This window comes from Callorhinchus milii, unplaced genomic scaffold (assembly GCF_018977255.1).
Source record: "Callorhinchus milii isolate IMCB2004 unplaced genomic scaffold, IMCB_Cmil_1.0 Scaffold3, whole genome shotgun sequence".
In the NCBI taxonomy this organism is placed as follows: Eukaryota; Metazoa; Chordata; class Chondrichthyes; order Chimaeriformes; family Callorhinchidae; genus Callorhinchus; species Callorhinchus milii.
In genome coordinates this window covers 44,119,197-44,263,375 of record NW_024704744.1, presented here as the reverse complement: position 1 = coordinate 44,263,375, position 144,179 = coordinate 44,119,197, and the positions used below count along the sequence as shown (strand labels likewise).

Genomic DNA, 144,179 nt, shown 5'->3' with positions numbered 1-144,179 from the left:
AGTTGTTCCCTATGACAGGATAGAAAGAGTCACCAGAATTCTCCAAGGTGCTTGCTTGACATTTTCCCACAAATTTATAGTCCTCCCGACATGAAAGGTGCTCTATCAAATGCAATGATTATTATTATTGGTATCTGAGATGCTAAATTCCTGATTTTATTTTGAAACGTGGCTGAGAAATAGCACACCCTCACGCTGCAAGTCCTGGGCCTACACATCTTGTTCTGTATCAGCTTTAGACTATTACCTAAGAGACAAACAACAACAAATAACAATCCTGTTGGCAGGCGGCTCTCCTCTCTTGGCAGGGAATCCTTATAGCTTCCTTTGCAGAAACAGTGCTACTTGGCTTTCAGATGTAAATTAATCTATGAATTCTCTCATTCAGCTTCACAGCCTCACACCTTTCAGATAATGCAGTAAATTCCAAAGTTAATTTTTGACTTGATATTGGAGATGCCAAGCCACGCTGCTCATTCAGAAAGTGCACAGCACAAAATGCACTGTTGGACTTTCCAGATCATGGTGAGCAAGAATCATTGCTCAGAAACACTGACGGTGAAGATGGGAAATTGTAAGAGTGGAATTATTGCCATCTGGGATAAGTGTCTATTCAAATTGCTTTTAGCCTTGTGGGAAGATCCAGGAGAACTGTTTAGCTGAAAATTGTTTCCTTTTTTTTTGTTTACTTTACTCTTGACATTAAACAGTTATCAACACCACAGTATTGAAGCCGCCTAAAATGTGCAGGCAACCTCACTATTGTAAATTTGCTCATCAGGTAGCTATCTGAATCAAAGAGATCCACTACTAACCCAGCCAGGAAATGGACTTCCAGTTGGCAGATAATTATAGAAACTCTGAGGATCCCACAGAACCATCAGACAATAGAAATTTACAACACAGAAGAAGGCTGATCGTGTCTGTGCTGGTTCTTTGAAAGACTAATCCATTCAATCCTGTTTATCTGTTGGTGTTGTTGTAGTACCTGTCTTTCCCAATGCCCCTCCAAATTAGTTCCTTTTTGAAAGCTAATTTGGATTCTGCCTCGACCACTGCTCCCAGGTGGGTATTCCACATCCTCTCAACTCTCTGTGCAAAACAAGCCTCGTCGTTTCCCGCTTCAAATCTCTGTTAATTATCTTAAATTGATGCCCTCTAGTCACTGACTCACTGATCAGTGGAAATAATTTCTCCCCATTGATTCTATTAAAACCCTTCATAATTATAAAGGTCTCTCTTCAACCTTCTCTGTTTCAATGAGAATAAGTTCTTGCAGTCCTGCTCACGAGTCAAACCACTCGTCCTTGCTATCATTGGAGTCCTGTAGCTCAGTGGTTAGAGCACTCGCTTTGCAAGCGAGAGACCTGAGTTCAATTCCAGGCAGGGCGAAACCTTGGGCAAGTTTCCTTACTCCACACGCCTAATAATAATCCCTCCAAAACCAAAAGCAATAATAAATTGGTCATTTTCAATCTATGACTGTATGTGGGACACTGCTATGCGCAATTGGCTGCCGAGTTCGCCCACAAATATACAGTCAACTCACTTTACAGTGTGTTCTGTGAAGCGCTTTGGGAAGTCCTCCCGACGTGAAAAGCGCTATATCAAATGCAAGGATTATTATTATTATTATTATTATTATTATTATTATTATTATTATTATTATTATCCTAGTAATCTTATTTGCACCTCCTTTGTGGGTGCACAACTGGGTAAAAAACATTCTGACAATTTAAACACGATAAGCATTACGACTTTGCTTTACATTTTATGCCCCAACTTATAAAACCCAGGATCCCATTAGCTTTTTTCACAGCTTTGCCCATCTGCCTTTCCATCTTTAATAATTTATGCATGTTGATTCCTGGGCCTCTCTGTTCTTCTACTCCTTTCTGAAGGAGCACTGACAAAGAAGACTTTGATTTTACTGTAAAGTGTAGTGACTGTTTATTTATAGGCAAATGCACAACAATGTAAATCAACATCTTCCTATATTCTTCCTGGTTCAACATTGTCAGAGATTAAAATATGTCCACTAAATTTGAAGCAGATTTAACATACAGTGGCAATTTTGGGGAAAGCGATTAAGCTCCTGTTATTTTCTGTAACTTAAGTTCAAGGGAAAAATATTGTGAAATGGAAGGTTTTCCATTTTGGACAATCTTTGGTGCTATGCTCTCTTCCTAGATGAGGCACAGCATGACAAGCTAAAGAGGAGAAAATTCAACAACAATAAATTACATTTGTAAAGTGCCAATTATGTCAGGAGGACATCCAAAGGGCAGGACAGTCAGGGATTTGGACCTGAGCAGGGGGTTCACTGTGAGAAAGACACATCCAACAACAAAAACAACTTGGATTTATATAGCGTCCTCCATGCAGGACGGTGTCTCAGAGCGCTTCACAGTAACGGATCCCGGGGCCGAGCCAGGGGGAGGGGGAGGAAGGTGACCAAAGGCGCGGTCGAAAAGAAACGTCTTCAGCTGAGACCTGAAAATAGGAAGAGAGGGGGTGAGGCGAAGGGAGTGAGGAAGAGAGTTCCAGAGCCTCGGGGCGCAGTGGCTGAAGGCACTGCCGCTGATGGTGGAGCGGAGGATTCAGGGGACAAGGAGGAGGCCAAACCCGGTGGAGGGAAGGCAACGGGCACTGTTGTGAGGAGAGAGAGGAGAGAAGAGGTCAGAGAGGTAGGGGGGTGCAGAGGAGTGGAGGGATTTAAAGACAAGAGTAAGGATCTTGAAGTAGATCCTCTCTGGGACAGGCAGCCAGTGCAGTCTGACAAGGACTAGGGTTATCAGGGAACAGAGTTTGGTGTGGGTAAGAATGCAAGCGGCAGAGTTCTGGATGACCTGGATTTTATGAATGGTAGTGGAGGGGAGACCGGCGAGGAGGGCATTGGAATAGTCCAGCCGAGAGGTGACAAAGGCATGGACCAGGGTTTCGACGGCTTTTGCGGTGAGGTATTGGTGGAGATGGGCGATGCGAAAGAGGTGGAAGAAAGCAGTGCTGGTGCGGGACCAGATGTGGGGGTGGAAGGATAATTGGGGGTCGAACCTGATGCCTAGGTTGCGTACAGGTTCGGAGAGTTTTAGGGGGAGGTCGGGCAGGTGGAGGAGGTGAGAACCCTGCGATTCTAAGACGTTGACGAGAGCCAAAGAGTATGGCTTCCATCTTGTCAACATTTAGCTGAAGGAAATTCACGCTCATCCAGCTCCTGATGTCTGACAGGCAGGCTCACAGAACGTTAGGGGGTCGCAAAGTGAGGTGGAAAAATAGAGTTGGGTGTTCATCCGCATACATGTGGACATGTGTAAGAAACATATAAGATTGTTAAAGGGCTAGATAAAGTAAACACTGAGGGACTGTTTCCCCTGGTAGGAGAATCTATAACCAGGGGTCACAGTCTTAAAATTAAGGGTCAGCCTTTTAGAACAGAGTTGATGAAATATTTCTTCACTCAGAGGGGCTGTAGAAGGCTGTAGATGCTCAGTCCTTGAAAATTTTCAAGGCTAAGACTGATAAATTTTTAAAAAATAGAGGGATTAGGCGATATGGGGATAGGGCAGGTAATTAGAGTTGGGTCAGAAGATCAGCCATGATCTTATCGAATGGCCGTGCAGGCTCGAGGGGCTGAATGGCCTACTCCTGCTCCTAATTCTTATGTTCTTTTGTTCTTATGTGGAAATCTGTGAATGACATCCCCAGGGGGAGCATATAGATTAGGAAGAGGAGGGGGCCAAGGATGGATCCTTGGGGTACCCCGCAGGTAACCGGGTGAGAGTGGGAGGAAAAGCTGTTTCTGCAGATGTACTGCTGGTGGTTCGTGAGGTAGGACTCAAACCAGCGAGTAGGGTCTCACTGAGGTGGATGATGGAGGAAAGGCGGTGGAGGAGGATGGCATGATCGACTGTGTCGAAAAAGGCAGAGAGGTCCAGGAGGACAAGGAGGCAGAGGAAGCCTTGGTCACAGATAGAGAGGAAATTAGGACTGAATTTAAAAACATATAAACATAGAAAAATAGGATCTGAAGGAAGCCATTCAGCTCCATTCCACCAGTTTAAGATCTTGGCAAATCCTTTAATCCCATTGTTCCTCACTTTTGTCATACCCCCTAATACCTCCAATTTAGGACCATGTGCTATCATCCCAGTAATCGTTTTTGTACCTTCTCGGAGCAAACCTTTCAATTGTCCAGGGCCTTGGGACATTCTCCCGACATGAAAGGCGCTATATAAATTTAATTTGTTGTTGTTGTTTGCCAAAATTACCTATAATCTTAAAATGGTATTAAGGCTAAGACCATGTTTTTTTCTGATGAGCAAGTCTCAGTGCCCACTTGTTAGTATACCAGTATACAGATTGAATTAGGCCAGTGTTCTGTGAAGTGACACCGTAAAGTTGATCACTGAGATGAGGAACAAAGATGGGGTTCGCCAGGAGCTTTGGGCCCAGCCAGTAGCCTGATGTCGAGGTGTGGGGGGAGGGTTGTACACACCGAAAACCAGTTGATAGTCAACGATTGAAATAGTGACATTTCTTAACATATTGTATATGATAATAATCAAGTTGAATCTGTTCAGAAACTGCATTATTCACTTCCACAGAATGGTAGCACCACCATTGGCCTTTCAGTCCATCATGTCTGCTCTGATGCTGTTCTCCACATGATGTTGTTCTCCTTGTCTAATTCCATGCTCCTGCTTGTACCAGATATCCTTTTACGCCTCTTCTGGGTCCAATATCTCAGGTCCTGCATTACAAGCCAATGCGAAAAAATTGCCAGCTTTCAGGTAATAAGACTCATTCAATATATTCTATTCTGTGACACTTAACCCCTCACAAATACACACATGCACGCACACTTCGCTCCAGTGAGCACGAGGACACAGTTGCTTCTAAAGTTCCATTTGATTGTTATTGCTATTCTTTTGCCAAGCAACTAATGAGGATGAGGCGATGATACCCCACACACTCCCTACAGTGTTGCAGTTGTTGTTTTCGACTATCAAATAATAACTGAACATTCTGAGTAATGAAGCATATTATTAAGATGGGATTTTTCACAGTTATGAAACTGAGGTGATGCGAAACTGCAGATAATGGAGCATCTTTAATTAAATGCGACTCTGAAAGCTGTCTCGGAGATGTGTTTGTGAATAGAAAAAATGACAGGCTAATAAGCTGCACGTTAGTCAGACTGAATATTTGATGGCATTGCTGAACTCTGCAGCCCAATGTAATAGTAAAGACCTGCTCATATGCACTTATGCTGATCTACAGTTCTCACAGGAACAATCAGGAGGTTCTGCTAAATGAATGAATCATTGAAGATACATTAGTGAGAGGATACATATATCATTTGAGTCAACCTGATGACAATTTGGGAATTTTCCACTAATGAAGTTCTTGTTTTCCTTCTCCTGCCAGCTTGTTATTGTTGTGCTCGGGTTATCCCCTGGGGCATGAGAGGAGCCCCTGAAGAAGACTGAGGAGCAGGTTCTTTCTTCAGTGAGAACACAGCATTGCAATGCAGTGCTCAAGAAAGCTAGTGCTGCTTTCATTTGCATCTGCCTGTTAGAGAGCGTGGCGATGAAACCATTTACTGGCACATCCCCATTTGCACAGTGATTTTATTTCATAATGAATTCTATGCAGTGACTTACCAGCCTGTCACTGTGGGCTGAAGAGGGGAAGAGAGACTGATGCAATACAGGCGAGAGGAGGAAAGAACATCACCTGGGCTTTAGGGAGTCCCAGACTATCAACTGCCAGGTACTTATCTTCATTTCACAAATTACTCTTGGTGCACATAATGGACAAAGCAGATGAACTGACTAAGCAGATTTTATCCAGCTGCTGGATGTGAAGCACTGCTCCACTGCAGGATTCAGAAGATGAAAAACAAGACGATAGCTGGCTTTTCTGTCACCAAATGCTCTGCATTTCAGTTTTTCAAAAAACGGGTAAGGAAATCTCATTTGTTTTTCAATTCATATTTATTAAACTGCGGATTTGTTCAAGGGGCCGATTAATTCAGTGTCATTGCTTTAATTTGAGATTTACAATATTGGATCATCCTGGCTGGGTAAATGTCAGGAGATAGAGTTACAGAAGGCTTAGTATTAAGTGTCACTTAGAATGTAGGAACTCATTTCTTTTCTTTGAGATTTTCAGACATCCAATAGGACAGAATATTATTATTTTGAAAAATCTATTGCTACCTAATTTAATTTCCGTGCGCAAATTTTCCTTGGAAAAATCTATTTTACAGCTTTGGTATCCTCTTGATTTGCAATATCTTGTTTTACAAAACAGCAAAACATAGGTGATTATGTTTGTAAGATCATTTATTGTTCTACACATGCTTGCAATACCAAAACCTTGCAGGAGCAGGAGCTCAATGGAAATTAAAATGTACAATTTACTGCAGTTTATTACTCCTAAACAGTCTGTTTCATTGATGTATTTCAAAACATACTTAAAACGAAACCACCTTCACAAAACAGAGCATTACATTTGTTTGAAAGATCATTTATAGTTCTACAGATGCTTGCAATACCAAGACATTGTAGGAGCAGGTTTATGTGAATGTCCAACTGTATTGCATTGTGAGTTACGTCATATACTTACTCTCCCTCTTCAATCCAATGTCATTGTGTTTCACGCTGCAGTATTTATACTGCTCGAAGAATTTCATTGGCAATCGTTTACGCCAAATACAGACATTTAAAGGGGTGATTAATTCACTATCGAAACTGAATTTTTGCAAACTATTATTACTCCTAAACAATCTGTTTCATTGACGTGTTAAAGAAACATGTTAAAAAAAACTATTCATACAGCTTGTTTGTATGGCACAACTTTTTGTGTCATTCACAGAATCAATTAGCTTCTGTTTTGGATTAAAACAGGCAGGTATCGTCAGGTGAATTTGTAGGAATGTGTGTTATTTAGATTGATTAGTACAACGCTCAATCTGTCCTTTTCACGGCTGGCCATTAAGGTTGCATCTTTGATATGAAACATCAAGTAGCACAGATTGCTTATGGGCTGGATATCATTCCAGTACACATGATTCATGGTGCTGTGGTGGAATAGTAATGGAAAGGATTACACCTTTAAAAATGACAATTGTAAAAATTTCTATGTAGACAATGGCATTTATAGCCACAGAGAAGATGATAGTTCCCTTCTCTGGAAAAGGAGTTTCATGACTGAAATGTATTGTACTTTTGGATGCATTCATGTTAATTTACAAAATTGCTCATTTTTTATTAGTATTACCTAGAAAATACGCAGTATTTCCTGTGAAGCGCTATGAGATGTCCTCCTGATACGAAAGACCTATATCAAATGTAAAGGATTATTCTTATTCTATTTTTTGTATTTGTAAATTAAGTTAACATATTAATATATAGTGTGGCCGTACATCACAAACCATGTTTTATAATACAATAGTGACATACGGCTATTAATCATTACCAAAACAATGTCTAGATCCCTGGCTTCCAAGAACATAAAGTCAAGCTGTCTCTGTTGTGAACACATTTTGTGTAAAGCCCATGATAGCAATCATCAGCTACAAGGCACAGCTGAAGACCAATTTATTTTTAAATCCCCCTGATGCTCCTGACTGAAAACAATCACAGGGTTGAACCTCAGAGTTTAATTTGGAGATGCTGCAGTTTTTAAAGCTCTGATTTATTGATCAGAAACAATCACCAAGTGAGCAGTTTGAAAAATATCTTAATCACTCCTGCTGCCTGCCAACATGAGTCACGTTAGCAAGACTCACTATTTGGATATTTAAGGCTCAAGAGAATGGATTTTTAAAATTATTGATAGCCCACCCACACATCCAACAATCAGAAAAAAATGGTAGTCAACCATGTGACCCAATTACATCAGTTTGTAAAGGAGACTCTTGCGTGGTACAGCATATGCCTTTTTAATGGCTCCTGCATCTTTGAAGCCTGTAACATCTCGACAGCTCGGGAGAAAAGAACATTAAACATCTCAGAGAAATTTTACTGGAGCAGAGTGCAACAGATACTAGCAGTCACAGTGAAGATCTAGCAGTTGTAGTGAAACAACAGCAATAACTTGCATTTATATAGTGCCCTTCATGCGGAGTAGCATCCAGGAATGGAGTGTCATTCACAGAAACAACCAGCTTCTGTTTTGGATTAAAGTAGGCAGGTATCATCAGGTGAATTTGTAGGAATGTGTGTTATTTAAATTGATTAGTACAACACTCCAGTGGCGGAATCTGACAATGAGCCAGGAGGAGAGGGAGGGAGGAGCTGACCTTAAGCACGATCAAAAAGTATAGTCTTTAGGCGGGATATGAAGGTGGGGAGGGAGGGGGCAAGGCAGAGGGATTGAGGGAGAGAGTTCCAGAGTTTCAGGGAATAGCGCGGCTCAAGGCATGGCCACTGATGGTGGAGGAGCGAGGGACAAACAGGAGGCCAGAGCCAGCCGAGCGGAGGCAGCAGGCAGTGGAGTTGGGGATAAGCAGGTCAGATAGGTAGGGAGGTGCGAGGGCATGAAGGGATTTGAAAATGAGTGAGAGGATCTTGAAATCGAATGGAAAGGGACAGGGGCTGTAGAGTCAGTGTTGTAACCTCTGCGGTCAGTGGTCTACCTCTGCAACCTTCTAACCCCCTACTAACCCGCCCATTCCCTCCGCTCAGCTGGCTCTGGCCTGCTCCACGTCCTCCTACCCACCCGACCCACCATTGGTAGGAGAGCCTTCAGCCACTCTGCCCCCAATCGCTGGAATTCCATCCCCCAGTCACTCCGCTTCCTTATCCTCCTTCATGTCCCGCCTCAAGACTCTCCTCTTCAAACATGCCATCGGTCATCCCCCTTCCCCTCCCCTCCCTTCTCCCTCCCTGACCGCACAAATTGCACAAATTGACTACCAAAATTACCTATAAAACATAGAGTCACTACACTTTACACTGTATCCTGAAGCGCTTTTAGATATCCTCCTGATGTAAAAGGAGCTATATCAAATGCAAGGAATATTAATATTACTGTCCACACTCATGTAACTGAGGAATCCACTGTAGCAGGGACAAACTCTACCAATTTTTAGATTTGTTGTATTTCTGAGCATTCACCTATGGGACATTCCACCTGTGTCCAGATTAACTCTGTTTTCTTGACTTTTGCCCACACATGCTGTCTATGATTACATGCCCAGCCCATAGAATTAAACTACTGTAATAATAATAATTCTTGCATTTGATATAGCATTTTTCACATCAGCAGGACATCTCAAACCTCTTCACAAGATTTACTGCAAAGTATAATGTGTTTGTAGGCAAAAGCAACAGCCATTTTGCACAGAGCAATACCCCAACAGACAGCCATGTAGTGAATGATCAATTTTATCTTGAGGATTGTTGTCCAGTACACTGGGAGAAACTCCCTTCTCTTTTCAAATAGAGCCATGGGATCTTTATTGTCCACCTGAACAGGCAGACCCTTCATGTGTCTTGAGTTCAATGAATCGTATGAAGGACGGCACCTCTCACAATCAGGACTCCTCAGCACTGTACTGGAGTGTCTGTCTTGAGTATGTGAGTTCAAATTCCCGAAATGGGGCTTGAACCTACTATCTTCAAACTCAGAGGCGAGAACGCTACCAACTGAGCAGGGCTAACACCTAACAGTCAGTGTGTCCAATAGAGGAGAGGGAAGAAGAGAGGTGAGGATGAAAAAGATGGCATAACAAAAGGTGGAGTTATACTAAATAGCGTAAGTACAGTACTAACCTGTGTTGCATCTTTATAGACCTACACTAGTTCTGAAACTGTGTTTTTATATATTCACAGGTAAGAAGATGGATGAGGAGCCCCAAGGTCAGTGTGGACAAATATCAGCCAGCACATATGAGGAATTCAGATACATTTGTAAGCACCCCAACTCAAAAAGATGCAGAGCCACAGCTGTGGTGCCAGTCTCATTGTCAAGAATGTCACCTATGTCAAGTAATTGCTAATACTCCAGATGTGGAAGAATGTGCCCACACAAAAGCTAGAAGCTGTAAAGTGAACAATTCAACAAAGGTGAGTTAAATGGTATGGATGTACTTTCCAGCAAGTTATTTTGATAATAATCTCTACAACATGTGCCCACAAGTCATGCTAGCTGCTTGCTGTAGATTTGTCAAACCTCCATCCTTCCTTCCAGTGCTCCGAGACACTATCCTGTGTGAAGGGGGTTATGTAAATGCAAGTTGTGGTTGTTGTTTTTTCCCCACTAAGTTACAGCTGTCTGATGACATTCAGGGAGAGACAGGGACTCTACTATCAAGCTCCTCAATACATATCAAAGGCATATTTTTGTTACAGTGGTGAGATTGATTACCCCCTGGTTTCTAAATCAAACCTACAAACAAACAAAACATTTGTTTTTTTTCACAAAACCTTTATTGAAAAATGAAATCAAACAAAATAGATTGTGACAAAAGATTCCTCATGAAATGGTACTCATTTAGACTCATTGTTTGCTGCTTTTATGCAGTGAGCCGTTTCACAGCAGAACTCATTAAACAGCCTTTTGTCAATAACGCTAGCCTTTCATGAACATTGTTTCGCAGCCGAAACAGAAACCCATTACTGTTCTCAAGAGAACCCAAACCAGCCTGCTTAGAGTTTCACATATATGTCTAGCATATCAAGCCCATCTCATTGCAGCAAAACTGGTGAACATTCTTTTGAAATATGATTCTTAAATTTATCGGGAAGAAAAATATTTAAACTCTGAGGTTTTTTTATAGATGTACCTATTGCAATATAAAAAGGGAAAAAAGAGCCAGCTCCATTCTCAGCAACTATCTTTTAAGCAATTCTTTTAAGCAACTATCTGAAAGATTTAACACCCTCTTACTTATTCCTTTCCACATATGCATTGTATGCATGTTTATTTTATGAAGAGCACAGTCAGAGCTCACTGAATCACGGTTGCCTGTGCCGAACAACACATATGGAATGTATTTTGCAGGGTAAGGTTTTCTTGACCTGACTGTTGAGCATTTATTGGAGCTGAGTCGGCAGTCAGCTCTGTTCCAGCTGTGCAGTGGAATGAATCAAAGGGCAGATTTGGAACACCAGTCAAGAAGTCAGGTCTGCTGTGAAAGAATTAAAGAAGGTCTCATGCATTTTCAGTTTCTTGTCGTTATTGGTAATATGGGATGCAACCCTGCATGAGGGGTGCTATAGAAATGCAAGTTGTTGTTATTGTTACTGCTGTCCTGACAGACTGCCTGTCGGACATTAAATCCTGGATGAGGGCAAATTTCCTAAGTTGAATGTGAACAAGACTGAGGCCCTCCTGATTGGCTCACGCCAGCGCCTCAGCACCTCAGGCTCTGACAACATCAACCTCCATGGTTGCACACTTCAACTCACCAAGCCAGTCAGGAACCTTGGTGTCTTGTTCGACCCTCAACTGTCTTCTTTTCTACCCCACATCCAAGCCATAACCCACTCTGCCTTCCCTCACCTCTGTAACATCGCCCGACTCCACCACTACCTCACCCCTCAGGCCGCTGAAACTCTTGTTCATGCCTTCATCACCTCCAGGCTCGACTATGCAAACGCCCTGCTTGTCGGCCTTTCCAACTCCTCTATCCACAGGCGACAGATAATCCAGAACTCTGCATCCCGTGTCCTCTCCCGCACCAAACTCCGTGACCCCATATCCCCATTCTCGCTCGACTCCATTGGCTCCCTATCCTTCAGAGGATCCAGTTCACGATCCTGGCCCTCACCTACAAAGATCTCCATGGCCTCACCCCACCCTACCTCTGCGACCTCCTAACCCCCTACCAATCCGCCCGCTCCCTCTGCTCAGCCGGCTCCGGTCTGCTCCACGCCCCCCGAGCCACCCGCCCCACCATTGGCGGGAGAGCCTTCAGCCACTCTGCCTTCAACCTCTGGAATTCCATCCCCCAATCATTCTGCCTCCCCCCCTCCTTAGCCTCGTTCAAGTCCCGCCTCAAGGCCCTCCTCTTTGACCATACCACCGCCCTTCCCCTCCCTTCTCCCCCCCTGACCGCAGCTCGGGTCTGAAATGCTGTACACTGTCCAGCACCTTGGGATGTCTTCCCGACATGAAAAGCGCTATACAAATGTAATCTTGTTGTTGTTGTTGTTATTGTACTAAAATGGTTTCAACCCAGATCAGTCAGGAATAAAATGCCACTGGTTGTAGCAAATCTTTCTTAAAGGCTGCCTGGAATTCACAATCACTGGTGAGGTATTCTGTTTATTATGAAGTTTCATAATATCTTTCCTGCCATGACCTCGAGATTGAATTCTCAAGCGCTGACACCACTAATAGTCATTAAAACATTACTCCATATATGAGATACCACTGGTGAATTCGGACATGCAAAATACCAATCTTGTAGAGTTCTTAATCACTCCCAATAGGATAAGAAGATATTAGTGGTGGGTTCTCTTCAAACTGACATAGCTGTTACTGTAAAACAATGCTCCAAACATTTAATTTAAGAACATAAGAACATAAGAATTAGGAGCAGGAGTAGGCCATTCGGCCCCTCAAGCCTGCGCCGCCATTTGATAAGACCATGGCTGATCTTCAGACCTAACTCTTAATTACCTGCTCTATCTCCATATCCCTTAAACCCTCTATTTTTTAAACATCTATCAGTCTGAATCTTGAAGATGTTCAAGGACTGAGCATCTACAGCCTTCTGGGGTAGTGAATTCCATGAATTCACTACCCTCTGAGTGGAGAAATGTTTCCTCAACTCTGTTCTAAAAGGCTGACCCTTAATTTTAAGACTGTGACCCCTGGCTATAGATTCTCCTACCAGGGGAAACAGACCCTCAGTGTCTACTATATCCAGCCCTTTAAGAATCTTATATGTTTCAATAAGATTCGCTCCTCAGTTGCTTGCTGCAACTGCAAACTAACTTTTTGAGACTGGTGCACAAGGACATCCAAATCCCTCTGAACACTAACACTATCTAATCTCTCCCCCTCTAGAAAATAATCTGTTTTTCTATTTTTTTTTACCTAGGTGAATAACTTCACACTTCCCCACCTTAAATTCCATCTGCCACCTACTCGCCCACTCCCCTAGCCTATCTATATCCTGTTGCAATCTTTTTGCATCATCCTCAGAGTTTACTCTCCCACCTAGTTTAGTGTCATCCACGAATTTAGATACGTTACATTCAATGTCCTCGTTTAGATCATTGATGTAAATTGTAAATAGCTGAGGCCCAAGCACTGATCCTTGTGGCACTCCACTAGTCACATCCTGCCAATTCGAGAATGACCCGTTTATCCCTACTCTCTGTTTTCTACCCGTTAGCCACTCTTCAATCCATGCTAATATGTTCCCATTAATCCCATGGGCCTTAACCTTGTGCAATAGCCTTTTGTGTGGCACTTTGTCAAATGCCTTTTTAAAATCTAAATATACTACATCTACTGGTTCCCCCCTATCTAACCTGCTAGATACATCTTCAAAAAACTCTAAAAGATTAGTTAAGCATGACTTCCCTTTTGTAAAGCCATGTTGACTCTGCCTAATCTTGTTATGGTCTTCCAGGAATCCCATAACGACATCCTTAATTAAGGACTCAAGAATTTTCCCTACCACTGATGTCAGACTAACTGGTCTATAGTTCCCCATCTTTTCTCTCCCACCCTTCTTAAATAGTGGTGTTACGTTTGCAATCTTCCAATCAATGGGAACCGTTCCAGAATCCAGAGAATTTTGGAAGATCAAAGACAAGCCATCCACTATCTCAGTAGCCACCTCTTTTAAAACCCTAGGATGTAGGCCATCAGGTCCAGGAGATTTATCAGTTTTAAGACCTGATAATTTACCTAAAACCATTTCTTTACTAATATTAATTCCCCAAGTTGCTCGCTAACATTTCTTCTTGGTTCCCCTCTATTCTTGGTAGGTTTTCAGTGTCTTCTAAGGTGAAGACAGTAGCAAAGTACTTGTTTAATGACTCTGCCATGTCTTTGTCCCCTACTATAATTCCCCCCGTCTCTGCCTGTAGGACCCACATTTACCTTTGACAGCCTCTTCCTCTTTATATATTTATAAAAACTCTTGCAGTCTGTCTTTATGTTCTTCGCTAGTTTGCCCTCATATTCCATTTTCTCCCTCTTAATCACTTTTTTGGTTCTCCTTTGTTGATCCCTAAAGTTCTCCCAATCCTCGGGTTTACTACTCATCTTAGCTGTTTTATAGGCTTCTTCCTTTAACTTTATACTTTCCCTAACTGCTCTAGTTAGCCACGGTTGGGCCACCTTTCCCGAGGCATTCTTATTTCTCAAAGGAATAAGTGCTCGCTGGGAATTTTGCACTATCTCCTTAAATGTCTGCCATTGCTAGATACTGTCAAATCCTTAAACCTAATTTCTCAGTTTATTTTGGCTAAATCCTCTCTTATACCAGCAAAATTGGCTCGACTTAAATTTAAAACCTTTGCTTTGGACTTAACTACTTCTCTCTCTAACTTAATGCTAACTTCCATCATATTATGATCACTTTACCCTAGAGGAACCTTAATTTCCAGTTTGCTGATCAGCCCTGCTTCATTGCACAAAACAAGGTCTAATATGGCCTGTTCCCTGGTTGGCTCCTCGGCATACTGAACTAGACAATTATCCCTAATATATTCTATAAACTCTTCCTCTATCATATTTTTCCCAATTTGGTTGTCCCAATCTATGTGCAGATTAAAATCACCCACAATTAATGTTTTTCCCTTACTACATGTTCTGCTAATTTCCTGATTTATACCTTGAGAGATACTGTGACTGATGTTCGGGGGTCTATAAACTACTCCCACTGGAGATTTCTGCCCCTTGTTGTTACGTGACTGTACCCATACTCACTCTACTTCCTGCTTTTCTGATTTAAAATCTTTCCTCTCTACTGTTTTTATCCCATCCTTTACTAGCAGGGCAACCCCCACTCCTCGTTTACCACATTGCCTATCTTTCCTATACACCACATACCCTGGAATATTTAGCTCCCACCCTTGAAATCCCTGTAACCATGTCTCGGTGATGGCTACTAGATCATACATAATTTGTTTGGATCCTCATACTGTCCTTGTTAATATTTGCCTAATTAAAGTATCCAGGTGTTTATTCTCAGGGCTTTTGACATTCATAAAAGTAACAGTTTTATATAACTCCTGTTTTGAGTTGACTCAAAGCTGGTTGCTGAAAGCTGGTCTTTGGCTATCGAGGTGCAAATCAATCTCAAAAGACTGCACGGGAGCTCAGAATACTAACGTTTGTGTTTGATATTGCATCTTATATCAAACTCTTCATAGAAGTTTACTGTAAAGTGTAGCGATGGTATATTTGTAGGCGAACACAGCAGCCAATTTTCTGCACACTGTACACTTTACAGTAAAATCCTGTGGAGTGCTTTGAGACATTAAACTTGATCAATATGATAAACCACTATATAACATGCAAAGATTATTATTATTAGCAATGTCCCACAAACAATCATGAACTGAATGATCACTTATTTCAACTGGAGGATTATTGGCAAGGAGTCTGAGAAAAACTCCCTTTTCATTTCAAATTGTGCCATAAATTCTTTAATTTCCTTTCAAATTGTGCCATAGATTCGTGGAGTCCTGTAGCTCAGTCGTTAGAGCACTTGTCTTGCAAGCGAGACACCTGGGTTCAATTCCAGGCAGGGCAAAACCTTGGGCAAGTTTCCTTACTCCACACGTCTAATAATAAACCCTCCAAAACAAAACAATAATAAATTGGTCATTTTCAATCCACGACTATTTGTGGGACACTGCTGTGTGCAATTGGCTACCGCATTTCATCCACAAATATACAGTCAATTCACTTTACAGCATATTCTGTGAAGTGCTTTGAGATGACTAGAAGACGTGAAAAGTGCTATATCAAATGCAAGGATTATTATTATTATTAATATCCATGTGAACAGGCAGACAGGACATTGGTTTAATATCTCATCCAAAGGATTGCATCTCTGACAAAGCACACTCTTCCCCAGGACTGCAATGGAATATCAGCCTAGACTCAATCTCAAAATCCTAGTGTGGGGCTTGAACCCACAACCTTCTGACTCAGAGGGGGGAGTGCCATTAGTTGAGCTAGCCTATTGGTAATCCTGTACTAGAATACTGGACCACTCCATTCTATCACAAGCCTGATATTCCATCCTAGTTTAGGCTGTAAAAACATTTTGTCTTAAAATGTAAGTTTGTGCAGAATTGTGGAGAATTCTTAAATTCCTTCTTAATTCTGAACCCAATTCCTTTTATGAACTGCATAAAATTAGCTTCTAAATTAAGACAGAATTGAAGAATTTCATACAATTCTGTACAATATTAATCTCAAAACAAAATTGTTCCATAGGCTAATATTAGGTGGAATTTGGGACCTGACATCTCAGGGAAATGTATTCTGGCAGGTTCCACTATAAAATGTCTGAGAATATTGATCTCTGAGGGGCTGAAGTAAAACAGCAGATTCCCATAAGTACCCAGTACTGTATTCCTAGCCAATGATTCTCACGAGCTGGTCTACCTACGGCAGAGATTATTATTTTATATCAGTGTGAGGTGAGTGGTGGAGTGGCATAAACTCAATCTATCCAGTGGCGCACAATCATATTACACAGTATATCAAATAAAAGGGTTCTGAGCCTCTCTTTCTTCCCCCATTATATGAACAACACAGATGCTGAGATGAGCACTGCGAAGCTCTATGAAGTCTTAAATGAAAGCAGCACTGAAAAAAATATCACCCACACAATCCTTATTGGTCAGGCTGTATGCCATGCTTCATTACCAGGAGTGTTAAATACCATACAGATGAGACATCTACTGGGTAATGCTCTGTGTGCTTTTAATGGCATTTGACATTTTATTATTATACGTTAAGATAGAAAGTGCTGATGATAATAATAAGGCAAATAATTGGGCTGACAATTGCAACATGTGATAATTATGTCACGCATCATAAACTTCATCCAGTTGTTATTATTTGTGATGGCTTATTAAGGGTGCTGTATTGAGTATTAATAACACTGCAAATCTTGTGCAATAGCTCACTGTTAATTATATAGGAATAATATAAGTCAGGAATCCTGTAGTTTAGTGGTTAGAGCACTCGCCTCGCAAGTGAGAGAACTGGATTTGATTCCTGGGCGAAAAGTTGGGCAAGTTTCCTTAGTCCACACGCCTCTGTTTACCTAGCAGTAAGTCGGAACCCGGTTGTTAGTCGATTGGCGGATCGCTTTTCAGGGGATAATAATCCCTAAAAAAAAAAAAAATTTGGTCACTCAATCCACGACTATTTGTGGGACACTCCTGTGCGCAATTGGCTGCCACGTTTCGCCCACAAAATATGCAGACAATTCACGTTACAGTATATTCTGTGAAGCGCTTTGAGACATCTAGAAGACGTGAAAAGTACTATATCAAATGCAAGGATTATTATTATTGATATTATAAACCACTGGTAATCACTCTGAACAGTTAATTTACCTTTATACTTACATTTTCGACCACACCTCTGGTCACCTCCCCCTTTACTCTGTGTCCAGTTTGAGTCACTCCACTTCAGGAACAATGTCAAGTCTATAGAAGGGATGCAGAGGATATTTACTAGGATGATACCAGGCATAAGTGGTTTGGCCTATGAGCAGATATTAGAGCAACTGGGACATTTTCTGCTGGAACAAAGTTTCAGGGGTGACCTGATAGTGGTCTGTTAGATTATGAAAGTTTTGATAAAGTCAATAAGGAGAAATTATTTCCACTGGTTGGTAAATCAGTGGCTAGAGGACATCAATTTAAGACATTAGTAAACGAAAAAATTGGGAGATTAGAAGAATTTTTTTCACACCCAGAATTGTTAGGATATGGAATGCCCTGCTGGGAGCAGTGGTTGAGGCTGAATACATATTAGCTTTCCAAAGGGAACCAAATAGATATCTAAAAAGAGTAAACTACAGGGGTATGGAGAAAAGGCACGTAAATGGGACCAAATGGATTGCTCTTTAAAAGAGACACAATGGGCTGAATGGGCTTCCTATTTTATGTAAATTTATATGGTTCTGTGGTTCTATGTTCCCATACATTTCTGTTGCAGGGTGGAGAAGTTGGAGATTCAGCACACTTGCTATTTTCCATACCATTGCACATATCACACTGGTTCTAAGCCATGCAGTTTTAGCTGGTTAGACTCCATCAGTACTCCAACACATACTTTAGGGTCGCCTGGCGTTGGTTCTCACCAACCTTTGCCTCCAGAATTAGGTAAGCAGGATGTATCTCTGCAGAAAATACAAAATACTACAGATGCTGGAAATCTGAAACAAAACAGAGCGAGCTGGAAAAACTCAGCAGCATCTATGGAGAAAGGAAGGTGAGTCAACTTCTGACGAAGGGACCCGAAATGTTGACTCACTTTCCTTTCTTCATAGGTGCTGCCTGATCTGCTGAGTTTTCTCAGCTCTCTCTGTTTTCGTATCTCTGCAGTGTAGGGAGAGAGTGCATATTCCATCCAGACATGGAATTTCCAGGTGTAAGTGGAATTATCAGTCGGGTTTGGATCCTCTGAATCGATGGGATTCTGCACGTGTCAGACACCTGGCTGACAATAAAAGCTGTATCTGCATCCCAATGTCAGTCACGTAATTGCCCTGTCACCCAGGAAGTAGCAATTGAACATCCTGGAATCATGTAACTTTTAATAAGGTATTCATGATATGATTCAAGACACAAAAGTATCTTCAAAATAATTTTGAAACTTGTGAAAGGTGTACCGTGACAGCAGTGAAGTTCTTTATGAAATAGTGTGTTGACCATGAAAGATTCCTGCAACACTGCATAGGTGATACACCCTGTGGCTTCTCTGTTGAATCAGCATTGTTAAATGTTTTATTGCTTAATGAAATAACCCCATAATAAACTCTTATCGTGTTATTGCAAAATACTATTTGAACACCACATAGCATTTTTTGGGAGGGGAAAAGAGGAGCTGGGTTTCTCAGACAACACTCTAAAACAATATACAACATACATGTGAATTATCAGCCGGTAACCTCCCTCCTCCCTAAACTCTAGCACAATAGTTGGACCTGAAGCAGACACATTGCGCATTGAACTGCCAATGAGCTGGATGACAAAACAACTCAACAAAAAAATCATACTTACGATGGTATCTCACTAACCTACAGTGCAATGCATGGTTGGCTTTGAGCTCAGCCATTGTGATAGAGATTGTGGCGTGGGGGGGGAGAGGGGCCAAAGCTACAGATTGATTGACAATAAAACATTAGTATTTTTTAAACACTCTGTTAATTAACACAACACAGTCAGAGTTTCTACCCTCAGACTGTAGGAAAACAAGTCTAAAATAAATGTTTTTTGTACAAACACACAGATACAGAAGGAGACATGAAAGCTCCAAAAAGAGAAATCAGAGAGACAGATACAGAGCTAAGGCAGAGAGGAGGAGAAACACATGCACTGTAACATCAAATATAACTGGACTTTCATTCTTTTGATACTTTTGTTGTGCAAACCAGAAAATCAATTAAATATTTAAAGTCAGGAAAAACATTCTAAAATAAGGAAAGGCTTGATCTTGATCTGGGATAGGTTTAATTTTCTCCTCAGCTCATCTTACCCAAGCATAATATATAATTTTGTACTGAAATTCTAAGGTTGTGACGACACTGAAACATTTCAAAGAGCAAAGTGTTCAGGCCATTTTGAAGAGAGGAAAGATCTGGTCTCTGTAACTACTGCAGCTTCTGCGTTGAGTTGAATAAAGAAACTCTACTGCTCGCCAATCTTAGTGTGATCCTGGTGTTTGGATGACCAGACAGGCATCTGTTCCAAATTGCACCGATTGATTGAATGGTCAAAAAAAATCAAACCTTAACTGTTTATTGTAAGCTAAAAAAAACAATTTCCCAAACAAAAAACATCCAAATGAAATAATTGATCATTTTTAAATATATCTATATAAACTTTGCAGTTAGAGAGTGTGTTAAGTATTTCATTTGGTTTAATACTTACTGTATTTTCAGCGTTGGATCTGGTGAAGGGCAGCAAAACGTATTCTCTTCCTAGACCCCATAAATGCTTTTATCTAACTTGAGACCAAAGCCTAAAGGCCTCAGTGTCAAGCCAATTTAGCCAATCTGCCAGATGAAATTGACTGCATGTGTGTTTGTAGGTATACACCTTTCTTTCTCGCCATTTGAACCCCTCCAATCCGGCTTCTGCGTTGCCCATAGCACGGAAACATTTGCCCCTGGTCAAAGTCACTAATGACGTTCTGAACATCTGTGATCAGAGGTCCCTCTGCCTCCTTGTCCTACTTGACCTCTCTGCTGCCTTCGACACTGTCGACCACTCCATCCTCATACCCCGCCTCTCCTCTTTACTTAATCTTCACGGACATGCCCTTGCCTGGTTCGATTTCTATCTCTCTCACTGTCTCCACTTTGTTGCCTCTAATGGTTTCTCCTCCAGCCCCCATGCTCTGGCTTCCCCAGGGCTCTGTCCTTGGCCCTCTCCTCTTTAATATTTACATGCTCCCCCTTGGTGACATCATCCGCAAACATGGGGTCAACTTCCATATGTATGCAGATGACACCCACCTCTATCTTTCTGCCTCCACCCTCAACTCCAGAACCACTGCTGTCCTGACAGATCTGCCTGTCGGACATCAAGTGCTGGATGAGGGCAAATTTCTTACAGTTGAATGTGAACAAGATTGAGGCCCTCTGGGAGCATCAACCTCCATGGTTGCACACTTCAACTCACCAAGCCAGTCAGGAACCTTGGTGTCTTGTTCGACCCTCAACTGTCTTTTCTTCCCCACGTCCAAGCCATGACCCGCTCTGCCTTTCCTCACCTCCATAACATTGCCCGACTCCGCCACTAGCTCACCCCTCAGGCCACTAAAACTCTTGTTCATGCCTTCATCACCTCCAGGCTCGACTATGCAAACGCCCTGCTTGTCGGCCTTCCCAATTCCTCCCTCCACAGGCTGCAGATAATCCAGAACTCTGCAGCCCGTGTCCTCTCCCGCACCAAACTCCGTGACCCCATCTCCCCCATTCTCGCCCGACTCCATTTGCTCCCTATCCTTCAGAGGATCCAGTTCAAGATCCTGGTCTTCACCTACAAAGCCCTCCATGGCTTCGCCCCACCCTACTTCTGCGACCTCCTAACCCCCTACAACCTGCCCGTTCCCTCCGCTCAGCCAGCTCCGGTCTGTTCCGCGCCCCCTGACCCATCCGCCCCACCATTGGCGGGAGAGCCTTCAGCCCATCTGCCCCCAACCTCTGGAATTCCATCCCCCAATCAGTCCGCCTCACCCCTCCTTAGCCTCCTTCAAGTCCTGCCTCAAGACCCTCCTCTTCGACTATGCCACTGCCCTTCCCCTCCCCTCCCTTCTCCCTCCCTGACCGCAGCTCGGGTCTGAAATGCTGTACACTGTCCAATGCCTCGGGATGTCCTCCTGACGTGAAAGGCTCTATACAAATGTAAGCTTCTTGTTGTTGTTGTACACACTCTGTGCATGGGTGTGTGTAACCCATAAGAGATATATGAGTACAACCATGGTTGTTCTCTGTCTGTTAGGTTCAGACTGTCAGCTGTTGGGAAAAATGAATCCCAGGTTCGGTCAAAAGACTCGACAAATACCAAATATGGCATGACACACTTTTGAATGCTTTATTTCGATACCCAACAGGTAATATCAATCATACCATACAAAGAAAAGCAATACTAGAATACAATGATTATATCAAAGTTTAACGATTATACTTGACTATATTATATTAAAAACACATTGGTTACATGCAGTTAAGAAATACTCATACTACCAATTTAAAGGAGTCAGCAGCAGCAGTTCTTTGTCTTCCCTCTCTTGAGCCCAAGCAGCTTAGTGGTATACTCACAAACTTAGGTGACCCTCTGATCTCTGCTCCCAGGCTGACTATCTCCCTCTTGAGTCGTCCTGTTCTTCCAACTATTCTCATCTGGAGGTGGGCTAGTTATAAATAATAATAATAATAATAATAATAATCCTTGCATTTGATATAGCGCTTTTCACGTCGGGAGGACGTTAGTTATACCCCTTTTCCAAGTGTTCTTTTCCTAGGGCCGCTCTACCCATTTCTGATACTGTCACGTACTAAGGTTAGTCAATCATTTGGCTTGGTGCCATCCTGACTTGAGTCTCCATGAGGTCTTCCCTTTGTCCTGTCTAAGCCAAAATGATTGATCAGTTTAGGGCTGTATCTGGTGCTCGCTATTTTGTTATGTGGGATTGTTAGTACATTCCTTTTAAGTGAATGGTTATCTCTTATCAGTATCCTGGGATGGTACCAAGGTCCTCCAGTTTAAACAACTTACTCGTTAGTTCGCTATTCTTGAGGGTTGCCTTCGGTTGTTTTGCAGGCCCCATCAGAATCTTGAGACTTATTGCTAAGCAGAGATTCTGTGTCGGACGGTACCTTAAACCGTTACCTCTGTGGCTTGTTGTTATCTACTGATAAGTGGTGACCTCCTGCCCTTTTCCAAAGCTATCTTGTTATTCCTTAAGAAACAGAGAAATCAGATGTGTCCTATCCCATGACCATCAACATTTCACATAAAATCACACATTTTATACATATTCGTATAACATAATCCTGAATAATATTCCATTATAAATTCCTTATATTGTTATATTCCAACACACCTTTACGACCTTCCTTTCTTAAGTGCAGTTAAATCATGCCGGCTTACAGTTCCATGGGTGTTTATAGTCCTCTAGTCCCTCTTTCCGCTGGCTATTCTTCATTAATGGGTGTCGACAGAGAGTGTCACTATGACCATGATTGTGTTATGTGTCTTCAAATCTGCATGTGGAAAAAACAGATGTCATTGCTGGTGAAGACCCGTGTGACGTGTTTGTAACTTGGCTTAAAATTGTATTGACGACATGTTATTAAATTAAAAACGATGCCTCATCACTTCCTTAGCAGCGCACTATGGACATCGTACCATGCCACTAATCAGAGGGCGCAGTAGGAACTATTATATCCGCATTGCACAATCATCACTGCACCACAAAGCTGTAAACATGACTGTACTAAACACAAACACAACAGAATTCTTGGGGTGAGATGCTGGAGAGACATTGTTGTATAATTTCAGGAACTATTGTTCTTAAGATGGAGATTTCAGGCAAGCCTGAAATGGCATTTAGTCTTGGAGCTGTAAAACTATTTAATATTAAAATTTGTCCTTCGGATGAGATGTGAACTGTGTTTCTTGAGGTTGACCTTCAAGATCCTATGTCACTGTTTGAAAAGAGAATGGAGTTTTTCCCAGTATCGTGGTCAACAATTTCCCAAATAAAATTGATCATTCACTTCATTCATAGCTGTTTGTGGCATATTCCGTGGATAAATTGGCTGCCTTGTTAACCTACAAAATACACATTCACTTCACTTTTCAGTAAATCCGGTGCAGTACTTTGGGACATCCTCCGAATTGAAAGGTGTAATATCAAATGCAAGAAGTATTATTCTTCATAATAAATTTATGATCACGTAGAATTATGGATAATTCATGTTTTCAGTTTCAGTTGAGACTGAATTTAAGATTTTTTCATAATTCTGTGTAATTTTCAATTTTAAGGCAAAATGGATTTACAGGCTATTTGGGTATTTGGGTTAAAAAGAAGTTGATCAGCTCTCTCACCCAGCTCAACCTGTAAGTACCTGTTGATTTAATTTAAGGCTTTGGGTGTGTCATCAATTGATTGCTTGTAGCCAATAAATAGTTTGAATTTATAGTATTCTGAGTCATCCGTGTTTTACTCATCAATATAAACATGGTACTGGTTTTGTCCTCCCAACTTGAAAAACAATAATAATACAACAACTTACATTTACATAGCACCCTTCACATTACATTACATTACATTTATATAGCGCCTTTCGTGTTGAAAGGGCATTCCCAGGTGCTGTCATCTTGGGTCCTTGACTCAAGTCACTGCGAGATTGGGTATAAATACCAGCTCCGTGACAAGCTGTTGAAAGAACTTACAAAAAATCTCCTTCAAAATTAAGGCTGTATTTAAGAATGTAGCAAATTCTGTATGCTCTAAAAGACTTGGTTAATGAAATAAATGTTAAACCCCTGTGGAATTTCCCCCAAACAACAATGTGCCCCCAAACAGTGAAACATGTTCTGATTCTGTTTAGATTCTGCTGGGCTGCTGTGTGCATTGTCTCTTAATGGTAGAGCATTGTATGCTCAATGGGGAGGGGAGCCAATGATATCATCTAACCATAGACTTCCTGAATAGAATAATGATTCCATACTAGTAACACAGAGCAGTGGAGTTCCAGGTACTAGAAATATAACAATAGAGCCAACAGATTTACATTCAGATTAATTCCAACCCAAATCAGCGATGGTTGGAATAAAATTTGAATACACTATGGGATGTAAAATACAATGATTGGCAATAGGAATATTTTTTAATAAGAACTTTGAGTCACGAATGAGAAATGCTTCTGGTATCCGAAAGTACGTTATGCCACTCCTTGGTAACTCCCCTCTGACATGAACTTTAGTACTGTCGGATCAGGGTTCCCATGGATTTGTGTAATGTGCTTCTAGTGCCTATTCACAGCTCAAGGTCCTTATCAAAAAAAATCCTGAAGAAATTGCATATTTCAAATGCAATTCAGGTCTGAATCCAAAATGGCAGATCCTCAGAAATAAATTTTCATACCCATGTTCAGAGGTGTAGTGTTGGCTGTTTCTCCCTCCTGTTTATGCGTGCTGGGTTGTGGTACCAGCATAATTGCTGAAAACCAGAAAGATATTCTGTTGCCAGGAGGGAATGCATCTCTAAAGGATCTTTAAGGGAAGACTCCAACAATAACAACAAATTACATTTCTATAGCGCCTTCACATTAGGGGGTCCTGATGTCACATGTGAACATAACAAAGTGTGGTTCACATGTGAAATTATCTACTGCACCCCTGGAGTTTCCTTACTGAAATTATATTAATCAGGAAGTCAGAAACATCATGCTCAGATTAGCATAAAGGGGGCAAAACTATTTTCTGGACTGTAACAAAATTCCATATTCCTACTCTCAAAAGAACATCACCTATAAATACACAGTCACTGTACTTTGCAGTAAATCCTGTGAAGTACTTTGAGATGTCCTCGCAACATGAAGGCATTATATAAAATGTAAGGATTATTATTACCACTGCCAACATTTTTCAAAATATCGACAAAAAGCTGTGGATGCTGAATCCATTCAAATTTTCAAGATTGAGGTGGATAGATTTTTGTTAGATCAGAGTATCAAGGGATATGGGGCAAGAGGGGGTAATTGGAGTTGAGGTACAGATCACTTATGATCGTATAGAATGGCGGAACAGGCTCGAAGGGCTGAATGGCCTACTCCTATTCCTATATTCATCGTTTGAATGATATTGAGACCACAATTAAAATAAATAACGAAATCTGTAGTGGTGTGACCCGAGGCAAATCCTCAAATGGAAAACATCAGAATCTTGGTCTTACACAAAACTATTCACATTCTTAGTGCATCTGTCCCTTTAAAAATAGCACTGCACAAATACAAAAAGCCATCCTGCATGTTGATACCCTCTGTACATAGACAAAACCACTTTGCAAACTATGTCTCCCTCCATTGGAGTCTATTCTCAGTTGAAGATGATGGTGGCTGCTTTTGTAGACTGAGCTTAAAATTTGTCTTTTTGTCACAGGCCAAAACTCAATGTTTTTAATGAGTTAAAACACTGCACAGTGTTACTCAAGCTAAAACTCATTGAACTGTGGCTGACTCAGGAAGTCCTTTGGCCCGACCTATAACATAGAAAACGTTCAACCTTTTATACAGATGTGTCATCCAAACGTGGACTTTATCCTTCTTTATTGGTCCTATGTTTTCAGGCACAATTAAGTTAAGTGATTGAGTTTAACTAACCATAAGTCCTAGGTTTCCATCCAAATCACATTGCATGACAATGATAAAGTGCAGCTTGGTAAAACAGTAAAGTTTGCATAAATAGGAATGAGAAAACAAATGTATAGTCGCAATGCATGAAATTATCATTTCATGCACAATCTCTGTGCTGCATCTAAAAAGTTTGCTTCTAAATGTCCAAGTATACTTTGAGTACGTTGGTGATTTTTTTTCAGTGGCTCTAAAGATGACAGACGTGCTGCCAAATAATAATAATAATAATCCTTGCATTTGATATAGTGCCTTATCATGTCATTGAGACGTCTCAAAGCACTTCACAGAATATACTGTAAAGTGAATTGACTGCGTATTTTGTGGGGGAAACGATGTACGAGTGAGTTACAGATACTGGCAGTGCTCCAGTATCTCACCCAAGTCAGCAATTTTTATATATGAACCTGAACAGTGAACGTTAGTGGCTATTGAGCTACATTAAAGAGCAAAATGACAAATCAGTCTGATCCTATCCTCACCTGATTCTCACATATGTGTATGTCCTTGGGACACTGAGGCAATTTGTAACAATCTTGCTGAAGCCACTACTGAGACTGGGTAAAACAGTATAGGTCAGGAATCAAAAGAGAACTAGACAAGTATTTGAAAGATTAAGGCTTAAAGGGGTATGGGGAGTATGGAGATAAGGCAGGCAGTAGGATTGAATGAATACCTTGCTTTAAGGGGCAGTGCAGATAAATTGATAACAACCTTTTAATGAAGTTGAAATGACTTCTGCTATGATTAACAAGGTACCCAGTAAATAGACAGATGAAGTCCAACTATGCTCAGGTTTCAAGGAATGGGCAAACCTGAAATATTAACCTATCAATCTCTTGCAGATGCTGATTGACCTGAGACCCTTTGTAGCATTTTCTGTTTTACATTTCCGATCCCCAGCATTTTCCCTTTACTTTTCAAATGCACAGTTGTTTCAGAGACCACCTGCCCCCCACCCAAGCATTTAATCTTCGCGTCTGTCTCCAGAGCATTTACTAGAGTCAGAGACACATCTGGCTCTGGAGTTGAATCCACAATGGTTTTGTCTGATGCAAAATTTCCTGGGGTAAATGGGGCAATGTGCGTAATCCTGCTCTGTTATTTACAATGCAAAGAAACTTAAGTGAAATGTTTTCTCCTTTTTTTTGTATGTTTTCTTCATTTTAGATGCTGGATAAAGGTATGTTTTGCAAACCAGCAGGGCAACCAATTAGGCAGGGGTACTCTGAGAGTGACTGGCAGGGAGTGGGGAACATTCAGGTGGTAGTTTTCCCTGACTGGTGAGATAGAATGTCTGATAGTCCGGTTGAGAAATCCTGAAGCTCAGCCAACTGAATGAATACACAATGAGCAATAAGTGCAGCATTTCACACCAAGGAGAGTTTAGTTGGTTGTCAGGTGTTTCATGGCTTGAGTCCAGAGTGCACATATTTTACTTCTGCTTCTATTTAACTTCCAGTTCCTACAGCTAGGAACCTCATTTTGCTCACTGTGGATTTTTTTTTAACTCTTTGTTACTTTTATACAGGGTAGAAGATGGAAGAAGACTGAAAGATTCAACACAGACTCAGTAGTTGGAAGAAAGTGGAATGATCCAGACTTGCTTACACCTAGGGTGGACAAAGTCACAAAGGAATCACAATGTTACCATGGGAATATCACCCATAAATCCGATGGATCGAGGGAAATCAGAAAGGGCTCTAAGGTATTTTAGTTGATACAAATTCACTTTAAAGGGCACTGTCATCATGAGCAAGTATTTTGCAAGCCTTTTTCTTTTCTTTTGTGTGGAACAACTGGGTGTGAGTCATTTATTTCATATTAGCATAACATGCAACTTTTTAGTTGAGATATCTTCATGTGATTTATGCCATTGGGTTGTGTGCTTGCAAACAAACAAGAAACATTTTTTCAAGTACCTTGTGTTTGCATCTTTTGTAAAGGTATCTGATCTCTTCCTGACTTTGTCAACTGTAAGTAGACACTCCCTGTAGCACACTCTTCAAGAACCAAACAAGGACTTTGAAATCATGGTACAGGCTCCATTGCAGTGATGGAGTTGCTCTGTATTGTTGGAGGTGCCGATCTATGGATGGGACCAAGGTTCAGACTGGCCTGTTCAGGTGGATGTTAAAGATCTCAAAGCACTGTTTGAAAGAAAAGGGAGTTTCTCACACTCCTGTCCAACAATCCTGCAGATTTAAAAAATGGTCAATAAATTTATGGCTCTGTGCAAATTGGCTGCGGCATGAACCAATAGATGAAAAGTCACTTAATTTTATAGAAATCTCTAGTAAACTCTTTGAGATGTTTGGACATAATAATAATATTAATTGTTGCATTTGATATAGGACACTATCGCCCGGTTGTTAGTGCCCGGTTATCAGTCAATTGGCAGATCTGGGAGTAATAATTCCTTCAAAAATAAAATAATAAATTGGTCACTTTAATCCACGACTGTTTGTGCGACACTGCTGTGCACAATTAGCTGTTGCGTTTCGCCCACAAAATATACAGTCAATTCACTTTACAGTATATTCTGTGAAGTGCTTTGAGACATCTCGAAGATGTGTTATGACGTTATATCAAATATAAGGATTATTATTATGTTAGGTGATGGGTTGCACTGAATTCCGATTTTACTACCAAAACATTGGTGGTACATTTGGACAAATGTCAATGAGATCAAAATTGCAATATTCATTCTGAATTAGGACAATATCCTGTAACTAGGCCTCACTTAAATATTTGGGTCTTGATGCATCCATGATTGTCAGGGATCGCTGTGTTAGGTCTGCTTTCTGGGAAGGGTAAGTGAGGGGAGTCCATCTCTCAAACGAGCAGGCGTAAGGTTTCCTCTCTCCAAATATCAGCTATACCCAAGGTGTGGGCAATGGCACCTCATTATTTCAAAATTATGCTTGAGGTCATGATTCCCACCCACAGTGAAGGTAAATGGTAACATCTGGGGCAAGACAGATGGTTTGCTATAATATTTGAATTAGCAATACTGTTATTTCAAGGAAAACATATCCTTGAAGTTCTTCCCCACTGAGGACAAGACGCCAGCCATTTCAAGTGAAATAAAAATCAAAACATGTTAAACAGTCAGATTGGTGTAAGGATTATTCTGTATGGCTCTTTACATTAGTACTGAATTCACATTGCAAACGAGTGTGAAAAGCACTGACCTGCCCATTTAATGAAGTATTTACATGAGCAGTAAAAACCCTAAGGGCATACAATGAGAAAACGAGGTAAAATATGCAGTACTCTTAAACACATTTCATTGAAGGAATATTTTTAGGAACACCAGCAGGCTTCTCAAGACACTTTTAAATGACTCCACTGTCTTACAACCAACCATTTACCCTGGCCAGCTGTTGCAGTACTGTAACCCCACCTGATCCCAATCCCCTGCTCAGGTCCAAATCCCTGAATGTCCAGTGCCTTGAGATGTCCTCCTGATGTGAAAAGCACTCTGCAAATCTAATAATTTGCTGCTGTTGTTGTTGTAGTAGTCCACCCAGAGTCCTAGCACAGCCACTTTGTTTTTACCCTGAGATGACAATTTTATTTTGAATTTTTTTACAGGGAACAGAATGACTTTGGGAAAATTGCAAATGTTACCCTATAGAGCTGGGGCAGTGGTTGCTTATTATCTAGGGGCAATTAGGCAGTAAACTGAATGCCACACTAAAATTAATAATAATCCTTGTGTTTGATATAGAGCCTGTTATGCCACAAAAATGACTCAAATTGTTTCACAGGATTTACTGTAACGTCTAGTGGTTTTGTATTTTGTAGGTGAATGTGGCAGCCATGTGATGCAGCCAGTACACATTAATGTTTCACAAATAGCCATCAAGGGAATGACCAACTTTATCTGGGGATTGTTGGCAAGGACACTGGAGAAACTCCCTTTTCTTTTTGAATAATATCACGGGATCTTTAATGTGCACCTGAACAGGCAGGCGGAATATCATTAACATTTCAACAAGGGTTTGGCATCTCTAATAATGCAGCATTCTTTCAGCACTCTCCCATCAACATCTTCACTCCTCTGAACTCCTCAACCTCCCTGGGCTCTCCCTCACACTCACCGAACTAGTGCACAATCAAGGCGTCCGGTTCGACTCCCAGCTGTCCTTCCTCCCCCACATCCGGTCCCTGACCAGGACGGTCTTCTTTCACCTCTGCCACATTGCCCACCTCCAACCGTGCCTTATCCCAAATGCAGCCGAAACCCTCATGCATGCGTTTGTCACCTCCTGCTTGGATTACTCAAATGCACTCCTCGCCGGTCTCCCCAGCTCTACTATTCAAAACATTCAGCTCATTCAGAACTCTGCCACTCGCATACTGACCCGGACCAAACTCCGTACCCACATCTCACAGTTCTGGCCAGGCTCCACTGGTTCCCCATCACTGAACGGATCGACTTCAAGCTCCTCACACTCATGTTTAAATCCCTTCACTCTCTGGCACCTCCCTACCTTTCCGACCTCCTCACTCACCAATCCACCACCCAGCGCTTCGACTCGACTTGCACCAGCCTCCTGCTTTTCCCTCGCACTCTACGCCCCACCATCGGAGGTCTCATTTTCAGCCATTACGCCTGAAGCTCTGAAACATTCCCCCTCAATCCCTCTGCCTTGCCCCACCTCTCCCCTTTTTCAAGTCCAGCCTGAAAACTTTCCTCTTCGACCGTGCTTACGACCACCTCCCCCCCAGCCCCCCACCCCAGTTTGGAGTCAGGCTCCGCCACTGTTACCCTGTGTGGAGGGCACTATATAAGTGCAAGTTGTTGGTGTTGTTGTATTCCTTTGAGTTCAGAGAGAGGAAAGTACAACCAACTAGGCATCCCATGTCCAATGTTGCTCTATGGGAGGATATGGGTTGTAACATATCCAATCTCCTATTTTGCAGTAATGGGGGAGTGGGTGATATACTCAATCCTTGGTCTCTAGGGATGCTATGCAACAACTATATACGCCCACATATATATATGGTCAATTCACTTTACAGTATATTCTGTGGAGCGCTTTGAGGCATCTATAAGACGTGAAAAGCACCATATCAAATGCAAGGATTATTATTCTTATTAACTATGTGGTATCCAACTATATCTATCTATCCATCTGTCCCGTCTTGATGTACAACAGAAATAAATGCAGGTCAAGCATATACATTATAATTAGTCACACACAGGCATACATAGCTATATGCATAGCTAAAAAATGTTTTGATAGTACTTATCTTTCTTCATCTCAGCAAAGTCTTTTCATGTTTTGGCAATGCAGATTTCTCATTAAATCAAGACCATGAATCAACGCCAGTGAGTCATTGTGTAACTACTCAGATTGGGTGTGGCTTTCCAGTACAATGTATATGCTTGGTCTGAGCCCAGGAGAAGTTTGGATCCTGTGACTAGCTCATGGTATTCCAGTCCAAAAAAACAATTTCCTGTCCCAGATCATTCCAATTGGCCTTGTGACAGAGTCAAACCTTGCTTCAGAATAAATGCCTCAGAAATGCAGACAAAGGGGTGGTTAGACATGTCCACTGTTATTTTGATGAATACATTCTGGTGACCCGGGAAGTCAGTCAGTCTTGGATAGAAGCAAAGGATTGTCTCCAAGACATTGCAGCTAGACAATCATCAGCATAACTATTTTAGCAATTCTAAATAATCTATAGGACATGAAATTGTTGACCAGGCACAATGAATGAATCAGTAGCTCATGTGGGAATGATAATTCATTTGGATGTGCTAATTTTACCTATCCCTTATTTGATTTTTATTTTACATATCATTTTAAAAAAGAATTCTTTGGTCAGCTGTGCGTTTGACCCATGTGGAAACCCATCACCATGTTTAAGATTATCCAAACCAAGTTGAGATTTCTATGCATCCTGCCTACACATGGCAATCCCAGAGATAGATTGTTGGAATGGAGTGCGCACTCTCTCCCTGGAGGGACTCATCCTTCTTACCTAATTCCAGAAGAGTATTAGGCGCAGGTTGTCAAGAGCCAAGGTTTGGGGATGCCAGAATATTGGGGTACTGCCGTCTAACCAGTCTAATCAGCTAAAACAGGAAAGCTTGTTAAAATAATTCTTAGCATTGTGGTCCAAAAACAAAGTTTACATACTGCATTTGTTGTGTTCATTTTTTGCTGTTGGCAACTTGCAGTTGGTGAATATAGATTGCGAATAGTCAGTCCCAAATCAGCTAAGCTCGGAAAAGGATGGCATACATTCGGGTGGCATAAATTCAAGTCAGAATGAATGCAATGAAATGGGTTTGCATTTCAGAATGTGTTAGTCTGGGTCAGTTGGTAGCACACTTGCTTCTGAGACAAAAGGTTCAAGCCCAATATCGGAACTTGGAACTGATACAATGCTGAACTGAATGTGTGTTGCATTGTTTGAAGTGTCATCCTATTGATGAAACATCAAACTAAGATCCCGTCTGTCTGTTCAGGTAGACGTTAAAGATCCCATGACAGTATTCAAAAAGAGAAGGGTGTTTCTCCCAGTGTCCTGGCTGATAATCCCCCAGATAAAATTGTCATTCACTTCATGGCTGTTTGTGGAACATTGCTGTGTGCAGATTGGCTGCCACATGATCCCAGAAAATATACTGCACTTTACAGTATATCCTGTGAATAACTTTAAGATGTCATCCTGACGTGCAAAGCACTATCTCAAATGCAAGAACTGTTATTGTATCAAATTCTCTTTGAAAGATCTTGTCTGCTTCCTCAAATTCCACAGTTCCCTGAGGGACTGTTTTGATTCAATCAAATTGGTTGAACCAAATCCAGTTTGCTTGTCCTTGTAATGTAAAACCTGTAGACATAAGAATTAGAACTAATGCAACAAAGAAAGAGAAAACTACAGAACTAATGAACTGTGACAATATGACAGATGACATTATCGCTCCAGCACTGAATTAACCCATAGGAAGAGGATTGCTGGATAAATGGAGACAACTCCTACCAAACACAAGATAGCTACTAGGTGAGGTTATAAATGGGTTTTAGATATTCCAATGATACCAATCATCATTGATTCCAATCATCAGATAGTGGTTCTTGGAATTAAAGACAGGAAGTCAATATTCTCAAATGTGATTTTCTAACTCCTTCCATCAATCAATTCCACCCTTTTTTCTTGAAATAATGATAGCATCATCTTATTTGAGTTACATTGAGAAAAGGTTAGGGGGTGCAATGATCACGTCACTATTCAGTGAAGATACTCTTCCTCGGAGAGGTCTGAGTAGCCATCCATTTGAAGGTCGCAGAATTATGGCAAGGAAAGGAGGAAGCATGTTAGCAGTGGGTCGAGCTGGTAACTTAAGGCTTGAGTTTCAAAAAGATTGCTAGGCTGCATGGAGCTTAAGCGTTTTGAGACAAACAGGGTACTAGTAATTTTACATTTGAAACATACTTACTGCGGGGGGAGAGTGCCCCTGAGGCTATTGAATGACTAATGACTGCTTTTAATCACATTTTTGGTGGATGTGATAATATCAAATATTGTATAGCCTTCCTCCCCTGCCCTGTTTAAAATATGGATTGCAATCACAAATTGTTCCTGGCTTTAGCCTCTTCAGAAGGAGGAGGGTGGGGGGAGAAGATCCGCCTTGCTTTCTCCTCTTTGCCAGAGGTAAAACATTTTTCCTGCATGTTGACAGTATCTTGTTATGTTTTTTGGCTGCTGGCTTACGTCTCCATTTGGGGGATGGGGAAGTGTATTATACGATACAGCACATGGATCTAGGAAGCTAAATATGTCCTTTACATCCTGGTAACATTACGCACCGTCTCTATATCTGACAGTTCAAGCTATGAGTAATGCCTTGGATGCCATTACATTACTGTGAATTACATTACTATGTGATTTCAACTGAAAGTAACATTCACTGTCAGGATTTCACACTACTGCCGCTACTGTACTGAAAATAGCAAAACTTGGAATTATTTCAAAAAATCTAGATCACAAGAGATGAAGCTTTCTGGGATGCTTCCACGCTTGTTCCTTTTGTATACTATCCTTTTGTAGGGGGAGGTAAGTGGGGTATTCCTGGAGCTTAGCTGGCTCCAAGGTAACATATTAGACAATGGAATGACAGCATCAAGTCCACGATCAGTGGCGGTCTCGGTCATCCGGTCCCTGACCAAGGTGGGTCCACAGTCTGCCAAGGCACTGCTGATGACAGATCAGCCAGTTTGGTTTGTCGACAGGATAAGGAGCGGCAGACAGGTTACAGGGGGCAGGGACTTTTCCTACATATTCTGTTAACCCTGTACGTACGCCAAAATCCCTCTCAGATAGGATGGTCTGTATGGAATTGTGCCGTACACAGCTCTCAATGGCAAACTATGCATCTTTAGCTGGTTAGATTCCAGCAGTACCTCAACGCACACTCTGGGGTCCCAAAGTCCTGGCTCTCGTCAACCTGATAGTAATAATCTCTGAAATTAGGTAAACAGGGTGCGTGCCTCCCGGGAGAGATTGAGCATTCCATTCCAGACACAGCAGAATTTCCAGACACCAAGCTGAGCAAACATTTTTCGTTTTGTAATCATGTGCAGTGCTACTGGGATAGAAACATGGGTTTCAAATAGCAACTTCTGTCCTGTAAATGAAATTACAGCATTCACCTCCCAAACTTCCTAAAATAATCTGGAAAAAAATTGGGAACAGAAGGTGATCTAAAGCTCGTTTGGCAGCTGGCATTTTGCTTTCTGGCCTTATGTTGTCTTCTTGGGCATTTCAATGGCCAAGAAATGGCTTGAAATCAAAACACCAGCTACGATCACAATGTCCAGTTTACAAATACCGCAACTTCAATTCAAGATTAATGTAATGCTACCTTTTATGTGTATATGTCAATATCATTGTTGTTTAAGATAATTGAAGTATTTTAGAGAGTGGTACCACTCCTCTGCAAATGTACCTGAGTTGTGTTTCCCTTATAACACCTTTAAGTTGCTATGGTTACTGAAACATGGTAAAAATGCCATGTAACAGGACTGTAATGATTCCTCAGTAACCATCCTCCTAAACAGCAACTGTAGAAAACTTTCTGATGCTAAGTGTTGAAAAAAAATGCTAGCACTTAAACTGACACGTCGAAGTAGAGCGACATGTGATTGGTAAGTTCCATTATTTAATTATATACAATATATTCATATTTTGGACAAGCCTCAGAATGGATTCAAACGTATTATAAAGAAGGAATAGGAGGTTCTGTGGGGGTATAAACACCGGCATGGGCTAGTTGGGCCAAAATGGCCTGTTTTCGAACTGTAACTTTCTATGTAATTCTATGAAAGCTAGAGAAGACAACATGGGATTGGATAAACAAGGAGGCAGGTACAGGGTATGTCTTTGTCTTTTATGCAGCCACAGACTGATGATCCAAGAATGGAATCAAACTCTGAGACAGACAAAAAGGCAACGTCAGAGGAGCTGGGACAAGGGATCAGCAATAGTTGGTAAACCTCTACCCGTGATGTCTTTCTGGTAGCTACATACCTGTCCATACAGCACAATATTTACTGATTGTGAAGATTATATCAGTGATACTAACTGACATGTTCGGCTGGTTTCATTTTCCATTATTTTCGTTCAACAAATTATTGTCGCTGAAAACGATTTCAGCGGAAGGGCACTAATATGCAGATGGAACATTGACTGTAGAAATAAGTGAAAGTAACTTCAAACAAAAGTAGGAAAAGGAAACTCCTCTTTGAGCTGTTGACAGAGGGAGCTTCCTCTCTGCTTGAGACTCATTAGCTGGGTCTCAGTGGAGACCTGATAAGATAAGAAGAAACACTAAGTGAGCCAATTTCTGAAGCTATTCATTGCAAGATGATGGACAAATCCTTAATTAATATTATGAAGTTATCAACCACTTGCAACAGTCACAATTATGTTTATTCCAGACCACCTTGGAACAGAGCTGTAGTGATCGGAATATTCTCCTGGGGGTTCTTAGAATTATTTTCAATTTATTTACAAATCATTTCCTCTGTACTTAATGTTAATAATCTTTACATTTGATATCAAGCTTTGTGATGTAATTAAAATGGCTCAAATGACTTCATGGTATTCCGCTTTTAGAGGAATAACAATAACAACGACAACAACTTGGATTTATATAGCGCCCTCCACGCCGGACGGCACCTCAGGTTTATAAGTGTAGTGACTTTCAGGAGTAACTATTTCAAATAAGTGTAGTGCTTAAATATGAAACAGACGGTCTCTTGTCAGACAATGTGGATTCAAAACAGATGGAAAATAAAAGGGTCATTTACCCCATCAAGTCTATTTCCTGTCACAGATCATGTATGACTCACACAGCCATGTGTGATTATTATTATAATAATAATATTTATATTATAATAATTATTCTTTTCTTTTAAAGGGGCTGAACAACTTGATCAAAGCATTCAAAATCTGAATGGCTATATTTATTGGTCTGCGGGCTGATCAAGCAAGCAATTGATCCCGTGTGATACAATACAAAATTATATTTGTAAAGTGCCTTTCACATCAGGAGGACATCCCAAGGCACTGTGATAATAATAAGCCTTGCATTTCACGTCTTCTAGACGTCTCAAAGCGCTTCACAGGATATACTGTAAGGTGAATTGACTGTATATTTGTGGGCGGAACGCGGCAGCCAATTGCGCACAGCAATGTCCCACAAGCAGTCGTGGATTGAAATGACCAATTTTATTATTGTTTTTTTCTTGAGGGATTTTTATCAGGCCTATGGAGTAAGGAAACTTGCCCAAGATTTCGCCTTGCCAGAAATCAAACCCAGGTATCTCACTTGTGAGGCGAGCTACAGGACTCCATATGGGCATGCCACCAAGGCAGAAGGGAGATCAAATGATCTTGGATTTTTTTTGGTCTCATGTAAACCAGTCTGATTGTAAATGCAGATTTCCTTTGTAGCCGGGTGAAGAGCTGAAAGTTAATTAACTGAAGCTTTCTTTCCCAGTCACTCAGTTTGAATCTCACCATGAAAGAGAATATTAGAACATCATTGTGATTTATTATTATCAATAGTTATATCCTAATTGATTTTAAAAAAGTCTATATGCTGTACAGCATTGAGTGACTCTCTTGGCTTCAGTGACTCTCCATAGTTGAGGCAGAAAATCTTCCAACAATGAAATATTAATTCATGATTTTAAACAGGACAACTCCAAAACAGATGGATTAAAACACAAAGCACATTTGTCAAAGCACCACAGTATAATGGAGGCATGATAGCCTAATTTGTGGCATTGCTAAATGGGATTCCTTTACAATGAATGTCATAATTCCAGTTTAGAGAAAGAATCCCCTTTTGTGCACTCACGATTTCTTGTTGAAGAATCCTCCTAAGAAATACAAAAAAAAAAATTGGTCAGTCAATCCACGACTGTTTGTGGGTCACTGCTGTATGCAATTGGTTGCTGTGTCTCGCCCACAAAATATACAGTCAATTCACTTTACAGTATATTCTGTGAAGCGCTTTGAGATGTCTCGAAGACCTGTTAAGGCGCTATATCAAATGCAAGGATTATGATGATGATTGTTATTATTATTATCATGGACCCAAGTTCCAGTGATTACTGCCTTACTCTGCTGATCATACAGCAATTGTATTTATATGGCACCGTTCACGTAGAATAAAATCTTGGGGAGCTTTCCAGTTACTGGTATGGACAATTAGTACCAGATAATAATAATCCTTGCATTTGATATAGCGCTTTTCACGTCAGGAGGACGTCCCAAAGCGCTTCACAGAACAACACTGTAAAGTGAATTGACTGTATATTTGTGGGCGAACGTGGCAGCCAATTGCGCACAGCAATGTCCCACAAACAGTCGTAGATTGAAAATGACCAATTTATTATTGTTTTGTTTTTTTGGAGGGATTATTATTAGGCGTGTGGAGTAAGGAAACTTGCCCAAGGTTTTGCCCTGCCTGGAATTGAACTCAGGTCTCTCACTTGCAAAGCGAGTGCTCTAACTACTGAGCTATAGGACTCCACTCCAGATATTTAGAGTGAATCTTTATTTAAGTTCAAAAAGGAAAAGTCAATTTGAATTTATGCATTAATTTTCAATTTTACATTTAGGTAACTTCTCTGCTGGTGCTATCTAATTTAATCCCATTCTTTTGCTCTTTATGCATAACCTTTTAATATTACTCTTCTTCATGTACTTACCCCATTCCCTTCAACAGCAATGTGCTTCACATAAAGCTAATTAGCTAACTGCATTTAATACAATAAAAAGATCTCCCTTCAACTGTACTGTTTTAAAAAAACACACACTTTATGGACATCCCAAATGCATCAAATATAACATGATATGAAACATTGCGGTTTTCAAGGTTTCCTCGATCATCTTCTTGATACAAACTAGTAAAATAAGGTGAAGGAATAAGACTCAAATGCCAAAAATTTGAAAATCGTTTTATGTGAAACAGATACAGAAATCCAGGAGACAGTTAGTTCCTGGTTCAAAAAGGTGTTTATTGTGGCAGATATATTGCATTTGGGATTGGCAGCAGCATCAATAGTGATGGAGAAATCTTCCTCTAAGAATAACCAGTATTCCAAATTACTAAAATGCTCTGGTAAATACTTAATCCTTATACATATCCAGGATTGATATATCATTTTCTGCTTCACTAGTGCCATTAATCTTTCTCCTTGGTATTGGACTACAGAGTTATCCCACATCTGTGTATTGAGCTCTTAGTAGTCAATTTCTTATAGGTGAATAGACTTGGCATTGATATCATTGGCTACAGTTGTTGTCAAGACAGGACTGAGGCATTTACTGATTGTGAGATTTCATTGAAGTAAGTTTATCAGTTGTGAAGGAAATATAAACAGGAATGATGTGCAGTTTAATGGCTAACTTTATATGGTCTGCGGGGTTCTGAGTCCAATTCATTGAACTCAAAACAATTTATTTCACTAGGAAGGAACAATGTGCATTCTGCAACTGTTTTCTAAGTGAACATATGTGTCAAATTGAAGCAGAATTTAGACTCTATCAACAGAACTAGTGCCTCAAAACCATTTCCTATTCGCTTTCATTATTTGGAATTTCAGATCCAGACATGACTCCTGAATATATAAATCTGGTCCAAATATGAACTGTTTCCATTTACGTACTCTTGCTGCCCTTGCCTATTATAGACACCAAGCTTTTGCAAGCTTTGTACGGCAGCAAATTCTTGCAAAGATTGAATCTCGCACATTGCTCATTCCAACACAGATGTTTATACCCCTACCTTACGTTAACTGCTGTTAATTTCCGGAAGGTGTTTATATTAACAATAAACAGTTTGACAAGGGCATCTAGAAGGAGCGTAATGCATCGCACTGCCAATTTGAGGGTTTGCAGACACAGATGCTAGAATACATTAATAATAATAATAATAATACAACTTGCACTTATTTAGTGCCCTCCACACAGGGTAGTGTCTCAGAATCTCAGAGCGCTTAACAGTGGCGGAGCCTGACTCCAAGCCGGGTGGTGGGGGTGGAGGGAGTGGCCATAAGCACAGTCAAATAGGAAGGTTTTCAAGTGGGACTTGAGGGGAGAGAGGGAGCAAGGCGGAGGGATTGAGGGAGAGTATTCCAGAGTTTTGGGGCATAGTGGCTGAAAGAGCGACCTCCGATGGCGGGGCAGAGGGTGCGAGGGACGAGCGGGAGACCGGTGCCAGTTGAGCGGAGGCACTGGGTGGTGGATTGGGGAGTGAGTTGGTTGGAGAGGTAGAGAGGTGCCAGAGAGTGAAGGGATTTGAACACGAGTGTGAGGATCTTGAAGTCGATCCGTTCAGTGATGGGAACCCAGTGGAGCCTGACCAGAACTGGTGAGATGAGGGTATGGAGTTCGGTCCAGGTAAGTATGTGGGCGGCAGAGTTCTGAATGAGCTGGATCTTTTGAATATCTGGGGAAACTGGCAATAAGCGCGTAATAATCCATGCATTTGATATTGTGCCTGATCACGTCTTTGAGATGTCTCAAAGTGCTTCACAGAATAAACTGTAAAGTGAATTGACTGTATATTTTGTGGGCGAAACGTAGCAACCAATTACGCACAGCAGTGTCCCACAAACCACCGTGGATTGAGTGACTACATGTTTTTTAAGGGATTTATTGCCCCCGGTAAAGCAATCCGCCAATCGATTAACATTGAATTCCAAATGTTATGTAACACACATTAAAGTTAACTTGAAGCATTGTTGAGTGAAGGATTAAAAGACATTCAGTAGGTCATCCAGAAACATGCCAGGCTGGTCTCAAATCCTTTTTGATTTGATTTAGAACACACCTCCACAGACTTCAGATCACAGTTAGGCTGTCATTCCAGGGCAATGCTAAGTGATTGGTGCATTGTCAGAGATGCTGTCCTTCAGATGAAATGTTGCATAACATAACATGTAGGAGCAGGAGTAGGCCATTCGGCCCTTTGAGCCGGCGCACCATTCATTCATGGCTGATCTTCTAATCTAACTCCAGCTAATAACCTGACCCTGCCTTATCCCCATATCTCTTAATCCCTTTTGCATTTGATACAGCTCCTTCAGACATTGTCGAAACATCTCAAAGCACTTCCCAGGATATATTGTAAAGTGTAGTGACTGTATTTAAGGCAAATATGGTAGTCAATTTTTGCACAGAATGTTCTACAAACATAAAGTGAATAACCAATTTTATTTGGAAGATTGTTGGCCAGGATACCAGAAGAAATACCTTTCTCTTGTGGAATAGTGCCATGGAATCATTAACATCCACCTCAACAGGGAATTAGACTGAGGTCCCATCTGCCGTTATTCAATCCCCAAATCTTCAAAATTAGAAAGAAGTTTCTTACAGTCATCTGACTAACAAATCTCCAGACACACAGATTTACATGGACAGGAAGGAGTGAAAAAGGTGGTTCATCAAACCTGAGTCCTTGTATTTATATAATGTCTTGGGATGTCATCCATTGTTGTTGTTGTTCTTGAAGACCCTTCACCAGTGAGATGGCAAAACTCCTTACTGCCTCAAGGCAGAGGTAACAGTCAGTGACACAAAAACCTGAAGTGAGAGCTGATCATAAACCTACATTGCCACCTACAATATTATACCAGTTTTGTTGCATTGAACTGCATCAGTTAATACCTGCCAGCTCTGCAATATAAAATGCAAGTGTTACATTTCTGCTTGCACCATCCCTCCCTTATACCATGAAAGTGTGGTGTGTCCATCTGTCCATTTTGTCCGTCTGCAACCAGGGCTCTCTCTGCCCCCATATCTTCCTTGACCTCTCTGCTGTCTTCGATACCATTGACCACTCTACCAGACTCCTTGACCCTATCATCCCGATCCTCGCCCGACTCCATTGGGTTCCCATCACACAGAGGATGCAGTTCAAGATCCTGGTCCTCACCTTCAAAGGCTCCCCCCTACCTATGTGACCTCCTAACTCCCTATCAACCTGCCCGCTACCTCCGCTCAGCAGGCTCCGGCCTGCTTCACGTCCCCCGCCTCGCCCACCCCACCATTGGTGGGTGGGCTTTCAGCCACCCTGCCCCCACCCTCTGGAACTCCATCCCGCAGTCCCTCCACCTCGCCCCCTCCCTTGCCTCCTTCAAGACCCGTCTCAAGATCCTCCTATTCGACCATGCCTTCGATCAGCTTCCTTAACCCCCTGCCCTCCACCCGCCCCGGTCCTGACCCCCACCTTGGGTCCGAAATGTTGATTGTCCAGTGCCTTGGGATATCCTCACAGCGTGAAAGGTGCTATACAAATGTAATTTTGTTGTTGTTGTTGTTTATTTCTGCTTGTACCACTCCTGGAACCAGTGACTTTCAGTCCCAAATGGGAACTGCTGCCAGTAATCAGAAATATGTCACATCAACCCATAGGAACTTACCAGAATTCCCACAGAACCAGGTAGTGCAGGAGTGCTATTTCCAAATCGTTTGCAAATATTGTGTTTTAAATCACCATATCAAAGGAAGATACTGCAGGAAATGGCTATGTGTGTGGAAATACTGGAGTATGATAATCAACAGAGTAGAGAGAACATATTGCAAAACTAGAACAAATTTCTGAAGTAAGAGATTGAAGATAATACTATCTTACTAATCATCTGCAGGTAGCTGAACCACAAACACATCCAGTCTCCAATAGAATTGTTTGATAATCTTGGAATAAAAGCAATAAAAGATCAACTCAGTCTGGAGACATTAGTCATTGCTGAGTCTTTTAAATTCCATTAGAAAACCAGAAAGAGTTCAAAACAGTTTCTTGCAGTGGTGTGGAAACTTGCAGAAAACTGAATTTGGGTAAATGCTGAACGTTGCATTCAGAGGCAGCTGGGTTCTGGCCTCTGTTCATATGCCGTTCAAGGAAAAACTAATCTGTCCTTGACAGAAGCAACAGAAATTGCTGTGAATGCGGAGGCTGCAGATAAACAGTCAAAGGATTTCAAACAAGGCTAGACAGAACAAAATACATTTCTGATGTGGGAAGGAGAATCACATGGCACATTCTTGTTTTTGCAAGGATTTGAAATGTTGTCGGCATGAAGCAACAAAGTGTCTGATCAGGAAGTGCAATGGGAAGGCTGCGAGTGATAAACATGGAAGCAACAACACAAAAGTAATGCTGAAGCTAAGAGAGAAAGGAATAAGATTAAAATATAAAAAAGATGAAAATGAACTAACAAAATAGTTCAAGTTTATTAAGCCAAATAGACAAGTCCTGTTCCTTTGTACAATATCAAGGAAGGCCATTCAGCACATCATGTCCACGCTGGTTCTTTGAAAGACTGATCCACTCAATCCCGTTTCCCTGCGTTTTCCCTATATTTCTGAAAATTACTCCTATTTAGATATCTATTCAGTTTCCATTTGAAAGCTATTATTGATCTGCCTCAACCACCACAACTGGCAGGACAACCACACTCAAATAACTTGTGCAAACAAAATCCTCTTAATCTTCTCTATTTCTCCTTTGCTAATTGTCTTAGATTGATGCCCTCGAGTCACTGACTCACCTTCATTATTACAATGTCATATTGCAAAACTAGAACTAGAAATACAAATTGTCCTTGCACACTTGTTTGCATGCGGCTGTATCTGCTGTTGGATCCACCCTGCGATGTAAATGGGCCAAATTCCACATATTTCAGAGACAATTTAAATGCAACTCAGCTCTACATTATAAAAATGGCACAAATTCATGGCTGTATGAACTGGATGGAAACCAAGATTCGGAGAACTGTAGTGAAGAAATTTAGGCTGATAATAGATGTTGGAAGAATTCCTTCAGAATTGGTGTGTTGATCAGATGTAAGAATATTTTGAAATCACTATAATTCAACAGTGATGGTAAAATAACTGCTGGATAGGCATATTAGATTTAGAATTCCTCTCCATTTGAATAAATTAACCATCAATAATCAAATTCAAACCCAAGTAGAAAGCAAGCCATTCCTCCAATGAATCTTTGAGCTTTACAAAAAAAATCCCTGCAATCGATATTACTCCTTTCACAGGGTTCACTGCAAAGTGTAGTGACTGTGTATTTTGTAGGTAAATGAATGATTCAAGGGATCTACAAGAGCAGAAACAGCTACAAATAATGCAACATCAAAGAGATACACATGAGGAATCTTCAAAAACAGAGATCCATTGAAAGTAAACCAAGGACAATGCATTCAGCACAAGAGCACATGGTTTTAGAGTTGTAAAGGGCAATTTCAGGGCATATACCAGGTAATTCTTCTTTACTAAGAGGGTAATTAATGACTGAAACAGGTTATCAGGAAGGGTGATTGTGGCCAGGACATTGGACTCCTTTAAAAAGCAGCGTGATGCCATGATGGGACGATTGTAAGATGGGCATTCTGGAGAGGTGATGAGATCAGATGGGCCAGAGGGCCTTCGTCATCCAAACCAATCATGTGATCATGTGAAGATTTTTAAACATGAAAAGACACAGATAATCTATGAAAAAGATTCTGGATCTAGTTACCAGCATAATTATGTCTACTGGAGTTAATGATACTTGGAGCCCATGCTGACAATATTTTAGGAAAGGCAGCTGTCCCAGGAGCTGAGAGGTGCAGAGTGGTGCTCAGCCACAAAGATCAGGAAGTTCTGATAATCCTTGAATTTGATATAGCGCTTTATCACGTCTTTGAGATGTCTCAAAGCACTTCACAGAGTATAATGTAAATTTAATTGGCTGTATATTTTGCAGGCGAAATGCGGCAGCCAATTGCGCACAGCAGTGTCCCACAAACAGTCGTGGATTGAGTGACCAAGTTTTTTTTAATAACTGTGACTCGAGTATGTCCCTACATTAAGCAGAGGAAATCAGATGAATTACCCATTCATCCTCTACTGGAAAGGTGCATGGAAAGGTAAGGATAGGACAGCACCAGACTCAGTTGATGTCCAGAACACAAAGCTTCCCTGTTAAGTAGGGTTATTTTATGCTGTAATTCTCAAAAGGATTTCAAGTCATTCAAACTTGTTTGTGTTTACATTTCCATCTTTATATTGTGATAAACCATTGTATCATGGAGGAGTGGAGGCATAGTTGCAGTAATAAACACTAGCATGAACTAGATGGGCTGAATAGTCTGTTTCTGTTCTATGTAAATCTGATATAGAATCCTCTCCGGAGGCAGGTGGACAGTGAACTCTGGACTTTTTCTTCTACTGTGGACTTGCTATTACAAATCCATATTATCTTCTAAACAATGTTCCACTAGTCTATCAATCCCATTCTTTCCAGGTTCCTTTAGCTCACTATCCATCAGCGGATCACTTATTTCAGATCCTCATCATTATCTTTGACTGTCAACATGGCCTTACCCCCCCATCTCTCTGCAATCTCCTGTGGTCCTACTCTGTGAGCCACTCCTTCAATTACATCAACTCTAGCCTCTTCTCTGGAAAACCCTCCAGCGCATCTTGCCTCATCTCACTCCCTCTCCACTTTTAAAGCCAACTAAAGACAATAACAATAAAGAATGAATTGCAATTACGAACAGTCATTCCCATTGGGAGGAGGTTTCAATGTGCTGGACAATCATGGGTTTGCACCTGAGCTGGGTTTTGGATTCGGAGGTATGAAGACCAAAGGGGGTGGGGATAGAAAAATGAGCAGAGAAGATGAAAGAAGAAAGTCTTGAGATGGACCTTGAAAAAGGTGAGGGAAGAGGTGAGGTGAAGGATCTTCAGAATGGAGTCCCAGAGAGTGGAATAGAAAATAAATAGAGAGACCTATCTATTTAACTACACGTCCACAAATATACAGTCAATTCATTTTACAGTCTATTCTGTGAAGCGCTTTAAGAAATCTAGAAGATGTGAAAAGTGCTATATCAAATGCAAGGATTATTATTATTATTATTATTATTATTATTATTATTATTATTATTATTATTATTATTATTATACCTTCAGCCACCTCTTGTCTAATGCTCCCTCCCCCACCCCCATCTCCCATCATGCCTGGCTCCCACTCTGTCTTGAGGAAAATCTATGAGAAGTTCTCCTGCAAAAAAGACAGTATAACTGTTGTTGTTGAGTTGTTGAATTCTCCTTGCATCGTATGTTGCATTAAATTAGTTCAATTTCTTCCAATTTTGAGGCAGTCCCTTTATGTCACAGAGAAAAGACCTATACACAGTACTCCAGGTGCTACTTGACCAGAGCCTGTAAAGCTTGAGTATGACTACTGGGATTCTGAACCTCCTTATTGACCACGTGCCAAAATACTTCAATCCAGTCTCAAGCATTGTGTGCATCAGTGTTGGTTTGTTATTTTACATTCTATCCAATTTTGATGCACTTTAATTGTCTGGTACCATTCATTTAATACATTTTTGTTATGAGGAACAGCCTTAGAGATGTGCATTTTCAACATTTAAAACAGTACTACAAGCACATTCTCTTGGTGAAGGATGGAGTTATATCGCTTCATGGGCTAGTTTTGTGCCTGATTTTGTTCTCTTATCTATTTCTATTTAAACAAGAACACAAACAATACAGATCCTTTATATCACCTCTGACCTCTTCTACCCTGCTGTAAAGTATTGTGGGCTTTACGTTCCAATGTACAATTGTGCCAAGGTAAACATTTATTCCTTCTCCTCACAGTGTTAATTTCATAGTCATACCCGCCAAAGGCAGATGCATTGCACTCCCCACCTATGTTTACAGATCTCTCACATCATGGCAAATACATTATATGCAGTGATGTACAAGTCCCATGCACCCTACCAGTTTATTCTTACATCAAGAAGATCACATGCTTTTTGAAGAAGGTTTGCAGATCCTGCTTCAATTTCCTGGCGTTTCAGTGTGTAATCTAATCTTAAACACTACCAGTTCAGTTGTGGATCAGTTTATATTGCAGCAAACATTGCATCCACACAACTGATTTCTGCTCCACTGCTCTTTGACCTGGAATCTGGCTCTGTGATTATTGACTTCAGACAAAGCAGACTTTTATCCTTTCAGTCAAATTCAGGAGGTAGAGTGTTATTTTATCGGAGATTATTGACTTCAGACAAAGCAGACTTTTATCCTTTCAGTCAAATTCAGGAGGTAGAGTGTTATTTTATCGAAACAGTGTGAGACAGCAATAAACAAGGCTAACAGGATGCTGGGCTATATTAATAAATAAGATGAGTTTGAATCCTCAGACAACATTCTCAGAGCTCTGGTCAGACTGTACCTTGAATACAGCTTGCAGTTCTGGTCACTATTACATAAGGGGGCTGCCCAGGCTCAGAGGCAGTGCTGAGGAGAGCAACGAGGATGATCTCCAGTGTTAGAAGAATGAGCTGTGAGCATTGACTTGACACTCTAGGGCTTTTCAGTCTTGAGAGAAGATGGGACCTCATTAGAGGTGTATTTTTTCAATCCCATTTAAAATGTTGTAATCACAGTACTTGATCCAAGCTGCAAAGACGCTTGTTTTGAAATCATCCAACGTCCAAAACACAAAAGCAATAAAACAGAATGTTATCTGTTTTCTTGCGTGAGAATTGTCCTGAATAACTGCAGCACCTCCTCTGCAAAACAAATGTCACACTGGAGAAAAGAACATTGTGTTTAGATAAAAAAGCAATAGCAGCACAATTGAGTCTCACTCATGTTTCTCGCTAACACTGGGAAACAATTCATTCTCATCTTCTAATCCATGAATGTAATTATATTCACAAACAGCATGTGTGAGGCCACATATAATAAAAGGAAATTAATCTTTATAATTAGTATAGAATCTATAATGTTGAAATGTTTCACCGGTAATTGCTGTTGAATGTAGTAACTCTGATTCTAAGTTAATTTTTTTCACCAATTCTTAACCTTTTTAACATTTCTAGTACAAGTTAATATTAATGGAATCGCAAATTGCAGATTTTGTACATTTTAAAAATTGTTCCGAAGAAAGACTTAACCTTAAAGGGCAATTGCAAATTGTAACAATCACATTGCCAGGACTGGCATTTACCAGCATTTTTGAAAAATTAGACTGGCTAATGTATATAGTGACTTTCATGTCGAGTGGACATTTCAAAGCATTTGACACTAGCCAAAACTCATGTTGGGTCGGGGGTAGGGAAGAAAGTACGGTCAAAGAGATAACTCATAAGGCGTTCTATACCAAATGTAAAGATTAATTTATTTTTATTATTAACTCAGTTTTGAAAGTGGAGAGTCAGGGGGCAAGTCGGAGGCACTTGGAGTTTCAGAGAATGAGGGCAGAATGGCTGAAAGCGTGCCCATTGATAGTGGGGCAGCTAGAGCAGGGGACATGAAGAAAACCAGTAAAAAAGAAAGACCTTTTTAGTCAATATAATCACATAAATGTATGTGTGGAGCCACAATATACTCAAAACAACATGGACATTGAGATCATTTTTTCTGCTGTCCCATACAAATGTTCTTCTTTGTCACTAATTGAAACGTATCTCTGAAATTAAAAAAATAATTAAAACTGGAGTGGAAATTCATAGGGCCTGATAAGAAGCTGGGATGCTGAAATCGTTATGAGTCTGAACAAAACTAGCTTGTATTCAGAAACGGCAGTGTTATTTGTTTAGTGTCAAGTGAAGGCAGCATGCCTCACCGATGCATCAGCCTCTGAGGAAGTCTTGCTCAGTTATTTGGGAATGAGAAGGCCTACGAAATGCAGGGTTAGATTATTCTGATTAGATTATTTTGGTTAGATTATTCTGATTGTATCTATTAAGCAGCTGTCTGGGCCATAAATCTCTGTCAGCCTGGTGCAGTGGTAGCACACTCACGTCTGAGTCAGAAGGTTGTGGGTTCAAGCCCCACATTGGGACTTTGAATCACATTGTCTAAGATGACACTGCACTGCTAAAAAGTGGTGGGTTGAATTGTCGATGATGCCGCCCTTTGGATGAGACGTTAAACCAAAATGCCATCTGCCTGTTCAGGTAGATGTTAAAGATCCCATGGCACATTTCAAAAAGAGAAGGTGGCTCTCCCGATGTCCTGGCCAACAGTCTCCCAAAATAAAATTGGTCATTCAATCCATGGATGTTGTTGGACATTGCTGTGCGCAACTGGCTGCTGCACTCCACTCCTCTTGATTTCAGCTCGGGTGCAAACCCTTCACTGTCTAGCGTCTTGGGATGTCCTCCTGACATGAAAGGCACTGTATAAATATAATTTGTTGTTCTTGAATGCAAAGTATTGTATGTTTCTAAGTAGTTAAGGACATTTATCATGGCTTTTTTTGGAGTTCTGATGGAATGAGGTTGCAAACAATGCAAATAAATGAGTGTGGATCAAGGACAAACAAAATCTAGGTCCAATTCAAGGGATTAGAGATTGCTAATGTCCCATCAAGATGCATCACCTTACTGAAAATTGCAGACAGATCAAAGAAATGAGGTCCAATTCAAGACTGTCCCATTTCTCCATTTACAAAGAAAATCTGATTTTCAGATATATCAAGGCAATGATTTTCAGCCCAGTGATGCCATTTGATAGACCATTAGCATGTAGGTCTCCATCCATATGTACACAAGGTCTATTCTGAGGTGCAGAAGGTAATGGCTGGTGAGGATGGTACCACCATAACTTGTTCCAGGCAAATTTATAAGCCGGATCACAGGACGATACACAGGCTTTATCACTTGCCATGTTCAGAAGATGAAGATATCACAAGATCATAAGATTGGTTTGCCTGAAGAAAGCCCTTTGGCCCATTTGAATCTCATCCCTCCAGAATACCCAATCTCCATGGACTTTCCATCACAGCATCAAGCTGCTTTCTAAATGAATTTAGTGTCCTGGCCTCAACTACCCTTTCTGGCAACCTGTTCCAATTGTTAATTACTGAATGTTTGATCTTTCCCTTCAATGTCTATTTAGATCCTGAGGCACGAGTCCCGTATCAACCCAGCTGCTCCCTTCGCTCAGCAGGCACTGACTTGCTTCACATGGAATTTCTGCTCTTTCTGCCCCAAAAGGGTGGGGGCAGAAAGGCTGAAAGCCTGACCGCTGATGGTGGGGCAGGCAGTGCAGGGGACATGGAGCAAGCCTACATCTTTACATTGTGTAAACAAAGAATAAAAGTAGGCTGAAGACTTGAAGACTGGATCCTTTTAACTATCCAAGGCAGCTGTATGCATACGTACAGTGCTTTGAATATGATGTGAGTCATGATATAAAGTAATTACTAATGAAAATCAACAGCTTGTGGTCTTATTGTTATTACAGGGAAAGAAACAATGTCAAGATGAACATGTGAAACGTCGCTCAGAGAAACACTTTATGGACAACTTTGACTCAGGTACCAATTAAATAAACTGTATTGATTTCCAAAAACTCAGATTATTTTTAGTATTATTATCAGTCGAGAGTCTGTATTTTACACAATTGATTGATGTTGCTTGTGTTCAAGGGATGTTTCAGGTTAAAGTCTGGTTATCAGCTCCATCCGAACCATCTGATGCTTATTAAAATCTATTACCATGCATAACGGCAACTAAAAATAGCCACTTGGATATCAAATCAGAGAGCAGCTCATACATTTGGCGCCTTGCCCCAGCATGAATCTCTTCAGGGGAGGAGATGAAAAAGGCAGCAAATATTTTATATATACTATAAAATAGTATATTTTAGGGGAAAATATACTATTTTCTTAGAATGCTTCTTACATAAAACTGGCTTCTCAGTTATGGCTAAATTCAGGAATTTTCCAAATCCTTCACACTCTAAAATGCTAAGAAAATAGAGTAAATTAGTGGAATTTCTCTGGCAGTGCCAGAGTGAAAATGGCAATGCAAGTGGAGAGGACTGTTAAAAAGCTAATAGTATTCTGGGTTTTATACATAGGGGCATAAGGTACAAATTAAAGCAATAATGCTAACTTTAGGCACCTCATTTTAGGAAAGATGTTCAGAACTTGGATGGAATGCAGAGATCTACAAGATTGATACCAGGCACAGGTGCTTTAGTTATGAAGAGAGAGAAGTTGGGTCTATTTTCATTGGAGCAGAGAAAGTTGAGAGGTGACATACATGATAAGATGTACAACATTATGAGGAGTTTTGACAGGGTAAATAGGGAGAAGTTGTTTACATTGGTATGGAAGTCAGTGAATAGGGACTGTGGTTATAAGGTAATCACAAAAAGATTGAAAGGAGAGCTTAGGTGATTTTTTTTCACTCAGGGAATTATATTGTGGAGTCCTGTAACTCAGTGGTTAGAGCACTCGCCTCTCAAGTGAGAGACCTGGGTTCAATTCCTGGCAGAGCGAAACCTTGGGCAAGTTTCCTTACTCCACATGCCTAATAATAATCAAGAAAAAAAACCAATTATAAACTGGTCACGTCAATCCACGACTATTTGTGGGACACTGCTGTGCGCAATTTGGCTACTGAATTTCGCCCACAAATATACAGTCAATTCAGTTGACAGTATATTCTGTGAAGCGCTTTGAGACGTCTAGACGTGAAAAGCGCTGTTTCAAATGCAAGGATTATTATCATTATTGGGATGTCCTGCCCTTTCAAGTAAGGTGGAAGAGGTAGAGTCCATTGGGGATTTCAAGAGGGAAGAGACAGATAAATGAACAATAGAGGTATGGGGATAAGACAGAGCAGTGGGATTGAATAAACAGGTTGCTCTAAGAGTCAGTACAGACTTGATGGGCCGAATAGCCTTCTTCTGTGCTATAAATTTATGTGTATCTGTGCTATCCCATAGTTTACCAGGTTTCCATGTTTAATCTGTAATATTTTCTGTAAAATGCAGGAATGTTCATGGCTTTGCAAACAATCTGATAGCTGTGCTTTATGTCTTATTTGTTTTGTGCAGTAATAGGGAAGCTATCTGAGACAAACACTTATTAGTGCAACTCAGCACTTGTAACAATTATCAACAATTAATCTGCCTCTTAGTGGTTTGGTGGCTCTAGGTAGTTATTAGCAGTCATGTGTTTTAATTTTTTTTTAAAAAGTACCCCATTTACAGAGGTGAATCAAAGAGGAGTGATAACTGAGATCTCCTATTTATTTATGTCTATTGACATGTGTCAGCTACAAATTATCTTGTTTTTAACTTTGCTATAGGTTATTTGGACTCCTTAGCTATAGTCCAAATAGCACTTTTGTCAACTCTAGAAATCTGGAGCAGCAATTACAAATTGTACTTCTATTGTACTATCTTCCTTGGGGGGAGGTAAGTGGGGTCTGTTTTGAGCTGAACCTGGCTCTGAGGTGACATGCCTGACAATGGAATGTTAGAATCGAGCAGCCCACGCCTGTTCCTGAGCCAGGTGGGTCTGCAGTATTCTCGGGCACTGATGATGACAGCACAGCCAACCTGGCTCATACGCAAGCCCTAGAACGGCAGTCACTGGAGGCAGGGAGTCATTTCACTCAGCTCCTGTTAACCCTGCGAGCCAAAGCACTAACGGGTAGAGTGGTCCTAGCTGGACAAGCTGCGGGAAAGCTTGCCAGACGGCAATATCAATGGCAAGCTATGCGGTTTTAGCTGGTTAGATCCAGCAGTACCTCAACGCAAACTTTGGGGTCCCCAAGCCTTGGCTCTTGACAACCTGTGCCTAATACTTTCTGAAATTAGGTTAGCAGAATGCATCCCTCCAAGGAGAGAGTGTGCATTCCATGCCAACAATCTCTGAGATTTCCATGTGCAGGTGGGATGCAAGGAAATCACACCTTGGTTTGGATACTCCTAAGCATGGTGATGGGTTTTGGCATTTATCAGACACACGACTGACCAAAAAATAAATAAATAAAAATATTCCACCTTTCAAGTAAAAAAAAATCTCAAAATATTTTATAGAATTGGATTATTATTAAGACTAAGGTGGGTTGGAGACAGGGGGATAGGGGGAGGTAGCCAAAGGCACAGTGGAAGTGTTGAAGACCAGTGAATGCAAAGTGTTCAGGTACAGTGTGTTGATCTCTCCATTGCTGAATGCTCTGTGTTTGTCTCAATCTGTGTGTTTCTCTTAATCTCTGACCTGCTTGGGCAAAGCTGGGGAACTGCAAAGGCATATTCAGTGCATAGCTTTACACAACACATGTTTCTGCTGTTACAGTTAGGGGCTCCTCGAAATTATAATGTTTGGTGATTGAATAAGTTAAACGTAGCAGCGGATTACGATTTGAAAAGATAGCTCCATGACTGCCTGTGACAGAACTAGGGTTCAGGCTGTACATTGAGGCAGGTAAGCTCTTTGCCTTGTTGTAGAATTCTTTCCTGTGCAAGATGAAACAAATAGATTGAAATTATAGAAATGAAAGTGCCTTGTATTTTTGTAAAATTAGAGCAGTCAGTAAATACACTAAGGAGATTGTACTGGATACATTACAAGCAATGCCTCAACACTGTAAAGTTAATAATAATAATCCTTGCATTTGATATAGCGCATTATCACTTCATTGAGGCATCTCAAAGCGCTTCACAGGATATACTGTAAAGTGCATTGACTGTATTTTGTGCGCAAAATGCGACAGCCAGAAATGTCCCACAAACAGCCGTGGAGTGAGTGACTAATTTTATTTTGAATATTTTGGATAGCCAGGACAAGGGGAGAAACTCCCTTCTCTTTTCGAATAGTGCCATAGCATTTTTAACATCCACCTCAACAGGCAGACATCTAAACTCAACATCTCATTTGAAGGATGACACCTCCAACAATGCAACATACCCCCAGCACTGCACTGAACTGTCAGCTTAGACTATGTGATTCCAAGTCCCAGAGTGGAGCTTGAACCCGCAACCTTCTAACTCAGAAGTGAAACTTCTACCAATGAGCCAGGCTGATAGACACAATGCACTTCACAGGATATACAGTATTGTAAATTGTAAAGATCACTTAACACAGACACCATTCACTCAGTTTCACAAGGCATCATCGAATTAATGTCATAATGTTATAATTCAATAAACCCAATTTCCACTTGGGTTTATTGAATGGACTTTAAACTGCTACTTTTTCCCACAAAATGCACAGTCACTACAATTTACAGTTTATCCTGTGAAGTGCTTTGGGACATCTTCCAGATGTGAAAGGTGCTAGAACAAATATAAAGATAATTATTTAATGGTGGAAGCTACATTAACTCCCACAGTTACCTCTAATTGCATACTAAACAAAGATAGCGCATCACTTTGGTGTTCTCTCACAGTACAGCTCTAACAGTAACAGCTCTAATTATAAATCTTGGAGTATTTTGGCATCTAGTACACTAGAATCATTTCACAACAGTGCAATTTTTTTCCACTCTACGTGGGGTCTAAATTGTGTGATATTTTGTAGTAGGATTCTTTATTGAGGAATCCTGTGAAATAATACCTCAATTTTCCTCACTGCATTGATTAGTTAGATTTGTGTGCATGTTTGGACAAAGTTCATTGCTTATTCTCTCACTGGTGTGTGTGAAATAGGCCTTTTAATGGTAAGGGAGGTTACAGAAACCAGCACTTAGAAAAGAAAACACTTTGGGCACTGTCCTGATTGTACTGATTCATCTGCCAGCACAATGCAGTTTGCAGAATAATCTCATCACTGCTTCTGCTTAACATGCTGAAAGTTAAACTTAGAATAAAAGAAAAAAAACCAAGTTGGGAGAGAGAAGATGAAGAACAGTTAAAGTTGATTCACTCAAATATTCCTACCCTTTGGCTCACTTGGTTGCTTATAAAGAAATAAGTGTTACACAGAATGTTACAGCATGGATACAGGCCTTTCAGCCCAACTGGACAGTGCTAGTGTTTATACCCCACATGAGCCTCATGCCTCCTAATCCCCTCTCTTGCACTCCTCCATTCCTATCTCCCTCATGCATGCATCAAGTTTCCTCTTAACCTATATTTTTACAGAGCCTTAACAGCTCAAAATGTGGCAGCCATTTGCACCACCAAGGTTCTATAAACTGTCCTGAAATTAATAATCAATTAATCTGGACGATTATGGGCCAGGGCACCAGTCACATCTAAAAGATTGAAAGTTACACTTACAGATGAAATTGAGTCATATAAAACTCCCAGGGTTTATTTGTGGTCTGTCTGAGCTACGTGACCTCATGCGGGTGATACCCAAGGTACTTTAACTGACCTGGAGGGGAAAACCCTTAGCTCAGAGGTCTGATTTCTATTCAGTGACCTATGCTTAAAACTGTGTGCGTGTGTTTGTGTGTACTCAGTTAATGGGCTATTTTAACTAGCCTACTGACACCACTGTCTCAGCTTACATGTGAAGAATGGCCAGTCGATTGAGATGCTAAAAGGGTTGGTGTGTGTATGAATCAAAAACTTCAGGTGTGGGGAGGAGAGATTTTCTAAATCACTGATAGGAGATGTTTTGAAATTGGGGACTGGAGTCCAGAGGAAGGGAACTGAATCTGCATCTCACAAATGTTTGGCACCACATCACAAGAAACTACATTGGTGGGCCACTCTTCAGTCAAACTCTTCTATCTTTCTCCAAGACTTCTTTGCACATTTTCTTTCCTCTTCTGTGTTTTCCTATGCTCAATTGTGCTTTTTTCCCCCTAGAATTCTCACTCTCCACTTGTGTGAAAGTTCATTTCTTCAATATCTCCCCCTTGATCTACCACTCTGCTCAATGGCAGCTACTTTCATGCCTCTCCAAATATCTTTTGGGGGTGTTTGATATCTGTAAGTTACAAGCTAAACAGTGCCTAATTTCTGGTCTTCCCCGAACTACTAACCATAAATTAATTTTAAACTCTTCTCCAAGGTAATTCTGTGTTATGTGTCAGATCAGAGACAGTCTGGGAGTGAGTCTCCAATCTTTGGTAAATATACCAACCAACAGAGAACAAGGCATACCCCCAGTATCATACTATCTGCAGTAACCCAAACTTCAGCAAAGTAAAGTGAAAATAGGCATAACACCACTTGGCTAACAGAAAGAAAAGTTGACAGTTGGGGAACTTTTAGGGGAAGTTTATTTGCAAATCTATACATTTCTGATTATGTTCATGCTCTGCTAACCACACATCCTCTTTAGATGTCAGTGCAACCTTAAATAATGCCTGTTTTCCTGTCTAGCATCCACTGAATCCAGTTTACAATTTCAGTTTGGGCTATTTTTTATGACTAGCACAAAACGATTAAATGGATCAAATTAAAGGCAACGGATGGTCCCGTGGATTTTGGACTAAATAATAATAAATAATAATCCTTGTATTTGATAGAGTGCTTTTCACATCTTCTAGACGTCTCAAAGCGCTTCACAGAATATACTGTAAAGTGAATTGCCTGTATATTTTGTGGGCGAAACGGGGCAGCCAATTGCGCACAGCAGTGTCCCACAAACAAGTCGTGGATTGAAAATTATCAATTTATTATTCCTGCATAAGCTTTCTGTTGTGTTAGATTTATGCAGGGTTATTGCCATAGAAAATGTTACCAGCAGCAACCCAAATCAGTTTTGAAATAGATGAACAACTCCCAGGCAGGTGTCAATCCAGAATAAAGCTTTATTCATATAGTCACAGTAGTTAGAAGGGGGCCCACTAACTACAGCTGAACATTTCCTTCACTCTTACCAGCTGTTTTTGAGGCTTCCCTGAGTAATTGTGCAAATGAGCAGCTGAGTTTGTTCAGTTTTGTACTAAAGCTCTGGATTGATGCTTCCAAACTTATTTCCTTAATGTGATCAAAGAGGAGACTTTCATCCCATCATGCTGTCAGAATTCAAACCCAAACTACCAACTCTCAAAAAACCAATATGTTAATCCACTATGTGATACATTCCTTCAGTAGATTTATTTTTCTTACCAGCATACAACAACAACAACAACAAGATTCCATTTATAGAGCGTCTTTCAAGTCAGGAGAACGTCCCAAGGCGCTGGACAGTTGGGTCAGGACCCAAGCAGGGGGGAAATGGTCAGGGTGAGGGGAGGGAAGGGAGAGAGCGAGGAGGGGGTAGAGAGTCGAGAGGCGAGCTGAAGGCACGGTCAAAGAGAAAGGTCTTGAGACCGGCCTTGAAGGAGGAAAGGGAGGAGGCAAGGCGAATGGAGGATGGAGTTCCAGATCCTGGGGGCTGAGAGGCTGAAGGCCCGGCCACCGATGGTAGGGCGGTTGGGGCGGGGGATGTGGAGCAGACTGGAGCCAGAGGAACGGAGGGTACGGGCAGGTAACTAGGGGGATAGGAGGTCAGAGAGGTAGGAGGAGCAAGGCCGTGAATGGCCTTGTAGGTGAGGATGAGAATCTTGAATTCGATCCTCTGGGGGATGGGGAGCCAGTGGAGGTGAACGAGGGTGGGAGTGATGTGATGTGGTGATAGCATAGTGATATTTACCTTTAACCAGACTCATTGCACTCTAAAGACGCAAAAGAGAGGGACAGGTTACAATTTGCTGAGCTTTTTGAAAAGCCTTAACCCCAAAGAAATCTGGAAGTGAAATCTTGGTGGTTTCTCCTATCTTCTGTACAACCTTTACCCTTTACATGCAGTGTTGTTAGTGATGGAATAGCACATTGGACCTTTGGTGATAGGAAGGCATTTAACCTTTGGTCTCTGCTAATCAAGTAATGATGGGTGATCCAGCCATCAAGCTCATGATAGTGTAAAAAACTATTGTCAGTCTTTTTGCAGCCACTGAGAAGTTCAAAGGTTATGTATGCATTCTGCATAATGAATAGTAATGTTGAGTAAAGCTAGAGGAATCTTTAGTGAAGTGTTCCTAAGGTTGGTCAAGACCATAAAGATGGAATTTTGCAGGATCATTGCCAATAAAAGATGCTTTTCATTCAATGCAACACAAAGATGAGTCTGTGTTAAAAACATATTACAGTACCACAAAATAGCACTATAGCACCTGGATGCAATATCATGGTGATAGAAATGAAGTATGATCTTTTCCTTTCCTAATAGCACCTGCGACATACCCCACCTTAAAACAGAGTTTTAGCTAATCTTTGGGCTTTTCGGCTCAATACTGCCAGGTTTTAAGAATAACACCCCTCAGCATTTGCTCAGAGGTTGCGGTCTTTTCACTTTCAGGAGAGCTCAAAAGAGAAATTCCACCTGGATCTAAATTTATTTAAGTAGCATTTTAGAGCTTCCAGGATTCAGAAAGATCCTAATTTAAAAGCCACTTTTCTAAAAGTTATTTTAAGGACTATAGAAAAGCTTTGTAAATAGGGTAAATAAGGTGGCATTTCCCTCCCCACCCCCACCAATGCCTTGCCTCAGCGCTTTGGGACGTCCTTCTCACGTGAAAGGCGCTCTATAAATGTAACATTGTTGTTGTCGTTCTTGCCTCTGCTCAGCCATTTCCAGCTGAGATCTGCATATAACTGACTGGAAAGCTTTGGATTCAGGCTTCAGATCCTCCACTCAGCCGTATACCAATGTACAAATGCCGTAACATTGACCGTAAATTTGTCTTTAACAAGAATATAGATTCTGTCCCTTTTGTGTTCAGCATATACAGTATATACCAACTTTGACTGCAGTGCCAATTAATTTGCAGTGCAGCAAATGCTATTTTGTACCAATCAGATTCAACAGACATAATGCTGAAGGCACCATGAACAAGATAACATACCAAGCTTCATGCTTCAAGACTATGTTACCAGAATTTCAGTTTTACCACTCTGGTTCTTGATCGGCTAAAACAATTTATTTGTATTTGTGAATGGGGTTAACATTAGAGTAATACAATTATTAACAACTGAGTACAGCTTTATCTTCAGTGAGCTTTCAGCCACTTTTTCCCTGCTTTTTGAAACCCTCCCTAAATCCTCTGCATCGCTCTTTGCTTTCAAAACCATTTAAAAAACAATCTCTGACTGTACCTATGACAACCTCCCACCACCTCCCTTTTCTCCCACCTTGCTCAGGCTCCCAAGATCTGTAAACTGCTGAACTTTGAAGTTCTCCTATGTGAAAGATGCTATATAAAAAGTGCAAGTTGCTCTCATATACAACATCTGATTCAGTGTCTCACTGTGGAACTGGAAATTTAAAAAAAATCCCAAGTCTGGAATCTCCCAGCAAATTAATAGTTAAATCACTTTTTTTTTACAATACTTTCTGCTTTGTTTCTTTGCCGCCTCTTTTGAACATATCATTCAGGTGGAAAACCAATTTTACGACCAGAATTCATGTTCTAAAGCTAGCCCATTTGTACAAACACGCAATGAGAGAAGAATGCAAAATAACCATCAATCCGGTTGAGATTTAGAAATCCAGTTCACAGCATCCATTCAGACAATGACCAACATATAATTATTTTATACCTCAAGGGGCATGATGGCTTACTCATTCATGGAATAAGTACAGTGTGTCTGTCAGCTTCTAAAGTTTCTTTCTTCTTGTTGGATAATATGAATCCAAACAGATCACAACATCGATACTATTCTAAATACGCCAGTGTCTTGCAGTTTTCTATTCTGGCATTGCATCTTTCATCTTCCCTATATCATTTTCATTGTTCGATGTAATTTGTTCAAACATGTCACCATCTGCCTGCATGGGTAACCTGCTATTGCAATAATCCATTCGTAAAATGCATGTGCGTAAAAACATTATATCACAAGTAACCTTTCCAACACAGATGGTCAGCAGTGCAGCAGCCAATGTTTTTTTAACATGTATTTTACTTATGAACATTAGCAACTCCAACTCAACCTCAGGCAGCATGCACATTTGTAATTTCCAGCAGCCAGGCATTACCCTGCAGTCTGTATTGCAATCCAGTCACTCAGCTAGCTTTTGCTACATCAGTAGCCAATTCATATCACCCCCGTCAGTATATAGTCAATTAGATTGCGAAGCCAGAGTTTATATTTTCTGCTCCACTTCATTTTGAAACAAAGCTGGAGAAACACAAACTTTGATGTGGTACATGAACCAAACATCACAGTTCAATATGTGATTTTAAAGTTATTAAATGGTCAATTTCGCAATCAGTCTGTCTGTTCAAACTTGCAATGTATGGTTCATGTCCAACTAACAGCCAGAGAGCTTTGAGTAAGCCCAGTACAAGTCACACTGCAGAATTCATACATTCCCTCCATGTTCATTAAGCATTGGGGCACTGGTCCAATTTTGCCCACTGACCTCATTCGTTTCCGAGGTCTGGTTGGGATTTTAACTGATAGTTATGTACTATTTATAAATCCAATATACTGTAATTGGAGAATATATTTTAAGACATGGTAATGTGTGTTACAGAATTCATGGTTTAATGTGTGGTGATTACTAACGAAAGTCGGTGACTGCTATCGAGCACTTGACCTGTGAAAGTAGAACTATTTGGAGTGAAATTCCTGTAGATCAGAGTGACCCCTGTTATTGGCAGCTGACAATATTCACAACAGCATTGTTGAATTACAAACATTTTAATATTTGATGCTGCAGTATTCAACTAGTTTAGGTTAGTTTTCTCTTTAAATCAATATAGAATTGCAATCAATGAAGCCAGTGACAAGAGTTCTTGAAATTCTCTACTGGTTATTAATTTTTTTTAATCAATTTTGTCAATAAATAATCTCTATATTAGTTTTCTGTACAAAAAAATTCTCAAGTTTTCTTAATCTTTGTCGTGCACAGTCACACTTCTCTGTAACTAAACATAATAAGAACAAATCAGAAAAACTGGAGATGAAAGAACCTCAGGAGATAACTAACTGCAGAAATTGACAACAATTCAATAAGCAGAAAAAAATATACAGAATTCCTGTCACTGACTTCATTGATTGTAATTTTCTATTTGATGTAAAGAGGAAAAAACTAATGTAAACTAGAAATGATGATCAGGAAAGTAAAATTGAACAGAGAAGCAACTTTAAAGTGTCAGCCTGGCTCAATTTATAATACTCAAACCTTTGAATTGGAAAGTTGTGGGTTCAAGTTAAAGATTCTGTGTTATTACTCAAAAAGAGAAGGAAGTTGCTCCCGATGTGCACAAATTGGTTGCCGCATTTGCTACAAAATACACAGTGACTGCACTTGGGCGATCTCTGGCACTGGGACAACATGTAACAAAATATGGTGTGCGATCCATTTGTGCTTAGTAAAATCATTCACAACAAATATCATTAACATAAGAAAGGTCTTTACAAAAGAAAAGGCCACAAGCCAGTTTCTTCAGCATCTTTTGTGGATCAGTTACCTTTCACTTCTAAGCTATTGCTCCAGATGTGGGGGTTGTATTTAGCTCCGCTCTTGAGATCTCTGATGTGAACGAGATAGGATTGTGCAGGAAAACACCAGAAAACTTAAGTACACTTGTCTATTTATGATAAAAGTAATCATTGCATTTGGTAGAGTGCTTTATCGTGCTGTCAAAACATCTCAAAACTCTTCACAGGATTTTACTGTACACTGTAAAGTGTAATGATTTACAATACAGCATGGCGGACAACTTTGTGAACAGCAATGTCCCACAAACAGCCATGAAGTGAATGATCAATTTTATCTGGAGGATTTTTGGTCAGAACACTGAGAGAAACTCCCTTTTCTTTTCAAATAGTTCCGTGGGATCTTTCACATCCACCTCAGCAGACAGACTGAAATTAATGAAAGTTAGCAAAAGTTCTGCACTGTAAGAACGACTTACTGCAATTCAATTAATAGGCAAATTATCATTGCAACTGTGTTTGTAGCAAACAGTTGCATGAGCAGTAGAATTGCATGTGCACACTGGGGAGGATGTAGCTTCTCATGGTCCAGGAAGGTCACTGGGGCCATTTCCTTCTTAATCATGCAATGGCCACAAAACACAAAGCACTACAGTATTCAGACTCAAAGGCATTGAGATCCACTAATCTACCCATGTAGAGGGACTGGCAAGGTCTCCGATTTACTGAATAATTATAATCAAATTATATTGAGGAAATTGTAATGAACTCTGCTTAAAAATAGATCACCACAACCTTGGGAGTTTGAGTTTGTGATCTAGACTGACACTCAACACAATGCTGGGGAAGCACTGCATTGTCATAAGTGCTGTCCTTTGAGACATTAAACTGAGCGCTGTTCAGGGGGTCACATTGAAAATCCCACAGAACTGTTTGAAAATACAAGTGAGTTTCACTGCGCTGATAATCCAGGGGCACAACCAGATAAAAGACATCATTGAGTCTTAAATTGTGTTGTTACTTACAGCATCCACACACTTTTAATGAAGTAGATTTTATTAGTTATTTGCATTTTATAATGATATCGGTATGAATTTTGAGCAGAGATTTTTTGGGCAGAGGTTCATTAGTTTCTATGGTGGTGGAGTTATGCAGTCTGCAGGTTCAGCCTGTCAGATTGGTTACAGCAAAGTAAACCAATTTGAAATAAAGGCTTACATCAGTTGGACATCTGGATTTAGTTATCATAATCTTAAAGACATTTCATTCCCTCTCTCTTCTTTCCAAGGCTCTGACTCATAAAGGTGACAGCCCACAAAAGGGCATTCTTTTTCCTTTCAATTTGTACATGTGAGTCCGTACAGTGAATCTTAGTACATTACTTAACCATGGGAGAATTACAAGTGAACCAGGTGATGTTCTCATCCATTGTCTATAGACAGACCTTTCCAGCATGATTTACTGAATAGTGAACAGAAGCAGGGATTTTAGGTGTGTAACTGTCTCTGCAATTCCACTGGATTTGATGAGAACTTTTAAGATTTTTGACAGAAGTGATGGGTTACACGGAAAGGGTTGACTATGCTAATTCCCTGTTTGCTGGATTTCCTATCTCTTCTATCCACAAGCTGCAGATTATTCAGAACTATGCAGCTTGTGTTCTCTCCCAACCAAACTCTGTGACCCGATGACCAATCCCATCCTCACCCAGCTTCACTGGCTCACCATCCTCCAGAGGATAGAGTTCAAGATCCTCATCCTCACCTTTAAAGCCTTCCACAGTTTGCCCCTCCCCATCTCTGTAACCTATGAAACCTTTACTAATCTGTCCGAATATTGTCATGGATTCTCAAGAGTAAAAACTCCAGTCAGTGTTACACAAATCGCCTTTGGCATTGCAGTCACTAATGGGATTTCCCAATATCATCATGTATGCCAAACAATCTACATAACACTGACAGGAATTTTATCTCTTAATATACACCTAAGGCACCTCGGTTTAACATCTCTTTCAAAAGATGGGGTGATTGAAAATGCGTCCTCCCCTCATACTACACTGGAGTGTTTGTTTGGACAATGACCTCAAGTCCCGATGTGGGGTTTTATTGTGGGAATGAGATGAAGGCAATATGATGAAGGCAATGTTTATCCCATACAAAATGTCTGTTTTATTGAATATGAAACACAATTTCTATTTAAGAATTATTTGCGTAACTTCTGGGCAAGCCCATAGTACAAGAGATTCTATAAAAAATTGGGAAAACTATCAGTACTTGATGAAGAAATGAACAGCAGTGCCCTCAAAAGTAACCTCAGTGATGGAGAGAATTAGATGATAGTATTCAGAGAGACCAGGAAAGATCGACTTTCTGTATGTTAAATAATTGGCAGCATTGCTAGATTTAACTGCATAAATTGAAAAAAAACAGGAAGTGACAAATCTTGTTTACAGTACAATGAAACCTACTGAGGATAACATTTATTGCAATTTTTCTATTGCATTTTGTTAGCATTTATGAAGTAATCCCTAGTACTTTGTTTATGGCCGTGGTATTTCAGGCAGTTTAATGGACTGCTTTAATGAGATTAAATCTGGCAGATTGACTCTAGAATTCTTTATTTTGTTTTTCTCTCATATTTCACAAGGCTATTACTCCACTTGACTTCACTTTGCCTCAGAACAATGCCTCAGACCTGTGTGATCTCAGCATTCTCCATTAAAAAGGATACAAATCCTATACTTTGAATCATTTTACAGACACCATGTTTATATTTGGATTTAAAGCTATGTCAATCCACAGTTATTTAGTAGAAACAACAACATCTTGCATTTATATAGCGCCCTTCACGTGGGGTAGTGTCTTATGCGCAAAAAAACAAATTCAGAAGGTTGAGGCAAAATATGTGATTGGGACACTGTAATATTCTGAATGTAAATCCAATCTACATTTGAGATATTTTGTTGAATTGAATCAAACATTAATTTATATATATAGAAAAATAACACTTTCCATTCCGAATTTTGACGTTCATCCCATTACTTAGCTTTCCCTTTCCTTTATCACACACCAGTTTCCTGATGGAGACAGGGAGGAGGCAATTAATTACTTGGCTTCTGCCAGTGCTGTTTGAGTGAGTGCCTTTAGAGAGGTCATTGCTCATCCTTTAGAGAGGTCATTGCGAAACCCACATTCTGCTTCTCCAAAGTGCAGCATGTCACTGCCCTCAACCCTTGCAGGTGTCTGGGATGATCAAGCTCTGTTTTATGGTTTCCATACTGTAGTACATCCATTGTGACAATGTTGCACTCCCTTTGGGAAGGGAGGGGCAATTATCTTCCCTAGAAATACAGTGTGTTTACTTACTCAGTCATCAGGAGTATTCCATTCCAAGCTGGTGATGTTATGAGCATGAGATTGATGTCTTGTAGTCACTCCCAGGTAACCATTAGTCTGCGTAACATTCAGAAAAAGCCTAGTATCATTCCAATTAACGTACAAAGTAGAGCCACTACACTTTAGAGTAAATCCTATGAAGTTCTTTCAGACATCCTCCCAATGTGAAAGACACTAATATAAGGATTGCTATAATGGAAGTCATAGAGTACAACATCACCTAAATTTAAATCAAATTGTGAATTCTGCCATTTGGCACTGTTTGCCAAGATACAAAAATATATTTAACCACTGCAGGAAATAATGAGCTGTGGAGAATGGAATGAACCTCCCACCTTGGGATTCAGTTGTATTTTATGGGTGGTGTTGCCGGGGAGACCGGCAAGGAGAGCACTGGAAAAATCAAAGTGAGGGGTAATAAATGCCTAAGTAATGGTTCAGCTGTGTTGGGTGTGAGGTATGGTTGGAGGTGATTGATATGGCGTATGGGGAGGAAAATGGTCCTGATTAGGGATTGAATGTGGAGTAGGAAGGACAGCTGGGTATTGAATCTGAAGCCTAAGTTTCACATATGTTCAGTGAGTCTGAGGGATTGGTTGAGGAGGTTAAGGAAGTTGGAGACGCAGGTGAGAAGACATTGATGGGAGCTAACGCAATACGCTTTCCAACCTCATTGCTATACCAAAATGTATTTTGCCACAAAATTACAGTCAATTCACTTTACAGTATATTCTGCAAAGTGTTTTGAGACGTCTTGAAGACGTGATAAAGCACTATAACAAATGCAAGGATTATTATTACACTGCAGGCATTGAAAAAAGTCTAAACCCAGCATTTAACTTGTGAAATCTATGCCACTAAGTATTCAATATCATTAATGCATGTTGACATTCACACCAAAGAGAATTAAAGACTAGTGTAATTTGTGCAGATTTAATAAGAATTCACATGCAGTTAAGGACCAGGGAATGCTCCATATCATGTGGTATGGAACAGACTGCAGATATTTTCTATGGCCAACTGCATACATTTAATATTGTCATATTTAAAAACGCTTTGGATTCAAACCGGACACTCTATGGAGACAGACAAGATACTACACACGGGGCGCAAAAGAGTTTCTGAATTTAGCTCCATTTGTGTCAGACCGTCTTCCTTTGTAGGAAGTTTGTAGTCGATGCCAAAAATTAACAAGGGCGCCTCCTCCACCCTGGAGGTATCCGGTGCTGAGTTTGAAACAGTCTCAACAAGTCTCTCCACGTAAATGCCTTGGTGCCCGACGTCCTGACAGAGCAGAGGATACAGGCGCCACAGCAGACCATCTGTCTGGTAGTGGTACCCAGGTGATCCACAGCAGGATCTGGCCACACATCTCTCCCACTCCCTCCTCCCCACTCACTCTCGAGCTCCTAAGGGCAGCATTCTTCAGATCAGTGCCTGTAACGCCGCATTACTTTGACACGAATGGATTCTGTTTTAAAAATGCCAGCTGTGCACATGCCTTGCCTTGAGGCAGTCAAGTGCATTGTATATAATTCCGAGGCCTCACCTTTTAATCGGGATCGGGCTCTATAGGTTAACGGTGTTACAATCCAGTGACAGAGATAACGTTATCTATGTAAATGCAGTCTTAAGTGGGGGACTTTGAATACGGTATTTAAAGGCTCTCAGCTCGGGTTTCCTTGGCAGTTTTCTGTGCATAGCTGGGCTGTCCACAAGACTTTGACCACGGGTGGAAACTACCATGAAATCAGAAACGTTTTCCTTCACAGGTTAGAGTTTTATTTTCCTGATTGGGGGCGAGATGATGTTTGCAAAGCATTGCACAGCAAGATGTGCTGGGCTCCTGCCTGCCTGCCCGTGCAGAGGAGTCCTGTGGGGTTTAGTGGGCTGCGGGGGGGGCAGAGATCTTGTTCTGTGTCCTTTTGCGACCCGGCTTGGCCGATCTCCTCGCTGGTTTGGGGTCAATTTTAAATACCAACCGCCTGCATTTCGAGACGAAGGCGAGTGAGCAATGGTGTCAAGAAATTGGACGCCAGTGACAAGCAGATCTGACTGCAAGTTATAGGAAGGGTTGCAGATACAGTGAGTGCCTGGCTGGTGGTGGTGTGTGTGTGTGTGGGGGGGGGGGGGGGGGGGGGGTGATTGCACAAGGGTCGGATCAATCCTTCTCTTGCGTTTGATCTGCGTGTAACCGATACCTCCCCCGTCACAGTTAGTTAAATACATCCGCTCGGAATCGATACAGAACGCAATCTCTCCTCAGTCAGTATCGGTGCAGTGATCGTTGCAGGATCAGTTGCACATGTTTGCTGCCCTGTGTTGCCCTTGGGTACATTGCTGCACATTAAGGAGCTTCTTTCCCGATCTGATTGCCTTTCGAGACCTGATTTCAATACAGTGCGCGGGTGCTGATCGAGTGGGTTGTATCAATCGGGGGGAGGAGGAGGGGATCGGTTTCCAGTCCCAGAGAGTGTCACCGTGTTTATTTTATCTGTGCAGCAGAATGCTGCAACCATGCGGCTGAGAGTTGACTGACACTCAGTAAAGCCCTGTTGCTGCTCCTCTGGTGCTGCTCCTCTGGGGCACTGACAGCCGACAGCCAACCTCACACACAAGGTTTACTGTGCAGATGGTGTCAGATCAACCACCCGTGTATTTTTAGAGATGAGTGCTAGTTGTCTATAGCGTTTGTACGCCACACACTGAGTTTGTAACGCGTGCTGTCATTTCACTGATGGGTTCCAGTGAGTGGAAAGTTACCACTATCTATTTGTGAAGGGGGATTTTTTTAAAAAAAAATCGATTTACGAAACTGAGGATTCTTTCAGTATTACTCCACCAATTAAGCTTTTGCTCACATCTGATGGCACTTGAACCATTTTCAGTTAATCTCCAGATTGGAACATGGTTTTGCAACTCGTGGTTGCAAAAAAAGTAACACACCAGGAAAACTACAGAACTACTTTAATGCAAGTTAATGATTACAAGACAGAAAGTACAGAGGCGGTGCAGGAAAAACACGAATTTAACTGAAACAGTTCCCTAAATATTGTGTGTTATAAAGCGCAACTGCAGATTCGCAGAGAGACTTTATTAATGTTTTCAGAAGGCGGGGGGGCGGGGGGGGATCAGGAAAGTTAACCTTTTATCTTGAAGTTATCTGTTATAAAATGATACCTGTGAAGCGGTAAACACGTTTGCACTATCAGCTGTGGGGTATCTGCTCTGATCTGACAGCAAAGTGGGGGTAAAGGAGAGGGCGGTGGGTTCATGTTGGGATCTCTCTCTCTCTCTCTGTCTGTCTCTCTCTCTCTGACGTTGTTCCTCTGGGAGGAGACGGTGAAGTTGACCAGAACTGACTAAGAACTGACTAAGAGCTGCCTGGACTGCCCGCCTGGCGACCAGCACTGCTCACACCCCCGCCCCCGCCCCCAGGCTGAGCTGAGCTGAGTTAGTTAGTTAGGTAGTCAGTGTGCCAGCTGTATGTGTATATAAAGCCTGACTGCGGCTCATCACATTCAGCACTGTCTCCCCCCTCGGCGCTGAGCAGAGCAGAGCAGAGCAGGCGAGGAGCGAGCTGTGACCACTCAAGCCATTTAAACCTCCACATTTCCGACCAGATCCCCATCGCTTTCAACTATGACTGTCAAAACCAGCGCGGGATCCACTGTAACTTATTCCAAAATGCGAGGGGTGGTCGCAATTCTCATTGGTAATTTCATTTCATTTGTATTGCCTTGTTAATCGAGGGAGGACTTTGTGCGGTGGAGGAAACTGCAGCTGAAACGTTTTAGATGTCGGAATTGGCCAACTTTTCCTTTTTTAAAAAAAAAAGTTGCACTGCAAAGGCGTGAACTGACGAGTGACTCTCAAGTCACTTATTTTTAAGGGTTGTTAATGAATGTTGAGTTTGAAACTGGGAAAGATCGCTACAAAAAGGCAGCTGCGCGCTTTCCTTCAGCATTTTCCTGCTGCAACTCCACAGCGCTAAAACTCCTCCTTAACTTTTTTTTTGTTGTTGCAGCTTTTATGAAGCAAAAGCGAATGGGACTGAACGATCTCCTTCAGAAACTAGCCTCCTCGCAGCCATACGCCTTTAAGCAGTAAGTATCCTCCATGGCTATATGGGTGAAATTTTCCGGTACAGCGGTGCTGGTGCGCTCGGTTTGCTGCACAGGAGTCGGTAACAAGACCTGCCCTGTGTGTGGGGCTTTGGGGAATGAATGAGATTCCCACCGGGTCCTGGCGACTGATCTCATCTCACCACCAAACCGCTGGGACCATAGTGCGTCTGTCCCACTGCAGTCAGTGTGCGGCGACATCTCTGACTCTGTACAATCTTCAATCTCCTTTTATTAAAAGTGAGACGCTGTTTTCTTTGGACGCTGTGCACCGCAGCGCCGCGTCCAGTTGTTAAGAGCCATCTCCCCTGCAGCCTGGTCCATTCTCCCAACAAACCTTTTCCTTACTTTTTTTTTGTTTGAAACAGATCTGAGGTTCCAGCCATGTTGCACGTCAGCCCCAAAGAAACGGAATCCAATGAAAACAACCAGTCTTCCCCTGTAAGTATTTCAGGAAAGTCAAGTGTTCAGTGCATTTTACCCTCAACGTTTCTCATAACTCTGGTGTTGACTGTCCTATGGCTTCTTTTACAGACCAGTCCCACTACAGCACAGATTAACCTGGGTCCTTCCTCCAACCCTCAGTAAGTGTGAATAGATCTATTGGTAATTGGTTTGGATTTTATTTCACCCATCACTGTGCGACCTTGGAATGCAATAAACTCTGAACTTTTTCTTAACTTTTTCCTTCAGGGCTAAACCAGGTGATTTCAACTTTCTGAAAGTGATTGGAAAAGGAAGTTTTGGAAAGGTTCGTAAGCATTTTCACTATCACTAATTAAATACAAAAATGTACTTCTCCCCCCCCTCCCTCCCAAGTGCCCTATCTAAATCTTCTTTTGCACACACAGGTTCTTCTTGCAAAACGCAAACATGATGACGAATTCTACGCAGTAAAAGTCTTGCAGAAAAAGGCCATTTTGAAGAAGAAAGAGGTACGGTAAAATGCATATACTTCAGGATTTCTGGAACTTTCTTTCATTGTGCACTGCTGCTGCATCGACAGTGTAAACCTAGTGTAAGCTTGAAAAGTACTGCTTTAGCTCCTAGAATAACCCTGTCAAACGTGCCTGAACTTCGGCTGCATTTATATTCTTGTACACGGATTCAATTGGATTGTACTTCACTTCTATGAATTTTTCTATTTCAGGAAAAGCACATCATGTCAGAGCGTAATGTCCTGCTGAAGAATGTGAAACACCCTTTCCTGGTGGGGCTCCACTACTCTTTCCAGACAGCTGACAAGCTTTACTTTGTCCTGGACTACATCAATGGAGGCGAGGTGAGCCATAAGGGATTGCAAGACTATATTTCCTGTACTGACTAGCAGTGGTGTAATAGACTTATTTAAAGGGGAGCTTTAACAACGGATGTTGAGAACAGACCCTAGAATTAGTAACAGTAATTGGCTGCCAAGTGAGAAACACCATTTGGAGATTGAAGGAGGCGGGGGTGGGGGGGAGCGCAGGCCATTTCCTGTCATTGTTACCATATAGCACTGAAGGGCACTTTGTTTTCATTAGTTTAATGAGTGAATTTCTATTGTGCTTTCTTCTGCAGTTGTTTTATCACCTACAACGGGAGCGTTGTTTCCTTGAACCACGAGCTAGGTTTTATGCTGCTGAGATTGCCAGTGCCCTGGGATATCTTCACTCTCTCAACATTGTTTACAGGTTAGTAAAGACTTGAAAGTCTTGCAGTAAAACCTTGCTCCTCTTTCCATACCTTACACTGGGTAATAGAGTGAGATTTCTAATTTCTCTCGTTTCCATTTTACCCAAGGCATGAAGTGACGCATTTTGTTTATTTGTGTTCTAGGGACTTAAAACCAGAAAACATCTTACTTGATCACCATGGACATATTATTCTGACTGACTTTGGGCTGTGCAAAGAAAACATTGAACCCAAAGGCACCACTTGCACTTTCTGTGGAACACCCGAGGTAAATGAAATGCCCATTCTTCATAACTCGTGCAATTATTGCTGTGTCAGTTCTGTTCCAAGCCCACAATTTCTGTTTTTATTTAAATAAAATACTTCAAATTTGACTTTTGAAATGGACTCCCAAGAGGTACATTTCCATAGTGAATGTTAACAGACCAGGTCTGGAATGCATCAGAGTTAATTTCTCTTTTGCTTGCTGTGAAATGCCCTGTTTATATTGCAGGGCTTCTGAATATAAATAAAGCAGCGCTGTTGTCTCTGGAAGCACTGCCTATAATATCCTGAGATGGGTGTTCATCTCACTTCCAGGGACACCAGACACCATCTCACCTGCAGCTTCAGAAATCCCATCTGCTAGTTTGTACTGGCTGTAGGTGGGAATGTACATATGGCAAAAGAGGCATTTTAAGCTTGGCTTGCATTATGGTTTCTAATGTACATGTTTTCATCTTTCACAGTACTTGGCACCTGAGGTTTTACACAAGCAGCCCTATGACCGAACAGTTGACTGGTGGTGCCTTGGTGCTGTCCTGTACGAGATGTTGTATGGACTGGTGAGTGTCCCCAAAATGTTGGTGGATGTGAATGTAAATAATTCCTTAATTTAAAGGTGTATTCTAAAGTAAGCGAGTGTCAGCTTGGTTCAGTTGGTAGCACTCTCACAGTTGAGTCAGAAGTTTATGGGTACAAACATATGGTGGAACTTTGAGCTTATAGTCTATGTTGATACTTCACTACAAAGCTGGGGAAGTGCTACATTGTCAAAGGTGCTGTCGTTCAGATGAGACCAAGTTAAACCAAAGCCCCTTCTGCTTGTTCAGGTGGACATTAAAGAACCCATGGTACCATTTGAAAAGAGATTTTTCTCTCAGTGTCCTGGCCAACATTCCCCCCAAATAAAATTGGTCCTTCACTTTATAGCTATTTCTGGGACAGTGCCTTGTGCAAATTCGAACCCATGTTTATCTCCAAATAGTCTTTGCACTTTGCAGGAAAATTTGGTGAAGCGCTTTGAGATTTTTCAATGACAATGATAAACCATAATATTGAATACAAGGATTATTATTAGATAACCTTTTCCTTGTGCTTTTATGCAGCCACCATTCTACAGTAGAAACACTGCTGAGATGTACGACAATATTCTGAACAAACCACTACAGTTAAAGCCAAACATCTCCAATGCTGCCAGAGAGCTGCTGGAGGGCCTGCTGCAGAAAGACAGGACAAAACGCCTGGGCGCAAAGGAAGACTTTGTAAGTAAACACTTCCTTGTGATAAAGTTGCTTTCTATTGTCTTATTCCTTGTGGGGAAACAGTTAGGTAATCTATTTGGTTCATTAAATTAAAGATGAGGAACCAGTTTACTCACAAGTTGTATTGCATAAGTTTGAACAGCAACTCCCTCTTATGATTATATTTGAGACAATTACATTTTGATACCCATTGGAATAACATACCTTTTTAAACTGGGTGTGGCTTTGAAATGGAGACATTTGCAGTGCCTTTTAAAACTCAAAAATCAAAGATCTTTTTATCCTTCATTGTTCACATCTGTTTAATTGACTGTGGTGCCCCTTTTCTACAGAATGAAATCAAGGCCCATGTCTTCTTTTCTCCAATAAACTGGGTTGACCTGAATGCCAAGAAGCTGATGCCACCCTTTAACCCCAACGTGGTAAGTAATTATTATTCAAACATTACCTGACTTTCATGGCATCATTTGCTGTTTGTGGATACTAAACAGCTTAAACATAAATTTTGTGTCTCTTAAATGGTAAATTGTGTTGTATTTTTGCTGTAAGACTAAAGCCAAGAGTTGTAACCCTTATTGCTTTTTCCCCCCAGAGTGGACCTTCTGACCTGCAACACTTTGACCCAGAATTCACAGAGGAACCAGTCCCAAACTCGATAGGCAAATCACTCGATAATGCTCTAATTACAGCCAGCATCAAGGAAGCATCTGACGCCTTTCTGGGATTCTCTTATGCCCCACCCATTGATTCCTTCCTGTAGTGAATCATCAAACCATTTCCTGATTGTGGGTTAACTTTGTCTGAACTCTCTTTTGGAGAGTTTACCAAGCCATGAGACTCACCCGGAAAGAGAATTGCCACATCTCATGGGCAGTTGTCTAGGCTTCCATTCCATTTCTGAGGTGATGAAGTCTTCGGGGAGCACTGTGATGCTTGGTGTGTCTGGTAGATGGTTCTGGCAACTGGTGATGCAAATGCACATCAGGAGAAAGTGCATTTTTTTTGTTTTTTAAAAAAAGGGATGAAATAAGAATCTGCTGTCATCGCACCATTTCCAAGATTTTTGTTTCAGACCAGACATGAAACAAAGTGGTGATTGTCTGAAGAGACTGTTGTTTCAGCTACACGTGCCTTTTGCTGTCAACAAGGTCGTCCTGTTGGAGCTGGTGTGATCACAGTCAAGTGTTGTGCTGCAACATATGCAAATGTGAACAGTGGTACAAGTGTGGCTAGATCCTGGCCATTGACTGTTCATTCTATTGTCTCACCATTGACTTGAGTGATGTTGGTTACCAGGACAGCCACTACACGATGGGGCATATTTGTCACTTCCATACTAGGAAGATGAGATACTATCTTTTATATAATTACCATTCCCTCCACTTTTCCTTCCCCCAACCCAACTACCAGTAATCTTTAAAATAGTTCACTACAACGTGCTTAAAGCATTGCTGCTATGAGTAGAACTATAGATATATTTCTAGGACCAAAATGCCCCATTTGTGCAGTCAGTCTTATAACTTCCACCTGGCTTGTATGTGCTTGTCATCTTGTGTGTGTGTGTATATATAAAATAACAATTTTATTTTTGTTTTGTTTTTGCATTCCAAATTTTAATGGTTGTCTCATTTCAGTTGTGCATATGTAAAGAAATCTATATATGTTGTGATCAGTTGCTGCACTAGTTTTAATGTATATGTATATTTAAGACTTTATTAGTAATGTAAATGGTATTTCTGTATAATATACTGTAATTTTAATTTGAAATATATACATTCCTAAACAAAGGTTGGGTTTGCAATAAATGTGACAATATTTTTTAAAAAAACTTGTCTTCCAGCTATTGTATATAGAATAATAGAATGCTTTGAACGCAGAAGCTAGTCATTCAGTCTCATCTTGTCTGTACTGATTGTTCCCATCACACCAGTCATTGCTAGGCTCTACTGGCTCCCAATCACCGAACGGATCGACTTCAAGATTCTCCAACTTATTTTCAAATCACTTAATTCTCTCGCACCTCCCTACCTATCTGATTTGCTTACCCCCCCAATCCACCACCCGCTGCTTCCATTTGGCTGGTTCCGGCCTCTTAATTGTCCATCGTGCCCTCCGCTCCACCATCAGTGGCCATGCCTTCAGCCACTATGGAACTCTCCCTTGAGCCCTTCGCCTTGCCCCCTCCCTCCCCACCTTCAAATCCCGCTTAAAGACCTTCCTTTTTGATCATGCTTACAGTCACCTCTCCCCCTCCCTCTCTTGGCTCATTGTCAGACCCTGCCATTGTGAAGCGCTCTGGGATGCTACCCCTCGTGAAGGGTACTATTTAAATGCAAGTTGTTGTTGTTGTTGTACTGGTGCTAGCTCTCCCACAAGCACTATCTACTTTAATTCCATTTGCCTGCTCTTTCCCCCACTGTGATCAGTCTTTGCTAACTTGTGTGGTCAGAACAATAAGGTTTAAGTAATAACCAGCTCTCTGGCTCTTATTACGACAATAATTTAGAAATGGTTTAAACATTACAAAACATCCATGTTACACAATGATGTAAACCACAGAGTATCACAAAGTAAGCCAGAAGGGTGTGTGCAGGTTCATTTAAAAAGTGAAATGTTTCTATCACCTCACTAAATGTTTAGAAATGCACATCCAGGATGTAAAAGCCCCAATGTGCCAGGCATTGCTGGGTAATATGATATGGGGCTGGGTAAACTGGGTTATATCCTTTGGAGCTAAGCAGATAAGGTGATCTGACTGAAATGTTTAAATTAATGAAGAGAATTGGCAACCTAGATAAGGGTTGTCAACTCTTTTCCACTGGTACCAGTCATCCAAAAATGCACCTTAGGGTCCTAAAATTAAAGCCAAGCCAGCTAGAGATGAAAATAGGAACATTTCCCAGCGCAGAGAGTAGTGAGAATTTAGAATGCACAGTTACTGGATTGTAGTTGCAAAATTGATTGGGATGTTTAAGAGGGAGATAGGTACCTGGTAAATAAGAGCATTATGAGATATGGCGAGAGATGCGAAAATGACATTGAATGACCTGCAGTGAATAATCATTATTTTATTAATGGAAAAAGCTCAACGGACCAAATGGCCTAATCCTGAACCGGTGTTTTTCCTTCCTTTGTTATGCTACTGTATTGTAAAATTCATTGCCCAGTCATATTCAAGCTACTCAATTCTCCAATGGTTTAAACACTCACAATAAATTCAGAAGTGGAAGATCATGCCTGACAAGCTTGACGAGCTTTGAGGATCATACAGATAATAGGAGATAGCAGCACTATTCCCTATAACATAGTTTTCAGAAGCTTTTGGCAAAGATCCAAAGGTAAAGGAATCCAGTGAAGAATATGGGCCACGGTAAAATAAATCAAGTGGCATCAGGAGAATTGGCTTTTTGACTCTAGTTTGTGTGTCTGTATCTGTACCTGATAAGTGATTGTCATATTTAAGTTTCAGAAAAGCTCCAGACGGTGTAGCTACATATATCTGGAGATAGAGATTTTTCAAACTGAGAATGCAAAAGCTAAAGTTTGTTTTGATCTTGTGGTAAACTGCATATTTCCCCCAGGGCTTTCATTATGCTTTGAAACTAAAGGAAAGCAGCAGGAAATACTGCAGGAAACCTCACATTGAGGGTGTTCAAAAGAGAACATTTTGTTCCTGAAATCTGGATTGAATTTCATTAAAAGTTACCAATGAATAGCGAACGCTTTTGCGTAAGAATAATTTGAGAAATGATCTTCTTGCCTGTTTCTAATGAAACCTCCGAGTATCTCACCTAACCTTTGCTGCCTTTGCTTGCTTCAAAGTAACCTCCCTCCTCTGTCACAGCAAAAATCTAAGACAGGAAAAAGTGCACATATTGGCAGGATAAGCCTCATTGCTTCTAAAAGACACTTTTTCAAAGCTGTTCCAGGCACTAATTCCTGTTAAGGAAAGTACTCTGTTTATATAGTTATCAACAGGATGGAGATAAACATGAGTACTTTCAACCTGCCTTTCTTCTGTCCTTATCCCACGCCATTCAAGTTTTTTTTAATGTCAGGAAGCTGTAATAATACAGCAAACTCCTCAGAATAAAAGACTGATTTATATTATCACATGGCTTATATCATCATGTTGCCAATACCCTGGCTGCTCCTCATGCAAAATGTGAATAAAGGACCGCTCTTTATTTCATCACTCTGCTTACCATGTGTAAAGTCGCATTCTACACATCCCCGTAAGTAAAATATTGGATAATAATAAGCCTTGCATTTGATATAGTGCCTTATCACATCTTTGAAATGTCTCAAAGCGCTTTACGTCATATATCATCAAAGCAAACTTTACCTGCACCACAGGCAAATGTCGCACACTCACGATGAGTGGTTAAGTGCAGGGAAACATGGAAATGAAAATGAAGAAAATGGAGGATTGTAATTGTAAGCCAGTATTAATTTCTGAAGGTGGGTTGGTCCTCAAAAGGTTCATCTAACTTAGCCCAAAGAGCTATCTGCAGAAATGACTCATTGTTATGCATTTGGAAAAGTGAGAGAAAATCCCTGCATAGAATGTGTCATAACCCTTCAGAAGGAAAGCGACAGAAAATCTAAATCAGTGACAAACATTCAGTGAAATGCAAAGTGTTAAATATTCATTGCATATGCTGCCCATTTAGCTGGTACTTGACAACCAGGCATAGCATAAACATATAGTGTGTAGTTGGTGCAGGTCCTCCCAGCTACAGCGCACCCTAGTGGGCCCAGCGAACCCCTGTCTACATAATCATCCCAGTATATAGTGTCACTGAGCTCTTTTCCCTTTAAGTGATAATATATCAGGAGTTTACTGTGTACTGTAATAATAATCCTCATGTTTGATATGGCGCCTTATCAAATCATTGAAACATCTCAAAGTGCTTCATAGAATTTTACTGTTAAGTGTTGTGGCTGTATATTTGGGGGCAGAAATGTCTGAAGATGCTTTACAGACAACTGTTGTCAAGCGTAGTGAAGCAAAGGCAAAAGCAATTTGGGCACAGCAGGTCCCACAAACAGCCATGAAATGCATAACCAATATATCTGGAAGTTTGTGGTCATGGATACATTTCTTTTTCTATCAGTATCCTGGGGACTTTCATGTCTACCTGAATAGGCAAATGTGACCTTGGTTTAAAAGCTCATCCCAAGGACATAAGGTATTTTTTTTCTTTTTTAAATGTTTAGTGTGTTCAATTATTTTTCTAATTTTCTTTCCCCATTGCTCCTGGTCTGCCCCACTTGTCGGGAGCGGAGTCAGGAGAGCGCAGGGCGGAGCCGAGGCATAGATGTGGGTACAAAGCCCAGCCAGGTGAGGAGCCACTCAGTCGGGAGTGGAGTCAGAAGAGCGCGGGGGGGGGGGGGGCGGGGGGGGGGGAGTGACGGGGTGGCGTGAATCACAAAGTGACGTCGGCGTAATGTCACAGTTAAAACACCAGCAACAACAACAATGGCCTGGCAGCCGCTGCCACTGCCATCCCAGCCATGACCACCCAGCCTGCGGGCTGATGCCATCCCGCTGATCGCTCGCTCCCGTTCTCTGCGTGCGCATTTTGGCTGCCGCCCCGACCCGAGCCTCTCCCTCCCCCTCCACTCTAAATGTCTCTCCTCCCACCCCCCTCCGTCTGCTAATCCTACTCTGTCCTTCTCTCCCACCGCCCTCCCAGCCTTCTCTCTCTCCTCGACCCCATCACCGCTTCCCTCTGCTCCAACCTGGGCATCCTCCGCTGGGCCCATCATGGTTCCCGGCACTGGCTGTCCCAGAACAGCAACTCCAAGTGCCCAATCATTCACTCCCTCTGTTCAAACCACCTCCTTTAGGCAAACCCAACTTCCCCTCCCTCATACTCTCCACTCACACCACTCTCCACAACTATCTCTCCTGTATACCCCAAAATCCTCTCCGCATCATTCTCTCCTCCCTCTTCTCCCTCCAGCAAACTCACCCGCATTTCCCTCCAAAATGTCCGTTCCCTCTCAAATAAAGCCCTCACCATCCATGATCTCATCCTGGACGAGCACCTTGACATTCTTGGGCTCACCGAAACCTGGCTCTCCCCCAATGACCCCATCCCCCCAGTGGAAGCATCCCCTCCTGGCTACACCTTCCACCACATCCCCCATCCAAACCAACGTGGCGGTGGGGTGACCTTCATTTCCAAAGCCTCCCTTGGTCTTACCCCCTACTCCTCTGGCTGCTTCCTCTCCTTCGAGCACCTCACCCTCTTCCACCCCTCTCTCCCTTTGAAAATCCTCCTTGTCTACCACTCCCCTAAGCCTCCCGGCTCCTTCCACACAGACATCTCTACACTCCTCTCTTCCCTGTCCCTCTGTTCCGAACATCTGCTCATAATTGGCGATTTCAACCTCACCTAAATTCCCCTTGCACCACGTCTGCTGACTTCACTGCACTCCTCTCCTCCCTAAACCTCACCCTCCACATAAATTCACCCACCCACAACCGTGGTCATGCCCTTGACCTCGTTATCACCCACGGCCTTGACATTTCCGACCTCAGAGAGTAGAGATGTCAGCATAGTGGACAAGGCCATCTCGGACCACTTCCTCATCTCCTTCTCCTCTCACATCCCTTTCTTCTCCACCAAGCCCTCAACCATCCTCTACCGCTCTTGGAAAAGGCTACCCCCGAGATCCTCACAAGGGTCCTCATGTTATCAAACATCCTATTCGCTCTGGCCTTTCACCCGCGGAGATCCTGAAACAGCCGTCCAGCTGCTCCATGATCGCCTCTCCTCCACCTTCAACTCCCTCGTCCCCCTGAAATCTAGGACCATCTCCAAACCCACCCGATCCCCCTGGTACCACAACCATCTCCACTGCCAAACAACCCACACCTGTCTGCTTGAGTGCAGATGGCAGAAAACTGGCCTGACAGTTCACCACCAACTGTGGCTCGAACATCTCCACAGCTACCGTCATTCTTTGACACGCGCAAAAATGGTCTTCTACTCCAACATCATCTTGGATGCTAAACACAACCCTAAAATCCTTTTTGCCACCACCAACTACCTCCTCCGTGTGCCCCCTCAGGCCTCTTCAATCTTCATATCAAATGCCAAGTGCGAGGAGGTCATGGACTTCTTTTCATGTAAAATACATAACATCCACCAGGCAGCCTCATCCACCTTCCCCTTGTCACCCACCACCACGCACTCTCTGTCCCCCTCACATTCCCCATCATCTGCTCCTACCACTACCCCCATCCTACATTCCTTCCTCCCCATCTCTCCCTCGTCACTCTCACCCACCATCACCTCTAAGAAACCCACCACCTGCTGCCTCGTTCCCCCTCCTCTGCCCACTACAGGCTGACATCATCAGCCAGTCCCTCTCCTCCGGATCAGTCTCTGCCCCCCTCAAAACTGCTATTATCACCCCCGCCTCAAAAAACCTTCCCTAGATCCCTCAAACCCCAGCCACTACCGCCCCATTTCTAACCTGCCCTTCCTCGCAAAAGTCCTAGAACGCGTTGTTCGCGCACACCTCTCCTCCCACTTCCTCTTTGAACCCCTCCAGTCCGGTTTCCGCCCACAGTACAGAGACTGCGCTTGTGAAAGTCACAAACGACATCCTCTCTATCTGTGACCAGGGCTCCCTTTGCTTCCTTGTCCTCCTGGACTTCTCCGCCGCATTCGACACAGTGATCACGCCATCCTCCTCCACCGCCTTTCCACCGGCATCCACCTCAGTGGGACCGCACTCACCTGGTTCGAATCCTACCTCACAAACCACCAGCAGTACATCTGCACAAACGGCTTCTCCTCCCGCTCTCACCCGGTTACCTGCGGGGTCCCCCAAGGATCCATCCTTGGTTCCCTCCTCTATCTGATCTACATGCTCCCTCTTGGGGATGTCACCCGCAGACATGGGGTACCTTTCTATATGTATGCAGACGACACCCAACTCTATTTTTCCACCTCACTTTGAGACCCCCAGTCTCCTGATGTTCTGTCAGCCTGCCAGTCAGACATCAGGGACTGGATGAATGCAAATTTCCTTCAGCTGAACATCGTCAACGTCTAAAATCTCACAGTTCTCACCTCCTCCACCTACCCGACCTCCCCCTAAAACTCTCCTAACCCATACGCAACCTGGGCGTCAGGTTCGACCCCCAATTATCCTTCCTCCCCCACATCCGGTCCCTCACCAGCACCGCTTTCTTCCACCTCCGATGCATCACCTGTCTCCGCCAATACCTCTCTCCGAAAGCCGCTGAAACCCTGGTCCATGCCTTTGTCACCTCTCAGCTGGATTATTCTAATGCCCTCCTTGCCGCTTCCCCTCCAATACCATCCATAAAATCCAGATTATTCAAAACTCTGCCACCCGCATTCTCACCCGTACCAAACTCCGCTCCCCGATCACCCCAGTCCTTGACAGACTGCACTGGTTGCCTGTCCCAGAGAGGATCGATTTCAAGATCCTCTCCCTGGTATTCAAGTCACTGCACTCCTCTGCACCCCCCTACCTCTCTGACCTCCTCTCTCCTCAAAACAGTGCCGGTTGCCTTCGTTCCTCCGGGTCTGGCCTCCTCCTTGTCCCCCGAGTCCTCCGCTCCTCCCTCGGTGGCCGTGCCTTCAGCCACTATGCCCCAAGGCTCTGCAATTCCCTTCCTCACTCCCTTCACCTCGCTCCCTCTCTTCCTATTTTCAGGTTTCTGCTGAAGACCTTTCTCTTCAACCGCGTCTTTGGTCACCTTCCTCCCCCTCCCCCTGGCTCAGCCCTGGTATCCGTTATTGTGAAGCGCTCTGAGACTTCGTCCGGTGTGGAAGGCGCTATATAAATCCAAGTTGTTGTTGTTGTTCAAGTAACCATTGATTCGCCTAGGTTCACACACCAGGCAAATCAGCTCTATGAAGAAGAATGTTGTGATGGATACACTAATAGTTTAAATATATTGGGTTAAAATTAGCAAAGTTATATAACCAGTTCCTTGTGCTAATTAATCTATCCTTCGGATGAGATGTTAAACCAAAGTCCCATCTAGGTGGATGTTAAAGAACCCATGGGCACTATCCAAGCCAACAATCCCCCAAATAAAATTGTTCATTCTCTCCATTGCTGTTTGTGGGACATTGCTGTGCACAAATTGAATGCCACGTTTTGCCCACAAAATACATAGTCACATTCCTTTTCAGGCATTCTTGTAATTGAAGGGGGGTGGGGAGGTGGAGGGTGGGTGGTAAATTCAGAACAAATCTGCAGAGACACTATTTGAGTGAGCGAGTAGTAAACTTATGGAACAGGCTCCCTATGGAGACAGTGGAAGCAGTAACTATTGTTTGTTTCAAGAACAAATTAGATAGATTTCTGCTAGAAAATAATATCTTGGGATACAATACGTAGTTTGGGACACGACATGTCAAGCGACTGTCGGAATGGTGGAAGACGAAGTAGATGGACCTTGGTCTTCTTTCACTGAGCAAATTCTCATGTTCTTATGTTGACATGGCCAGTAGACTTTTCGTTGCATACAGGAGATGTATTTCAATTTAGTAAGTTTGATCCCTCAGTTACCATTTCACTCACCTGAATTTCAATGCCATGTTGTGCCACATTCAGCAGCCCAGCTGAAAATCAGTGCAGTTCTCTTCAAACTGAATGACAATTTTACTGTGATCTAGTTGCAACTTGAACTTATTATTAATAATAATAATAGGAAGAATCCTTGCATTTGATATTGTATCTTATCACATCAAAACATTTCAAAGCATTTCACAGGATTTTCCTAAAATGGAAGTTATTGTATATTTGCAGGCAAACACAGCAGCCAATTTGACAGAGTAATATCCCAGAAACAGCATGAAATGAATGATCAATTTTATCTCGGGGAATTTTGGCCAGAAAACAAGGAGAAACTCCCTACCCTTTTTGAATAGTGCAATGGGATCTTTAATGTTTCAACTGAAGGACAGCACCTCCAACAATGCAGTGCTTTCTGACCACTTCATTAGCGTCCCAGCCTTGACAATGAGCTAACATGGATCGTAATCAACGTGGAGCCCACAATCTTTTGACTTAGAAACAAGAGTGTTACAAACTGAGCCAGGTTAATATTCCATCCTTACCTCCAGTGCAGTTATTGCAATCACTTCACTCTTGATACCATTTTACATTGGTTATTATTTGCCTTTGCTTAAAAGTCTAAAACCACAGGAACATCAATTGTTATAATTTCTTAATGGTAAACTGCAAGTAAAGCTCAATTTTTATAACAGGAACATGAATGGCACATTTCCTTATGTACTAGTGCCACCCCGTGGCTATGTGGAGTTAGGAGACCAAGATGTTTCTTTAACACACATTTATTTTACTGGGATGTCATTGTCATAAGAACATAGAGCATAATAATAATAATAATCCTTGCAATTGATATAGCGCTTTTCACGCCCGGAGGACGTGCCAAAGCGCTTCACAGAACACACTGTAAAGTGAATTGACTGTATATTTGTGGGCGAACGCGGCAGCCAATTGCACACAGCAATGTCCCACAAACAGTCGGAGATTGAAAATGACCAATTTATTATTGTTTTTTGTTTTGGAGGGATTATTATTAGGCGTGTGGAGTAAGGAAACATGCCCAAGGTTTCGCCCTGCCTGGAATTGAACTCAGGTCTCTCGCTTGCAAAGTGAGTGCTCTAACCACTGAGCTACAGGACTCCACAGGAAATGCTAGACAAAAAAAGACCAAAGTCCACCTAGTTCGCCTTCCACCTTCCTGGCAGTCGCATGCACGTATGTCCCAAACTACCTATGTACTATATCCCATGATGTTATTTCCTAAAATAAAACTATCTAATCTGTGTTTGAAAGAGTCAACACTTCTTGCTTCAACCATCTCCCTAGGGAGCGTGTTTCACAGGTTCACTATGCGCTCACTGAAATAGTGTTGGCATAGATTCATTCTGAATTTACCCTCCTTCAATCGCAGGGCATGTCCTCTGGTTTTACTATTCTGGACAAGTTGAAACAACCTGTAATTATGTTACACAATACATGACTGTTTGTGGGACACTGCTGTGCGCAATTGGCTGCCGCGTTTCGCCCACAAAACATACAGTCAATTCACTTTACAGTATATTCTGTGAAGCACTTTGGTACGTCTCGAAGAAGTGATATATATCAAATACCTATATCAAATGCAATGATTATCATCGTTGGTGCAACATAATTAAGTGTGTGCATCTGTTGCCAGAGTTTTTTTCCACTTTTATCGCAGGTACGTGCATACTGTGATGATACACAACACAAATGTACATTTATATAACGCTTTTCACATCAGGTGGATATCACAAGGAGCTCATTACCTTCTGCCTCTGGTGGCAGTGTTATTTCTGCCTATTTGTTAAATATATGCAGGTGCTGTCATAGCACAAACGATGCAAACATGCGCACTGTTTCCATGGCACTTACCAATGTGGCTGAATGACGTGTAACAGGATAAATGTCCCAAACTTAACCTTGTCGGAGGCTTCCTTTTACAACCCAGGACTCTCAGTTGTTTCTGCCTCTCCATCAGGAATCTCTCTGTTTTTTTCCAGCTAGGTGGCAGCCAAGCTCAGTTGGTAGCACTCTCACCTCAAAGGTTTTGGGTTCAAGCCCCATTTCAGGATTTGAACTCAGACTCTTTGCTGATACTCCACTGCAGTGCTGGAGGTGTGTTACATTGTCGGACGTATCACCTTTTGGATGAGAAACCGAGGTGCCATCTGCTTGTTCAGGTGGACATTAAAGATTCCACTGCAATATCTGAAATGAGTTTCTCCTGGTGTTCTGGCCAACAATCCCCAATATTAAAAATAAATGATCACTCACTTCATGGCTGTTGTGGATCAAATTGGCTGTTGTGTTCACCTATGATAAACACCTGTCAGGTCCTTCATTCACAGTCAGGGCCTCCTCCAGTCCGCATGCTGCCCTCGAGCAGCTATTGGGGTGCGGAGCCCATGGACCACCTCTTCCTGGAGTTCATGTACACGAAGGTGGTCTGGACACAGTTGGGCTGGCTGCTCTCACGGCTCATTCCTGGTGACCCGCTGTCACAGCACTTGGTGCTGGACAGCCTCTTCCCGGCGACTCACAATGAGATTGACGTCAAGTGCAGCTGGAAGATCATGAAACGATAGGCAAGTTTCCTTACTCCACACTTCTCTGTTGACCTAGCAGTAAGTAGGAACCCGGTTGTTAGTCCATTGGCGGATTGCGTTTCCACGGGTAATGATCCCTTCAAAAACAATTTTAAAAAAATTGGTCACACAATCCATGGCTGTTTGTGGGTCACTGCTGTGCACAATTAATTGCCATGTTTCAGCCACAAAATATACAGTCAATTCACTTTACAGTATATTCTATGAGGTGCTTTGGTATGTCTCGAAGACATGATAAGGCGCTATATCAAATGCAAGGATTATTATTATTATTATCAACTTGTGAAGGGGACTCTTTGGGCTTCTCAAAACTTGATAGTATCTGGCGGAATGACACGTCGGAGATGGCCTGCTATAGGCTTGTGCACTCCATAGTCTGGAACACGCTGCAGCTCGGTTCAGATGCGCCAAAAGCCAGATGGGGTCTGACTCCAGCCGGAGCTGCTAACCACACTCACATTTGTGTCATATCCCTGCTCCGTGGAGGGAGGCATCTGGGGACATCGCTGAGTAATATAGGAGCATCTCCGCAAATGTGACATACATACACATGGCACTCGCCGTAAAATAGAAGAGTATCCCCAAAATGTTGTCTGTCTCTCTCTCCCCATAAAGCGGTGATCAATAGAGAGAGTGGAATAGTGGCTTGCCATTCTGTAGATAAAGGATGGAAGAATAAGGACGAGCCCCACTGTGTAATTGCAGAACCCCGAGTTGGAGACAACTTGCTTCCTGCCCCCACCCCCCCCACCTCTGCCACAAGGGGCTGAGTCATGTGTGCATTGTTTGGAGTCCTGTAGCTCAGTGGTTAGAGCACTCGCTTTGCAAGCGAGAGACCTGAGTTCAATTCCAGGCAGGGCGAAACCTTGGGCAAGTTTCCTTACTCCACACGCCTAATAATAATCCCTCCAAAAACCCAAAACAATAATAAATTGGTCATTTTCAATCTACGACTGTTTGTGGGACATTGCTGTGCGCAATTGGCTGCCGCGTTTGCCCACAAATATACAGTCAATTCACTTTACAGTGTGTTCTGTGAAGCGCTTTGGGACGTCCTCCCGACGTGAAAAGCGCTATATCAAATGCAAGGATTATTATTATTATTATTATGTTGTGTGTGTTGCATTTTTCTTTCCTCTCATAGGAATTTTTCAACACAAGTGTAAATATAAACTTATTCACTGTACATGGACAGTGAATGAGGTCCACATTGGCAGCCGTGAACTGGCTATGTAGGAAATCGAGAAATTTCCCAAACATCCCAGTGATTGACTCTTGAATGCCCTGGGGATTGGTTCCCAAGTCCACTCACAAATTGCGCCCCTATTTTACATCACAATCCTGAGCCCTTTCGTTATAGGCAAATCTAGGCTATAAAGAAGCGCATTCCAACAGCACTGTGTTGCACTTAGTATTAAACAATGTATTTATATTTCTGAACATACCTGAATGTACATTGCTCCCCCTTCATATGGCATTGGTTCAGATACTTTGAACATGTGGAAAGCACTGCTCAATATTTTTTGTGAATATCTCTGGCTTCTGGATGCTTGGGTTCAATGTGACATAAAATTACATGGAGAGATACAGCAGGGAAATGGACCATTCAACTCAAGTAGTGCACACCTGGGGGGCGTGAGGCCGAGATGGATTCACAGGGTCCAGGGTCCACGAGGCCCAGGGTGAAGAATTGCGAAGCATCTGGACAAACTGTAGTTGAAGGCCCCAATTCCTGCTCCCCATGGACCAATCGCAGCCCCGCAGCTCCGGGAGCCATCCATTACTCACTGAAATCTGACCAGTTGGGACAGATGGTGCCAACCGTGGGTGAAGTGAGAGAAGCCTTACTCATTAGGCAAGCAGAACCTGAGTTTGTGTGATATCTATACCAACATTGTAAGCATTACTTGTTATTTATTTTCTTTAATTTTTTAAAAATCGTGTTTGTCATTAAAGTAAGGTACTCGATTTCTATGGATTGATTTTGTCGAGCAATATTGTCTCAGCAACAAGGAAACCAATGCAATCGCAAACACCTGTCTGAGATCCATTTGTGACTTACTGTAGACTGTAATTTGGGCTTGGAATCATGAGTACAAGTGAGGCCACATAAAATCATCAATGAGCAAGGAGGGGAATCGTCAAAAGGGAATTAAATGATGAACGTTGAAGATCTCATGGCACTATTCAAAAAGAAGAATAATTTCTCTCGGTGTCCTGGCTAACAAATGCCCCGAATGAAATTGGTCATTCACTCCATGGCCGTTTGTGAGACACTGCTGTGTGCAACATTGGCTGCCATGTTTGCCCACAAATGTCCAGTTTACAGCATATTCTGTGAAGTGCACTGGGACATCTCAATGTGGTAAGGAGCTATATCAAGTGTAAGGAATATTATTATTATTAGATAAACAACTGAGCAGCAGAATATTAATTGATAGGGGGAGAGGGAGAGCTGGAAAGTGAATAAGAAAATGAGAATGAACTGAAAAACAGAAAAAGAGAGTGAACTGAATCAGGGGCTTTCTGCAGTGAAAGAGAGAAAACAGGTAGCAGTGTCACAGACAAGATGGGACAAATTGTGCTCCTTTTACACACAATCTTTTCGTGAAGTGTCAGTCAGTTCCTCCCTCAGGTGAGGCTGACAAGGTGTGTGTAGAATGGGGTGGGCTCATTGGCTGCTGTGTGACAGTGGAAGAAAGATCATATGCAAATCATAGCCACAGGCGCTGTCAGGTTCCTGAGAGAAGCAGAGACACTGTGCAGCAGGTGAACCTTTGCAGCCTCAACTTTGTGCTTGCTCGAGGCACGTTCAGAAAATACCAGTGGTTTTATTTTGTTTGCAGTATGTTGAGGATACGTCCAGATATTTGACTTTTTTTAAAACAAGAGGTGAGAGGGGAGCTTTCTTTGAACTTTCTCTGGATCAAAGTGGATCAAAGCCAGATCTTTGTGAACAAAAGTGTTTTGTTTATGTGTTTATTTGCAGTATTAGATTTGTGGTGCATTTGTTTCTCTCTCAGCTCCTGATGTTGATTAGGTTTATCTCTCCACCTTTTTTTGTGGTGGGCTTAGTTAGAAGAGAGAAGAGTGAGTATTTTATTATTTATTTTATCGTTTTATTTATTTTGGGAGTGGGACAACAACACCAACAACAAAGGCAGCTGAGCGGATTCTCTTGACCAGCATTGCTTCGCAGTTGACACTGGAGGTGAGGATGGGCGAGACATGAGAGGGTGGCTGGAGGAGCCGGATCCTATTAAGCTCAGGTTGGCAAGAGCCAAGGCTTGGGGACCCCAGAGTGTGCGTTGGGGTACTGCTGGAGTCTAACCAGCTAAAACTGTATAGCTTGCCATTGAGTCTGACAAGCTTTCCCACTGCTTGTCCAGCTATGATCACCCTCCCCACTAGGGCTTTGGCTTGCAGGGTTAACAGGAGCTGAATGGGATGACTCCCTGCTCCCAGTGACTGGTCTGCCCTTCCAAGTCCTGCCAATGATGCTGTCATCAGCAGTACGCTGGAGTACTGCAGATCCGCCTGACTCAGAAAGTGAATGATTAATTTATCTGGGGGGATTTTTTGAATATTGCTATGGCATCTTTAACATCCACCTGCAGGGTAAAGTTCAGTAGAAACTATGCATTTGGAAACCCATCACAATAGCCTAAAAAATGTGGACTATCTGCATTCTTCAGTACTTTACAGCAGCTGAGCCTCACCAACCAGAAATTAAGTCTCTATGGAAACTGCCAACCAGATCCCACAAAGAAAAAACGTGACTGTGAGAAAAGTCATGTTATATTTATTATTATTAATAAATAATAATCCTTGCATTTGTACAGGATCGTATCATTTTGTTGAGATGTCTCAAAGCAATTCACAGGATTTTACTGTGAAGTGTAGTGACTATATATTTGATGCAAACTAACAGGCATTTTTACACATCGAGAAAGCTGTAGTTTCTCACCAGGTCAGTTTCGTCACACTGTAGTACTTGTACCTATGATGTTTACTCTGGAGGGCAAAGAGTGTTTATGATTAAACCTATTTTGAATATCACCTCATCTCTTTTGCATTTCCTATGGTAGGTAGTTCTTTGTAACTCCACCTCAGAATGGCCTAAAAGAAAATTTGCAGGAGCCTGCCAGCACAAAGTAGATTTTTTCTGTCCTACTAAAGGTAGATATCATGTTAAAAATATATGAGTTAGTGAAGTAAGAGAGCAGCGGGAAAGTACTGATAAGTACTGGCGTAGTGCAAGGAAGTACTAAGCAATCTGCTGGGGAAACAGAGTCACGTATCAATGAGCACTGGGTATACGTTATTGGCAGCTTTAGAAGCCAGCAGAAGAGGGCCAAATAACCAGTGAGGAAGGTATGAGAGTGTCCTGTGATTTTTTTCGTGGTGAGCTAGTTGTCTGACGCATGTAGATTCCATTACCATGCTTAAGAGTATCCAATCCATGTTATTTACCTGTTTTATGTCATGTATGAATTGATACTATATCTGCTCTATGGTGTACATTTTCTGTACACTTTCACTTCTGTAAAATTTTATTTGATCATAGCAACAAAATGCTTACCTACTTTTTTCCCCGCCTAGTTGGCTCAAACCAAATTTGAAGTGCCAGACTAAACTATCCTGTTCGGTAGGATTTTATGGTGCAGCTGCTGAACCCATCCAGGAAGCCAGTTTTAATATGGGGTTTGTAAACAGATTTGCATTATCAGAGTTTTGAAATAACGCTGAAGAAATTTTTGGTCCCTCTTTGGAAAAACAATTGTCATTTTTGCCTGAGAAAATACAATTACAGATAGGCGTGTTTTGTGTTTTAATCCTGTTTCAATGATCAGCCAAGGTGCTGTTTATTTGACCTCTTTTAAATGTGAAGCAGGGCTCTGTTGTTAGCTTGTCTTAGTTGGTAACATTGTCACCTCTAAGTCAGAAAGTTATGGGTCCAACCTCCATGTCAAGCCTTGAACAGATAGAGGCTGACACTCCAGTGCATCGCTGGGAGAGTGCTGCATTGTTGGAGTTGCTGTGCTTTGGATGAGACATTAAAGCGAGGTTCAAGTGGAATTAAAGATCCCATTGCACTATTCAAAGAGAGAAGGGACTTTCTGCCGGTGTCATGGGTAATAAGCCTCCACAGAAAAATTGGTCTCACTTCACGGCTGTTTGAGATAAATCCCTGACTGTCCAATGTCATGGAATATCCTCCTGACGTGAAAGGCGCTATACAAATGTAATTTTGTATTGCATTGTTGTATGCAAATTGACTGCTGCATTTGCCTACAAAATACAAAGAATGTATACTTTACAGTATACCCTGTGAAGTGCTTTGGGCATCATCTTGATGTGAAGGACACTGTTACAAATGTAAGGATTACTATTATTATAAGAATGATCATGTTGGACAAAATATCAACAGTGATGCTGGAATCCATGTAACCATAACCTGAAGTAAGTTGCCACCATCTATCATATAGGTAGCTTCTTTATTCTGCCTAACAAAGTGAATTGCTTCATATTTCTCTATATTAAATGTCTTATTTACGTGTTTTATGCCATGTATGAATTGACACCATACCTGCTGTATGGGGTATATTTTCTGTACACTTTCACTGCTGTGGAATTTTATTTGACTGAAATGCAGAACCTGCTTGTTTACCATTAATTACATGACATGCTCATACAATACAAATTTATATAGTGTCTTGCACGTCGGGAGGAAGTCCCAACATACTCGACCCTGCTGGCTATTTTTAGAGTCTTGTGAATATGAATCCATAGAACCCTTTGTTCTTCTACTCCTTTTATGTTCCCACCACCAGAGCTTCTTTATTCTTCCTCCCAAAGTGAATCACTTCACAATTCCCTATATTAAATTTAATCTGCCCATGCTGTAAACCTATTCTTGTGTGCCTACAAATGCACATTCAATACACTTCACAATAAATTCCTGTGAAGAACTTTGAAACATCTCAAAGACATGGCAAGGTGCTATACCAAATGCAAGAATTATTAAATGAATATTATCTTCCTGAATCTATTTGCAATCTTCTACATTATTTAAATAAATATTACTTCTTGTTTAGGGTGTTTCTACAATAAATCATAACAATGAACAACGAGGTAGAATGCGAACTACAACTCAGCCAGGTTGCTGTGAATGTTGATCCTTCCAACTCATTTATGTACAATTCTTTGAACCAGCCAACACCAAAGGAAGGTAAAAATATTAAACGCTGTTACATTCTTGAAAATAATATTTTCAGAAATGTTGTGTTTACATTCTAAAATTATGGGAACTGCTGTTAAATCTCACACCTCCGAAATATTGGTTTCCCCTGCCACTACCTCTTCCGTTGGGCCATCGAGACAGACACCTTTATCAAGTCCAACCTTGGTCAGTACTGGTTCTTCAACTAGTAATTGTATTCCTTGGGAGGGGGGAGGTGAGGGAAGGACATACGTCAGGTCTCCTTGCTGCTGGGCTGACTCCAAGGTGATGTGTTCGGCAACTAGAATGTCAGAATCGAGTTGACTCTCTGTGGCAGTCTCGGTCATCTGATTCTTGAGTCAGACAGGTCCACAGTACTACAGAGTATTGCTGATGATAGACCAGCCAGCCTGGCTTATCGTTAGTACTTGGAGGAGCAGACCAGTCAATGGCGGCAGGGATTCTTCCCACTTGGGTCTGGTTAACTCTGCATGCCAAAACTCTAATGGGTAGCTGGTCCCCTCTTTCCTGCTCGGCATCTGAGCCATCCTACATGAAGGGCGCTATATAAATGGATGCTAATGATGTTGATGATGATTGATTTGCGATTGCTGATGACCGAGAAAGACTTCCACAGACAACAGCACAACTTCCATTTATATAGCGCCATTCATGCAGTTAGGGTCTTGGACACATCCAGAAGAGCCTTTGCTGTTCTGATTCAGTGGAAATCTTTTGGATTGATACAAACCTCTTATTTGACAAATTTCTTCAGTAAAATGTTTGTTACAACTTCCCTCCTTTAGTTTTGCTAACCACGATATCAAATTAAAATGAATTGGTTGCATTATTGTTCTCATACATTCCAATCTAAGTTCATATTTCAATTGAAAACAATTTATTTTTTAGGATCTATTAAGATTATTGTGGTTGTTTCATCTATAATCGCTGCTATAAGTGGACTTCTCTTTGGCTATTCTTATTCAAATATATCTGGAGCTATTCTGGAGCTACAGAAAATTTTACAACTTGGATGCAACCAGCAGGAAATAGTAGTGAGTGTAATCCTAATTGGAGGCATTGTGGGCGCCTCCACTGGTGGATATATCATGGACCGATTGGAAAGAAGAACGGTCATCATTGCAACCTCATGTGGTCTTATACTGGGAAGTGTTTTAACAATGGGTTCCTCCTACGCATTGCTTGTTGCAGGCCGCATTGTGAATGGAATCTCCATAACTTTAAGCATGATTGCAACATGTGCTTACATATCGGAAATTGCCCCAGCAGCGAAAAGAGGCTTGCTGGTATCTATGGTTGAACTGATGGCTGTTTTCGGCATTCTGTTGGCTTATGTTGTCAATTTTAGTTTTGTCAACATTTCAAATGGATGGAAATTCACATTTGGTATTGTGATCCCAATAGCACTACTACAAATCATCGGAGTATTCTACATTCCATCAAGCCCTTATTTTCTGATTAAGAAGGGTGAGGATGAAAAAGCCAATCTTATTTTAAAAAGGACCAGGTTCTATTCTGAAACATCTGGGGAACTGAATAACATAAAGTCTTTCTTGAATAATGAATCCAACTATAAATGTTTAGACATGTTTAGTTCAAAAAGCAACATGAACTTTCGAATGCTAATAGGAATTAGTTTGACCTTTTTTTTGCAAGTTACAGGCCAACCAAATCTTTTATTCTATTCATCTATTATGTTAAAATCTGTTGGATTTGAAAGTGTTTCAGCAGCAACTCTGGCTTCAGTTGGCTTAGGATTGGTAAAAATGTTTGGCACAATTGTGGTAATATTCTTCGTGGACAAAGTAGGACGCAGAACCTTACTATGCGTTGGAGCTGCTGCTATGATGGTGTCACTGAGCATAATTGGAATAGCAAGTTACAACATCCCAATGAAATTCATTCATATCTGTATTGAGCCAAACCACACAAGTCATTTGCAAGATAATATTATAACAGTGGATTACAACTTGATAGCTGCCAGAACTACTCCTTTGGAAACATACACCAGTTCATTGCTGCCCAGTGGCTTTTCTACAGCAAACCAGTCTTACAGCAAAATCAGAGCTTCAAATGAATCCTCTCCAATGATGGAAAGACCCGAAACTGAGAGTGTCTCTCCTGTTGTGAAATGGGTGCTACTTTGCGGCTTACTTATGTGTGGACTTGCATATTCAGTAAGTTTTGGACCAGGTATGTTTAAAAGACATCTATGTAGAAATGTACGCTGAAGAATGTAAAACCTTACCTTGTGGTCACCTGAGCTATGTTTTCATAGCCTGTTTTTCATTTAAAACGGATGGTGACCAAAATCCCAGACTTTCTGAGGACACCTTGCCTAATAAGGGTAGAATCTATTGACTTCCCTTAATAGTGAGTTTCAAATGTATTTTATAAACCAATTTTAATTGATAAAACCTTGCAATACAAAATTTAAATAAATTCTAGTTAAATGCTTAAAAAGTGTTCCAAAATTGGACACAGCAGTTTATTTGTAATCTATGCAATTTGTGTAGATGTGATGAAACAAGTTTAATTAAGTGTTTTTCATCTTTGAATTTGCAATTGTGCCCTTGAGCTGGCAACAATTACAAACAAGATTGTTTTGCTAGCAACCTATTACTGCAAAATAAAGTTACTAAACTTCAGAGTAAAATCCTGTGAAGCACTTTGCAACAGCCTCCCGATATGAAAGGCACTATATCAAATGTAAGGGTTATAATGAGGCAAGCTCATCAGGAACGTGAGAGTTGCTAGCCAAAAAATCTTGTTTGTAATTCTTGCCAGCTCGTGGCTGCTGAGGAAGATGACAGCAATGAGTCTAGCAATTTCAATTTAACATTTTTGAAAAGTTGAATTGTGCTCTCGAAATGCATAAAGATTGTGAAAATCAAACACAATTTTACTTTAATGCCTGTTTACGTGCAACAATTTCTTGTCAGTAATTGTTACATTCATTTAAGACAGGGGTCTCCAAATAATTTTTTGAGCATTTGTGCTACCATGAGGTCGATCCCACTAGGTAGCTCTCTCACGATGATTAAAAAGACGAGAGGAATGAGCGATAGAACTGCATTGTTATTTAGTCCAGTTGAAGACAAAGTCAGATGCATGAAGTATTTCAAAAATATTTCAAAAGCTTTGTTTTCATGCATGTCAAAATAAAAATATAAACTTTATTGTTTAAACTGTGATAAATATCGGTCCCGTGCTGCTCTTAGGCATATCCCATGAAGTATTTGGGACATCCTCCCAAGGTGAAATCCCTTCTAACTTTATTTAACTAAAATTGTGCTCTTTGAGGTGAAGATTGTTAATCTGGGATTTTGAACACTTTACCATTTGGGCCTTCTGTTATCACTATCAAGCACTCTTAGATAAAGTGTAGGATAATTTAGAGGCAACAAAGTATCAACCTCTCCGCACTCTCTGCTCAGCAGGCTCCGGCCAGCTTCACATCCCCCACCTGGTCCAAACTCAGTACTTAAAGTTGTGTTAGCAAATTCAGCACCTGCTAAACCCCTCCCCACCCATTTGTTTTAATTACTTTTGGTCATCCGGATGTCTAACCCATCACGTTGCTTATGAGTATCCAAACCAAACAGAGTTCCATGCATCCCACCTACACATGAAAATTCCTGAGATGTTTATTGGAATGCACACTCTCTCCCTGGACGAAGACATCCTGCTTACCTAATTCCAAAGAATAAAACGCTCTGGATGGCAAGAGCTTTTTTGCTTTTTTTTCATTAAAAAAATCATGTTGGTGAATTCTTTTAACCACAGGTATAGGTTTGGAATTTGAAAGAGGACAGTCATTGGCAAATCCTTAATTTCCTTAAGCGGATTGGCTGAAGTGATGTTTGTTTTTAAGGTATAGTGAATGCACAATGGCTTATAATTTTCTATAACTAGCACACTTCCCACTTCTCCAGTTTGTCACAAAATTGGATTGCGTGTCTTAAACTGAGCTTGTGCAGCCTCTTTTTCAGGAGCTTGTTCTAGTATTTGTCATGTGCATCATTAATGAGTGAGTTCAAGAGATAATAATAATAATAATAATAATAATAATAATAATAACAATAATAATAATAATCCTTGCATTTGATATAGTGCTTTTCACTTCTTCTAGACGTCTCAAAGCACTTCACAGAATATGCTGTAAAGTGAATTGACCGTATATTTGTGGGCGAAATGCGGCAGCCAATTGCACACAGCAGTGTCCCACAAACAGTCGTGGATTGAAAATGACCAATTTATTATTACTTTGTTTTGGAGGGATTATTATTAGGTGTGTGGAGTAAGGAAACTTGCCCAAGGTTTCGCCCTGCCTGGAATTGAACCCAGGTGTCTCGCTTGGAGCTGGTAAAGTAGATTGCCATTGTTCTAATTGACACGAACCTCTCTTTTGGATCCTTTTACTCATTTTCAAATTTCTTCATGCCCTCACACTCCCTAGTATCCAATCAGCTTACCCCCCACTCCACCACTCACTGCCTCCATTCGGCTGGCTCTGGCCTCCTCATCCCCTCAGCTCTACCATCGGTGGTGGTGCTGACAGCAACTATGCTCTGAAACTCTGGAACTCGCTCCCTCAATCCCTCTGCCTTGTCCCTCCCACCCCACTTTCAAATCCTGCCTGAAGACCTTCCTTTTTGATCGTGCTTACGGTCACCTCCCCATTCCCTCTCCCCCTTGCTCGGTGTCAGACACCTGTCTGTTAAGTGCTCCGGGACGCTTCAAGTTGTTGCTGTTGTTTTTGGATGCTTGTGCCATGAAGAAACGAGAATTCATAGAATTTGGAAGAATCCATCGAAATGAATGAAGTACAGCATCAGCAAAGAATTAAGAATACATGCAGGAGATCCTAAATGCTGCTATTGTATTCCATTATGTGCTAATCTTTAAAGTCCACCTGTCCCTGATCAATATGAAATATAGACTGATTGGTAAATGAAGCAGATTATAATTTAAATTAAAATTTGCAGTGAGAGTTGCAGGTGAGTTGCACATATAACTAACTCTCTTTGGATGAAAATATGCAGGATCTGTTTAATTTTGGAAGTGCTGAGTCTGACATTTTCTTATTTATCTTTGATTACAGTTGTCTGGGTGTTGCTGAGTGAAATATTTCCAGTGGGAATAAAAGGCAGGGCTATGTCTTTCATAGGAATGTTCCAATTGATTGTAAACCTCCTGATTTCTCTGACCTTTTTGAATGTGACAGGTAAGACAGCAGAAGAAGCTTCGGAAAATGGGCTTAAAGCTGAAGTTTGTACAATGTCAGAGTATAGCCTCAGTAAATAATGTAGCTGCTTTTACTTCATCCACTGAATAATGCAAAACATGCTTACATAACTTCGCATGTTCACTGCTATTTGCATAAACTACATGGAGTCTTGTAGCTTAGTGGTTAGAGCACTCGGCTTACAAGCAAAAGGACCTGGATTCGATTCCTGGGCGGGCCGAAATGTTAGGCAAGTTTCCTTAATCCACACGCCTCTGTTTACCTAGCAGAAAGTAGGAGCCCAGTTGTTAGTTGATTAGCGCCTTGGGACGTCCTCCTGACGTGAAAGGCGCTTTATAAATGGAATCTTGTATTGTTTTGTTGTAGCGGATCACTTTTCCGGGAGTAATAACCCCTTCAAAATTAAAAAAATGAATTTGGTCAGTCAATCCTCGACAGTTTGTGGGACACTGCTGTGCGCAATTGGCTTCTGCGTTTCGCCCACAAAATATACACTTTACAGTATATTCTGTGAAGTGGTTTGAGATGTCCAAAGACATGTTAAAGTGCTACATCAAATGCATCAGTTATAATGAGCCAAGTTTATCAGGAATGTGAGAGTTGCTAGCCCCACCATCAGCGGCTGTGCTTTCATCCACTACGCTCCGAAGCTGTGGAACTCTCTCCCTTAATCCCTTTGCCTTGCCCCCTCTCTCCCCATTTTTAGGTCACGCTTGAAGACCTTCCTCTTCGACCGGGACTTCGGTCATCTTACCCTCCTGTCGATTCGGCAATGGGCTCCACCCGCATGAAGGGCGCTGTATAAATGCAAGTTGTTATTATTGTTGTAGTGACAGCTTTTCTAAAGATGGCTTTTTTTCATTTCCCGTACAATATTTACTGCCATTATGGGTGTTTGTGGTCTGGACAATATGGAGGTCTGATGTCTCACCCACCTCAGGTGAATTTGACCGCTTGCTGCCTGCAGTCTGCCATCAAGGATAATGCAACACTAGAGGCATGGAGTATAGGATAGAGCATACGATGGGATTGAAAGTGCAGCTTGCTCTGAGAACCAGTGCAAATTCAATGGACTAATGGGCTCCTTCTACCCTGTAAATTTCTATGATTCCATGAGACAGACGAGTACAAAATGAGTTTTATGAAGGGGCGTTGTGCCAGCCATAAGACAAGACCTATGGGTACATTACTGGCTTGTGTATACACCTCTTCAGTGTCAGAATATAGGAAAGAGAAAGCACAACTTCCATATTGCGGTGAACAAAGGTTCATTCATGGGAATATCTGTTTGGCCATTGATGTTGAAGACAGCAGTGAATAACTCCAGAATAACCTGGCAATTATTTAATGCTATATATCTTACAGTATTTCATTTGTACTCTCTCCCTCCCCAGCTTGGCCTCCCAAACTGCACTTTGAGATGTCCTCCTGGCATGAAAGGCACTATAATAGTAATAACAATAATAATCCTTGCATTTGATATAACGCCTTATCACGTCTTCGAGATGTCTCAAAGCGCTTCACAGGATTTACTGCAAAGTGAAATGACTGTATATTTTGTGGGCGAAACGCGGCAGCCAATTGCACACAGCAGTGTCCCACAAATGTCACTCCCTTATCATCAGTCTTGCACAATTGAGAAATACAGAAGGTAATTGATGGTGGCTGCAGCAAATGGAGTCAGACTCACAAAGTGGCTTGTGAAACGAACAGTGTTAAAGACAGTATGAATTTGTTAAATTAAAAAGCAATTAAAATGGCCTTTTTTTGGCAGTTATATTCCTTCCAGTTATATTTTCAAAGACACCGGTTTTAAAAAAAACATAATAAATTTAAATTGTATCATCCTGTCTCAGTTGCTAGCACTCATGCCTCTGAAGCAGAGGTTCTGGGTTATATTCCATATTAAGACATTGAACTCCTATAGTCTAGGTTGACTCTCTAGTGTAGTGCTAAGGGTGTGCTGTACGGTTACTTAAATGACCCTGTAGTGAAATATGAACTGACATAAGCTCTCAATTTGCTTCACATAGTAAATTTTAATAAAAGATTAGTAAAAAATGCATATTCATATTAGCTACTTGGCTCCCAAAATTCAGCTCTTCCGATTTAACCCAACAATCTCTCTTCCTTAAACCTTTTTGGTCACATACACCAGTCTGTTCAATGTGTTGTAGACACCAGTTGCAAAGCAAACACAACTTTATCTTCCATGGTGAAGAAAACCTTTGTTCCTTGTTCTTCCATTTGTCCTTGGGCTTCGTCCATTTGCGTATAAAGCAAATGGATGATTTCTATATATCAGCCTTTATGAAACAAATAAGTCCATGAATTTGCAAAAGTCGTTAATCAAGTTAAGACAATTCAGGATTCTGGGATTGCTTACAGTGCTGCATTACTGGAGGTACTGTCTTTCAAATGAGACATCAAACCAAAATTCTGTATGGCTGTTAAGGTTGAAGTTTGAAGATCCCATGGTATTATTCAAAATAAGGGAGTTTCTTCCAATGTCCAGGCTAATGATCATCCAGATAAAATTGGTCATTGACTTGATAGCTGTTTGTGGGTCATTGCTGTATGCAAATTTGCATGCCACGATTACCCACAAAACAGTCAGGAAACAGTTAGATTCTGTGAAAGCGCTTTGAAGGGTCCTCACACTGTGAAGGCACTGCACCAAAATCAAATATTTATTTAAATTGTTGCTGTTTAAATTGTTGTTGTTTTTGAAATAATCAACAAAACCTGCTTATTATTATTATAACCTGCTTTTATTATTTACTGATTCCAGAGTCTATTGGCCTGATGTGGATGTTCTTTATCTGTGCCACGTTGAGTTTTGTCTCATTGGTTTTTATAATTTTCCTTGTACCTGAGACAAAAGGTCTGCCATTAGAGCAGATAACTGAGCAATTTAGTCTAAGGTAAGTTGTGAACAGATATAAGAAACATTATTCTATATATTATTATAAGCCTAATAAGAGATACTTAAAGCTTGCTGGTGTTTTTATAACCAGGTTTAGACCCACACTCTAAGTGCATTGTGGACAAATGACTATGGTGTTAATGTAGCCAGAGAGATCACTATTTGAGTCAAATCAAAGTTAAATTCTAATCCATGTGAAATCTTTCTCCAGGTACAATGTAAGGACTTTGAGCTGCTATACAGGTAACTGTATGAAGAGAGTTGTACCAAGGATATTTCAGAAACGTAGAAGTGATGAGCACTGCATTTGGGCTACAGATGTCCAATACCACATTGAAGGTTTGGAAAATATTTTTATGATAGTACTGTGTAACTTTAAAAATTATAAGTTTATTGTTTACCAGGAAATTTCACTGTTTTTCGTTAGCCTTAATACCAATGCTCGAATGTTACTGTATTTTACGCACATATAATTTTTGGCCATGATTTTCTGTTTTTGTAAAAAAACTATTTTTTTGTTGTTCACATGGCATTTTGCCATAAAACATTAGACTGCATTTTTTTTACACAGCTTGCAAGCAAAGTTGTTTGCTTGGGAATTGTGATCTATTGCTGGCAAGAAGTATTGTCTTCTCTAGAGGTAAACCTTAACCATAGAAACGTACAGGACCAGAAAAGCCCAAGACCATTGCAGTTCATCTGAACAGTAGGTCCTAGCATTTGAAGAATGACAAATCATGATCTTTTTCTTACACCCTTCAATTTTTCTCTCTGGAAAATATATCCCAATCTCTCTTGAATCAATTGCTATCCTTGCTATGACAGGACATAAGAAGAATAGTTCAAAATGTATTGCATGCCACTCTGTTTGACAAATGTGTCTCTACTGTTGAACAACCATGAAACAAATTCTCAATGGTGTTGAATTAAAGATCTCTCACTGGAAGAAATAACTAATGGTTAGGTTTATGTAGATGCATTAAAAATCGGTAAACATCGTTATTCATTGGTTTTGCTATATTCTGCAAAAGGACTTGCTGTCATTTGAATGAATCATTAAACCAGGGTTCTATTTGCCTGTAAAGATGCTGTGGGACTCGAAAAACTTTTACCAAATTTCTCCCGGTGTCCTGGCCAACAATCCTCCAGATAAAATGATCATTCATACCATTATGAAGTCATTATAATACCTCAGATGGCCTGGGGACATTGAATCAAAGACAAAGGTCAAGTTCTTTCACACCTTAAATTAAATGAGTTCTTCAAATCTCCAACTCAAAACTCATTCAATCATTCGTTAACCTTGACCCCATCTTTACCCTCCTCCTCACCAATCATTGGGATTATGACAGGTAATCCCAATGCCTTATATCGCAACAAAAAGGTGCATTCATCAGCATCCTATGCACTACCAGACAGTTGACTTCAGCAATAACCTGCTTGTGTTTCCTCCCTCCCTCCTTGATCTTTACAGAGACTTGAGAAGCACTGTATAGAAAGCTCAGCAGTGTTTTATTGATTCTTAAACCCTATACCTCACTTACACCAATCGGAACATGATACCCATCACAACATTGCAAAATAGAAAATACGCTGACACTAAACTATGACACTAGCAGCTTTACCCAAAGTTAGTAGACACAGAAAAAACAATCTTGACCTGGAGGCGAGGCTCTCAGGTCAGGTATTTACCATCTTGATGACACACAAGGCGAAAAGCGATCCCGAGTTCAGCAAACCCCCTCTTATATTGTCTAAACTCCCATTCCAATGTATCGCATTGATGCTTTTTTCCTCCATTTTCAATCTCCACCCACCTTTCAATGTATCAGTAGGTTCACCCTCCAGGACCTGGGTGTTGCTTACCTGCCTTTTTGTTTCCATAACTCACCCAATTCATAGACTTTGTGTGCCAAGGCTGTCCTTAACTGTTCAAATTATATTTCGGTCCAGAGACCATAAATGCACTTAAAGCGAAAGCGTCTTATTTTGCACTAAATCTCAATATATACAAAATATCTATATTTATAACTTTAATAAAAGAGGTCAATTTAAACAAGATGACCGTGACAGTGATATGACCTCTGGAACATGGCCCATCTCCGCCACTATGTGTTGCATTGTTGGAGGTACTATCCATCGGATGAGACGTTAAGGCTAGGTCCCGTCTAGGGATTGCAACCCTGGGAATCCCGATCCTAGGATCCAAGGATCCTGTATGATAATGGTGCTCCCAAAATCCCAGGATTCATTCAAGAGAATCCCAGAATTTCAGAAGGCCAAACTCAGGTGGAAGGAGAGGGCGGGCTTTCCTGTTCTGCTGTAATCTGTCGAGCGAGTGATTAACTCTCTCCAGGCAACCTCCCAATGGAGAGATCCTCTCTCTGAGGTACCCTGCTGGTGCGGAGTATGACCACAAGTGTCCTGGGCAAGGTCAATTTCAGGATTTGAGGCATAAAAATTCCCAAATCCCAGGATTCTGAAACAGCACCAGGATTTCAACCTCTAGTCCTGTCTGCCTGTTCAGGTGAATGTTAAAGATTTAGTCCATGTATTTAAAAAGAGAAAGGAATATCTCCTGGTGTTATTCCTAGATACAATTCTTGGATGTTTATAGCCAATAGATTACAACCACTACACTTTATAGTATATCCAGTGAAGTACTTTGAAACATCCTCCTGATGTGAAAGGTGCTACATTGAACACAGGAATTATTGTTAGTACATGGCCTCCAAGTTCAGTAGATTCTTCATAAAGTTGAGTGCCCTCAACTAAATAACATTCTCCAAATAAGAAGGCCTGCCAACTTCAGCAGCACTCTCTTGTCGCACTTATTCTAGACTTCTTGTTACTAACAAATAGCATTCAATTAGTTTTCTAGATTCCTTTCTGCACATACAACCAAGCATTGTGAAGGCCTGTAGCGTACAAGAACAACACCAACAACAACCGCTTAGAGCGCTCACCTCGCAAACAAGAGGACCTGGGTTTGATTCCCAGAAAGGGCGAAATGATAGGCATGTTTTCACACGCCTCTGTTTACCTAGCAGTAAATAGGAACCTGGTTGTTGATCGATTAGCGGATCATCTTTCCAGGGTACTAACCCCTTAAAAAAAACACATAAATAATTTTTACAAATAATTATTTGGTCACTTAATCCACGACTATTTGTGGGACACTGCTGCGCACAATTGGCTGCCATGTTTCACCCACAGTACATACAGTGAATTCACTTTACAGTGTATTCTGTGAAGTACTTTGAGACGTCCAGGAAGATGTGATAAGTTGCTATATCAAATGCAAGGGTTATTATTATTTTGTACTTAGATATATAGATATTAGATACTTAGATATTTAAATCAATGTATTCATCCAGGCCATTTATATATATAGAATGAAAAGGTGGGGCCCAAGCACCAATTCATGGGGGACACGATGGATTGATGCCACTGATGCCTATCAGAGAATGTTTCCTTTATCATAACTCTTCCTCCTACTTCCAACCAATTTCTGATTGATATCATGAGATTGCCTTCAGTTCCATTTTAGCTACTAAATTTTATGGAAATCTTATTAAATACCTTCTGAAATTTCATATAACTCACATTTTTCAGTCCATCAATTCAATGGTTCTGTCAAGGGAACTCTATTAGATTAGTCAAGGCTGTGATTGATGGTTAGTCAAGCCCAAGCCCATATCTCTGATCAGTTCATAATTATGCAGATGTTCATGGTGCTCGCTTACTCTATCTTCAGTGATAGATTATAGTAATCTGCCTACAACTGACCTACAGTCATTTAATTTGTTGTTTCCTTTCTTCGTGAATAATGACTTCATATTTGCTATCTTCTAATCGTCCGGTATTATTTCTGAATCCAGAGAGCTTTGGAAGATTATAACTAATGCATCTACAATTTTTAAACTTATTCCCATTGATAATAACCATTAATAACCTCGAATGAGGCATCTAGACTTCGAGCTTAGACTGACTTCAGTCCCACTATTTTTTTGTTTGCTTATAATAATAATAATCCTTGCATTTGATATAGCGCTTTTCACATCGGGAGGACGTCCCAAAGCGCGTCACAGAACACACTGTAAAGTGAATTGACTGTATATTTGTGGGTGAACGCGGCAGCCAATTACGCACAGCAATGTCCCACAAACAGTCGTAGATTGAAAATGACCAATTTAATTATTGTTTCTGGTTTTTGGAGGGATTATTATTAGGCGTGTGGAGTAAGGAAACTTGCCCAAGGTTTCGCCCTCTGCCTGGAATTGAACTCAGGTCTCTCGCTTGCAAAGCGAGTGCTCTAACCACTGAGCTACAGGACTCCACTTATATTGCAATTTCTCACCTGAAGAAAATCTTATCATCTTCCCTGTATCTGTGATATCAAATCCTCATTCTCGAGTATGAAGCCTAAGCAATATTCATTTAACTGGTCTGTCTTGACCTTATCCTTTACGACTATCATACATTAGCCAAATTGAAATCCATTCCAACTACAAATATATAACCATGTTTTTATAAGCAACTTATTACCAAAATAGCTATCCCTGTTGGTAAGTAGTTATTTCTTCCTGCCCTAGTCAATTGAAACCAACAGGAACTCACTCTTGGTATAATATATTTTATACAGAGGTATGATGTGAGAATTGGGTCTCAGCATTTCAAAGAACTTGTACTAAACCCAGTTTATTCATTAAGTGTTGTAAAAAAGGAGGGTGACCGAAGGCACGGTTGAAGAGGAAGGTCTTGAGATGGGTCTTGAAGGAGGCAAGAAAGGGGGTGAGGCGGAGGGCCTGCGGGCTGGAGTTCCAGAGGGTGAGGGCAGAGTGGTAGAAGGCCCACCCGCCAGGATCTTGAACTGTATCCTCTGAGTGATGGGGAGCCAGTGGAATCGCACGAGGATGGTGTTGATAGGGTCACAGAGCCTGATGTAGGTGAGGACATGGGCTGTAGAATATGCATGTATGCATTTGTGCATAGTCATAACAATATTATTGATATTTTTACCATGTAACTATAGTTTGGAGGGAAGCAATTCAACATTTTATTTGCTTGCAATTTTTAAGAAATACAGTTGAAGACGCTTAATGCAGTAAACAAGTCTGGTCAATGAAGGATTAGTCTGTGAAAACATAAGTGAACAGCTGTTTACTGAGAACCAAGATCATACAATACAGGACAACCCCAAGGTTGAAAAGTGCAACAGAGAAGCTCTGAGTATTCAGGTGATGCCTGAATAGGTTTCAAATGTATGTAGATTATATAAACAAGAGAATACTGAGGGTGGTAAGGAGTTTCACTGTCTCATATGACGAAAGTCACATTAACAGAGACAGGAAAGGTTTCAATGCCTACTATAATAGTTTAAATAAATTAATTCTCAGGACATAATTTCTTATGTAAATAGGAATAATCATGTTTCCAATTTTATTTGAAAAGGTCTTTTCCTTCAACAAGAAAATGCTTCCGTTTTGCTTAGCAGAAAGTAGGAACTGGTTGTTAGTTGATGGGCGGATCGCTTTTCCGGGAATAATATTCCCTTAAAAAANTGTGGTCATTCAATCCATGACTATTTGTGGGACATTGCTGTGCGCAATTGGCTGCCACGTTTCACCCACAAAATATACACTCTACACTATATTCTGTGAAGCACTTTGAGACAGAGTGTCAAATGCAAGGATTATTAAAGGATTAAGAGCTGCTTGCTCATGTGAAGCTGAAGTGTCATTAATCTATGAATATTACATTTGTGCTAATATTTGAATACACTTGTCTCCTTTGGGTGTTTCCTTCTGTAAAAATGTTAAGGTTCGCTTCTAGTAATGCCCTTTTAAAACAATACCAACTGTACTTTTTAAGCTATATGAAATGTGTAAACTTGGTAAACCGCTATGTATAATACAAGCACTATTTATTATTTTGTTCCAGATGTTTCTCTCTATTCCGAATGAGTCGTTAAATGAAGGTCTTGGCCGCTTGTGGTTCAGGTGGATGTTAAAAGATCCCATGCTGATATTTCAAAGAAGAATGGGAAGCTTTCTCATTCAAACTCATCTCCCCAAAATTAGATTGTTGTGGCTGCTAATCTCTTTTTTTTGGACATTACAGATATGTATTGCTGTGTTTGCCCATGTAGCAAAATTGCGTAATTTTAAATTATTCTCATTTCATGAACTGCTCATGAACTAATACTCATTTACTTAGACAAATGTAAGTTGCTGTTGTTTATACAAATTAGTTCATTAAAGTAATAATACTTAATAACTCATATACAATGGATAGTCTAGAGTAGCTGGGATTGTTTTTCTTAGAACAGGGAAGGTTAAGGCGAGACTTAATAAAGATGTTCAAAATTATGAGGGGTTTTGATAAGAGTAAATAAGGAGAAACTATTTCCACTGGCGGGTGGGTCAGTAACCAGAGAACCCAAATTCAAGATAATTGGCAAAAGAACCAGAGGGGAGATGCGAAATGGTTTTAAGCAGCGAGTTGTTAGGATCTGGAATGCACTGTCAAAACACTTTCTCTCGTGTTTCTGGCGGTTGATCAGATTTAGGCATAACGTGATTGTAAAAGTAACTGAGCTATTGTAACCACAGAAATCTCCTGGGAAACATCCTCCCTAAATATTTAAATTACACGATACATTGGAGCTTTAAAAAGTGCTCATCAGGAAAATACATCTCAGGTTAACTGGAGCCTAGATTTCACCACCAAGTAGTGCCACATCCAGCAGTCTGGTGAGAAACAATTGTCAATGCTGCATTCTCCAGCTGCAATCCATGACCTCTACCTCCAGTGCCAATTATTGCTACTGTTTCACTCTGGATACCACAGCTTGGTTTGAATACTTTTAAGCATGGTGATGAGTTTCCGCATGTGTTAAATCCCTGGCTGACCCCACAACCCCCCAATTTTTAAAAAAAATGGTTACTACTTGACTGTTTAAAAGACTAAAAGCACGGGAACATCAATTGTTTTAATTTCTTAATGGTAAACTGCAAGTAAAGCCCATTTTTTAATTACAGGAACATGAATGGCAGGATTCCTTATGTGCTAGTGCCACCTGGTGGCTATCTGGAGTTAGGAGACCAGTTTCATTCATGCCTGTTTCTTTTACTGATGCCAGGGAAGACAGTTGCATGACTGTTACAACATAATTAAAGCAGCACTAACTGTTGCCAGAGGCTCTCTAAGTGTACTATTACATATGTGAGCTGTGAGGATATTGGCTTTGCCTCTGGTGGTAGAGCTATTTCTGTCTGTTTGTTAAATGTATGCTTCCAGCACCAGGTACAGTTGAACCTGGTTGTGCCATTAGCACACATGATGCAAATAGTACACTGTTGCAATAATACTTGCTAATGTGGTTGTGTGACACATAACAGGTGTTATGATCTTAACCACCTGGCCAAGGCTTCCTTACAAAACCCATCACTCAGCTATTGCTGCCACTGCACCAGGTAGTAATTTGTTTTCCAGCACATGGGTGATGTTACCATGTATCCTGCAAGATGATGCTTTGCCACGTGTTCTAAGCTAGAACCTACATGTGTACATCTGCACCACTACCTCACCACTGCCTGAGCAGAGTACCTTCGCATTTAGATGCAAAGCAGAGGCTGATCTGATAACACCAGCTGCACTGCCTTTTGAATTTGTGATTTCATTTTTTGCTCCCAATGAAGGCCAACAATGTGTTTTTTGTGACTGGCTTGACTGCACCACAGACTTTCACCAGAGGTCAGGTATGTTCCATAGCCAAAATGAAAACCGAACAGGAAAGAACTTCACAAGAACGAGAGTGTTAGTGCACCGTTTTGGATTGCAGTGTTGTACAATTGTGACGTGTTAATGGTGATAGTTTCTACTTTAAAACCAATGGATTTCTAGAAGTCTATATCAAGAATCAATGCAGTTGGGTCCTATTCATTCATGATGGATGTTTACCATGAGTAGAGCAAAACAGAGATCAGTGCTATGATTTTTCTATTGCGATTAGTTCGGCTCAAAATTAAATAAAAAATCTTGCTTCATTATTAACAATGTAACTGTGTCCGATGCAACAAATTTATTCTGATAATGACAATTTACGCTAAAATACTGCAGCAAATCTAGCTCAGAATTTTTTTTCCAAAGGGCACTTTGTGTATTTTCATGATTTCTAATTCACTAATAACATTTGGAGCAAGTTTAACATTTTTATTAGCTTGGAATGAAAAGCCATGGAGAACTTCCTCCCCTTAGATTTCAATGGGGTGTTTTCAGTGAAATAATTGCTTAAAAATAGTTTGATAATAACCTAGGTATTGTTCTAGCTCCATTTGGACAATGCTAAAATCAGAAGTGTTGAACCATTCGATCTTGAAGCTGTTAAATTAATTTAGAGATAAGTAAACTCCTAAAAGACTGATTCTGAACAAGACATTTGGGTCCTTTTAACCAGCCAGAACCCACTCTTTGTTTTCCTTTCACATAATCTTTCTTGTTGTGAGAATGCCTTTTTAACCTATATATATATATATCTTAGCTGCTATTAGATCAAATTCTTCCTATTTTGTGTGTGGCACAGCGGTAAATGCTTGATAAATCAAAATCAAAGAGAAAAAATGATCCATAGGCCTTGATGTTTATACATTTGATACCTTCTTCCCGACCAATCCCTACCACACACAATAATAATCCTTACATTTGGTCTAGTGCCCTTCACTCCTGGATGACGTCCCAAAGTGCTTCAGTGTACTGTAAAGTGAATTGAATGTGTTTTGTGGGCAAACATAGCAGCCAATTTGTACACAGCCATGAAGTGAATGACCAATTTTATTTGGGGGATTTTTAGCCAGGACACTGGAAGAAACTCACTCTCTTTTTGAATAGTGTTATGGGATCTTTAAACGTCCACCTGAACAGACAGACAGAGCCTCGGTTTAACATGTTACACGAAGCACAGGATATCCATCCTTCAGTTTGAATGCCTTGCTTCCATCTGACCCAAGTAGGAATGGATACAAATAAATACACATTTTGCTTTATTTGTAGAGATTTGTCAAACACCTCAAAGCAAGTAATTATTTTCAAGTGCAATGACCGATTTTGTCGGTAAGCATGACAACCATTTGCACTAGCAAGGTTCTACAGATAACCAGGAAGTGAATGACTGATTTAATTCAGATATATTTTAGCCAGCAAACAGTGAGAAACTCACACCTCTTTTCAGATTGTGTCATTGGATTTTTAATGTCCGCCTGAAAAATAGGCAGGCACTAGCTGAGGTTATTCAAGTCAGCCCTTGTGCGCGCACTTCCAATCTGGCTGGGATTCCATAGCTCAATCACCTAACTCTCCAGCACCAAATGCTCCAAAACACTCAAAAACACATTGTTCTTTAAATGAGTAGATTTTGAAGATTTTTTTTTCAGAATTTACAGTTTTACATAGGAAAGATACACATTTTATATGAAATAAATGAGTATACTATCTTAACTACACCATATCAACTTGGACATTTAACCTTTACAACACATCATTGTCCTTTTCCAAATCAAATTTAACAAGCTGCGGTGGCTTCCAAGATGTGGTATAAAAGCATTACAATGTTCCCACCTACTGGCAATAGCAATCACCTACTGGCAATAGCAATGAAGACATAAAATCTAAGCAATAATACTGACATTTTGAATGAGACTATTTACATGACAGATGCACTCTGTCGCTTAACATAACCTTTTGAGCACTGTAGAAGCATTTATATTCCAAACTACAACTACTGTATACTTATTACATTTATTCTATGAATATTGCAAATTAATAATGATTTTGTAGCTGCATACATTCTTCCACTTAGACTTTATTGAAACTGGAAGTTTACAAAAAGTGTCCTACAGAACAATGTGCCATTTGAAAGTTGGAAATACTGTCCAGTACTCAAAGGATTATATTCAATGTGAATTCTGATTCTAATTTAGATGGTCTAATTGATAATTCTTAAACAATCTTGGAATTGTGTCACGGTAAAAAATAAATTTATAAATAAATAAATTTGTTTGAAATTTAATAGAAGAGGTACTCCTTATAACCCTCAACGCTCTTACGAGGATAAACACTCAACCTGAGTTCAGATGGAAAAAGTGGAGCTGAATTGAAAATTGTAACTGCTATAGTGAAGTCTGCGCTCCACAATATAAACTTCCTTAAGAACGCTAAACTTTCCTTGCACTCTAGAACATAAATCTGTTGTTCACCATATAACAAGAATATTGGATGAAATACTGCTGAACGTTTCACATTTATTATGGAATATTACTGGACTGAACTGCAAAACATTTATTAAAACTGCAGAAGGGCATTAACATACTTTTTAAAAAGGGTTAAAGAAAACCGACTGCTTCCAATAAGTACATTAATGTTAAAAATCAAAGCTATGCATCGTACAGCACTTCAGTATTTATTAAAAACACAGATAAAGTAAATCTGAGAGGAAACATCTCACTAATGACAGGTATCTAGCTGCAGGCATTCCTTCAGGAGGATGGAAGATGCACAGCTCAAAAGCTGTACGGAACTAAATTAGTTGCAACACACAAGTGAAAAATGCCTGCATCTCACCGCCGTTTGTGAGATTCTGTTTACTGTATGGACAAGAGAGGCTTTTGGTAGATACAATTCACCATCTGAAATATACTCTACCTGCAGCATTATGGGCTATATAATTATACTCCCATGAAAGATTTTCGAACAGAAAAAGTCTCCTAAATTACTGCTTTAGAAATATTAATGCAATAGTCGTTACTGTGTTTTGATAATTTCCAATGTATGGTAAAAGGGATGCATCACAGCAATTTTAATAAAATAACTCTACAATATCTCTTCTTTAAGCTAATAGCTGATGCTGTATACGAAGTAGCTTAGCAGGTTTTTTTAAAATATAAAAAAAGATCAACGAATAACCATGCAAGTTTTAAGTGATCTTTCAACACTGTACAACGTGGGGGAGTTTGACACATTCATTTTGACAATTATTAAGATGTGATTTGATTTCAATCAATAAGAACCTTCTCCTTTCATGTTATTTTTTTGTTTAAAACCAGGGAACTTTCAATGCACTACCAAGTAAAATATTTTTATCATTACTAAAATGAGGGTTTGACTTTAACAAAAGGCCTCAAGATCTGTTTAAGTCAAAAATACACCCAAATAATGAACTGACGTTCCTAATGGATGAAATCTTCCTTACACAACTGCCAGTCAGAATACAGGGTAGAGTTCTTGCTTCGAGTAAAATACACATCCATTAATCTTGTTTAAACACATTAACCGAATGAATAGTGGCATTGGTGGCATCTTTGGTGTTCATACACAGCATACAATTTTTATTTTAAAACATAAAGCTCAACCAGAAAAAAGGTTCAACTTTAAATGTAGTGCACATTTTACAATCCTGTTCCATACTGCACACTTTAAAAGAATTCTCCCAAGGAAAACAGCAGCATCATGTCATGTAAACAGTTCACAATAAAACAATATTAACATCCCAAAATGAATACATCTGCATTGTGTTCATACATTTTCATAAGCTCTGCACAGTCTCTCATTTGCTCTCAGTCCATTCCTGGAAAAGTTGTACAGTAAAATTCGTCTTTGTTGTTACCAATCACAAAAGATGCTCCCAGTCGTATAGGAATGATTATTTGATCTGTTTTCTCGATTCAAAGATTAGTGGATAGGTTTGTTCCACCGCACTGGCAACGCATTGTATACTGGGTGCTAAGGTAGAGAAAATAAAACCATACAATAATTAATATGCAAATCCCACAATAAACATTTTATCATTTTTACCTTTCAATCGGTTATCTCTACGAATGAGAATGCTGATTTTTGATGACTAATTTTGAAGTATTTCATTTTCAACAAAGTAACCTTACACCTCTCCAATATCCAAATAGCAGCACTAATACCAATTCACTACTGTATCAAAATATACTTTTTTTTCCTTTATCATTTCTTACAGCTGTAATTTATAAGTGTATTTTCTATACATTCTGGGCACACTTTGAATATGGAAACAATAATAATCTTTGCATTTAATACAGTGTCTTACCACATCTTCAAAACATTTCAAAACATTTTATTGAATATACTGTTAAGTGAATTGACTGTATATTTTGTGGGCAATAATAACAATTAAACAGTTACACTACAAGGGGCTGGGAATTAATTGGAACAATATTTATGTCCAATTGACCCATGAGCTAGGTTCAGCATCAGGACCTGATCTGACTATTTTTTTCTAATTTAAACCAGAATCCTTCTTTACAGAATAGGAATTTGATAAAAATTTCATTTGAATACTTCAAACAAATCAGTATTTAATGCACTAGGTGGCCATTTATTTTACATATTGGTGAAATGTGGAGGAAACCTGAAATTGAAATTCATTTGCTGTAGTTGTTTGACAAGACATTTGTGTGCATACCTGTTATTGTGATACTTCCTGTGGAGAAGATCTGAAGTGTAGCTTTTAGCGCTTTAACTCTATAAGATACTGCAGGATGGAGTTCAGGTTCATAACTATCAGGAGAAAAAATTGAGGAATTTAATAAGCAATTACAGATAGTGTTTATTCATAATTTATAATATAGCATAATATATAATAACCCTTGCATTTGATATAGCGCCTTATCACATCGTTGATGCGTGTCAAAGCGCTTCACAGAGTAAACTGTAAACTCGATTGACAGCGGGTGTAACACAGCAACCAATTTCGCACAGCAATGTCCCATAAACAGTCGTCAATTGAGTTTTTTGTGGAGGGTTTATCACCCCCGGAAAACGATCCACCAATCGACTAACAACCGTGTTTCTACTTACTGCTAGGTAAACAGGGGCACGTTGAGAAAGGAAATTTGCCCATGGTTTGGCCCCGCCCAGGAATTGAACCCTGGTTCTCTTGCTTGTGAGGCAAGTCCTAACTACTAAACTCCACTAATATGCTTAAAAGGTCACCAATAACAGAAATGGTAGGGGTAGTCTAACCAGATGGTTTATTTAGTTAGACAATAGCCTTTCATCTTTGCACCTGCATTTGAATCCATCCAGATTGAGGGGATTGTAAAACTGATAGTGTAGGAATTAGTCTGAACCTAGGTGAAAAGTTTGTAGCAAACTTTAAATTATCAACACAATTAGCAGTGTGAATTTCAATTTAGTGTGAATTTAGTCTTGCTAGCATCGCACGAAATCCTCTGTAATACCTTGACAGGTCAATGGTAGTGGCATTCCTTTACGCTGCTCTAATTTCCAAACTGGTCCACTGCTAAATTCCACCATGAAGCAATAGATTAAAGTTTTATTTGGTCCTTTAGAGACTCGGATAGTTTTATTTTCATACACATTTTCTGGCCTTTAGGTGAAAATCTACTTTCATAATGGCACTGGAGCCCTGGGTGTTAATTTAAGGAAACTTTAAGGAATATTACAAATGTTACTCCCTTGTTCCTGAAAGGCATTAGCCCATAGCAGAAAACTACACAAAAGCCAGCTTTAAACTAGTCTGCTTCTTGCTGTTCACCAGATCATTCCCATGAGCTATTTGCCATTTTGTCCCTGTTCTCTGGAACCAGATCTGAGATTCTTTCCACTCCTCCCTCTCCTTCAGAATTTTAGCCAAGGGGTGGCTGATTTGAGAAATGGAAATAACAAACCTTGCACTTCAAATATTACACTGTTGCAGCAAGAGTGTACTTCTGAGATTTTTATAGCAGAGAAAAAGTAGATTCTTCTGTATATAAGCTGTGAGTGCTTATTGGTAAAATTGACCTTCACACACCAGAACGAAAGCATTATATAATGGTCGTACTCAATATACCTTCAAATTACATACCTTGCAATGGGCCTATTCTTCTTGGTGAATTCTGGTAGCCTTATTTCAAATGGCATAGTGCATACAGCCAAAACGTTGACAACTTTATAACCAGCAAATTTTACCTTTAGACAGAATAATAGCCAACATGAGTCTCATGAACACATTTTACCGGCTTCTGCAATTAAAATCATGGTTAAGATGAGGAAAATATCTAATTAAAATCCGTACAGATTTTGCTTTCCTTCCAATGAACAAAACAAATCATATTATTTGAAGAACTATCCAAGAACTGGTTAAGAGAAACATTAAAAGTAACAGTTGAAACAGAGAAACACCATCCATTACTTACAGAAACAAATCAAGAGGTCAAGCAAGATTCTAAAGACAAGTTTCGGCAACAGAAAGAAACGCAGAAGAAGCCACTTGAAGCAAATAAAGCAACAACTATTTTCTCCAGAGATAAGCAAGTTACTATTATCAGTACTAGTTATTTTATTAGCACCTACTGCTATTAGTTAAATACTATACAAGTATATACACTGCTATTACTAGCAATTGTGTTCCAGTAAATAGTGTTATGTATTGTAGGGCTACATTACTAGCGAATTGGGTTAAGAAGTAATAAAGCAGACTTAAAATATGGTGTTAGATTTGAAGTCAAACAGTTAAAATAGCCAGAATGAGCGCAGGCAGATTTAACAAATAGCGAACCTCTGAGTACAAAACTGAAATCCTGCAATGTTGGTGAATTTCTTTTTTTACAAATATAAATATTGTAAATTAAATAAACTAGGATCTGAATCTCTGAAAAAAGCTAGTCTAATATTCACAAATAGGACTGGAAGCAGTAATTGTCACTGCCATTGGGCCATTTGCTCCATGGTCTTTTATTACACTTTGCCCTCTTTTCCAAATCTCTATTACAAATGTTGCAAATAAAACTATATTTTTATATTGACAATTAATGCATTGAATCCAGTTTGCCCATACCGCAAATTAGGCCCCAAATAGTTGACAGTGCTCTTGACAAGTAAGTGAAACAATTACCTGAAAACCCAGTTTCTGTAGAACGCGGGCTAGTCTTCGGGCACCAGTTTTTGCATCTTCTTCACTAATATGGTTTGAAAATATACTAGATTAAGTTATTGTTGCATATCAATATGATTTATAAGGGAATAATAAACATGTTTTATTCAACTAAATGCACCAAGAAAAATGAAGTATTTTGAGCACTGTTTTAGACACAACTACTGTAAAAAGCATTACCATCAAACCCCATTGATGATTAACAATAAATCTTCTTTTGTTTACATATCTTTTTAAAAGGCAAGTGTGGACAACATCACTCAACAAGGCAAGAGGTGTGTTAACATAATGGAAATAAATGTTGTTTCGTGCTGCTTCAAGTTCAGACATAGTCTTATTTTCTCATTGACAATTTCCCCCTATCTTACACTGAATATTTTTCACTTATTTTCCTTCTACTAGTGTTATGGTTGAGGAAGTGTTGGGCCAAGAGGTCATAATTTGTCTCCAAGTCTTGACACTGATCACAAGCAGAAAATTCTTTTTTTTGTCAGAGACAATCTAATGAGACTGCTCGATACATCACACAATTATCATTTCTGCAATTCCAAAGTCACTTTTGCACCTCATACTCTGTATAACATCACAATTGATATGCACCTGTAACTAGCATTAAATCTCCTCAAAAATTTAAAACAATTTCCTGTATTCATTTACTTTTTCCAATACCTTGTTGGGCATCCTACGTTAGGACGATTATGAGTCAGTGACGAGGACAGGGAATGAGAGGTTTAACTTATAAGGAGAGATAAAGGTGTTCAAAATTACAAGGGTTTTGATTTGATTTTCAGGGAATAGGTATTTTCATTGCTTGAGAGTCACTATCTAGAGGATATAAATTTAAGATCACCAAAAAAAATGAAGAAAGGAAGAAGGTAGGTTATTAGGACATAAAACAATAGTTCAAGGAGAATCTATATTAGCTAATGAAATTGGAACAAATACTTGAAAAAAATGTATAAAAGAGTATGAAGAATAGGCAGGAGAGGGCAACCATATACATAGCTCTTTTGAAGACCCAGACAGCCATAATGGGCCATATTGTCTCTTACTGTGTGTTGTAAAATTCTAGGATTCTACAATTCTATTGCTATTTGGTTAAACAATCTATTTGCATATCCTATCTCAATTATATTAAAATTAAAAAGATGTTCTAATAAAATATACTGTCAAATTGATACAAAAAACACACTGAATTCTTACCTTGTAGCTCCAGTGCATATAATTTTCCCCGAGGACCAGATTGTAGCTGTTATTCTAGGTTTCCTCAGTTTCATTAATACCTTCTGAAGACAAATACCATTAATTAAATTAATGCCCAGCATTAAGTTGCAGGTCTCAGGACACTCTCTGAGAATGTGCACCAGATTGTTTAATTATGTTCAAATCCCATCAGGCTCTTGCCCCAGTGTAACTACATTTTACTGCTTTCACCCACTGCTCTTCCAACTCGGGGCTTTTTCTCTTTCATCATCCCCTCTGCATTCTCTGGTTGCCAAGCTTTCAAGTATAATGCCTCTTCAAAACTTCCTAAAAGATCTCTTTGACAATGACTTCTCCCACCGTGCTCAGTGATCCACAGTTGGAAATCACTCCACGACATTATCCTATGTGAAATAAGCTATATAATGCATCAGGCTAGCTCAGTTGGTAGCACTCTCACCTCTGAGTCATAAGGTGGTTCAAGCCTCACTTTGAACTCACATCGTCTGGGCGAACACATCAGTGCAGTGCTGAGGGTGTGCTTTATTGTCAGAGATGCTGTCCTTGAGATGGGTTCAGGTGGATGTTATAGATCCTCTGGCACTATTCAAAAGTGGCCTCGTCAACAATCCCTCAAATAAAATTGGTCATTAATTTCATTGCTATTTGTGAGATATTGCTGGGCGCAAATTAGCCGCTGCATAAAGTAGCTGCTGCATAAATTAGCTGCTGCATTTTGCCTGCAAAATGAAGAGCTTTTAGACATCCACAGAGGTGCTATACCAAAAGTAAGGATTTTATTATATAAGGGTATGTTATTTTATCTATGAGAGCTTAGGCCCATTCAGTATTTTTTCTCATTGATGCATGTACAGAGGTATAACTTGATTTGAACAATGGAATTAATGTTGATTTGATTCCGCTTACACCAAATCTAGATTGAATACTATTTTACCAGATCTGAATTTTACACTATTTTCACCAAATCTGGTTTCAATGCTATTTTCAATGACTCTCCACTAAGGATTACTGGGGTACTGGTTTAATTCTGGGCCTATTTCTCAAAACAGCTTTCACAAATTCAATTAATGCATTCGTTATTGCATAAATGAGGTATCATTTAAAAGAATTTGCAGACTTTAAAAATGTTTAAAAGTTATCTCTAAATTACTTGGAATCTCACCAGTTAGAGAAGTTGTATAAAAATACTGAATTGAGTGTGAACAGAGCTGTCCTTAGTGATATCACAGTGGGAAATATAGACATAATCTCTCGCTCTCTAATGACTAATTCTGGAAACAATATTGAATCATTCCAACCAGTTTAAAAACATAAAAATAGTTTTTCTCTCTCTCTGCTTATAATGAACTGACATAACAAAAAAGCGCATCAACTTTCTTCTCAATAGAGTAGAAATAGAACATATCAAGATCAGGCTAAAATCACACACTATTGGACAAGGTTATCAGAATGGTTCTGCTTGACATTTAAGTGATTAACTATGGCACTTCAAAAGTGCCCTAGCCAACAATCCCTCAAATAAAATTGGTCATCAATTTCATGGCTACTTGTGAGACATTGCTGGGTGCAAATTAGCGGCTGCATAAATTAGCTGCTGCATTTTGCCTGCAAAATGAAGAGCTTTTAGACATCCACAAAGTTGCTGTACCAAAAGGATTATTATTATTATATAAGGGCATGTTATTTTACCTATGGGAGTTCAGGCCCATTCATTATTTCTTCTCATTGATGCATTTAATTATTAAATTAATGCCAGCACTAAGTTGTAGGTCTCAGGACACACACTCTGAGAAAATGTGCACCAGATTGTTTAATTATGTTCAAATCCCATCAGCCCCTTGCCCCAGTGTAACTACATTCTACTGCTTGCACCCATTGCTCTTCCAACTCGGGGCTTTTTCTCTTTCATCATCGCTTCTACATTCTCTGCTTAAGATGAATTTTCTTTCCCCTCTCAATCAAATGGGTCTACAAAAATAATGATAATTGTAGTGCATGAAACATTTACTTAGCCCTTGAATTACATTCCCTTTTTCGTTCAACAGTCAATTTTTATATATTAAATTGTAAAAAGATTCAACTGTCTTTTGGATGAGTCTTTTGAACCAAGATCCTGTCTACTTTTTTAGGTGACACTATTCAAACAGAAGGGTTTTCCTGGTGTCCTGGCCAATAATCAGATATTTCCTCAGGGTGTTTGTGGGAGCTGGTTAGTGCTGGCTGGGTGGGAGCTGGCTGCTACCTTTACCACAAAAACAGGCACTACACTTGGCATTAATTATCTGATAAGGTGATATAAATTTTTTTAATTCTTAACGGTTCCTACCAGCTAGTTTAGTGAACATTATGTTAACAAAAATACAATTGCGAGCTTGTACAACTTTTAATAATGTTGAATGCATTATATTTCTTCAAACAGTTTGAAGGCAGATGCATTTCATACTTATAGAAATGGTTCAATCAATCAAATGATTGATGCACAGATGATACTTGATAAGCTGAAGCAAAGTTTTGCCACTAGAAAACAGCCTCTGGTTACTATGTCAGGATTGGTTTCTCAAGCTTTCTACTCTTAGTGGTGTGGGATCTTCAGCATTTCAGCAAAAGAGAGAGATAAGGACATCAGCTAAAAAGTGTAATGCACACCAAAGAAAAGATTTCAATTTGAGCAAAATAGAAGGGGTACCATGGCTATATAATATTGAGCCTAATACTGTATTACTCTTTCATTAGATTAAGGACAAGAATCTAAAAATATTTTGAGTGACTGAAATCCACTATAAGGCATCAGATACATGCAATTTAATTCAGTTTTGCTTGCTATTCTGAATCACAGTTGCTGCTGTTTAGTCAGTGGATTTAAAAGTAACAGGCAAGTATTTTTATCTGTACCCATTTCTTTTTCAGTCCTTCTGCATCACTGTGTGCCTAAACCCAGAATAAACCGGTATTACTAAATCTATCATATGCAATTGTGCACTCCTTTCATAGCATTGCATTAGGGTCAGATTAATTGTGAAAATCATTTGGCAAGCTAAATGCTAATTATTATTTAACTAAATCACCTTAGTTAAATACAGCCAAGAATTTACTATTTTTTTCTTTGCTGAGTTGCATGTTTATGTACTACGACAGACACTATTGACCAGCACAAAACAAATCCAGGCAGTTTGAAGCAAGTGAATGTCAAAAGACATTTGTACTGACTGCTACTTACCCCAACATCTCTCTTGTAGATTACATTAGTTCCTTCCAGTGCAATCTTTCGCAGATTTAAATGACATCTTGTTTTAAAGACACAGACTACATTTGTTATCAAAATATCCAATGCAATATCATTGTCCGGTTCCATGGGTATAGTTTGTTTTCCAACTGACTAATAGACAGCATACCATCTAGACAGTGCTATACTGGATTAGAAGAGGAAAATGTTAGTCATGTACAAGCTTAGGAGTATAATACACAAGAAAGAAATGCTACTGAATCTGCTCGGTATTCATTATTCAAAGTAGTCAATAAAAGCATTCAGGTTTTTATTCAGCTACTAAATTGAAATAGCAAGCAAATCCTTATTAATATTAGAAAGAAACTCACTATGGACGGATGGACAGTCAATTCCTGCACTCTGCTTCAATGCAAATAGAAATGAGTACCAATAAAAGGCGCCAACACAAGCAAACCTGCAACAGAAATAAAAACACACTTCCAATTTATTTGCCACCACAGTTTGTTTATAATTCAACATTAGTTTGACTAAGTTAATATGGGAATGCTATAGGAAAAAAGCCCAACATTTATACAATCAGAATGTCTCTTGAAAAAAATGTATGAAATAGTATCTAGACATTGGTTATAAAGGTTAAAAGTTAGAACTCATGCATAATGAGTGTGTGTATGTATTGTGTAAGATGCATGCCAGGGACCCCGTGATAAACGGCGAATAAGCCTCATTCTTATTATGAATGAGTGGCACTCACAATAAGTGACAAGATATCACTCTCATGAGTACTGGGGTATGAATCAGTCTAGGAACAATTAAACGGTGTGTAGCTTCATCTTTATTATAAATAAAAGTGATAATTACATATTATATCTTTTTCTTTGTCATCTAGGTGTCTAATACATGCAGAAACCCATCACCATGCTTATGAGTATCCAAACCAGACTGTGAGTTCCACACATAAATTTCCATGTGTAGGTGGCATACATATGGGAAACTCAGTCTGATTTGAATACACATTGCCTTGTGTGTGGAACAAAACAGCACACTCTCTCTCTGGAGGAGCACATACTCTGTCTAATTTCTGAGAGTTTTAGGCGCAGGTTGGCAAGTGCCAAGGCTTGGGGACCCCAGAGTGTGTGTGGGGTGCTGCTGAAGTCTAACCAGGTAAAACCACATAACTTGCCATTGAAAGCACTGTCTGGCAAGATTCATGCTGCTTGTCCCACTAAGACCACCCAACCTGTTAGGTGTAAGCCATAGTCACATCCTTGACTTAGGCTTACTGGGTTAACAGGAACTGAGTGATCATATTATAAACATGGCAATATATTACTGCTTTCAGTTTAGAAATGTAAAAGGAAATGCGTAATGTGCACCTGTTAATTTCCTTCAAGATTGTGTGCATTGTGGGCAAATATGGCAGTGAGCACAGCAGTGTCTCACAAACAGCCATGAAGTGAATTACAAAATTACCAGATCTGATATCATTTGGATTCCTACCCAAAGTATAACGAGTTTCTTGACTGACTATAGCTATTGAACCCAAACGAGTGAAAAAGATGAGGTCAGCAGAGATATGGGCCTGGATAATCCTGTGTAAGATAACAACAGTATCTTACACACGATCTTACACAGTATCTTACACACATCTTCACACTATTTGAAATACATTACTACTCGTGCTAAAATAAAATGAGCAGCCAAGTATGACAACTCCATGTATAGTTGTAATGTTCAACTATATACAGAGTTGTAATAGTTCAATTAATTAAAAATTACAATTCAGAACAGATAACATTTTAAAATACAACCCATTTTTATTGAACAAATTAATCAGAAGATGACAAACTGCCTCCTACTTATATAACAAGGCAGCGGGTAAAGATACACAGGGTAAACAAGTGACATATTGTTTGAAACTCAAAAAGGTTATGAAAATCTGGGTTTTATACTGAACCTGGTAGTTTGCATAAACCACTTGCGTCATGTCTATCAGAAGTCTATGTGTCATCATCAAACTTTATTGTTGGATGCAAGGAAACAGAAAGATGCAGCAGATGTGATGTTACAATCGAACACATCAACCATATATTCCTACAGTAACATCATTCATCAGCACCTGACCAGGGTCACCCTCTTCAACATTTTTTTCCAAATACATGTACTTTAACTTAATTATTGAAAGAGAGACCTCTGTTCAGAAATTCTTCATTAACAGACACAATTAATAATATTCTGGGACAGTGTCCCTTGAACGAGAAGCTCCAATGTAGGCAACCCAGACACACCAGTTGAAGTCAACCCAAGTTGTTAAAGTAAGGCAACTGAGATATTGATGTTATTATGGGAAGTCTGTGAATTAGCTGATTTGTACTCAACCACAATTTCTCTAAACCTTTCCACACTGCGTGAAGCTATGGAAACATCCAACCTTAACTCAGACTGCTTTTGGCTACACCAGGTTGTAGTCATCTACCATACAGAAGAAAAGGGTTGATCTCAAGTTTCAGATTCCACTGAACATAACAGTTTCAGAGAGGAATGGACAATTGGGCCATCCAGTCTACCATTCCAGCTTCCTTAAAAATGTGAACCTTTGTTAATTTCCAAGAACTTATATAGTTCTCTTTTGATACCCTTTATGGTAGCTTGTTCCACATGCTTATTTCTTTCACTTTTCTTCACTATTAACTTTTGTTGTCCTTATTCTAAATCTATGTCTCCCACTTTTTAAAGTTTATAGACAATAGAAAAAAAACTTAGCTACATCTAAATTTGTCCAAACGCTTCACAATCTTCAACACCTTTATCAAGCACCCCTCTTTCCTTTTCTCATAAACCAATCTTTCCTCATAAATCGGTTCCCTGAATCCTGGCAGTCCTTCTGCCCCTTCACAAACTAGAACTTTTCTTTGAAGCACAGGGTCAGAACTGCATATAGTGCTCCACATATGGTCTTACCAAGTGCAGATACAATTTAAAAATCACCTCAACTTATACCTTACTCTCTTAGGTATACATCATAATTTTAAATTTAAAACATACAAGGCTGTCAATGCCGCACAATATTTGTAGAATATTACCAGACAGAAATAAGCCATTTACCCCATCAAGATTGCCCTGGTGTTCCATCCACAGGAGTGAGTCACCTGTGGACAGAACATCTAATGCCCACTCTCATGCTCACTCCCAAGGACCTTTAATATTCTTTTTCAAGCATCCAGCTAATTCCTTGTTAGTATAATTAAAAATATTTCTTGTACATTATGGACTCTGCCTCAACAACAATCTATGTCAGAAATACCACATTTCAACTATAATCTGAATTGGGGAAATTTTTTTCTAACCTTCCCTTCTGATTCTCTTTGTGTCTTCCTAGAAAATATACAGTCTACACTTCACAATATATCCTGTGAAATGCTTTGCAACACCCTTATGACGTGAAAGGCATTATATCAAATTTATGGAATTTTATTGTTATTTAATGATTAGGTCCTTTGCAAGTTCAATGCTACCTCATTTCTTTGTCACCCTATGCTTCTAGATATAAAACTAAGTATTCAGTTTGCTTTGTTATGGCCTCTGCTTTCTCCAGCTGAACGTCAGCAAGACCGAGGCCCTCCTGATCGGCTCGCGCCAGTGCCTCCGCACCTCGAGCGCTGGCAGCATCAGCCTCCACGGCTGCACACTCAACCTCACTAACCAGTCAGGAATCTGGGTGTCCTGTTTGACCCTGAACTGTCCTTTCTCCCCCACATCTGCGCCATGACCGGCACTGCCTACCGCCACCTCCGCAACATTGCCAGACTCCGCTACTGCCTCATCCCTCAGGCTACCGAAACCCTTACCCACGCATTTGTCACCTCAAGGCTCGATTATGGAAATTCCCTCCTCATCGGCCTTCCCACCTCTTCCCTTCACAAGCTGCAGATCATCCAAAACTCTGCAACTTATGTACTCTCGCGCACCAGGCTCCGTGACCCCATCACTCCCACCCAACTCCACTGGCGCCCCATCCCTCAGCGGATCGAATTCAAGATCCTCGTCCGCACTTTCAAGGTCATCCATGGCCTTGCCCCCTCCTACCTCTCTGACCTGCTGACTCCCTACCAACCTGCCCGCTCCCTCCGGCCTGCACCATGTCTCCCGCCCGACCCACCCTACCATCGGTGGCTGAGCTTTCAGCCTCTGCCCCCACACTCTGGAACTCCATCCCACAGTTCCTTCGCCTCGCTACCTTTCTTGCCTCCTTCAAGGCTGGTCTCAAGACCCTCTTCTTCAATCGTGCCTTCGGTCGCCCTCCCACCTCTCTGCCTTCCCTCACCACTACCCCACCCCCCCCCCCCCCCCCGCTCAGGTCCTGACTCCTGACTGTCCAGCACCTTGGGATGCCCTCCCGACGTGAAAGACGCTCTATAAATGCAATTTTGTTGTTGTAGGTCTGAGGGATAGGCCGAGGAGATTGAGGAGGTTAGAGCGCAGGATAGAAGACGTTGAGTGGAGCCAAAGAGAATAGTTTGGGTCTTGTCAACGTTTATTTGCAAGAAGTTTGCGCTCATCCAGGCCCTGATCTTTGCCAGATAAGTTGACAGAACATCGGCGAACTTGGGAGTTGCAGCTGGAGGAGCATGATACCGAGCTGGGGAGAGGTGACCATAGGCACAGTCGAAAAAGGTCTTCAGGTGTGACCTGAAGATGGGGAAGGAGGGGCCAAGGGTAGATGCTCCCCCTTTATATGCTCCCCCTTGGTGACATCATCCGCAGACATGGGGTTAACTTCCACATGTATGCGGATGACACCCAACTCTACCTTTCCTCCTCTACCCTCAACTCCACGACCACCGATGTCCTGACAGCCTGCCTGTCTGACATTGAGTCCTGGTCGAGAGACAACTTTCTTCAGCTCAACGTGTGCAAAACTGAGGCCCTCCTGATTGGCTCTCGTCAGCGCCTCCGCACCTCAGGCGCTGACAGCATCAGCATCCAAGGCTGCACTCTCCACCTCTCAAAGCCGTCAGGAACCTCGGGGTTCTGTTCGACCCTGAGCTGTCCTTTCTTCCCCACATCCGCACCACAACTGGCACAGCCTTCCATCACCTCCAGAACATCACCAGACTACGGCACTACCTCACCCCTCACGCTGCTGAAACTCTGGTCCACACCTTTATCACCTCAAGGCTGGACTATGGGAACTCTCTCCTCGCCGGCCTTCCCGGCACCTCCCTCCACAAGCTGCAGGTCATTCAGAACTCTGCAGCTCGTGTACTGTCCCGCACCAGGCTTCGGGAACACATCACTCCCACCCTCGCTCGCCTCCACTGGCTCCCCATCCCCCAGAGGATCGAATTCAAGATCCTCATCCTCACCTACAAGGCCATTCACGGCCTTGCTCCCTCCTACCTCTCTGACCTACTATCCCCCTACTTACCTGCTCGTACCCTCCATTCCTCTGGCTCCGGTCTGCTCCACATCCCCCGCCCCAACCGCCCTACCATCGGTGGCCGGGCCTTCAGCCTCTCAGCCCCGAGGCTTTGGAACTCTATCCCCCAGTGCCTTCGCCGCCTCCTCCCTTTCCTCCTTCAGGGCCGGTCTCAAGACCTTTCTCTTCAACTGTGCCTTCAGCTCCCCTCTCGACTCTCTACCCCCTCCTCGCTCCCTCCCTTCCCTCCCCTCACCCTGACCATTTCCCCCCTGCTTGGGTCCCGACCCAACTGTCCAGCGCCTTGGGATGTCCTCCCGACGTGAAAGGCGCTCTATAAATGGAATCTTGTTGTTGTTGTAGCAGAGGAAGAGTATTCCAGGGCATAGTGGCTGAAAGCGTGGCTACATATGGTGGAACAGAGGGCACGAGAGACAAGCAGGAGACCGAAGCCAGTCGAGCGGAAGCAGTGGGTAGTGGGTTGAGATTGGTGTCACCATTTATATAGTGCATACAGCAAATAAGGTCTGTTTCAAGACTTGTGTCTTTGACCATGCTTTTGGCCATCTTTCCCTTCCCCACTCCATTCAGCTTCCACCCACAGCTTGGTTGCCCAGCAAGCAGCGTTAAGCCCTTTGAGACATCATTACGATGTGAAAGGCGCTATTTAAATTGTATAACAACAACAAAATTACATTTGTAAAGCTCCTTTCACATCAGGAGGATGTCCCAAGGGGCTCAACACAGAGGTCCCTAACACAGAGATCTGTGGAAAACCACCCACTACATCTTCTCAGTCTGAGGAATTTCCTTTTACTCTACTCTTTGCTTTCTGCCTTTCAATCATCTCTATCCATGTAGCCATAGTCTCCTTATTTCCATCTACTATAATCTTCACCATAAGCCTCTAATGTAGTGCCTCATCAAATGTAACAGCAGAGGAATTCAGTGAAGGATGACATGGGTAAGCTGAAACAGAAGCCTAAATGTTTCACTGTTATTGCGAAGAACTTAAACGATAGACTGAAGAACTTTTGATTCAAAGCTTCAAACAAGACCAGCTACTAGAAAATGAATTTAATATTAAACAACAGATGGAGAATCTTGGCATACTGAATGAAATTCAAGTTGATTCGTAAAATGCATGAAAATACATTAAAGCTAATAGATAGCAGCACAAACAATGAGGAAATTAAAGATAAAGTTATATTTAGCTCCAAAGCAAAATGAAAAGGGAAACATTTCATTTTTACTGTTGATTTTTTTTAAAAAAACTTAAGCATACAGTGACTTTCTATGACATTGAATCCTAATAGGAATGGTTCACACTATTTACAGGAATTTACAAAAATGTCTTAACTGTGTAAAAGGACACTTTTTAATATAAAAAAGTAATGTCAGGGAGTTCCAGTGTGGTGAGGGCTGCTGAGGGCAGCAAAACTGCTACCAGCATCCTTTTATCTAACTGTGTAACAATACAGATAAATTCTAAAAGGGTACACTAAATAGCAAAACGTTATTTCTCTAATTTGGTAAATTGGTCACAAGGGTTTGAAACCCTCAACAAGGTTAGCAAAAGAATCACTGGTGACGATGGAAATATTTTTTTCCATCAGGATTGTTAGGATGTGAAATTTATTACAACTGGTTATTGAGCCTAGTGCTTTTTTGGTCAGATGGGTGTCTGACACATACAGAATCTCATCACCATGTTTAAAAGCATTCAAACACGCCACATATACGTGTAAATTCCAGTCTACTGAAATGAGATGCACACATAGAAACAGGAGTAGGCCATTCAGCCCCTCAGAATTCTATAAGATCATGGCTGACCTGTACCTCAACTCCAATTTTCATCCTTGCCGTATATCCCTTGCTACCCTGACCTAATAAATATCTATCTACCTCAGTCTTGAAAATGTGAATGGGTCCAGCATCCACAATATTTTGGGGGAGAAAGAGTTTGAGATTTCCACTATCTTTTAGGTTAAAAACTGCTACCTGATTTCACTCCTAAATGGCCTAGCTCTAATTGTACGATTATGCCCCCTTGTTCTGGATTTCCCTCGCCAGAGGAAATAAGATTCTCTGTATCTGCCCTATCAAATCCCTTTATTATTTTAAAAACCTCAATCAGATCACCCTCAATCTTCTAAACTCAAGGGAATACAGACCAAGTTTATGCAACCTGTCCTCACAATTTAACCCTTTAAGTTAAGCCTGGTATCATTCTGGTGAATTTGCACTGCACCCCCTCCAGAGTCAATAAATCCTTCCTGAGGTATGATGCCCCAAACTGGATGCAGTACTCCATACCGGGTCCGAGCAGGCTCTGTACAGTTGAAGCATCATTTCCTCTCCTTTATATTCCAGCACCCTTGAGATAAAGGGCATCATTCCATTAGCCTTTTTGGTTATTGCCTGACTCAGCGACCACTGCTCTGACTGACTGCCTGTCGGACATCAAGTCGTGGATGAGAGCTAACTTTCTCCAGTTGAATGTCGACATGACAGAGGCTTTCCTGCTTGGCGCCCATCAGTGCCTTCTCACTTCAGGCATTAACAACAACAAGCTGCATTTAGACAATAACCTTCATGCTGGTCGTGTCTCGGAGTACTTAACAGACGGGGGAGGGAGGAGGTGACCAAAAGCACAGTCGAAAAGGAAGGTTTTCAGGCATGATTTGAAAAAGGGGAAGGAGGAGGCAAGGCGGAGGGATTGATGGGAGAGGGTTCCAAAGTCTTAGGGCATGGTGGCTGAAAGCACAGCTGCCGATGGTGTGGCGGAGGGTACAAAGGACAAACAGGAGGCCCGAGACAGTCATGTGGAGGTGGTGGGTGGTGGAGTAAGCAGATTGTAAAGGTAAGTAAGCAGGTGGGACAGCATCAATCTACATGGATGCACACTCTACCTCACACAGCCAATGTAGAACCTCAGTGACTGGTCTTGTTAGACTCTATACTGTCCTTTAAACCTCACATCCATGCCTTGATCCATTCAGCTTTCACCCCACCTCCACAACATTGCCCTGGACGTCCTCCTGACGTGAAAGATGCTATACAAATGTAATTTTGTTGCTGTTATTGTTACCCACCTCCACAACTACTTCTCCCTTCAGGCTGCCAAGACCCTTATACATGCTTTAATCATATCCAGGCTAGACTACTTGAACTCTCTGTTCACCGGACTTCCCAACTCTTCCCTCCACAAGCTGCAACCCATTGAGAACTCTGGAGCTCGCGTCCTCTCCCGCAACAGGCTCCACAAATCTATCACCCCATCCTTGCCCGGGTCCACTGGCTCCGCACCCCCTAGAGGATCTAATCCTTGTCCTCACTTTTAAATCTCTCCAGTCTTACCCCACCCCTGTGACCTTCTAAAACCCTACTAACCTGCCCACTTCTTCTGCTTGGCAAGCATTGCCCTGCTTCACATCCCCCCAGCTTGCCCACCCCACCCATTGGCGGTCAAGCATTCAGCCTTTATGCCTCCACTCTCTGAAACTCAATCCCTGAGTCCCTTCACCTTGCCTCTTCCCTCTTCAAAGTCCATCTCAAGATTTCACTCTATGACCGCACCTTTGGTCATCTTCCCACCCCCTTGTCCTCTATCCCTCCCAAATCCAACCCCCAGCTCGGGTCCAAACCCTCGATCATTCAGTGTTTAGCTCCCACCATGAAAGATGCTGTATCAATGCATTTGGTTGTTGTAGAACCGGACTACCGAGACCACCAAAAAGGATAGACTTGATTCTGACATTCTGTTGTCAAACGTATCACTTTGGAACCATTTCAGCACCAAGAGACTCCACTTACCACCCCCTTCATCCCCGCCCCTCACCCCACCCACCAGAAGGATAGTCACTAGAATCATTCAAAAAGGAACTGGATAAGCATCTATATTAAGGGATACAGGAAACAAAGCTAGAGAGTGGGATTAATAGAAAGAATGATTAAAAAAAAAGCTAGCAGTAACATAGGCAGAATGGGCCAAATGGCCTCCTTCTGCGCTGAAAATTTCTATTTCAAGTTTAAGGGATTTAACAAAGATTATTATTAACTTGGGCAAATAGCCAGAAAGTTCCTCTATAAGCAGCCAAATGAATGAATGGAGCTGTAGGACTGCCCAAGGTTCCAGACATTTGTAGCTTGTGGAAATACAGTGCATTGTGGGCAGAGGGGGACCCTGACTGCCAGATTCCCATGAAGATAGGAGACTGAGACACGTTATCTCAGAGATTCAGAAATGGGTTTGCATAATTCTGCATAAACCAATAGACGTAAATGAAAGCAGTTCAATATATGCAGCTGGATAGGAACAGAGAAACAACTCTTCAAATTTCAGGGAAATAAAAGATGGATCAAAAAGTATAACACAGAGAACCCCATATAATGTTGAATTGTTATGCAGGGCTTACAGCATGATTGGGACTCTGATACTTACTGAGCTCAAAAGAAAATCTAAATTGTGTTTGCTAGTTCTATTGGTACTTCAAAACGGCAGCTAAGTGGACAACAGACGGCCATCAGTCACCCTGCAAATAATTTCAAATGATTTCAAAAATATTTCCAAAACTCCACATCAAGACTTACTTCATGTACAAGTTGCAGAATACATAAGAAGGTGAATTTGTAATGCACATCACATGGAGCAGAATGAAAAGCAGAATTCTGATTAAATCTTCACAAATGTATCTATATTTCCTTCTAAATCAAATAACCACTCTCTGTGTGAAGCAGTGAATGGGGAGTGCTTGATGTCCCATCTATACAATACAATTTACATCTATTCTAGCACTTTTCACGTCGGGAAGATGTCTCATAGCACTCAACATTGCTGAATGGGCACAAAGATGCAGGTGCGACCTGAATGGGGTGGGCAGGGGAGAGCTGACTATAAACACATTCAAAGAGGCACTTCTTGAGACAGACCTTCAACAAGGTGAGTGAGGGAGTGATAATTCCTATATTACAAGTGTATGCTGAGAGAAATGTGTACACGAAAGTTTCATTCATTACAATTATTTTGTTATGTTCTCAGTGTGAAATACAGCATTGCATGAGGCAGGGCATTACTGAACTGTAGCAAGGGATCTCTCCTACTTTAATGAGAAGAAACAAGGAACTAAGATGATGGCATGCTGCTGTAACAAGGCAAAATTTTCCCTTCAAACAAAATACAACCACGTCACTGCAGAGGAAAATAAGAAAAATATTGCAAATGGCATGAGGAAATAACCCAGACACTTTTACAAAAGGTAGCTTTCTCAGAGCGGCTTGCAAATAGTACTTAGCCAAAAGCATATAGTGGATAATTCACTTCCATGTAACAGGCACCCAGATTTATTTACATCATATATCCTGACCACTTTAATAATGTTTAATGAGTTACATTGATAATGTTCTATATTTTATAGACACCACTGTTCTTTCTTACTGTAACTGTCTGTATCACACCCTGCCTCCATGCGTTTCACCTGGGTACTGGCTGCTATGTCACTATGCTAACTGAATCTGCTCCATCGTCTCCACTGTAAGCTGGGCCTGTGCATTAATACATACCTTATCCGAAACACAAACAATGCATCTCAAACATCTGACTTTACGGTACTTTGATCTGTTGTTAGGAATAACTGCCTTTTTGCCACACTAACCTTGTGTGAACAAACAATTATAGAAAGAAAGTACAGAAATCTGGTTGCTCAATGATTTTAATGGACCTACTCTTTAAAACTCACCCCTATAGAAAGTTCACTTGCTTCAGCCACATTAAATAAGTCTCAGCAATACCATTTTACAAACACTGCATTGGATACCCTTGAAATTTCTTCCCTCAGGTATCAAAACAGGCAACATAATTTCCCTTACTAGCAATAAAGAGCTCTAGATTGCCAGGTACCTGGCCATCAAGAAAGAAATACTGAAAATGTTTAAGAGAAATCAAACACATTAACAACTCCAAAGGTAAGTTTAAATGCCTACATGATCAAAATCTCAAGCAAAAATTCTGAAGTCACGGCTTCGCTGCTTAACAGAAGAAACATACAAGTAGCAAGCGGGTCATTGTGAATGAAAGATGGCAAGTCCATCTTGCTTCATGAGACTACTGTCACCATTGCAAATGGAAATGTGATATTTTAACTGCAAATACCAGAGAACTCATACCTTACATTTACTATTCAATTTATTTTCATTAGACTAACCCAAACCCTAACCGCTTGTCCTCCCACCTCAACCTTCAAGGCCCTGTCCTTGAGTGGTTTAGGTCGTACCTCTCCCACCGTCTTCATTTTGTTTCCACGAACGGCTTTTCCTCCGGCCCCCGCACTCTCGTGTGGTGTCCCTCAGGGCTCTGTCCTCGGTCCCCTCCTCTTCACCCTCTATATGCTCCCCCTTTGGTGACATCATCCGCAGACATGGGGTTAACTTCCACATGTATGCGAATGACACCCAACTCTACCTTTCGTCCTCTACCCTCAACTCCACGACCACCGATGTCCTGACAACCTGCCTGTCTGACATCGAGTCTTGGACGAGAGACAACTTTCTTCAGCTCAACGTGCACAAAACTGAGGCCCTCCTGATTGGCTCACGTCAGCGCCTCCGCACCTCAGGCACTGACAGCATCAGCATCCAAGGCTGCACTCTCCACCTCTCAAAGCCAGTCAGGAACCTCGGGGTCCTGTTCCCAACCATCGGTGACCGGGCCTTCAGCCTCTCAGCTCCTAGGCTCTGGAACTCCATTCTCCAGTACCTCCGCCTTGCTTCCTCCCTTTCCTCCTTCAGAGCCTGTCTCAACACCTTTCTCTTCGACCATGCCTTCAGCTCCCCTCTCGACTCTCTACCCCCTCCTCACTCCCTCCCTTCCCTCCCCTCACCCTGACCATTTCCCCCCTGCTCGGGTCTTGACCCAACTGTCCAGTGCCTTGGGACGTCCTCCTGACGTGAAAGGCACTCTATAAATGGAATCTTGTTGTTGTTGAGGCTCTCCAAGAAGTTTCCAGCATTTTCAAGTGCTTTGAGACATTCTGAAAAGTGCTATATAAATGTACATTATTATTGTAAATTATCTATGTGCAGGGCACTATATAAAAAAGCAACTTGTTATTGGCAACATCCCCTTACCTATCCCACCCTGGCTCAGGTTCCAGCCACCCACGTAAAGCGCATTGACACATCTTTCTGATGGAAAAGAAGCTACTGTATATTATATTGAATTATACTGAGGAGCATACAATATTTTATATATATATACACACACACACAATATATAGTGTGTATATATATATATATATATATAATATATATATATATCTTATGCCACCTATGCAGTATTCCTTCCAAGACCATTTCTCCAAAGCATTGATGGTTGTAGCTCCATCATAACTGACACAATAATACTAGCAGGTAGAAGAACTTAAGCATCAATTGTACATGCGTGTTTTCCAGTGAACTAGCTAGGATCAGAGTTTGAAAAAGGACACAAAATTGAGTTGTGCATTTAAATTCTCCAATCTCTGACAAAATATTGGGCTTATCTCTTTTAACGTTAGTTTGTAATGTTTATCTTATTGCTTATGATGTTTATATCTATGTATTATTTTAATTTAAATAAAATGTTATGACAATTGATGTAAAAATATCTTATTTTGGTGGTGGGGGAAATAGAAAAGAGCCAGATTAAATACTGTATAAATGTTGTGGAGAGGACGACGGAAGAAAATTACAATTTCTAATGTAAATACTTAGTGTGTGTAGGATCCGGCATCCGGATATAAATAGCTACATTTCTTTATAACTGGCAACTATTTTTATATAGTATGTAAATTTATATTATAAAAACATGAATGGTCTTTGGGCAATCATGACATTTAATTGAGAAAATTAATGTTGAGCATCCAGGAACAACACCACCAAGGTCAAAATAAAAGAGCACAAAGAAGAAGAGATGAATCAATAAATAAATGTGAATAATTTTTTTTTACTGTTGCAGTCGCCCATATTGGCAAATCACTCTTAACAGTCCAGATCTCAAAGAAAGTTATGTAAAGTAGAATGCCACATACACAGGGACTGAGATCCCAGAAGTCAAGTGAGGCTAAACTGTTGGCAAAAATCTTTCATTTCACGTATTGCAACTAGTGGTGGGAATTTTCTGAGTGTGTTTAAACCAACAGTGCAAAGAAATTTGTTCAGGAGCAATCTGTTACAAGCAAGTACCGAGGTTTATGTTATAATAGTCCTTGCATTTGATATAATGCCTTATCACGTAATTGAGACGGGCCTCTAACCACTTCTCAGAATATACTGTAAAGTGAATTGACTGTATTTTATGGGCGAACGCGGCAGCCAATTGCGCACAGACAATGTCCCACAAACAGTCGTGGATTGAAAATGACCAATTTATTATTTTTTTTGTTTTGGAGGGATTATTATTAGGTGTGTGGAGTAAGGAAATTTGCCCAAGGTTTCGCCCTCTGCCTGGAATTGAACTCAGGTCTCTCGCTTGCAAAGCGAGTGCTCTAACCACTGAGCTACAGGACTCCACACATGTGTATATATATGTGTGTATATATACACACACATAGCATGTATTCTAGGTACGTATATAAATATATGTATATTAGTGGGAGAAAAAGGGAAATAATAATATATATATATAACACTATTATATGATTATCTCACACTATTATAATATATACACACTCTCTCCAAACCCTTCAATGTTTCAGCAGAACTGTGTCAGATTATGGCAGAAATTTCCACAGGAGATTAGATAATTTTGGCAATTGTATTAACCACCATCTGGTGATAAATCCATCTACATCTATTATCAACACTTCTCAAATATTAGTTTCTTCTAAAAAAAACTATAGGGATTAGCTAGCAAACAAAAATAAGTCATGTTCATCCTGCACTCACCTTTCATCACTATTTTCCCAACTAGCTGGTTTGCTCACCATTGACAATTGATGCCCATTTTGATCTAGCACTAACTAATTTCCTCGAACAGAAATCATTCTGCCCATAATTAGTTGTTCCATCAATTCAACACTTGGTTTATAGTTATAATCTTTGCATTTGACATAGTGCCTTATCACATTTTCAAGACATCTCAAAGCACTTCACAGAAAATACTGCAGTGAATTGCCTGTATATTTTGGGGGCGAAACGCAGCAGTCGATTGCACACATCAATGTGCCACAAACAGTCGTGAATTGAAGTAACCAATTTATTATGATTATTAATTTTTTTGAAGGAATTATTATAATAATCCTTGCATTTGATATAGCGCTTTTCACGTCTTCTCAAAGCGCTTCACAGAATAGACTGTAAAGTGAATTGACTGTATATTTGTGGGCGAAACGCGGCAGTCAATTGCGCACAGTAGCGTCCCACAAACAGTCGTGGGTTGAAAATGACCAATTTATTATTGTTTTGTTTTGGAGGGATTATTATTAGGCGTGTGGAGTAAGGAAACTTGGCCAAGGAATGGCATGGAATTATCCCCGGAAAAGCAATCCGCCAATCAACTAACAACTGGTGCCTACTTACTGCTAGGTAAACAGAGGCGTATGGAGTAAGGAAATCTGCCCAACATTTCGCCCTGCTGGGAATCGAACCCAGGTCTCTCGCCTGTGAGGCGAGTGCGCTAACCACTGAGCTACAGGACTCCATCCAAGCCATCATTCTTTCGTAACAATTACAAGGTTTGGCTGTATGACAGAAAAATTGGTAAAGTCTCAAAGGACTTGCTTGTGCAGAAGAACACGCTAAGCCATCAATGACCCCAATCAGGATACAGCCCATTTCCCTGTCGTGATCACAATTTGGCAGCGACATCATTGGTCAATTCACAGAAATCTATTTCTTCGATCAAACATAAATCAGGTGCAACGGTGCAGGATTCATAATAAATGATAGCCCCTGTGCCAAGCTACCAGCTAAAAGGATAACTGACCTATTAGCAGATCCGCAAAGGCTACCTCCAATAGCAAAGAGTATCTTTCTTTGAGCAAGTGCACACAATGGACAATCTGACAACAACCATGCCTGCCGTATGATTGCAATAAAGACGTTTGGATAACGCCGAGTGCTTTCGGGGGGGGGGGGGGGGGGGAGAGAGAGATGGAACAGCACCTGAAACCCTTCGACTCCCCCTCCTCCCACCACATCGCACACTGTGCACTTCCATGAATCAAAAACAGAATAGAAACAGACTCCTTCCCCCCCACACACACACCCCACACACACCAGTCAGAAATAGCCGGGGTTACTTTGAAAGTTCACTAAGTGTAAGGATGGGGTTGGGGCTGAGGATGAAGGAGGGCCGGTAAGTGAGTGAGTGAGTGAGTGAGTGGGTTGAGTTGTCCCGAGTTGGCCGGCGGGGCTGCGAGGCCCAGGGCACAGGAGCGAGTCTCCGACAGACGCACACAGTCGCGAGTGAGTGAGTGAGTACAAAAACTATCAAAAGCTTCCTTACTCGGGCCGCCTCGCCTTCGCCTCCCGAGCGTCCCTCTGTAGCGCCGCACGGGAACGCCGGGCCCCTCTGCTCTCCCGTGCCTGCCTGCCTGCCTGCCTGCCGGCCGGCCGTGCGGGCTGCTCGCTGGCTGCCGGGCGGGGGATTCACTCAGCGGTTTAACGGCTCCAGGGTAACGACCAACTCTTGTTGCTGTTTGACCACAGGACGCGCAGAGCCGGAAGGATGCCGGCGCCCGCTCTGAGTGACAGCCGCCGCCCCGGCCAATCGCAGCTGGGCCGGAGGGCGGGACTTCCTGTCGGAAGCGGACGGCTGGGTTCGGCGCTCGAGCTGCTTCCCCCCTCCCGCCCCCCGCGGTTTGAAAGCGGAGATGGAGTTCCACTCTTAACGGTTTCTGGCTCCGGGCCGCCCGGCGCTGCTTCGCGCTCGGCAGCCAGTGGGCGTCTGTAGCTCGCGGTGCCTTTGCTTTCCTGCTCTCTTCACGAGGAAGAGGGGGAGGCGGCTGCCAGGTTTCCGGGTCTTCTCGCCCACTCAACCTTCAGCTTCACCCTCCCTCTGACCGGCTCCACGTTTTCCCTTTTCACTCCGGACTTTTCACCCTTCTCCTCCAGCCTGAGTCTCAACAGCCATCACCTTGGAACCCCCATTCGCTCTTCTTTACTTTGGTGCCTGACCCAGGCCACCGCCGTGCTTAAGAGTATCCAAACCGAGCTGAGATTTCCATGCGTCCCACCGACACATGGAAATCCCAGAGATAGATTGTTGTAATGGTACGCGCACTCTCTCCCTGGTAAGACGCATCCTACTCGCTTAATGCCGGAAAGCATTAGGCGCAGGTTGGCAAGAGCCGAGGCTTGGAGCCCCCAGAGTGTGTGGAGGTCTAACCGGAAGACATGTCACTGGCAAGCTTTGGCGCTGCTTGTCCAGCCTGGCCCACCCTACCCAATGGGGCGTTGACTTGCAGGGTTAACAGGAGCTGAATGGGATGACTCCCCTGTCCTTCCAGGTCCTGCCGATGAGCCGGGCTGTGCTGTCATCAGCAGTGGCCTGGAATACCGCGGACCTGCCTGGCTCAGGAACCGGCCACCGAGACCCCAGAGGGCCGGCTCGATTCCCACATTCCGTTGCCCGGCATGTCACCTTGGAGCCAGTTCAGCTCTAAGGAGACCCTGCTTACCTCCACCCCCCCACCCTTGAGAATAGTAGTTGGTCATTTGTCATCCAACATACAAGTGCTCCGATACTCGGATTCCTGTAGCTCAGTGGTTAGAGCACTCGCTTTGCAAGTGAGAGACCTGAGTTCAATTCCAGGCAGGGCGAAACCTTGGGCAAGTTTCCTTACTCCACACGCCTAATAATAATCCCTCCAAAAAAAACAAAAATAATAATAAATTGGTCATTTTCAATCTACGACTGTTTGTGGGACATTGCTGTGCGCAATTGGCTGCCGCGTTTGCCCACAAAAACACGGTCAATTCACTTTACAGTGTGTTCTGTGAAGCGCTTTGGGACGTCCTCCCGACGTGAAAAGCGCTATATCAAATGCAAGGATTATTATTATTATTACTCTGCCCCACGTGAAGGGTGCTAAATAAATGCAGGTTGTTTGAGGTCTCGCTGGGTGGATGGCAGTTGTTGGCGAGTAGCGCACCTCAGCAGGAAATTGAAAATTCACCCACAGAGTGTTTAGGGTTTACCACAAGTGGCTGTTGAGGATGGATAACAATAATCCTTGCATTTGATGTAGAGCCTTTTCATGTCAATAGGACATATCAAAGTGCTACTGTAAAATGTATTGAGTGTATATTTTGTGGATAATGATTTAGCCAATTTGTGCACAGCAAAATCCCACAAATAGCTATCAATTGAATGACCAATTTATCTGGAGGAGTTAGTCAGGCCATGGGATCTTTAATGTCCATCTGATCAAGCTCACGAAACCAGTTTCACAGTTAAAGAACGTCACCTCTGACACTACAGAACACTCCCGGCACTAGTATAGCAGTGTCAGTCTAGACTATGAGTTCAAAGTTACAATGTCAGGCTTGAACCCACAACTTTCTTACTTGGAGATGCGAGTGCTACCAACTGAGCCAGGCTGATGTCTGAATCATTCGAAAGAGAATTGGATAAGCGCCTGAGAAGTCAAAATAGCAAGAGCTATGGAGAAAGCTAGGAAATGGGATCTATAACCAACAATGATAAAGTACCAATCACACAGTTATTATGAGCCAAATGGTTTCTATCTGTGCTGAGAAAGTCTTAAGTACATTTTTGTTTATAGATATATTTTGAGATAGTGGTCCAAGTTGTTTTTGAGCGGCTACTCAGCTTTCACCATAGGATACATGAAAGTGCTCTGGGAGAGACTAACTCATGTGAAGGACGCTATATAAATGCAAGTTGTTGTACATGAAAATTAGTTTGTTAGGTTTGACAGAAGTCATAAGACAACTGCTCAGACCCTTGGGAGTTGTAGAGGAGAGGAATAAGGATCATCCCCAGTGAATGAGCTAGGAGCAACAATTACACAAACTTCAAACTCTCCAAAGAGATCTCAGTTCACACTAGGGTATATTAGGAAATACCATCTTATTAGGTATATACCATTTTAAATGGGATTGAGGAACTAAATCCAGAACAATACTGTTGGTATGCACTAGACCAACAACAAGATTGCATTTATAGAGCCCCTTTCACGTCGGGAGGACATCCCAAGGCGCTGGACAGTTGGGTCAGGACCTGAGCAGGGGGGAAATGGTCAGGGTGAGGGGAGGGAAGGGAGGGAGCGAGGAGGGGGTAGAGCGTCGAGAGGGGAGCTGAAGACACGGTTGAAGAGAAAGGTCTTGAGACCGGCCCTGAAGGAGGAAAGGGAGGAGGCGGCGAAGGCACTGGAGGATGGAGTTCCAGAGCCTAGGCGCTGAGAGGCTGAAGGCCCGGTCACCAATGGTAGGGCAGTTGGGGCGGGGGATGTGGAGCAGATCGGAGCCAGAGGAACGGAGGGTATGGGCAGGTAAGTAGGGGGATAGTAGGTCGGAGAGGTAGGAGGGAGCAAGGCCGTGAATGGCCTTGTAGGTGAGGATGAGGATCTTGAATTCGATCCTCTGGGGGATGGGGAGCCAGTGGAGGCGAGCGAGGGTGGGAGTGATGTGGTCCCGAAGCCTGGTGCGGGACAGTACACGAGCTGCAGAGTTCTGAATGACCTGCAGCTTGTGGAGGGAGGTGCCGGGAAGGCCGGCGAGGAGAGAGTTCCCGTAGTCCAGCCTTGAGGTGATAAAGGCGTGGACCAGAGTTTCAGCAGCGTGAGGGGTGAGGTAGTGCCGTAGTCTGGCGATGTTTCGGAGGTCATGGAAGGCTGTGCCAGTTGTGGAACAGAACGCCGAGGTTCCTGACTGGCTTTGAGAGGTGGAGAGTGCAGCCTTGGATGCTGATGGTGTCAGCGCCTGAGGTGCGGAGGCGCTGACGTGAGCCAATCAGGAGGGCCTCAGTTTTGCGCACGTTGAGCTGAAGAAAGTTGTCTCTCGTTCAGGACTCGATGTCGGACAGGAAGGCTGTCAGGACATCGGTGGTCGTGGAGTTGAGGGTAGAGAAGGAAAGGTAGAGTTGGGTGTCATTCGCATACATGTGGAAGTTAACCCCATGTCTGCGGATGATGTCAAGGGGGAGCATATAGAGGGTGAAGAGGAGGGCACCGAGGACAGAGCCCTGAGGGATACCGCACGAGACAGTGCGGGGGCTGGAGGAAAAGCCGTTTGCAAAGACAAAATTAAGACGGTGGGAGAGGTGGGACCTAAACCACTCAAGGACAGGGCCTTGAAGGTTGAGGTGGGAGGACAAGCGGTGGAGGAGGATAGAGTGGTTGACCGTATCGAATGCGGCCGATAGGTCGAGGAGCCAGAGGGAGCCCTGGTCGCAATGGTCAAGATGTCATTAGTGACCTTGACCAGGGCGGTTTCCGTGCTATGGGCAGCACGGAAACCCGACTGGAGGGGTTCAAAAAGTGAGTGGGTGGAGAAGAAAGAGCGTAGCTGGGAGGCGACGACTCTTTCGAGAACCTTGGATATGAAGGGGAGGTTGGAGATGGGCCGGTAGCTTGATAGCTGCGATGCATCAAGGGAAGGTTTTTTCAGTATGGAAGTGATGGTGGCAGTTTTGAGGGGAATGGGAACAGAGCCAGAGGAGAGGAACAGGTTAATGGTGTCTGTGAGAAGTGGGACAAGGAGGTGGAGCTGGTAGATAAGGAGTGGAGTGGGGATGGGGTCCAGGGAGCAGGTGGTGGGTTTCAAGGACAGGATGAGTTTGGTGACAAGAGGGTGGGGTAACGGGTTTGAAGATGTGTAGGGGAGGATGGGTAGAAGTCGGAGTGTGGGAAGGAAGGGGTGGGGATTGGGTGGAAGTAGGAGGGTCAGTGACCGCGGAGCAGATTCCCTTGATTTTGCACAGGTTGCAAGAGAAATTTCAGGAAAGAAACTAGGAAGTATTTATTTTCCCCAGAGGGCAATTGACAAATGAAACAAGTTATTAGGCAGGGTGGTTGAAGTTAGGACACTGGACTCATTAAAAAAAAGCGTGATGCTATGATGGGGGGATGATAGATTATTCTGGAAGGATAAGATAAAATGATCTGAAGGCCTTCATTGAAGCCTTTGTTATGAACTCCTCTTTTATCTCTTCCTTAATGCAGTAATTCAAATCACTCTGAGACCTGTCTCCCTCCAACATATCAAGTCCAGCACTTTTTACTATTAGATTTGAACTTTATTGCATCAGGTGACTGTAGTGAAATGCTGGTGGTAATTGTGATTGGACATGATGAACTTTTATCAAGTACTGTATTAGTTTATATGTGATTTTCTTTTTCTCTAGCAAATTGGAATTATATCACGGAATCAACCATGTAACAACACTATCAAACTAAATCCTTCATCCTTTTTTGTTTGATTTATGCTTTACTACTTTAAATACTGTTTGCTTTTTCCTTTGTTTCATCATTTTCTTTCTCTCATTAATAGTATAGGTTAAGAAAGAGCTGTTTGGTTCACTTTCCTTCTTTGAATTTGGGTCTGAACCCTTTATTATTGATTTCTGACCCAACTGTACAGCGCCTTGGGACGTCCTCCCGACGTGAAAGGCGCTCTATAAATGGAATCTTCTTGTTGTTGTTATTATTGATTTTTCTATAGATCACGTTAAACATACAGTATTAGGTTTCAGTTTATTTATACCATTAGAATCTTGAATAAGATTTTCGATGAGCTTTCTCTTGTTGCCATTTTTTCACTAATGGCGGTACGATGCCTGTTCTTTGGCACCATGTTTTTATTGAGTTGCTAACTATGCCGAACCAGAGTGCTACCAATTTTATTGGTATTTCCTAATGTGCCCTTGTGTGAACTTAATCCAGGATTTGTGCCTTATTTTCCTTCATTGCCCATTCCCTCCGCTCAGCCGGCTTCGGCCTGCTCCACGTCCCCCGACCCACCCGCCCCACCATTGGCGGGAGAGCCTTCAGCCACTCTGCCTCCAACCTCTGGAATTCCATCCCACAGTCACTCCTCCTCGCCCCCCCCTTAGCTTCCTTCAAGTCCCACCTCAAGACCCTCCTCTTTGCCCATGCCATCAGCCATCCCCCTTCCCCTTCCTTCCCTTCTTCCCCCCGACCCCAGCTCGGGTCTGAAATGCTGTACACTGTCCAGCACCTTGGGATTTCCTCCCGACGTGAAAGACACTATACAAATGTAATCTTCTTGTTGTAGACTGTCAGTTACCTCTTTATGCAAACTATCTAGTCTTCCTAGTTTATTATAACCTGAAAAAGGCAGCCTGTCTTTCTCTTCTGAATATAGATACAAATGATTAATTTCAGATATCTGCCATACCTTGGTCATTTGATATATCCTATTTGGAATTGAGAAGCGTTGAGAATTGTTGCCTTAACCATCTGTTTGCTGCAGATTTAGTGTTAAGAGTTTAATTGTGTTTTATATTCACTACAATCTTAATTTAACTTTCTATCTTAGCTCTCTTGATCAGCCTCTTATCCTTCTTTACTTTTGATCTGTCTGGATTTGGATGTGACAATCTGGCTTCTGGAAAGGCTGAGAAAAAAATCTAAAATGGAAAGGGACATTAAAGAGCCTAAAACTGATTGAAAATGCAAAGAACTGCCATCTTCTTTCAAAAGTATTTCCACCTGCAAAATGGCAGATGGAGGAGGAAGAAGAAAGTAGATACAGCCAAATCTATTCAAGCAACCTCCTCTATTCAGCAACCACCACCTGTTAACAACTTCCCTTGTTAATCACCCTGGGACAGCCCCGTTTGCCAATGAATCCTAAATTCCTGACTGTCCAGCTCTTTGGGACGTCCTCCCGACGTGAAAGGCGCTATACAAATGTAATTTTGTATTATATTGTACTTAGACCACCCTTATATAAAGGCTACTTTGGCCCAGTCCCATGAATGATTGTTAAAGACAGGTTTGACTCTAAATGGGTTAAAACATTGTTTGGAAAGGTAGGATTAGATAGTAAAAATGAAATTAAAAATAGAATAAGAGGGAAGGAAAATGGTTAATGAAAGCCGTATTGTAGCTTTAATTAATCACAATTATGGGTTAAAAATGCAATGGGAATTAATTTTATAAAGTTTTAAGCTTGGTTTATGGAGTTATTTTACACCAGTGCAAGCAGCCACTAGGTGGCAGCCTTCCTCTCTCAGAAAATGGAATGTCTTTTTACAAGATCAGTTTGGATGAAGAAAGCCCTTTGGCCCATTCGATTCCATCCATCCAGAGTAGGATTACCGTCATCCAATCACAGCATTAAGCTGCTTTTTAAATGAGTCCAGTGTCCTGGCCTCAACCACTCTTGTTGGCATGAGTCTGCAGCCCGTGTCCTCTCCCACACTAGGCTCCGCGACCTTATCACCCCCATCCTTGCCCAACTCCACTGGCTTCCCATCACACAGAGGATACAGTTCAAAATCCTGGTCCTCACCTTCAAAACCCTCCATGTCTTGCTTCCCCCTACCTCTCCGACCTCCTAACCCCCTACCACCCTGTTCGCTCCCTCCGCTCAGCGGGCTCCGGCCTGCTTCACGTCCCCCGCCTTGCTCACACTACTATTGGCAGCAGGCAGGCCTTCCGCCACTCTGCACCCACCCTCTGGCCTCCATCCCCCAGTCCCTCCGTCTCGCCCCCTCCTCGCCACCTTCAAGATCTACCTCGACCCTCCTCTTCGACTGGTCAATTGAGGAGAAGCAAAATCTGTGTTTTCCTTCTCAGAAATCCATTCTTTTACTGATCCCATCCAATTATTGCTGTGGATTACATATTACAGCATATTATATATTACATATACATCTGTTATATGGATATTGAAAACATCCGCTTGGCTGCATCGTCCTCTCCCCACACCATGTCCCCTTCAACTGCCCCCTGACCATCCACACCACCTTCTCCCTGCGCCACAGCTCCTGCCACTCCCCACTCCTTATACCCCACTGCCCTCATTTCTCTCTCCTCCCTCTCAACCACAATCACTCGGATGAAGTTCACCACTGTTGCCTCGACCACCTCCCACCCAGCTGCTGGTCACTCAACTTCCCCTTCTCTCCCACCTGCTGGCCGACACGGTCAACCAACCTCTCTCCTCAGGCTCTATTTCACTCCCTCTGAAAAATGCTGCTATCACACCTCTCCTCAAAAAACCACCCTCCATCCCTCTAATCTCTCACACTACCATCCCATCTCCATCCTACCCTTCCTTGCCAAAGTCCTGGAACGCATTATTGCAGGTCAATTTCTGTCTCACCTCCCCCTCCACTCCCTCCTCGAGTCCCTGCAGTCTGGTTTTCGCCCTGCCCACAGCACAGAGACAGCACTTGTCAAAGTCACAAACGACATTCTGTGACCAGGGCTCCCTCTGCCTCATCTTCCTGGATTTCTCTGCCACGTTCGACACAGTCGACCATGCCATCCTCCTCCACTGCCTCTCCCTCATCCACCTTAGTGAGATCGCACTCGCATGGTCCGAGTCCTACTTTTCCAAATGCCTCCATTTCATCTCGGCAAATGGTTTCTCCTCCTGCCCTAGCCCCGTCACCGGTGGGGTACCCCAGGGCTCCATCATTGGCTCTCTTTTCGTTATCTATATGCTCCCTTTGGGCGATGTCATCCGGAGACACTAAAGTGTGTGCAGGCTTGCACGTGAAATAATTTGAGTGAGTTGCTAGTTAGCAGGCCCTTGGCACTGATGGTGCTGAACTGTGCTCCGAGATGAGTTGGAAGGAGGAGATGAAAAGGGAAGTGTGGATATGTGAATGTATAATCATGTAGTTTTGGATCGATTCAAAATGACATACTGTGAAACTGTCTGTTTGAAGGAGTTGATACAGGATGTGGTGAGTTCAGTTAGTACTCCAGGCTAGTATGGTAGATGTGAACAATTATCAAAAGGCTAAATTATTGCTGTTAATCTCCATTGAACAGAATTTTAAAGCAATTATGTGCTCCACTTCCTGGAAATAATTAACTGGTATCATTTAGTGTGCAGCTAAATATAGTACCATGCTGCTATGCTGTGGAACATTATGAAATTCTAACTCATTCCCACTAGACAGCACTGGTGAGTAAGACATCTTTCTGCTTGAAGTCGCTCTGTGAACCACAGGAAAAATAAATCAAAATGAGATTAAGGAAATATGGAGTGAGAAAAGGGCTTGCACAACCCATCAAGACCATTCCTTCCACAGACCACGATATATATCTACAGCTTTTTTTGTGAACATCTGCTTTTTTCTTCTGCAACAAGGTTGGCAGATATAGAGATGACATGCAAGATACCTTCTATGATTCTAATCGGAGTCCTTTAGCTCAGTGGTTAGAGCACTCATCTCGCAAGCTAGAGACCTGGCTTTGATTGCTGGCAGGGCAAAACATTGGGCAAATTTCCTTACTGCATGTGCCTCTTTTACCAATCAGTAAGCAGGAACCCATTTGTTAGTCGATTGGCGGATCGCTTTTCTGAGGGTAATAATTATTTTTTTAAAATTTGGTCACTCAATCCACAACTGTTTGTGGGACACTGCTGTGCACAATTGGCTGCTACGTTTCACCCACAAATACATAGTGAATGCACTTTACAGTATGTTTTGTGAAGCGCTTTGAAACCTCGGAACCCAGTGATAGGGTGCTCTATCAATTGCAAGGATTATTATTATTATTACGCATAGGCTTTTTAATTTAAAAGTTAGAATTTTAACAACTTATCTAACATTTTATTTACAATCCATAGTTGTAAAACTCATCTTAAAAACCTTTCTGACTGTCCACTCAGTCACCCACGTATCTATTGCCCACCTTGAACAGGTTCCTACTTCATCTCTGTAAAGCGCTTTGAGATGTTTGCTAAAAACAAAGAAAAATTGCTAAGTGAAAGGGGTGTATGTTGTTCTGGATTTGTTTACAATTGCATATTACAGTATGTCAGGAGTCCTGGGTATGGATCTTTTGACTTCCTGTCAAGGTTCAAAATAAGCCTGCACTGCTCTCTACCTCACTATTTCTTTACAGATGCTCAGGGATACTTGTAAACAAATCCATATTGTTTTATGAACTATATCAAAGCCCAAAGCAGATAATTGTGATCCATTATGTAAAATTATCTATCTGGATCCAATAGAGGTAAAAATATGCTTTGATATGCAATCTAAAAAAATTTCAATATAGTTTAGCGTTTGTTCTGATTTTTTTCTGAGATTTAGGATTCAAACCAAGAGAGAGATTCACAGAACTGAATTGTTTCTCACTAGAGAAATGAAAATTAGTAATCCATGTCTTTAAATGCTGAGTCTAGAGGTGACAAAAGAATGGGTGAGGATTTCAGTTGCTTCGGGGATGAGGTGGCAGAGTTGGGGATGTTGAAGGGATGGACGAAAGCAGACTTAGTTAGAGCCTGGAAGAAAGGCTAGCAGGAGAGGTAAAAATCAAACAAAATACAAAGATTCCTCACAGGATCTGTGAGTAGGAGTGAACAACCAATGGTCAATGATATGGTCAGTACCCTTAGTGAAGAGGCACTGATGGAAGCTGAGCAGGACAGCTTAACTTTGCTGATGTTGAGTTGGAGAAAGTTAGGCTGATCCTGAATTTTACAGGCAGTGATGGCGATAAAGAAGAGATTATCAATGGAGATGTAAAACACAAACTCAAATGGAAATGCTGAGCATCAGAAAAGCAGGCCTGTATATATTTTTAAGAAATGGGTGGTACTGTCTTACAGGATATAAACACCGTCACAAGTCTCTGTTGACTTTATAAATTACTTGACCTTCTCGTTGATTTTGATTCATCAAAAAACACTGATTGTTTTGCAACCTTATAACACACTAGACCATAGTTTATTTTCTATGTATACAGTGAGTTAGAATGGAAAAAGTGTAACATAAACTGGTGTTGAATTTGTTAAAACAACAGTAATATGTTACATTTACTGACTTGCATCAATTTGATATGATACAATTCACATTTCTGGGAATTCAATAGTCTTTCAAAATTAAGAGTTTCTTAATTTCAAATGTCCATATTGCATTGTTTCATGGAATATAGTTAAAAACAGGGATAATTCACAGACAAAATTGCTGCATATTCAAATGATACAGTAACACTAATTATTTATCTGTCATCTAGACAGAGAAGATGATAATACAAAAATGATTACATTGACTTTGGATTCTATTTTGC

The 144,179-nt window shown here is 41.3% G+C and overlaps 4 protein-coding genes across 5 annotated transcripts; 3 read left to right on the top strand and 1 right to left on the bottom strand.

The window, feature by feature from the left end:
• Positions 1–5,575: 5,575 nt before the first annotated feature.
• Positions 5,576–56,354, top strand: LOC103185162. Its single transcript, XM_042332873.1, has 6 exons — positions 5,576–5,963; positions 9,843–10,076; positions 27,630–27,806; positions 49,913–49,985; positions 55,226–55,348; positions 56,248–56,354. The coding sequence occupies exons 1-6, from the start codon at positions 5,895–5,897 to the stop codon at positions 56,352–56,354; spliced, it is 783 nt and encodes a 260-aa protein (XP_042188807.1). The 5' UTR covers positions 5,576–5,894.
• A 9,517-nt stretch (positions 56,355–65,871) lies between these two features.
• Positions 65,872–73,337, top strand: s-sgk1 (serine/threonine-protein kinase Sgk1-A). 2 transcript variants are annotated; one of them, XM_007903509.2, is made up of 13 exons: positions 65,872–65,960; positions 68,216–68,294; positions 68,681–68,753; positions 68,847–68,896; positions 69,006–69,063; positions 69,164–69,247; positions 69,463–69,594; positions 69,873–69,985; positions 70,131–70,254; positions 70,715–70,810; positions 71,354–71,509; positions 71,842–71,931; positions 72,102–73,337. In XM_007903509.2, exons 1-13 carry the CDS (start codon positions 65,933–65,935, stop codon positions 72,267–72,269), a joined length of 1,251 nt encoding a protein of 416 aa, XP_007901700.1. In that variant the 5' UTR covers positions 65,872–65,932; the 3' UTR covers positions 72,270–73,337. The 2 variants fall into 2 exon arrangements, with proteins under 2 accessions (XP_007901700.1, XP_007901699.1); XM_007903508.2 differs by lacking the exon at positions 65,872–65,960 and adding an exon at positions 67,680–67,903.
• A 16,495-nt stretch (positions 73,338–89,832) lies between these two features.
• On the top strand, positions 89,833–104,536 carry slc2a12 (solute carrier family 2 member 12). Its single transcript, XM_007903543.2, has 6 exons — positions 89,833–89,941; positions 90,842–92,146; positions 95,058–95,180; positions 97,993–98,125; positions 98,339–98,466; positions 104,071–104,536. The coding sequence occupies exons 1-6, from the start codon at positions 89,833–89,835 to the stop codon at positions 104,091–104,093; spliced, it is 1,821 nt and encodes a 606-aa protein (XP_007901734.1). The 3' UTR covers positions 104,094–104,536.
• Positions 104,537–109,483: 4,947 nt separating this feature from the next.
• tbpl1 (TBP-like 1) lies at positions 109,484–133,660 on the bottom strand. Its single transcript, XM_007903510.2, has 8 exons — positions 133,439–133,660; positions 117,908–117,993; positions 117,531–117,723; positions 114,293–114,375; positions 113,051–113,114; positions 112,022–112,125; positions 110,615–110,709; positions 109,484–109,905 (listed from the first exon to the last, which is right to left on the bottom strand). The coding sequence occupies exons 3-8, from the start codon at positions 117,663–117,665 to the stop codon at positions 109,826–109,828; spliced, it is 561 nt and encodes a 186-aa protein (XP_007901701.1). The 5' UTR covers positions 117,666–117,723; positions 117,908–117,993; positions 133,439–133,660; the 3' UTR covers positions 109,484–109,825.
• Positions 133,661–144,179: the final 10,519 nt, after the last annotated feature.

Coding starts and splice junctions, on each gene's coding strand:
- LOC103185162 (XM_042332873.1), top strand. CDS start 5,895: ATGAAAAACAAGACGATAGCTGGCTTTTCTGTCACCAAATGCTCTGCA. Junction 5,964..9,842: donor TTCAGTTTTTCAAAAAACGG/GTAAGGAAATCT, acceptor ATATATTCACAG/GTAAGAAGATGGATGAGGAG. Junction 10,077..27,629: donor AAGTGAACAATTCAACAAAG/GTGAGTTAAATG, acceptor ACTTTTATACAG/GGTAGAAGATGGAAGAAGAC.
- s-sgk1 (XM_007903508.2), top strand. CDS start 67,831: ATGACTGTCAAAACCAGCGCGGGATCCACTGTAACTTATTCCAAAATG. Junction 68,897..69,005: donor GGTCCTTCCTCCAACCCTCA/GTAAGTGTGAAT, acceptor TTTTTCCTTCAG/GGCTAAACCAGGTGATTTCA. Junction 70,255..70,714: donor CTTTCTGTGGAACACCCGAG/GTAAATGAAATG, acceptor CATCTTTCACAG/TACTTGGCACCTGAGGTTTT.
- slc2a12 (XM_007903543.2), top strand. CDS start 89,833: ATGAACAACGAGGTAGAATGCGAACTACAACTCAGCCAGGTTGCTGTG. Junction 89,942..90,841: donor CCAGCCAACACCAAAGGAAG/GTAAAAATATTA, acceptor TTTATTTTTTAG/GATCTATTAAGATTATTGTG. Junction 95,181..97,992: donor GACCTTTTTGAATGTGACAG/GTAAGACAGCAG, acceptor TACTGATTCCAG/AGTCTATTGGCCTGATGTGG.
- tbpl1 (XM_007903510.2), bottom strand. CDS start 117,665: ATGGAACCGGACAATGATATTGCATTGGATATTTTGATAACAAATGTA. Junction 112,126..113,050: donor TACAGAAACTGGGTTTTCAG/GTAATTGTTTCA, acceptor TTCTGTCTAAAG/GTAAAATTTGCTGGTTATAA. Junction 110,710..112,021: donor AAGAATAGGCCCATTGCAAG/GTATGTAATTTG, acceptor TTCTCCTGATAG/TTATGAACCTGAACTCCATC.